Consider the following 109,645-nt stretch of genomic DNA (forward strand, 5'->3'; position numbering starts at 1 on the left):
CCAAGTTGCATCATTTATTACCTGGTGAAACTTCACTGAAATCAATAAGATTGTGCCTGGCAGTGGGCACGATGAGGATTGGCAAGGTCGGACTCCAAATTTGCTGTATACTGTGATGTAAAAGCTGGTTCACTTAAAACAAATCTTATTTTGTAGTATGTAAAAAAGGTCGCTTTGACAGGAGGGCTTTGTAGTGTATTTGATTAAATGGTGCCATTGCCATTCCTTTATAGCTATACTGTACTTCTAGTCATGCTTGCAAATAGCCCTCTTATGCAAACACCTCCATTTTAACCAATAACCAGAGGAGAGAAGGGAGGGAAGCTTAGCTAGCTTTGTATACGTTGCCAGGAAACATTTGTAAGCACCAAGAATAAGGAAAGCAAAGGACTCTGCACATTCCTTTAGTTTAAACTCTTTATTCGAGAGTAAAAAAAGTTGTAGAGCTTACCAAAGTGTTCTGCAAAAATAATGGAGTTATAATCACAACATTAACTATCACAATATTAACGACAAGGTAAGTAAAATGGATTTTCAATAGCTGACTTTCTAATGCGTATTCAGATATCAAATGGAAATGTTTGTACACTTGCTTTCAGTATTAGTTAGTTACAATCCAAGGAAGCCAGGTACACCGTACCTTTTACAGATAGAATGTTGGAGACTATCTTTAATGGTCTGGTATGTCATGAAATAAAATTAAAAGTCAAGAGTTAAAAATGTTTTTATTGCTTTATTTACATTGACCTTTTCCATCTTGATGTACATTGTCTCAGAATTTGAGCTATTGGATTTCTACAAAAAAAAACTTTAAAAAAAAAAAAAATTCTTCTTCTTAAAGGACAAATACTGAGCCAAGTACTCCCCAATGTGCCAGAAGATGTTAAAGTGAATCAAGCATGAGCTACACAAATCTTTCACTTAACGACTTCCAGCCCAGTGCTGGGTGTCTGACCTCAGACAGAACAGAAGACACTGCAGCAATGAAAAATGTTGTGGAACAACTTGAAAACAGACTAAGTATTTATGATTTTATGAAAATGCAGGAGATTTTTATGGTAAGTGAATTTCCTAATTAAAATATTAATTGAAAGGATTTTGAGTTGCGTATCAAGGAAATATAGAAAGCATTTTCAATTGTGTTTATACTGTCATATGGTATCAAGAAAAGCATGTCTGTGTCTGCATAAGGAAATATAGGATGTAGAAACAGACAAAATTCTGTTAGTTGGGTGTGAATCCAAGATTAGGACAAGAAGCAATGGGCTTAAAGTGCAGCAAGGAAGGTTTAGGTTGGACATTAGGAAAAGCTTCCTAACTGTCAGGGTGCTTAAACGCTGGATAAATTTGCCTAGGGAGATTTTTAAGAGCAGGTTAGACAAACACCTGTCAGGAATGGTCTAGATCAGAGGTGGGCAAACTACGGCCCGCGGGCCACATCCGGCCAGCGGGACCCTCCTACCCTGCCCCTGAGCTCCTGGCCGGGGAGGCTAGTCCCGGCCCCTCCCCTGCTGTTCCCCCCTCCCCTGCAACCTCAGCGCACCGCAGTTGCAGAGCCTGACCTGGTGCTCTGGGCGGCGTGGCTGTAGCGCGGAGAGGGGGCGGAGGGTTGGATAGAGGGCAGGAGAGTTCGAGGGGGCGGTGAGTGGTCGGGGGTGCGGATAGGGGTCGGGGCAGTCAGGGGACAGGAAGAAGGGGTGGTTGGATGGGGCAGGGGTTCCAGGGGGCAGTGGGGAATGAGAGGAGGGGTTGGATGGGGCGGTAGGGGGCACTCAGGGGTGGGGAGTCTGGGGATGGTCAGGAGACAGGGAACGGGGGGGTTAGATGGGGCAGGAGTCCCAGAGGGGCTGTCAGGGAGCGAGAAGCAGGGAAGGTTGGATGGGTGTGGGGGCTGGGCCACCCCTGGCTGTTTGGGGAGGCACAGACTCCCCTAACCGGCCCTCCATACAATTTTGGAAACTCGATGTGGTCCTCAGGCCCAAAAGTTTGCTCCCCCCCTGGTCTAGATAATACTTAGTCCTGCCATGAGTGCAGGGGACTGGACTAGATGACCTCTCGAGGTCACTTCCAGTCCTGTGATTCTATGATTAGAAATACTAGTCAAGTGAAGAAAAAAAACACCCAGTAATCAGGAATAATAGGTTACTATCTGGGAAGGGGAAGAGGCAACAATAATCTCACTGCCTAAAAGTGAGGCAATCAAAGAAAGGTTTATCTTTTCTTTCCCAGGACCAGCTTTAAATAAAACTCCTGTACATATTCAACATGACACAATACAACCCTAGCTTTAGGCAAACAAGGGGCCATTCACCTAGCACTATTCTTCAGGAAGCCATGCTGCTTTTCTGTGCAGCCATGACTCAGGCAAATACTGATCACAATTAGAGATGGGCTGAAATCAGAAACTTCGATGATTTCAAACCTCTTCCAGTTTCAGGCAGATTATGTGGCTCAGATTTAAATTCCTGGACTAGAACCCACCCCATCTGTTTTGGTGCTGTGTTGGATCTAGGAGAGGAAGGGGCCTGTTGTCTGGTTGAGATGTGGCCAAAATACCATGAGTAAATGATGGAAGTCATATGAAAATATCCGGTCTCATGAGATTTCTGCCCACTTGGAGCTGAAATATCACAAAAACATCTTGTGATTTTGGGAGTCATTTCATTCAAATCTTGATTTGCTCCTAAATCTGAGCCTATAGGCTGGGGGCAAATTCTGATGTCAGTTACACCAGTGTAAAATTGGAGTATCTCCACTGACTACAGTGGTCTCAGGATTTACAGTTTTTCCAGATTATGTCTGTGTAAATTAAATCAGAATCTGACCCACTTCCTTTTCAGTCTATCTCTAATCATGACATCTGTTGTTGGAGTGCAGTGGCAAAACATTTCCATGAAAAATAATGACACTTGCAATGGCCCAGTTGCCTTGAGAGAGCAAGATAACACTCTTCACTGCTATACAAGGTACCTGGCTTGAGCCCCTGTCCAAGTCACACAGCTGATTAAAAAGGGGCTCTGACATGCATATAAGGGTGTCCCAGTAAATGGTCAGATGCAAAATTATGACAAAGACACAGGGATTTAGGAGGTTGAGTGAAGAGGGACCAAAAAGGTTGATGTGGGGGAAAAATAGAGTTGTTCAGACTTACAACTTAGATTCAGTGTTTTCCTGTCCTCAGACAGAATAGCTTTTCTTGATGGTAAATATGTTCTCTTGGGAGGACAGCCCTATTAGCAGTTGCCATCAATAATCTCCACAGGAGCTGCATTCATAAAGCAGAGTCTTAGGGCTTGTCAACACAGTGCGGGAAAGTGCTCTACAGGGGTGTGATTTGTAGAGCTCTCTAACTGCTTCCTGTAGACCCTGCTGGCATGCGCTTTTCAGTAGCTTTTAGTGTGTGCCAGCAGGGTCTACATGGGCCAGTTAGAGCACGCTACAAATCACATCCCTGTAGAGTGCTTCACTGCATCATGTAGACAAGTCCTTATGTAAAACATGGGCTGCATCCATGAAGCAGACACAGAATTAGGAAAGGTGGGCTTGTGCCTTAAAGCACTGGATTGGGATTTGGAAAATCTGGGGTTCATTCTTGATTCTGAGAGGCTAAATTCATTAAGGTACTCAGATACTACAATTATGAGGGGTGGAGTGAGGGATAAAGTGCTTAGATAGATAAAGTGACAAAGTAGCCCAGAGAAGAGAGGCCTATGACACTGCAAAAGGGAAAATGCCCTTTCTTTTCTTCTTCTTCTTCTTTTTTTTTGGTGCAGTATAATTCTCTTTTCACTTACAGTGGGATATATCTGGAGTAACTCTGGTGAAGTTGGCAGGGATATACCAGTATGAAACTGGTTTAAATGAGGGGAGATTCAGGCCTGATAGCCAAATGTTCTAAACCTACTTGAATAAGCCTCTGTGACACCTGAGCACTGAAGAAAAAAAAATATGAACTGAGTCTTACTTACAGTTTATATACTGCTGTGAGTAATGAATGTTTTTAGGTAAACTACCCCAGAGCCCAATTCATTTGCACAGAAATGTTTCCTCAATATCTAACTAAGAGTCATGGAATCATAGATTTTAAGGTCAGAAGGGACCATTATGATTGTCTAGTCTGACCTCCTGCACAACACAGGCCACAGAATCTCACCCACCAACTCCTGTAACAAACCCCTAACCTATGCCTGAGCTACTGAAGTCCTCAAATCCTGGTTAAAAGACTTTAAGGTGCAGAGAATCCTCCAGCAAGTGACCCGTGCCCCACGCTGCAGAGGAAGGCGAAAAACCCCCATGGCCTCTGCCAATCTGCCCTGGAGGAAAATTCCTTCCCGACCCCAAATATGGTGATCAGCTAAACCCTGAGCATGTGGACAAGACTCACCAGCCAGACACGCAGGAAGGAATTCTCTGTAGTAACTCAGATCCAACCCCATCTAACATCCCATCACAGGCCATTGGGCATATCTACCGCTAATAGTCGAAGATCAATTAATTGCCAAAATTAGGCAATCCTATCATATCATCTTCTCCATAAACTTATAAAGCTTAGTCTTGAAGCCAGATATGTCTTTTGCCCCATCTGCTTCTCTTGGAAGGCTGTTCCAGAACTTCACTCCTCTGATGGTTAGAAACCTTCATCTAATTTCAAGTCTAAACTTCCTGATGGCCGGTTTATATCCATTTGTTCTTGTGTCTACATTGGTACTGAGCTTAAATAATTCTTCTCCCTCCATGGTATTTATCCCTCTGATATATTTATAGATAGCAATCATATCTACTCTCAGCCTTCTTTTGGTGAGGCTAAACAAGCCAAGCTCTTTGAGTCTCCTTTCGTAAGACAGGTTTTCCATTCCTCGGATCATCCTAGTAGCCCTTTTCTGTACCTGTTCCAGTTTGAATTCATCCTTCTTAAACTTGGGAGACAAGAACTCCACAGATACCTAAATTAGACTTTTCAAAGAGGAAATATGTTTTGCTCACTTCATTAGATTGTAGATTTTGGCACAGCAGAACTTTATTTTATGAAATACAAGCAATAATACCACCTGAAGATGAAGCTGAGGATCAACCTGTTGACTGCTCTTCTGTGTGGAGGTGCTTCTCAGGAACATGCAAGCAACACTGCTGTAATTTTCTGCCAAGATACAGTACGATAATACGGAAGTAGCAGGCATTAGCAGAGTAATGCCCAGGGAAGGTACAACTAAGGCAAAGGAAGCTATTTGTAATCACAGACTTCATTAGACCCAAATTTAACCACCTGCCTGACACAATGGAATAATTAGATCTCAAAAGCTCGATTTGACCAATCCTCACTTATTGAGAAGTCAAGTATTACGGGTGACCTCACTCTAGTGCTTCATCTGCAAGGACGTTGAGCCCAGCAGGACATGCTCAGTGATCGCACTACGTGCTTCACAGGGATTAAAAGAACTTGTCTGCTATTGCTCTTCATTTGCCAGTTTACCAGTATCGACACACACAAGAAGATACCACTTTAAATAAACTGTGCATAGCTACCATTTCCCCCCAATGCACAATATACATTGCACGTACAACATGCAAGACAAGGAGACAAGAGACAGACAAGGATGAGGTATAAACATCTTGACAGATCAGAGAGCCTTTATTTAGTGATTGCAACACAAAATTATTTGTGTTAGCTTGACATGATAAAAAGTTGCTTCTGAGCGTAGTTTTTGCTTTTAAGGCAAAAAGCATTTGTGGCCTTTGGGTCTTCGTGTTCAGGGCAGATGGACTGGACTGCATTTGGATCCCCTTCCTGTCTGTAGCCGTGCTGTGCTAGGAAATAGCTTTATAATAGCTTTCAGGGGTATAATTTTTAGTGCAGGCTTCATATTTGTTTCCAGTTGCTCTGCTTTTGTGGCCTTTGAGACTGCTTAAAATGGATGGAGTTCATTTTGTGCAACAAACACCTGAAAACTGCCATTTATTTTCATAGCTGCAGTCACTGTGTGTGTTCAGCCTAAGAACTGCAATTTATATTTCTCTCCAGACTATCAGTCACTGTCCTTTGAGCCTAATTTGTGGAACAAATGGAATGATGCATCACCTAACATGCTTGAGATACATGGACTTTACTATGGGTGTGGTCCAGCTGCAACCAACCATTGTTTCTATTTACCTCCAAACTATGTCCTCAGTGCTGTGTGCTGCAGCCTTACCTGGACACAACCCTCCCATCTCCATCCCCACCCCTGGCATGCCTGTCTAGCTCTCAGCCTGGTTTCTGAAGGGGTCCTCGAGAGGCAGCCTTATATATGGCTTCCACAGTGCTTGCACCAGGAGAATCCCCACACAGCTGGCAGCAGCAAATTCACAGGTCTATGATGTAGCCATGGGGGCCTGAAGAATGGACTTTCATCTCAAACAGTCCCTTGCAAGTCTTCTTCCTTTGGCAAGAATCAGCATGGGAGGGTGTGACAAACTGACACTTTCCTGAAATAGCCTGACTGAACTTTACTGAGTTAAGTTAAACCTTACTGAATTTATTTTAATATCTTTAGGGTCCACTGTATTAAAAATGCAATTGGGTATGTCGTAGTGTGTGAATACACCTTTTCTAGGAGACAGACTAATACAATCTGTGGAACTTCAATGGGTTTTTTGGAACAATACCCAGGAAGTGGATTTCCTCGGAGGTACCAGGGGTAAGGGACATGCAAATGGCCCGCTTCGACTCACCCTTTTGAAGCTATTCTCTGGAGAGGAAAACCCATTGTCTACTAATTACCTCTTCCTGGCAACTCCAAATCAAACACCCCTGAACTGTATCAAGGGTGGACTAAGCATTTTATGAGTATGCTTGTTCTGAACTGAAGCTGTGTTGGACTTGTGACTGCAAAGGAAAGCTCTAGGGTGGGATGTTAATGGACAGCTCCTGCCAGAGCACATGTAACAGTTGGGTGATGTCTGGTAAGCTTGTGTAGGTTCTTCTATTGTTTTTAATGTTTTCCATGTAGTGCTTTTACCTTAAGAATAAAATAGGCTTGCATAGAAAGAGCTGTGGGGTGACCATAACTGTGAACAGTCACACTTTTAACCATCTCTGAAGAGAAAGCAAGCAGGCATGCTTGGAGAGCCTCTCTCTGCTGGGATTAATACATGGAAGGCAGGGAATTGTGCAGCCTCGGAATGCCCTGATCAGAAAGGAGAGAGATGTGGATCTTCACCCAAGAAAGGCAATAGCTGGAGTGCTGGAAGCCTGAGAGTGGGTACCCTTGCTTGCTCACTGAGGTGAGATACAGATGCAGTTGCTCTGAACTGACAGAGGGTTTAGGCTTCTTAAACCCCTCAGAATTGCATCTTCCAATCTCATTTGTAGTCAGCCTCATTCTCATTCCTTCAGCCTAAGTTCTCTTTAAAAGCGTACCTTGAGCATGTTGGAGATCACCCCACCATTTGCAGTCATCTTGTTCTCAACTGCTGCAAGACTGCAACTTGCTGGGATCATCCAAGTATCTTCTTATTTGTGACAAAATCAAACCAACTGCTGTTAAAAATACACTGTAACTTTTGACACCTGTTTTAAAAAAACTTTAAAAAACCTATTTAGTTTCCTCTCCTCAGATGTTAATGGCCATGCTTCTGCTCCAAATAACAGAGATATCATCACTACTGCATTTATCATTCTTATCTTAGTTGTCACACAGCATCCTGCCACCCAGACAGAGGCCCTGAAGATGCTGAAATGCCATCGATGCAAAACCTATCTGGTGTGTGACTTCTTCGGCTATAGAACCTTCCGATGTCAACCAACAGCCCAGATAGATAAAACTATTCACCTATAGTTCCCCAGATTCTCCTTCTTCCCTTTTTTAAAGATGGGCCCTATATTTGCCTTTTTCCAAACGTCCGGCACCTCCCTCCATCACCACAAGTTTTCAAAGATAATAGCCAATGGCTCTACAATCACATCAGCCAACTCCCTCAGCACCCTTGGATGCATTGTATCTGGCCCCATGGACTTGTGCATGTCCAGCTTTTCTAAATAGTCCTTAACCTGTTCTTTCACCACAGAGGGCTGCTCACCTCCTCCCCATACTGTGATGCCCAGTGTAGCAGTCTGGGAACTGACCTTGTCTGAGAAGACCGAGGAAAAAAAAGCATTGAGTACTTCAGCTTTTTCCACATCATTTGTCACTAGGTTGCATCCCCCATTCAGTAAGGGTCCCACACTTTCCCTGACCACCTTTGTGTTGCTAATATACCTGTAGAAACCCTTCTTGTTCCCTTCATATCCCTTGCTAGCTGCAACTCAAATTGTGCTTTGGCCTTCCTGATTACACCCCTGCATGCTCGAGCAATATTTTTATACTCCTCCCATGTCATCTGTCCAAGTTTCCACTTCTTGTAAGCTTCTTTTTTTTTTTTGTTTAAGCTCACCAAAGATTTCTGTGGTCCCTGGTTGCCTGCCTTATTTGCTATTCTTTCTGCACATCAGAATGCAGGTTTGTTCCTGCACCCTCAATTAGGCTTCTTTAAAATACAGTGAGCTCTCCTGGATTCCTTTCCCCCTCATATTAGCCTTGCAGGAGATCCTGCCTATCAGTTCCCTGAGGGAGTCAAAGTCTGCTTTTCTGAAGTCCAGGGTCTGTATTCTGCTGCTCTCCTTTTTTCCTTTTGTCAGGATCCTGAACTCAACCATCTCATGGTCACTGCTGCCCAGGTTATCACCCACTTCTACTTCCCCTACCAATTCTTCCCTGTTTGTGAGCAGCAGATCAAGTGGAGCATGGCCGATAGCTGGTTCCTCCAGCACTTGCACTAGGAAGTTGTCCCCAACACTCTCCAAAAACTTCCTGGATTGTCTGTACAGTGCTGTATTGCTCTCCTAGCGGATGTCAGGATGATTGAAGTTCTCCATGAGAACCAGGGCCTGTGCTCCGGAAACTTCTGTTAAGTCAAGTTCAGGAAAATGGTCTTTTCCTGCAATTACATTCTTCTTCAGGTGCTTGCTTATGTCCATTCCACTCCACGGACAGGGAGGCCATTTGCTTGTTGGACTTCTGTGTGAAACACTACATCCACCTTGAAGCTTCCCACTTCCTGGGAGCCCAGAACGCTCTGGCAGATCACCTCATCAGGTCTTTCTCTTCTCACCACAAGTGGTCCCTTCATCCAGAAGTGACCAGATCATCTTCCAGAGGTGGGGTTTCCCCTTGTAGACCTGTTCGCAACCAAGCAGAACAGGAAATGTCAGCAGTTTTGCTTTCTACGCAGTCACAGCAGGCTCTCTCTCAGATGCCTTCTTACTACCATGGACAGAGCTCCTGTTCTATGTATTTCTGCCCATTCTTCTGGTGCACAAGGTCCTTCTGAAAGTCAAGCAGGACAAAGCAAGGGTATTCTTATAGCCCCTGCATAGCTGTGACAACGATGGTTCGGCATGCTGCTGGATCTGCCAGTAGCATCCCCGCTGCTGCTCCCAACCCTCCTGGACCTGACTTCGCAAGATCATGGCTGCTTGCTCCACCCGAACCTCAGGGCCGTCCCCCTGACCATATGGAAGCTCCATGGTTGAACCTGGTGGAGCAGACATGTTCAGAACAAATCTGCCAGCCCTTGCTAGGTAGTAGGAAATGGTCCACTAGAGTGACTTACCTAGCCAAATGGGAGCGTTTTTCTGTGTGGCCTCTCACAAACTTGGTCACCCCTCCAGTTGGTGTTGGAATACCTGCTCCATCTGAAACAACAGGGCCTAGCCATTTCATCGATCAAGGTGCATCTGGCAGCAATCTCAGCCTTCCACCCTCCAATGGATGGTAGGTCGGTCTTCTCACATGAAAAGTCCATTTGCTTTCTCAAGGGGTTAGAGAGACTTTACCCTCAAATTCAGAAACCTATCCCACCTTGGGACCTAAACCTGGTCTTCTCAAGACTCATGGGCCCTCCCTTTAAGCCAGTGGCATTGTGCCCTCAGTTGTCTCACTCCTGGAAGGTTGGCTGCCTAGTAGCGAATACTTCATCCAGGAGGGTCTCAGAAATCAGAGCCCTTCTGTCAGATCCTCCCATATACAGTGTTCTTTAAGGACAAGGTTCAACTGCCCCCTCTCCTCCCCCCCAAATGTTCCTCTCAAAGGTGGTCTAGTAGTTTCATAGTAATCAGGCTATTTTCCTACCCATTTTCTTCCCAAAACTGCACAAGCATGCAGAGGAGCAGAGTCTCCACATGCTGGACCTGCCCTGGTCTTCCACGCTGAGAGAACCAAGCTAGTCTGTAAATCCATGCAGCTCTTTGTGGCAGTAGCAGACAGGACGAAAGGCTTACTGGTTTCAGCCCAGAGAATTTCATCCTGGATCACTTTCTGCATTTGTATGTGCTTTGAGAAGCCGGTGTCCCACCTCTTGCCATCTTGAAAGCCCAATCGATGGAAGCTCAGGCTTGGCTCTGGCGGGGCTTCGGATGTAAGGGGCGGGGCTGAGGGCTAGCCTCCCCCAGCTGGTGGTTCACACGCCGCCCATGCTTCAAAGACTATGTTATCCCAGACTCATAGGCAGAAAACCATCCAGAAAATAATATAATTGAAATTTTAATAAACAAGTGAAACCACTGATGTGGGATGGAAAAAAACAAACCCCTCCAACCTTCCATCAACCTGCAGACTAGTTACATGCTGTCTGCCTCCTTACAATCTTTCATTAACATACCATATTCAGTGGATGGTGAAAATAGTGGAGGAGTAAGATAGACTGGTGCATCTGTTCTGGAGCAACATATCAATCTACTTGAGAGGCTGTTCACAGTAGCTGGCAGTGATTCTGCTGTACATTTTCATTAAAAGTATATTTAGTAGTTGAATCAAATTGACCAGAGAAGCACAGAATCAAAAGATGGGGGAAAATAAAAGGAACGTATATCAATAGAGGGAGTACAGAAGAATCCTTCTCACTGGGGCACCTCAGTAGACAATTTATCCTGATTAAGGCTCTGATTCTGGAAACACTTAAGCTCATGTAACTATTCATTTGCTTAAAATTGAGCATGTGCCTATGAGTTTGCAGGATCAGGGCCTAAGAGCTGTGCCTATTAAAAATGAAAAATCTTGAAATAAAAGACTCCAGTGAACCTTTTTTTTTCAAAAAAATCTTTATATTCAATGCTCTTTAAATAAAGCATGCGTAGCTCTCTCTCTGTACTGCACCTTTAAATTTCTAAGCCATGTGATTCTCTGCAGGGATGGCTGATATTCTGAGAGTCCTAGGCTAAAAAAGGAGCAAACTCTTTCTCATGTCACATTTTAACATCTCAGTGAATTGAGATCAAATTGGGTAAATACAAAACATATCCCTGGAGATGGCTGTCTCATTTACATGGCAATGTCTTGATGCTGAACACATCACAGTGGGAAAATGTTAAATTAGCTCCTGAATTCATATTACATTAAGATGTAAATATATGATGCTGGGAAATGCAAGATTGGGAATGGGTATAGAACTTTTCATTTCTAAGCTGCTGCTATCAATCCTCCCCAGGTTGAGAGCGTAACCATCTAAGGGATGTTAGGTATCCCAATGAGATTCTCAAGGTGTGCATGAGGGGGGACTCAGCCCTGTTTCTGATGGACAACTGTTCACCACACAGGGCTGGCCTTACCATAAGGCGAACTGAGGTGGCCGCCTCAGGTGCCAGACTGGGGGGGGGGGAGAACCACTAGGACCCAGAATGTAGAAAATTGTGTCTGCTGCTGGTGCATATGTATTCTCTCTGCTTGAGATGCACAGAGATGGTGGAGTGCTGTGCTGGAGGAAGGAGGGCACAAGAGACATAACAGGCAGGCAGGAGAAAAGGTGAGAGGGAATAACAGAAAGCAGCAGGAGCTGCAGGGAGAGAGAGGAGGAGGAGCCTCTTATGTATCTCTCTAGCACCCCCAGGAGCCTGGACTGATTAACACCAGCTTCGCAGGGAGCTGCCTGTTTCCTGCTGCTTCCCTGAACTCACTTGAGGAGAACAGGCAGTCAGCTGAAGTAGTAGGAGCCAGTTAGGCCCTTAAGACGCTGATATCTTCCCTCACTAAGGCCCTGCTACCAGCCTGCTTATTTGTCCCCTTCAGTTGAGTGTTGAGAGCCACTATAGCTGGCACAGAACAGCAGTCATGAGTAAAAGAAGAAAACGCACCTCTGGGGCAGCATTCAGAAAAAGAAAGAAAGCAAAGGAAGCTTTTCTATCTAAGCAGGAAGGACCTCTCCTGAGATACATAGACACAAATGTACACGGCGAGCCTTCTGGCCCCAGTGAGGATGTGAGTGGTGAGGAGATGCCTGATCTTCCAGTTAGTCAGAGTGCAGGTGACTAGGCAGCTACTGCAGCATCCATATCTCCATCTCAAATGGATGCAACCATGCACATTCCTGAAGAAAAGTGTAGATCAGAGAAGAGTGTGGTGGAGGTGCAAGAAACAGCTGCTGCTGAGTTTAGTTCCTTAAGTCTAGATGATCCAGGACTGTAGACCCACTTGAGCAGTAGCCTGAGGGACTTCCTTGCACTGCATGGGCCACAGCAAGTGAAAAACTTCATGTTCCCTAAAGAAAATGAAAATAGAAGTTTCCATCCAACACATTACTGGCGTGAAATCCCCAGTGGTGACAAAGTGGAGAGGCCATGGCTTATGTACTCAAAACCCAAAATGCTGCATACTGTTTTTGTTGCAAACTCTTCCAGTCTAATGTTCCAGCCACATTGGGTTCTACAGGAACAAAGGACTGGAAAAATCTGGCTAGAAATCTGGCATGCCATGAGAAGGCATAATATCACCAGAGAGCATTCCATAGGTGGAAAGAGTTTGAGATGAGACTAAGGTTAAAGGCCATCATAGATGATCAGCATCAAGAGAAGATTGCATCAGAGTCTCTTTACTGGCAAAATGTTCTGAAAAGGCTCATTGCCATTGTGAGAATGCTTGCTACCCAAAACCTAGCACTGCATGGCACTTCAGATCAGCTGTATGTGTCAAACAATGGAAACTTCCTTAAAATTATGGAGCTGATGGCTGAGTTTGATGCTGTACTCCAGGAGCATCTAAGAAGAGTCACCACCCAAGAAATGTACACACACCACTACCTTGGAAAAACCATTCAAAATGAGATCATACAGTTACTGGCAACAAAAGTCAAACAGAAGATTGTGGCAGATCTGAAGTCAGCAAGATATTTCTCTGTTATTCTGGACTGCACACCTGACATCAGCCATATGGAACAAATTACTTTAATGGTGCGTTTTGTAACAACAACGGAACCTAGTGAAAATGTTCCTGCAATGGTGACTGTCAGAGAGCATTTTCTAGAATTTTCTAGAATTTATTGACATTGATGATACTACAGGAGCTGGTATGACAAATGTGCTTCTTAAAAAGCTGGAAGATACGGGAATTGTGATAGCTGACATGAGAGGTCAGGGCTATGATATTGGTGCCAACATAAGAGGAAAGAACAGAGGAGCGCAGACCCGGATCCAAGAGTTAAACCCTTGAGCGTTTTTTTGTCCCATGCAGTTCTCATTCATTGAACTTGGGGGTCAGTGATGCAGCGTCAGCTTCTAGTGATGCTGCTGGATTTTTTAATGTAATTCCAAGCATCTATGTATTTTTCTCTGCATCACCTCATCGATGGCAAATTTTGAAGCAACATTTGGGAACATCCTCTCTGACACTGAAACCACTGAGTTCCACACGATGGTAAAGTTGAGTGGAGGCGATAAAGCCTATCAAACACCAAACTGGGAAGATAGATGATGCCATAGTTGCCATTATGGAGGATAATGGTCTGACGGGATCTGTTTGTAGGAGAACAGTGGAATCACCAGAAATATACATAACTTCAAATTTCTGTGTGGCTTAGTGTTGTGGCATGACACACTGTTTGAAATAAATGTTGTAAGCAAGAGACTCCAAGGTGTTGACCTTGATATATCTGGAGCAATGGAACAAATGGACAAAGCAAAGTCATACCTACAGTCTTACTGGTCAGATGAGGGATTTCAAAACGTTCTGAAGAGTGCACAGAAGTTGGCAGAGGAACTTGACACTAAAGCTATTTTCCCACCCATTCAAAAATACAAAAATCACTGAAGAAGATGACATTTTGATTACGAGGCATGGGATAATCCCATAAGAGACCCCAAACAACAATTCAAAGTGGAATTTTTTTAACCAGGTGCTAGATTGTGCAATACAGTCAGCTGAAGAATGTTTCATGCAGCTCAAGGAACAGCAGTATATTTGGGATGTTGTATGATATTCCAAAACGCCTCACTATACCTGAAGAAGACCTACACCATCAATGAAGGGCACTAGAGACAGTGTTGACACATGATGACATGCGCAATATTGATTCAAGTGATTTAGGCGATGAACTGAAAGCCCTTTCAAGATACATTTCAGCAGGAAGAAAAGGAGTACTTGTGGCACCTTAGAGACTAACCAATTTATTTGAGCATGAGCTTTCGTGAGCTATGCTCAAATAAATTGGTTAGTCTCTAAGGTGCCACAAGTACTCCTTTTCTTTTTGCGAATACAGACTAACACGGCTGTTCCTCTGAAACATTTCAGCAGGATTAACTCCAAAGGCTGTTCTGGAATATAAGTGCACAGATAAGATGACCACTGTCTTTCTAAATGCTTTTGTTGCTCTGCTCATACTTCTAACACTTCCTGTAACAGTTGCCAGTGGAGAACGCAACTTCTCCACGCTGAAGTTAATAAAAACACATCTATGCTCCACAATGACACAGGAGAGGCTGGTCGGCCTTGCAGCCATCTCAGCAGAGCATGAGCTGGTCCAGACTGTTGACCTTCAGCAGGAAGCAGTTCAAATCTTTGCAACCAAGAAGGCACGGAAAGCACCACTTTGATTATTCAAACCGATAAAAATGCCAGTGTTTACTATGCAGACAAGAAAAGTTACATTTGCTGTTCAGGCGTTTGAAAGTTAAGTGTTACTTAAAATTTTTGAACAAGGCATTTTAAGTTGTTAGTTCTCCTTTATTGGGGTAGGTAGCAGAGCAGTACAAAGAGAGGAGTAGAACAGGAAGAAGGCAGAATTGAGACCTCTCAAAGTTTTGGCCCAAGCGAGGGGACATGGGGGCACCATTTGAGCTCCCTGCCTCAGGTGCCAAAATGTTGTGGGCTGGCCCTGTCACCTCATCACCATTGCAAAGGTGCTGGTCATCCAGAACTCCTACTGCCCTCACTGTGGGCACGGTGCAGCACTTTTGAAAATCAGGCCACAAAAGTGGAGATCCCTGTTCTCCTACACAAAAGTAAAATAAAAGTTCCTGTGTCAATACAAGATAATTTGCATTCTAGGATAGAGTGTCATTGATGTGAGACATGGAAAAACAAGATAGGTAACAAAGAAATACTAATGGGATGCAAATAGGAGAAATAATTAAACCTGATTTTCCACAAAGTAACGAATTTACTTTTTCTTTTCATTTCTTTTATCTTTTTTACTTAATATAAAAACGGATGTGTCAGCATCTGCTTGTTTTTTCAGTAACTAATTGCAATAGTGAGCTTGCATGAGGTATTGCATTCAGAGCCTTTTTTAAAAAAAATGTAAGTACACTTAATTTGATGGCATGAGCAAATGAATGGACTCAGAAAAAATTTGCAGAGTTGACTGAATGGCTCAGGAGATTAGTAATAAGATGCAGAGCCTTCCAGCCAAGTTCACCAGGTCAAATCCAGCCCAGTGACTAAAAATCACTACTATCTGACAGCTATTCAATAGTCTGTATGCAAAGAGGTTTTGGTCACAGGGGTCCACAGTTTAAAATAAAATGCACCATTGCAACTTTGTTATCAATCTCAGCAGAATTTTTTTTGAGGGGTGGGGAGGTGATGGGTGATATTCATCCCTGTGCAGAGAGCCACAAGGGTTAAGTGGTGCATGTGGCCTTGTGTTTGGTCCTCTGCACAAAGGAAAATTTTATCCTGGCTGTCTAGAGAACTTTGACTCCAGGGCTGTCAATCTGGTGTGTTATACAGATATTTCATTGTTAAAATATCTACATGACCCTCTTGTGAAGGGGCAGACTCCTTTGATCAGGTTTTGTAAAATAGTTCATTATTACAAACTGAATGTGCCTTTAGATACACGGGTAAGATTACCACTTGGTCTGTGGCAAATCCATGTTTATGCTTGTTAGCAAGGGGGCACCAGTGCAACTACTGTTGTCTCACTCTGTCCTTTTTGAAGTCTCCAGGTTTAAATGGAAGAGTGGTCATGACTAGAGAAGAGTTCACAGAGCAGATGTGTGCAGTGATCAGACCAAGTACTAAAGAAGAATTTGGTGAGATGTTTGATAAGATAGATTTGACCCGAGATGGTATCATTGACTGGGACAAAGTGACCTCTTTCATGCTCTTAGACCTTAATGAGAAGGATGAACGAATGAGATCATCAGTCATTCCCCAGTGGAAGAATCTCCGACTTCTTTCACCCATCCACAAAGATATAATTCAAAAAGTAACTTTTTTGAAAGGCTCCAGCTGTTACCTGACTGTAAGTAGAAATGGATTGCTGGGAGTCTGGGGAGAAAACTTAAAGCTACAGAGAACTCTGCAGGTTACTACAGAAGCTATCAAACTGAAAGAACTCTGGGTGACAACGCTGGTCTCGCTAGCAAATGTAAACAAGGTATAAAACCCCCTTTTTAAAAAGTCTGTTAGTACTTGTAAAATATGAAATTGATAACCGCTGAAGTTCTCTGGTTATTCGCCAGACCGGTACAGCATGAGGAATGATGAAGACTATTGCACTTTTGCCAGGTGGTGAATGTCAGCCAAAAGTGCTGGGTTCAAAGTCTGTAGAATCCCTCTTGGCAAATAAGTAAACCAGCACCCAGAAACCAGGGGAAACTAAATGCACCTCCCTGGGTGCCTTTAAGAGGCAAAACTTCCACACATTCAAACGCTTAGACTGTGCAGAAACAAGGACATCTTTATTAAGGGAAAGGCACACAGTCATAAGCTTGGGAAAATATAGCAACAAAATAGATGTGTAGATAAGGAGTAAAATATCCACCCCTTCCAGTAGCTTTGGCAGTAACTCTGGGTAACTCCCTTGCCACCCAGCTTACACAGTTAAATAAGGAAGTTCCCACTCATGTCATTAGGTCCTGGGGTATCTTCTGTGACCTTTAGAGAGTCAGACACCCCCTCTTTTAAATCTTATTCCAGTCCCATTCACTCTTATGGCCCAACCCAAAACTGCCATCCTTAGGTCAAGGAGAGTTTGAAAGGGCTCCCTTTACAGGGCCTTAGATCAGCTAGAAAGGGCACTGTTCAAAAGCAGTAGTATTCCCTCCCCATATCTACACCTTGCTGAGAGTTGAACGTGCTTCCTTGTTGCTTTCAACCCATGTTATCCCAAAAACTGAGAGACCATAACTAGTCCTGGTCTATACTACAAACTTATGTTGGTGTAACTACATCATTCAGGGGTATGGAAAATCCACACTCCTGAGCAGTGACACTAGCCAAACTCCTGGTGTAGACAGAGCTTTGCTGATGGGAGGGCTTCTCCCCTTAACATAGCAATTGCCTCTTGGGGAGGTGGAGTACCCATGCTAATGGGAGAAGCTCTCCTGTCAGCACAGATAGCTTCTTTGCTAAGTGCTAGAGTGGCGCAGCTGAATTGCTGCAGTGCTGTAAGTGTAGACAAGCCATATATCCCTGAACACTAACAATGGACTAGCCACATACTTTATATTAAATGAAGCTCCATGTGGTTACTTTGTCTAAGAATGATATCCCCTAATAAAGCTTAGCGACATTTGTAAAGTCAGGTGTTAAGAGGATAGCAGCTTCAATGCTCAGATACCGGTAGGATCTGTAAGAGTTTGAAAGTCAGTCACTGGATTTGCATGCGGTACATTCAGATGTGTTTTAACTAGTTACCGTATCTTTACTAGGGCTGGATGAACAATTTACACTTTTCAGAGAAATTGTAACCTTTTGTTCAGTTCCTAAATTGTCAGAACACATTGCAACTTTCTCACTTTTAATCTTTAGTCAAAATGATACATTAGATCATATTTGCAAACAAACCTTGGTTCATAGTTCATTTGCTCAGTTTGTTGCAAGTATTTGATATTAAAAAAATTGAAGCTGTTTTGATTGGACACATCGGTCACTTGATGGGGGCAGATCCCCTGCTACATTCAGCTCCCACTGGTACAACATAATGTGCAACTCTCTCAAGGAGCCAGTTATGGCTCCCTGATTCTGTGCCTTGGTCTAAGCACAGGTTAGCACAGGGATATAGGGACCTTATACTGACTGGGAATAGCCTGAACACAGAGTTTTACTGAGAGGAAGTTTCCAGACTTTTGAATCTTCCCTATCCTCGTACATTTTTGCTACCTGCCCTGGCTGGATGAGAGTAACTCTTAGCATCACGTTTGCATAATCTTAATACTTACAATTTTGAATTTAAAGTTCAATTTTGGAATGAACATTCCTGCCAGCCAGTTTGATTGCTAGAATTCCGAAAGGGAACCTAAAGGAGTTTTAAATGTAGGCTGTAATGTTCCAGAAAATAATTGGAGATTCTTTGTTGCAAATTTGTCTTCCTATAATTTTGACCAGTTCATTAAAGATTATATATACAATCTGTTCTATGTTAAAGGATATTTTAACTGCTTAATCTAGCAATGTTGTTCTACCCCTCCCCATCTCCTTCCTCCAGATAGCTATTGCTTTTACGAACAAAGAAATCTGCTTCTATGATCTGAATTCCAAGCAAGGATTGTCTTGTCAGTACAGGCTGCATGGCCTCCAGGGAACAGTGATATGTATGGACTATTGGTATAACCCTCATGATGAAAATGAAGCTATTCTAACATTGGGGGATGTCTCTGGACAGGCAAGTATGGTATAAACAAGACTAAAAGGTTGGCACAGAGAGTTCCCTATTTCTCAGCAGATAACGGTCATTAGTGGCTGAATCATATAATTGTATCATCGTTATACTTTGTCAGATAGTTGTGCCATTTTCACCCTGGATTTGTTTGAGTAGTAACAGCAGTCTAACAAGGTAGCGACTGATAAAATCAGAAAGCCGGCCCATTCTCGAATAAAACACTAAAGTGAATGACAGTATTAAAAAAAAAAATCCAAGTAGCACACACTGATACTATGCATAGTATTACATATGAAAAGGCAGAATACAGATTATAGCTATGTTACAAAATCATAGTGGTCACAGATAAAAAAGACCTCTCAGGGCATTTAGGCTACCTCCTGCCAGTGTAGAATTATTCCCTACAGTGCATTTTCTACAGTTTTGTCCAGCAATGTGATTCCTACCTCCTAGCTTGAAAGATTGAAGCCACAGCTTCACTATTAAGGAGCTTCTCCTACTACTCAGAATAAATTGTCTCAGTTGCATCCCATTACTCAGTCATACACCTTATACTGCACTAAACAATCTGTTTCCAGATTACTCCTGTCAATTACTTTTAGATTTGTCACCCCCTTATTTGTCACATAGCCAAACTATACAGATTTAGCTCTTTTAATCTCTGCTTGTAAGGAAATCCCTGAAGCCTTATTAAAGAAGATAACCATAGCAATGATACTGAAACTCTAAGATCTGAAAGTTATGAATTTGTAATAAGGTAGAGAGTTTGTGCTGTATCAGTTTAGCTACCTTGCTATCAGCAGGGATGGATACCACTTTGTACAAAAGCCCAGTTTGAGCAGCTTCAGTCAGTCCTTGACTTAGTCAACAGTGGCTTAAATCACATCAACTGGAGGAAAAAAAGGCACAGTCCGTAAACATAATATAAACAAGTCAAATAGCACTTTATCCTCAGGGCTTCTACTTCTATCTTCCTCCCTCGTACTTCCAAATGATTTTAAGTCTTTCAGAGGCAGGTTCTGATTACCAGGCGCTTGGCCTTTTCTTGCAGGATTGTCAAACCTGAGAAGGGGCCTGTTAAGCCAATTGGCTGGCAGAAAATTGTTATCCTGTGAAGTCCCAAGTTCATCTACACCCCGCCCTTCCCGCCCTGGCCTTTATACTTGGATTTGCCCTTATTAACTACATCTGGTGGGGGCTTGTTCCTCCATAATTGACATTTCTCCTAGATGAGCAGGTGTGGGGTTGCATTTGCTGTCTGCAGGCAGAGAATGTTCTTAATCTCTTCCTGCCTGCATTTGGTATGGGGTCTGTAGATCACCCCCCTTTTTTTTGTTAAATAAAAGTTCTTTCTTTCTTTCTCAGGTTCAAGCCATCTCCTTTACCACTGCTCTGATCTCTTTGTTTGAACGACCTGCTAGCTCCCCTGAAGGTGAAGAAGCAACTGTGACCATTAATTGGCAGGAGCTGGTCTCTGGGTATCACAAATGCTGCTATACGTTAAAGCACAAACTTCATTATAAAGATTGGGTCAAGCAAGGTACTGAATTTGAACAACAATGAAAGCTTAAAAAAATCCCATGCTGTAATTATATTCGTTACTAAAAGCTGATGGTCTACTTGTGTTTAGAAGCCATTGCTAATTGCATGTCTAGGGAAACTGGTACTGTATCTATAGTAATGAGTATCACTCATGCGGAGAGAATTATTTTTCCCTTGAAGGCTCACTGCTGGACACAGTTCATCTTTGCACCTGAACTCTCATGATGAGCGGAGGGAAGCAGTTGTGGTTACCAGTATCTGTGTAACTGCAGCCTGGTTCTCTTCATAATAACTATTATTTTCATGTCAAGAGGTTTGTGATGGTGTACACAGGCCTCTTGGTGCCCCTTGGAAAGGATCCTGAAGCCCTGCCCCAATAGTGTCTCTGGCCAGGCCTTGCAAAATAGTAAACAGCATGAGGCACTGGGGATTAATTTCTGGGCAAGTTCAGAGACAGCACAGGGCGGTGTTACCAGCTAATTTGCTAATTAGGTACAGCTGAGACCATTTTGGCTAAGCTCCTTAAAAGACAGGAGATAATGACATACAGGAGACCAAAAGCCAGGGCAGGGAGTTCTGTGGGAAACATAGGAGCTGCCTTATATGGTGTATGCATTTTGCATGTTTTGAGTTTATGTGGAAAACTACCTGAATTGTATGGTTAAAGACTTTTGTCAACTTGGGGTGCAGTGTGATCCTGGTCCCACTGAAGTCTGTGTCAGTGCTCCCATTGACTTTAATGGAGCTAGCACATCATGTTTGTTGTTAGTTGGGGATAAACTAGAACATCCCAACCCAGAGAGCATGAGGTGTGCTCAAACCTGTGAATATCTTCTTTTAAAATTCTGCCTTAGTCCTGTTATAGCTTGGTGCTAGGAGTAGGATATTGGACACCCGCTGGACAAGAGAGAGGTATTATCAAATAACTAGTACAATAGCAGCAAGTAGTGCAACAACATTAGTGGTTCTTGGAGCTGCTGCTTTAGAGGTTCACCACCCTGCCCCAACAGGGCTCTGGAAGATTACTTGGCCAAAGACCATGAGGGTTTATAGGTGACAGTATTGGGCTGAATGGGGGGTATCCTCTGTGACTCGCTGGTACCATTCTGGTCAGACCTGTTCCTCCTGAATCCCTACCACAGCTGGGAGCCTGAAGGATGGATTGGGCCTCTTATTAGTTCCAGCTCAAGACTCACCCAGTTGGAGATCTATTGGACTCCACTGCACTGGAACAACAAGACGGACATTCTGACATAAATGAGCATAACTCTGGTACTATGGAAGAAGTAGCTTGTATAATAGAACACTATGTCCCAACCAACTGGCTTAACAGGCCCCTTCTCAGGTTTGACAATCCTTCAAGAAGACACCAAGCACCTGGTAATCTGAGGAATCACTGGAGTTGTCAGGGGCGTGGCTTCCAGGTGGGTGCCTGGAATCTTCACGGAGATACTTCCAAGGAATCGCTGGCTATGGTTTCTCTAGAGGATCAGACCATGGGGTGAAAGGCATCTGACTCAGTAATTTATTTTTGGTGTGTGGAACCAAGGCAGGTTAGCTGGGGTTTCCTCTAGGAGGCATAGAAATAATAAATATGAGGCCAAAGATCCTTGCAAATATACCTGCTCACTTCTTCTCCTTGTGAGATTTTGATTACAAGGATTCCTTGCCCCTTTCTGTAGATCAAACAGCTGAATGTTTGCATTCATGCACACCAGGCCTCTGTTCATTCCTGAGCAGCTATATGGACCAGACTGTGCAAACCCAGGGAGGTGTATGGGGGCTGCAGCTGTCTGTGCGCCTGTGCAGGAGCTGAAAGGATGGAGGGAGTGGGCAGCTCCTTTGCACTTTTCCCCCAGGGACTCTCCCATGGATCAGTCAGAATCTGGCTGTGAGTAATAAAGCACAGTCATGGTGTCTGGCTCTGGTACCTACCCTAAGAAAAGCCAGCATTTTCATTACTTCAAATCAGCTCAGTCATTTCACATTAACATGCAAGCATTTCAAAGTGTGTCTTTAAAAATCTAGTAGCCCCAAACGCTGTTTACCCCTAGATGACCCTGTTAGCTGCTGGGACTAGTAGGTGCGCATAGGCACCAACTTCTCCTGGCGCCGGTGGATGCTCGACCCCCACTCACCCCTGGCCCCGCCCTGACTCCACCCCCACCCTGCCCCAATTCCAACCCCTTCCCCAAAGTTCCTGCCCCAACTCTGCTCCCTCCCTCCCCTTTTAGACTCCTTCCCCAAATTCCCGCCCCAACCCCGCCTCTTCCCCTGAGCGCGCCACGTTTACGCTCCTCCTCCTCCCTCCCACAGCTTGTTACGCCGCGAGGAGTGCTGGGAGGAGAAGCGGGGACATGGTGAGCTGGGGCAGGGTGGGGCGGGGCAGGGCAGGGAGCTTGGCTGCTGCCAATTTTTCCCTGTGGGTGCTCCAGCCCCTATTGATGCATGCTATGTTCTGTGTGTTTTACTACAGCTCAGTGCTGATAGGAACACATGCTCTCCTGTAAAGCCCTCCCTTTGCTTCTCCTGCATTCAAGGGTGGGGAACAGTTGCAGTCTCTGCACTGAGCAGGTACATTGCTTACTCCAGGCACCCCAGCATTGGACATCACTCTAATGGAGCAGGGATCAGGCAGAGCCTATTGCCCCACCACTCCTACAACTAGCCATACAGAGTGGGCTGAGGTGGGGGCAGGGGGGAGGCAGGCTGTACAATGTGCACTCTCCCCCTCTGTAGGAACTGTGCCTCCCCCAGGTACAATCCCTTCCTGAGCATCCCTGGGGCAGGTGTGGCTCTGACCTGCTTCCTACTCTGGCCTGAGCCTAACTGCCACAATTGGGCCCGCAGGGAGAGCGAGTGCTTTTTGTTTTTAACTACATAAATTCTGAGAGAAATGTGAAATGTACACCGATCTAAGTAACTGCAAATCAGGCATTTAGGTCTGCTTTTTATTGATGTGGGATGCACGAAGCATGAAAGGTAGATCAGCGGGGTATTATAATGAATGCCCCTCTAGAGTGCTGCACAAATTCAGCATTTAGGGCAAAGGCAGTAAAGTCATACAACATTCTGATCTAGTTCTAAATGGATCCCATTAAAGGGAGTTTATTGCATTCTGAGCTGTAATATCTCGTTTTCTTACATTGGCAAAGTAAGCAGTTTTGCAGTTTGAGACTTAGAACACCTAGTGGTGTCTAGAAGGACTTTTCGCTCTATCCACACACAGAAATGCATCGTGCGAGGGCACAGATCCTGGCGCTCCATTAAGGAAACCTATTTATCCAGATGGATGTATGGCATGGATTTCCTGATGTGCTCATCTGGGCCATACATGGGGAGACTACACAGTTGGTAGTGCCCAAAAGTACCTTCCAAAAAAGTGTCCCAAAGCAGCTCAGGCTTCTTATTACTAGCCTGTGTCATCTAGTGCAACTCCCAGCACAAGTAAAGAGCTCCTCTACCCTGTCCTACTGAGTGTTAAAACCATACTACTCTTCAGTATGACCTGCGATGGCATCTGAATGACACCTCCAGGTAATTCTTGGGTTCCTCTTCCTCATCTCTTCTTCATTTCCTGTGCTGAACTATTATGTAGTGCTGCGTTGAACCCAATGTACATGCAGAACTAAATCTTGAGGTGCCTGAGCACCAACAACTCCCATTTTAAGGTGAATAGCTTGCAAAAGCACTTCATAATTCTTCTGGATCAGCTATATGAGATGAATGCAATAAGTAACATTAGTGTTTACTGTTCCATCACCTGACTGACCACTTCTTAGGTCTCTTTGTAATAAACTTGTATTTTCCTTTTTCTGTTGTCAAGCCAGTATACTTGATCTTGTCCTCACTGACAAACTCCAAATAATTTCTCCTCTTTCTCTTTGTTACAACCCCTGAAGGACATACAAACCACCATAAGAAAGATTCTTTGCAACACCTCTTCAAAGCTTCTCATATCTGATGAGTTCAGCTTCTCTTTAAGGTTGCATCTTGGAATCCTTTTTGTAGCCCTTCCTGGAACTACTTTCATTTTACTGAGACCCCTTTATTATTTTGGCATTCAAAATAGCATAATTAGCTGGTTTTAGTCTTTCTACCTAGGCCTACTGAAGTCAATGGAAAGGCTCCCGTTGGCTTATCGGTCTTTGGATCAAGCCCTTACTAAGGCTTATGGGTGAAATTCACTCTTGTGCAGAAGGCTAGTTCAAGGTCAATGCACTACTTAATTCCTATTTTGAGGATTTAAGTGGTGTGTAAGCCTTGCCTTGGGCCTTGCTTAGGGGTGAATTTCACTCTATTTGTTGGTTATCATACAATCCCTGGCTAAACAATTTCAGTTCAAAATTCACCCACTTCCTAACTGCTCCCAATCTATGGTACTTTCCCCTGGATTTTGAGTAGCTCATATAATTCTCTTCAAGAGTCAGAATTTTTCATTTCTATTTTTTCTTTTCCAGGAAAAAAATCTAAACCCTTCTGGCAGAACCATTCATGGAGCACTGTAATAGAAGTAATTCCATCTTTACAGAAAGGATTTTTCTCTCTTCTCAGATTGGAGATGTATAATTTTGCATTTTGAATGGAGAATATTTCAGATGTGGTATTAAATGACCTTGAAATACTATCAAGGGGAGGTAGCTGGAGGAGGAAATTACACATACTCAAGGGGCTTTAAATAAGTGAGAAGGCCATTGTTACTAACAAGTGGTTCATATATAGAAGGGGAGACGATAGAATACAAGAAGCTTCAATGCAGTGCAATATGGATAGATTCCAGACATACCTGAGTTACCACAAGGACAAAAGAAGTTAAGGGGGGGGGAGAGAATAGAGGGAACAAATACAAGCTCAGCATTTCCAAATGATGTTGGAGCCTTGAGACCATGAATGTGTTAAAGTTGAGAGGAAAATAACACAAGAAACAGCATAACTTATAAAGGCAGAGATAGTACCTGAGACCTTGATAAAACACTTTATAGATAGTCAATGTCATTTAGATGTCCTGTACTCTCTGTCCTTTATTTGTCTACCAAGGCTAAAGTTACAGATTTGGGGAGAGAATAGATTGGTAAACTCACAGTACAGGGAAATGGTTTATTTAACGTGTGGGAACTTCAGATAAAAGGCAAATATATATAGGTTTTTTTTAGTTTTTTTTTTAAAGATGGGATTTAATCAACTTACATGAAGACTTGAAAGAAAAGTGATAAGTTTTCTTGTCTACTGTCATTCATAAGAAAGGGCTATAGTTCACTGAGAAGGATGCAAATACTGCAGCAAAATGATACTTTCTGAAAATAACTGGAAGTAATTTTGTGGCAATACAAACAGTGTTACTATGGAACAGGAGGTGTTATAGAGAGGGGAAAACAAAGTCTAGGGTCCCCATTCCACAGTCCTAATGCAGGCAAACCCTCATTGAAGTCCATGGAATTTTTGACAGTACACTTGTGCACAAGGAGGTAGATTTTCAAAAGCACAAGTAACAGTTAGGCACCTAACTCCCAAGGACTCTCAGTGTGATGTAGGTGCCCAACTGCCATTTGTGCACTGGAAAATCTCCTCTTTTGTCTCAAAAACGTGCATGAGGGGGGAAAGGTGAAAGACGTTACATGCTTTCTTGATGGGAAGGAATATTTTGGGCTTGTTGAGGTTCCTGTTGAACAAAACATAATGAAAATTTACTCAGAGTATTCAAAATCTGTTGGTAAATACAATGGTGAGAAGGGGCACGGTTGAATTGCAAACATGTTAGGAAATATTTTAGTGAGAAAGGCAGTAATGGTAGATCCAGGAAAGGAGTGGGTGTGCCTTTCCCCACTTCCCAGATGGGAGCAAAATGGCAGGAATCCAGCATAAACTGAGTCATGGGAGCTAGATGAAGGGGAAAGCTGCTCCAAGGAAGGCTCCATCTTGCCACAAAGCCCCTTTGACCTTTGTAACATGGAGCGTAGCACTGTGTGGCCACAGGGTGTGGCCTGGGATATGAGTTGTGAAATGCTTGCTCAGCATGGCGCATTCCCCTTGCAGAACAGTGATTCTTACCCTAAAAAAATCCATCTGAACAAGCACTAACTCTCTCTTCCTGGCTTTTGCAGAACACACATGAACTGTAGTTGCCTGGGGGAGCAGGACAGCAAATCACAGTGTGGCTTGTTGCCATTGCTGAAAGGACAAAACAGAGGGGCTCAGACCCACATAGGAAACTGCATATGATCTGAGATTCACAAGGTCTTAAGTGCAATTCCAGAGGATCTTTGACTCCCCTTAAACTTGCTGGTCCCATGGGATCGTGCACTTTGCTGGCTGTTCTACAAAAGCTACTGGACCCTGGAGAGCCACGTGACACTATTTGCAAAGATGAACACTTATTACAACAAAAGGGATTCCTTAGTCAAAGGTGCATCAATGAGAATGGAAAGTAGAGGTAGCTGTGGGTCATAGAATCATAGAATATCAGGGTTGGAAGGGACCCCGGAAGGTCATCTAGTCCAACCCCCTGCTCGAAGCAGGACCAATTCCCAGTTAAATCATCCCAGCCAGGGCTTTGTCAAGCCTGACCTTAAAAACCTCTAAGGAAGGAGATTCTACCACCTCCCTAGGTAACGCATTCCAGTGTTTCACCACCCTCTTAGTGAAAAAGTTTTTCCTAATATCCAATCTAAACCTCCCCCACTGCAACTTGAGACCATTACTCCTCGTTCTGTCATCTGCTACCATTGAGAACAGTCTAGAGCCATCCTCTTTGGAACCCCCTTTCAGGTAGTTGAAAGCAGCTATCAAATCCCCCCTCATTCTTCTCTTCTGCAGGCTAAACAATCCCAGCTCCCTCAGCCTCTCCTCATAAGTCATGTGTTCCAGACCCCTAATCATTTTTGTTGCCCTTCGCTGGACACTCTCCAATTTATCCACATCCTTCTTGTAGTGTGGGGCCCAAAACTGGACACAGTACTCCAGATGAGGCCTCACCAATGTCGAATAGAGGGGAACGATCACGTCCCTCGATCTGCTCGCTATGCCCCTACTTATACATCCCAAAATGCCATTGGCCTTCTTGGCAACAAGGGCACACTGTTGACTCATATCCAGCTTCTCGTCCACTGTCACCCCTAGGTCCTTTTCCGCAGAACTGCTGCCTAGCCATTCGGTCCCTAGTCTGTAGTGGTGCATTGGATTCTTCCATCCTAAGTGCAGGACCCTGCACTTATCCTTATTGAACCTCATCAGATTTCTTTTGGCCCAATCCTCCAATTTGTCTAGGTCCTTCTGTATCCGATCCCTGCCCTCCAGCGTATCTACCACTCCTCCCAGTTTAGTATCATCCGCAAATTTGCTGAGAGTGCAATCCACACCATCCTCCAGATCATTTATGAAGATATTGAACAAAACCGGCCCCAGGACCGACCCTTGGGGCACTCCACTTGATACCGGCTGCCAACTAGACATGGAGCCATTGATCACTACCCGTTGAGCCCGACAATCTAGCCAGCTTTCTACCCACCTTATAGTGCATTCATCCAGCCCATACTTCCTTAACTTGCTGACAAGAATACTGTGGGTCCACTTTCTGTCAATTATAATTTGTGATACTGCCTCTATTGTGGGGCTGTATTCTGCATTTGTAAGGACTTGCTGATCTAATTAGGTCTTTTAATAGGTCACTAATTTTTCTGATAATATCAGAGGGTAATGTTAGGATTGTCCATGTTTGTGAATGGAATAAAATTGTTCATCACGCTTATTGGAAGAACACTTTGGGGTCAGATCCTTACCTGGTGTAAAATAGTGTAATTCCAAATGAAATCAATAGAGCTATGCTAATTTATAGCACCCGAGGATCTGGACATAGAGAATATTTCCAAGGACAAAGCTACTCGTTGCAAAACATTTGGAAATAAAATTACTTTTTTTCAATGCAGATTCAGATATTTTCATGGCCATATTTTGATTGTTTCCACTCCCTAACCTATGTTTGACACTAAGAAGTCCTTTCTGTCTCAGTCTGCCCCTTTTTCTCCTTCTCCATGCAGATAAGCATTTGAATTTGCTACATACTTTGATGTTATGGAAATTCCTTTAACCTCACCTTTTAGTCAGACATTCTTCAAGGAGCTTGACTTACAATACAATTTAGTCAGAAACGAGTTTGTTTTTGTAACAAACTGTGCAAATCACCGAGCTCCTGAAACATACAACATTTTATTCCCGCAAAAGTCACTTATAACCTCCAGATTCAAGTCCTAGGGCAACACTCTGAGTTTAAGATTTCCAATTTGTCTTTCCTGGTGGACTGCAGAGCAAGAATTGTAACAGTATTTGAATGTAAAGTGGAAATATAATAAAGTAATTTCCCAGATATTTGCACTTTTTGATCACACAGTAATTAGACTGTAGCATTGCCATGTATTTGTGTAGGAATAATTGTTGTATAATGTGGACTTTAGATTTCAGTATCGCTTTACTGAAGAAAGAATAACTAGCTTAGTAACATGGGGTCATATTATGTCACCAGTTTTATATCCAAGCTCCTCAGGGATTAGAAACCAGTGGCAAAGCTCTGTAGTTCAGAAGGGATTACTGCAAGGAGAGTTAGCTGTTACCAGTATATAGGATATGGTATGTATGGTTCATTAAGTCTGTATACCAAAAATGTAAATGAGACTTCATTGTATCAGCAAAGCAGTGTGATGTATTTTTACCACGCTTCTGTTAGATTTCTTGCTTGTCCAATTACAAAGTATTGAACGCCCTCTAATACCGCTGAACTTCATGAGAGATGAAGCCATTGAGCACTTTATTAGACCCACACTGTACATTGTATGTCCTTGACATCTAGGGACTCATCCCTGAATTGTGCTGAGAACTCTGGCCACAATCCAGCAAAGCACTTACGTGTGTGAGCAGTCCTGGATCAGGTCCAGACTGCTCAGCACCTTGCAGGATTGAGCCGTGTGGGCCTGATCCAAACCCCTTTGAAGTCAAGGTTAGTTTTCTCCCTGACAACAATTGTTTTTTAAAATTAGGCTTAGATTTAATATACCTTGTTCTTTATGAAACTAGCTCTGATTGGATTATATTAAAAGAAATCAATTCAAGGCTTCTCTCTTTCTTTTCTCACCCATTAGTTGCATACAGCTCTTCTTTTGATGCCTTTATTTCCAGTACAACCAGTAACGTTAACACATTGGTGCTGGCTTGGAGAGAAAAATTAAAGCCTCGTCTTAAAACTACATCCTTTGACATTGCCCGGGGAATTAATGCTTTTGACTTCCACTCTCGACTCAACTTAATCGGTATGTTTTTAAAAACTGACTAATTTATGTTCTATAGTAAAACCTAAGGGGCTAAGAAAACTGTATTCTGTATGTGTACATATATAGGCATTTTCTTCCTTTGTATGCATTCTGCCTGCAAAAGTGAAAGACCGAGTCCTAGTGTTTTATATTTATGTGATGATGTTTTATATTTCTGGCTTATGAAGTGGAAGACAAATTAGCTGGGGAAAAGGGCATGAGAGAAATTTCTGCTCAAAAAGTGCAAGTTTAGGGAAGTTCTGAGTAACTGCAGATGCGATTACAATGGAAACTGTTCTGCATTATTAATTATTGCAGTCACTACCGTTCTCACATATTCACTGGTAACATAAACAAACACATTCTCATTTAGCAAAGCCATTATCACTGTGTATTTCAGAGAGATGGCAGTTTCTTTACTATTAATTGAAATAAAATCCCCTTTCAAGAGTACTTTTGGTTTTAATGTATTTTGCTTTGTGATTGTGAACAGCTACTGCTGGCATCAATCACCGAGTTTGCCTCTGGAACCCCTACATCACCTCGAAACCTGCTGGAGTTCTTCAAGGCCATTCAGCCAGTGTAATAGCTGTTCAGTTCATTACTGAACAAAAACAGCTTTTCAGCTTCTCGGAGGACAAGGTAAATATAGAAACTGCCTACAGGGCCTGATCTGCAATCCCTGCATTGACAAACAGAACTGGATCCACAGGGCCAGATTTTCAGGTGTTGAGCACACACAAGTGGAGCATTTTCAGAAATGTGCCAGCAGCTCCCATTGTGACATGATTAAATTTTCAAAAAAACTCCATACCCAACATATGAGAATCTGGCCATTTATCTTGGTGCCTAATTGAGAGCTGAGGTCTTCTGGAAATATGACCCCAGTTGTGGATGCGAAACTTTCTTGAAAATATGGTCCATAGTGTGTCCTAGTGCTGGTCTCCACTAGAAAATTAGGTCGAACCAGCCATGTCACTGAGGGGTGTGAAAAACTCACACTCCTGAGTGAGGTAGTTAAGCTGATCTAAGCCCCTATGTAGACAGCACTAGGTCAAAGGCTGAATTCTTATGTCAACCTAGCTACTACCTCTGAGGGAGGTGGATTACCTATGCCAATGGGAGGTAGTGTCTATGCTCTCAGGAAGCTCTCAGCAATCGCTTTACCCATCAGTGTAAGGAGTGTCCACGCTAAAGTAAAGTAGTGTCCATAGCTGCCGCTGTGCCGTTTTAAATGTCGACAGGCCTTAGTTTATTTTCACACTCAACATTTCTCTAATGCTAATTTGAGACTGTGATACAGGTTTGTCATTATAAAGGCAAGAAAGGATTTGCTGATCAAAACCTGAGCAGAACAAGTGAGGCCAGCACCAATATTAAACACCACTGTATGTCTTTCAATTGCAGTGTTAACATTGTGTTTTCTCTTTAATTGCTAAACCATTATGCTAAACCCAGAGCAGTGCATGCTGTTCTTGGCATTAGTATGAATCTATTTCACTCTGATGAATGCATGGTAATCTGAGTTTCTATGTCTATATAATAAACAAAAAGCCCCCTCTGCTACAAAGAGCACTCTCTGATTTACTGCCAGCAGAAACCACAACAAACTTTTTCCATCCGATGTTATGTGGGATGAGAGGGATGCAAAGAGGTAACATTCACCATTTTAAAAGGTGGAATTTTGACAGCACAAGAGAAATTCTGAGTCACTGATTGCACCATGTGTTGTAGTGGATAAGTCATGGAGATAGAGTGGGCTTGTTTTAAACCAGCACAAAGTCACATGTTTTAACACTTTTAATCAATGTATGGCTTGTGAATTGAGCTGTGTTCACAGACCTGGAGACAGAAGCCCCATATCCATAGAACAGATTCAGTATGGGAATACTCAGGATTCCAACAAGGATTTACCAGACTGGGTTAAGATGGCAGCTATCGCTCCATGGCTACTCATTCTCTCCCCAGTGGACTTGTTTCTTGCTTGTCTCTGTATAATCTACTTGATGCTTTTGCCTACCCACTCTCCGGTAGTGTTCTGGGATTTGCCATACTGCTGTGACCACATTTAAATAACTGGGTCACCCAATGCTTGGGATTCTTTAAATAGATGAGAACTGGTGTATGCAGAGACCTGTAGGCTCATTGAGTTTGGATGTACTCCTAATGACTATAGCTCTGGAGAGGGGCTTTAACTTAGCACATTTGTAAGTCTTTGCTTCTGGTGAGAAACCTGGTGTAAAAAAAGAGCCAGGTTAGTGAGGCACACCAAGGGAAGTGCATTGGCAATGCTGTTTGAAGAAGCTTGCATAGCAGCGACTTCTCTGCATCCACTTGCTGATATATTGCTGCTTTATGCTTTCAAGAAAGCTAAAAAATAGCTCCCTTTTATCCTCCTCCAGAACGGGCCATCTCTTATTCGCTATAGCTGTTGTATATTTATAACGAGCCTTTACAGTCTACCAAGTAAATAATGGCATAAAAATTACCTTTTTATTTATACACACAACAGACCATAACATTTGCCACTAAGCTGTTAGTCTCTTGTGTCAACACTCATACCATTCTATGAGAGAGATTTTTATTGTAACTTTTACTAACCTGCCTTAGTGGATCCAAAGCTCATATATATCACTTCTAACTCCCTGGGGACACTAGTAAAATATAGGCACAACAAGGTTGATGTTTCAACCTTGTTCTGACTATTCTGACTCACTAATTATTTTTCTAAGGGTAACTGCCAGAGGCTTTTAGATTCTCTTCTCAACTGCACCCATATAAACCAGGAAACCAGTGGAGTTACAGTGATGTAAAACCTTGGACAAGTCACTTCACCGCTATTTCCACTCCCCCCTTTCTCTGTCTTGTCTGTCTAGACTGAAAACTCCTCAGCACAGAGGTTGTCTTATGTGTTTGTACAATGGCTGGCACAATAGGGTCCTGACCTTGGTTATAATACAAATAACAATAAAACAAAATACTCACTGATAGCTTTTGTAAAATAAACTGAACAAAGATGGCCTCTTTCATCTTGTATTTGGTGGTAGATGTTAATCAGGCAAATGAAGCAAGCCAGAGCTATCACTGCAATAACTAATGACTGCAATGCATTCTGAAACAAAACAAACAAAAAAAGCAGATAATGTGTGATTTCTTCATCATTATGTGCACAGGTGTTAAGGCTCTGGGATATTCAGCATCAGCTGTGCATCCAGAGGATTGTGGGCTCATTTCCAAAGAGTCTGGACTTCCAATCCACCCTTTATTTTAATGACGCTCACGGACGGCTTTTTATCTCATTTAATAACCAGCTGATGTTATTGGAAATGAAGCAGGAAACCGGCAGAAAGGTCACAAGTCATGGGAAAGCAGTTACTTGTGTTCTTTACAATTCAGTTTTTAAGCAGGTAAATGGGGGAGAAATAAAGAACCTTTCTGCATTTTCGTGATAAGGAACTTGAAAATGTGTATTACTACAAGGTGATTTTCTTAATTTGATTTCAGAAGGTTACATTAGAGATGGAGAGACCATTTACTTTGGAAAGAAAATTATCTCATACTAAAGCATGCTAATTACAGTCTTTGTTTGACTTTCCTGCAAAGGACTGTGGGTATTCTAGTATCCCAACAGTTTAATTGAACTAGTAAACTACCTCCTTTCTTTAAACCTTCTATCACATTTGAAACGTGGTTTGGTTTCCAATAAAGGTTCAGTGTTAAAAAGTGATATCAGATATCAGGATACCCAACATTTCTAAGAAACACAGATGATAAAAATAAAACCACTATTGTGAGATGGTCTAGGGTTATCTCTGATGTAGGTTAGTCCTGGTATGACTGCCAATTGCAAATGAACTTAATTATAAAATTCTTCTTTATAGCCACCTTGCAGTATCTCTGAGGATAGTTCTGAAATATGCATGAATTGTAATTAGTGAAGATTCATTTTCGCTAGGAAATTTTACACAAGTGGCTTACAGTGGCAGACCTGGATGTATTCATAATAAAATGATTCAGTTAAATGTAATACCACTTGGTATGCAGTGAGAGTGTTGTTTGTCTTCACAGTACTTTAATGATGCACTGCAGTCTTTGGTATCGGAGCACTACTTGCATCTCAATGAAGAGCCACAGTTACTATACAGGGAAATGTCTCTGTGATAGATTTTCCTGAGCTCTGCCCAACCAGCCCCTTTTATCTATAGATTGAGATTCAGCTAAGGCAAACCTCAGAGCATATAGTGGTCTGATATGGGGTATCAACAGATCATCATGCTTTTTGGTGGTGATTTGTTTGGTACAAATGAGCATTTAAAGCATGGTAGCAGTAGCCTGACTGATTAAAATTAAAAAAAAACAAAACAGCTTTCCTGCATGCTGTCAAAGAAACAACCATGCTGTAAATTAAACAACAAAAAACATCCCACTTTGATGGAACAGACCCTAAATTTACATTAAAAATAAGTGTTTCCATTTGTTCAAGCTTTAGAAACCCACCCATCTAAGGGAATGTAGTTTATTATATTATCACTAGGGGACTATTGCTGTATTCCTCTTCCGCTAAAAGCTTGTGTGTTTAGGAAAAGCCCCTTTACATACAATTACTTTTTAAAATGCCACTCATGGGACCAAAGTTGGTTGCAAAATCATTGTATTTTATGCCAGTCTAATTCAGCTGAATTGGATAACTTAGGGAGCACTTTAATTTTTTCATTGCAAAATATGGAGAGTATTTAGATCAGCAAGACTAGTTTATGAGATGGGTACTGGAGAGTTCCTTCCAGGCACTAGGAGTTAAAGTGAAGCAGGATAACCACTTATGGCCTGACTCTGTGATCTGTAGTATGGAAGTGGACTGTGGCGCAGGTCTGAAGCCCTGCTGAAATCAGTGGGGCTTCATGTGGATTCAGCAGTATACTAGGCACAGTGAATTGCAGGATTGAGATTTTAAGGTAGTGGGAGCCCCCGTCACACCTTCTTGTGCTGTAATCCATTTAGATCTCACAAGCCAAACATGACTGGACTGGGTCAGCAGAATTTGGCTGGGCAAGGAAGGAATAGTCTCAGTTGATGGTCCTTGAACCAGTACTGAAGCAATACCTCAGATTGGAGTTAGGGTGAAATGTGCTGCGAAAGATGCTTTGCTTTAAGATGTGAAACTGATGTCCTGACCTCTTGTAATCACTGGAGAGCTTGTGGTGCTTTTTGAAAGAGTAGGATTTTTAGGCTGGGTGTCCAGGCCAGATTCCAATTCTGTTCATTGCATTCTGCCTACCTAAATCCCTCTTGCATTTCCACTTGGCTGACATATTCTTCATTTCATTCATTAAACAGTTGTGCATTGTGGCTGTGTGTTGTTAAAGAGGGGACAAGTTTTCACCCTTGAGGTAGCTGCATTTCATTGAGGAATGATGGGATCCCTGTATGTTTAAGTTTCCAAAACCATTTAGGACATGGTAAAATATTGTAATATAGTTTTTTATTATTAATAAAAATACTGATTAGCCCAGGCCCTAGCAGAGCTTGTGTCCCATGACATTGCTAGAGTGGCTGATGAGACATACCAGCTGCACTGGCTCTGGTGAAAAGGAGTGCCTTGGAATTCTCTGTGTACTAGGCATTGAGCAAGGCAGGGAATCAGAAGTGGGGGCGGGGGGAGCAGCGGGTCAGAGAGAGAGAGAGAGGAGGCATTAGAAAAGGATAGATAGAAAGGGAAGAAAGGTAAGCAGCAGGATACAGACCCTGGACTTCAGGAAAGCAGACTTCGACTCCCTCAGGGAACGGATGGGTAGGATCCCCTGGGGGACTAACATGAAGGGGAAAGGAGTCCAGGAGAGCTGGCTGTATTTCAAAGAATCCCTGTTGAGGTTACAGGGACAAACCATCCCGATGAGTCGAAAGAATAGTAAATATGGCAGGCGACCAGCTTGGCTTAACGGTGAAATCCTAGCGGATCTTAAACATAAAAAAGAAGCTTACAAGAAGTGGAAGGTTGGACATATGACCAGGGAAGAGCATAAAAATATTGCTCGGGCATGTAGGAATGAAATCAGGAGGGCCAAATCGCACCTGGAGCTGCAGCTAGCAAGAGATATCAAGAGTAACAAGAAGGGTTTCTTCAGGTATGTTGGCAACAAGAAGAAAGCCAAGGAAAGTGTGGGCCCCTTACTGAATGAGGGAGGCAACCTAGTGACAGAGGATGTGGAAAAAGCTAATGTACTCAATGCTTTTTTTGCCTCTGTCTTCACTAACAAGGTCAGCTCCCAGACTGCTGCGCTGGGCATCACAACATGGGGAGTAGATGGCCAGCCCTCTGTGGAGAAAGAGGTGGTTAGGGACTATTTAGAAAAGCTGGACGTGCACAAGTCCATGGGGCCGGACGAGTTGCATCCGAGAGTGCTAAAGGAATTGGCGGCTGTGATTGCAGAGCCATTGGCCATTATCTTTGAAAACTCGTGGCGAACGGAGGAAGTCCCAGATGACTGGAAAAAGGTTAATGTAGTGCCAATCTTTAAAAAAGGGAAGAAGGAGGATCCTGGGAACTACAGGCCAGTCAGCCTCACCTCAGTCCCCGGAAAAATCATGGAGCGGGTCCTCAAAGAATCAATCCTGAAGCACTTACATGAGAGGAAAGTGATCAGGAACAGTCAGCATGGATTCACCAAGGGAAGGTCATGCCTGACTAATCTAATCGCCTTCTATGATGAGATTACTGGTTCTGTGGATGAAGGGAAAGCAGTGGATGTATTGTTTCTTGACTTTAGCAAAGCTTTTGACACAGTCTCCCACAGTATTCTTGTCAGCAAGTTAAAGAAGTATGGGCTGGATGAATGCACTATAAGGTGGGTAGAAAGTTGGCTAGATTGTCGGGCTCAGCGGGTAGTGATCAATGGCTCCATGTCTAGTTGGCAGCCAGTGTCAAGTGGAGTGCCCCAGGGGTCGGTCCTGGGGCCGGTTTTGTTCAATATCTTCATAAATGATCTGGAGGATGGTGTGGATTGCACTCTCAGCAAATTTGCGGATGATACTAAACTGGGAGGAGTGGTAGATACGCTGGAGGGCAGGGATCGGATACAGAGGGACCTAGACAAATTGGAGGATTGGGCCAAAAGAAATCTGATGAGGTTCAATAAGGATAAGTGCAGGGTCCTGCACTTAGGACGGAAGAACCCAATGCACAGCTACAGACTAGGGACCGAATGGCTCGGCAGAAATTCTGCGGAAAAGGACCTAGGGGTGACAGTGGATGAGAAGCTGGATATGAGTCAGCAGTATGCCCTTGTTGCCAAGAAGGCCAATGGCATTTTGGGATGTATAAGTAGGGGCATAGCGAGCAGATCGAGGGACGTGATCATTCCCCTCTATTCGACATTGGTGAGGCCTCATCTGGAGTACTGTGTCCAGTTTTGGGCCCCACACTACAAGAAGGATGTGGAAAAATTGGAGAGAGTCCAGCGAAGGGCAACAAAAATGATTAGGGGTCTGGAACACATGACTTATGAGGAGAGGCTGAGGGAGCTGGGATTGTTTAGTCTGCGGAAGAGAAGAATGAGGGGGGATTTGATAGCTGCTTTCAACTACCTGAGAGGTGGTTCCAGAGAGGATGGTTCTAGACTATTCTCAGTGGTAGAAGAGGACAGGACAAGGAGTAATGGTCTCAAGTTGCAGTGGGGGAGGTTTAGGTTGGATATTAGGAAAAACTTTTTCTCTAAGAAGGTGGTGAAACACTGGAATGCGTTACCCAGGGAGGTGGTAGAATCTCCTTCCTTAGAAGTTTTTAAGGTCAGGCTTGACAAAGCCCTGGCTGGAATGATTTAGTTGGGGATTGGTCCTGCTTTGAGCAAGGGGTTGGACTAGATGACCTCCTGAGGTCCCTTCCAACCCTGATATTCTATGATTCTGTGAGATAGAAACTGGCAGAAGAATTCAAGAAGAGAAAGGCATGGCCAGAAAAGATGGGAGGAGTGAAATAATGAGAAGTAAGGTTCCATGAGAAAAGGAAGGTGGAGGAAGAGAAAAATCTCTGTTCTAACAAAGGGTTTTGTGAAGGACTTCAGTCGTCTTTGTATTTCCCTGTTGAAGACCACAGTTGCTGGGCCCAGCTGCTAAACAAGTCACAGTGATATGTATCCACCACCTAGCCTTAGGGTGCATGTTTTTCAAAGAAGCAGTATGGGATGCTGGAGGCTGTGCTAATGAGCAGCACATGTTTTCAGTGACATTATTAATTTTAAAGGCTTCTGTGAGCCATGAGAAAGGGAGACAGAAGAGAAGGGAGGTACATTCCTTTAAGATGCAGGCATTCTGGAAAGCTGATGTCTAAGAGATAAAAGTGTGGCTCATATGTACACTCACTTCAGGAATGGTAATAATACTTGATACATCATAGTTTTGGAGCACAGAACCTACCCTCTGAGGTAGGTAATCTACTTTCCCTCTAAGTGTATCTAATTCCAAAATACTTATTACAAATTAAATACCAATAGCATAGACAGAGTGATGCAAAATGGTATATGCCAACCAGAAAGGGGGAGCAGTGTGGTTTAATTGGCTGGGTCACCGGTTTGGAACTCAGGCAGGTATATGTTCTGGTCCTAGTTCTGCCATGAACCTGCTGAGAGATCTTGAGCAAGTTTGTGTTTCTGTTGTAGAGCTTGTCTACCCAACAAGTTACTGTGCAGTAAGCCAGGGTGTGAATCTACAATGCACCAGATTGTCCTGCAGTGACATTCTGTCTGGATGCTGCTATAATGCAGTGACAGTCCCAGAGGATGCTTTCAAAAAGTGGTAGTAAAGAGTCATTTGGAACAGTGAGAGAGAGCACAGCATGAGAGCGACTCCTGGTGGTTAGAGCTCTCACCTAGGATCCAGTTTCCCTGCTCCATTGTCTCTTTAATTATTTAACCAGAGTCCAACATCTTCAACAAGAGAGACTAAGGGAGCTCCACATCAGACTATGCCATATCCCAATGGTTAGAGTGCTCACCAGAGAGATGGTAGATCCTAGTTCAAATCCCTTTGCCCCCTGGGTGGAAGGGGGACTTGACCCAGGGTTCCCCCACATCCCAGGGGAATACCCTAACCAGTAGGTTAAAATTATGATGGAATTCTTCTTCCTGCTTCTCACATCTTGCTAAAATGGCTTAGGCACCTAACTCCAAAAAAGGGTTGCCAGCTGTGACTCGCAAGCACAGCTAGGTACCTCCCTGCAGCCTGGACTTAAGTACCTATCTCCATGAGAGGGGTGGCACTTAGCATGCACCACTCTGGTTGGCGTCTTCCATTGATTAGCTTAGGCAGCTCTCTGCTTAGTATGCTGGCTTTAGTTCATTGCAGACTACTGTCTTCTCCTTCATTGTATAGGAGCTTAGGCACCTAACACAGTATTTGTGGATTGCAGTGATTTTCCAGGGACTCAATGTCACAACAACTAACTCCTTTTGTGCATTCAGGTTTTAATCTCTCTGTGTCTCAGTTCCCCATCTGTAAAATGGGGATAATATCACAGCCCCACCTCTCAGGGGTGTTGGAAGGATAAATGTTACAGATTGTGAGATGCCTGGATATTATAATCATGCGGGCCATATAAAGTACCTTAGATAGAGCACAAGATTGGGAAACTTGGGATTCCTCAGTTCTAACCCTAGCCCTGCTATTGCCTGGCTCTGTAATCTTGTCACAGTGCCTTAGTCCTCAAGCAGTTTCTACTGAACTCCTTAAACTCAATAGGTCTAACAACACTCACGGATGCATGGTCATACTGATATAGAAATAAACACTTTTTGCCTGAGAATACATCTGAGGCCTGCATTCATGCTATGATTTCATAGTCTTATGTCGTGTATTATTTTAACACCTATATGCAGAGAAGTAGCCAAAAAAGTTGAGTGTGCTTAGTAATTACTAGCATATCTAGCAAAACCTGTCAGTTCTGTTATTGGTAGCTCAATACATGACATTTCCCTGAGATCAAGATCAAGTGGCCGGCCTGTGCATCAGTATTTGGCTAGGTATTTATAGTCTGCTAATTACTTAAAATAAATAAAATTAATTGGAGACGGACTAAACCCAAAGCCTTTAGTCCAAAGCACCTTGTGCTTTTGGAAGAGCTAGGAAATGGGGGCATCAAATTCAAATCACTGGATTTAAACCCATCTATACCGTTCTGGTTCTGGTTCTTAAACTGGCCGGCCCTGCTTGAAGGTTCTGATTGACCATTGCTGTGAGAAATTGAATGTAGTCACTATCCCAAGATTGAGATGAAACTCTTCTGAGATCAAGTGATCCTGTTAGTTTTCTCTAATTTGGGGATGAAATCTCACAAGAACATCTCATGAGAGTGTGACCTCTGATCCCTGGCCTTGATTCTGACTTGAACTGTGACTGCTGAACACTCACACATCCAGAGTCTCACTTCCTCTGGCCATCTCTAATATTAATATAACATTTTCAGCTTCTTTGATGTCCTTCATCAAATAATCTCAGTGCACTAAGTAGGCCTCATCAGGTAAGTAGGTATTATTAACTTCATCCTACAGATGGGGAAAACTGAAGCACAGAAGTTGCAGGACTCCCCCAAAATCATACAGTAAAGCAGAGGCAGTCAGCAACAGAATTTACATTTCTTGACTTCCACTCCTATGTCTTAATGGCTAGACAATGCTGTCTTGTCTCACACTCCTTATTTAAATTATCTTGGACTCCTTAGATAATAGAGTGAGAGTTTAGAATAACAAAGGCAAATTGCGGAACTTGTATTCAAAACAGACTTGGTTATAATTAGAGTTCAATTTGGGTCTCCTTTGGATGGTGCTTTTAAGAACATGAGCAACATAGCTAATTTAACACAATAAATTTGCAGTATTTTGCTTCTCAACAAGAAAGCCTCATTTAATTACTAAAATTTGAAGGGAAGCGACCTTATTTCAGTGGATTTATAGTCTTTTTTTTTTTATTAAACAATTAAGGGAGTCCTTTATTTATTTATTTTTGCCAGGAACTAATAAAAAAACCCTGTCATTGGAATAATTCCGTAATGGTATCAGGTCAAAGAACATGAGTTGTGCAGAAGCTGTACTTCATTGTGTTTGTGGTCAGAGGTATTATGAATGAAATAAGTGGTTGATATAAAATTTCCACAGGTGCTGACAGGTATGGCATTGGGCACATGTCTTTGAACTTCTTGAAATGTGAATCATCATGAAAGAAATTTGATTTTTGTTAAGATTGCTGAGAACTCTTTGATTAGCATTTTCTGGGGGAGGAATTGGATTCCTTCCTGGAAGAAATAGCCAACTATCTTTTTGAGCACCTGATTTTAACTAGGAGGAAAAGTGTTTTGAAAAGAGTGAAGAACAACTAAATCTCAGCAATTATTGTGTATTAACTTACATGGGCAAGGGGTTTAAATAACAGCATGTGTATAGTTAGTGGGTGCCATTTAAAAATTCACCACTTGCCAACAGTTGCCATGCTTGACTGAGATATCACTGTTATTTCTTATTGTAAGAATAGGACTAGAATAGTGATACCAGTGTGGAGACTGTTGATGAAACTTAACCTCTTTAATGATGAGCATCAAAGGCAAAAAAAAAAAAAAAAGTAAATCCCAGAATGCTTTTTTTCAGGCAAAACTCCCATTGCCTTCAGTGGGAATCTTGCTTGAATTAGGACTGAGGTGAGGACTGAAGATTTCACCCAGCAGTAAGTATACAGCAAATGGAAGTAAGAGTGAGTGCATCTCTTTTGAGCAATTTAACACACCACACGCCAAAAAAGAAATAACCATAATCTGTTCAAATGGACTTTTTCCTAATTTATGTCTGCTCTCACTACTGAATTCTAAATTGAGGCTAATATATGCTGAGAGCTTCCCTAAACTATTTCCCCTTCCAGAGATGTAGTTTTAAAGATCCATTACTCGGTGGATCGGTTCTCTGAAATAAGCAGGGAAGATTTATCTGATCACTTAGCACAAAGCATTCAGTTGAGCATGCCTGCAAGATTCCAAGCTGAAGGGCTGTGGACGTGTTTCATCCCTGCTGAGAACATTTCTAGTTCCCGCATGTAACTTGGGATATTGTCTCTTGAGGGAGCTGATCACCCTGTCTTCCGTGCTGAAGGATAATAGGGAGTAAATCATTGCTCTTTGGCTAATTGGAATTAGCTGTGGATGCAGGTTTTACAAGGAACAGACCTGCCCATAAACTTTGATTGTGGGGAATGATAAAGCTTGTAATGAGATGAAAGGGAAAAGATGGGGAAAATCAATGCAAAAATTATCTGATTTGCATTTCAGATGTTGCTAATTATATAAGTGCAGTGCACATATGTATGAGGTTATTGTTTTATATATGTATAAAGATTGTAAATTCCATCTCAATTTCTGCTCCCCCCCCCCCCCCCCCCCAGGTAATCAGCTCAGATACAGGATCTACCATTACCTTCTGGCTGATAGACACTGGGCAGAAAATCAAACAGTTTACTGGTTGCCATGGCAATGCTGAGATCAGCACTATGACGCTGGATGCAACTGAGACAAGGCTCTTAACTGGAAGCACAGATGGAACAGTAAAGGTGTGAGGGGAAAACATTTCAAACTATTTGCTTCCATTGCAGTCTTTTCCACATAGATATAATGTGCCAAAATACTCAGCTACTAAACAATGGCTGCTTTTTCCATTGGCCTTGTTAAAGAGGAGATGGGATGAACTCGGCATGTAGAGGTTGAAATCCTAACACTGTTGGGAAAACGCAGTTAAATTTAATTGCTTGTCTAACACTTTGGAGACACACAGTGCTTTACAGAACACTTCCTTCTTTGTTACCTCCCTTCCTTCCTTCCAAGTAGTTTCCTTACAATCCATGACTCTGTACAGCACATGGCCCTTATTGCCTTAATCACCAGACAATCATTTCCTTTGCTTTTCTTGGAACACTCACTTGTCATTACACAAGGGCATATTATCATGGTAGCCAATGCATGACTGTAAAACAACTATTTTGAAATGGTGACTAGGTTAGTTAAAACACCAGCCTTTTACCCCTGGACACATTAATTCAAATTTTAGTTTATTGAAAGTTAAAATGAATTTTAAATCTTCTTAATCATCTCAGTGAGAATTTGACCATATCAAAAACCACCATAAAATTTAATAACTTGTGCTTTAGTTTCTACTAAAGAAAGATTCTTGTGTTTAATACCAAGGGTGTATGCTGTTAAGATCAAGATATAGATGTATTGACAGAACACTGCCCAACATTATGACAGGTATTAAGTCAGTGCTGTTAGTCTTTCACTTTAATGTACACTAAATTCATACCATTTAAAAAACTTAATAGGTTTGCCAAACAGATTTCTAGCTCTTCCTATTTCATTGGCCGAAGTTGCTGAAAATCATCAACCTGAGAGACCATTTCCCCAGACTCGGCTAATTTTGACATAACTAGTCAGACTTAAGCTATTTATTATATTACGTTAGCTCCTAGAGGTCTCAACTAGACTGGGGCCTTGTTGTGCTAGGCACTGTACAAACACATAATATGAAAGAACCCTGCTCTGGACAGCTTACAGTCTAAACAGAGCAGACAAAGGGTGGGAGGGAAAACAGAAAAGTGACCTAACAAAGATAGCACAGAAGTTCAGTGGGAGAGCTGGCAATAGAATTCAGGTCTCCTGAGTCCCAGGGCAGTGCCCTATCCTCTGTGCCATGGTGTCTGTCAATTTTCTTGCTTATTAACTTGTGCCTGTGGTAGAGATGGGCCTGAGTCATAAAGTTCAGATCCAAATCCAATGTTTGGATTTCTGTCCCATTATAGAGATAAGACAAAGCCACAAATTCTGGACCAAATGCTGCCAAAATCTGGCAGTTGGGGAGAGTGGTGTGGAACTTGTATCTATTATTCCAGTTTTTGCCCATCTCTGGTACCATTCAAGGTATTTTTGGCAGTTGAGCATCTCCCAGAAAGGTAACCTTTCTGGATAACAAGACAAAATGTACTGTATTTCTTCGTCTCGTTACTTCCTTGACTGCCCAGGTTCTAATATGGGAAGATCAAGCTAAAGTTTATAAACACATTCTTAAACACCAGAGTCTGCACTGAAATTTGGGATTGTACTGAATTATACTGTTGGCCTTGGCTGAGTAGAAGTGGCCTGCCTTAAATGCTGCCCAAGGAGCACTCTGCTATTTCCAAGCAGTGGAAATCCTAAGGACAAAACATTCAGTACCTAGGAAGTGGGAGGGAAAAGTGATGGATTCAATTCATGACAAAATACCCATCCTAAGGGCTTGTCTGAATACAAATGCTGTACCGTGTTAAGTATACTAGTATAGTTAAAACAACACAACCAGCCCAATGTGTGTGTGGGTAATACACAGCATAAAAGTGGTTTATACCAGTATAGTTTATTCTAATATGGGAAGCAGAATAAGCTATACCTGTACAAGGCACCTTTATACCAGTATAATTGTGTCCCCACTTGTTGTACCAGTATAACTATTTCAGTAAAAAAACCCCACATTCTAAACTGTGTGTAGCTCAGGCCTTAGTCAAAGAACAAACTGAAGAAAATCCACAATTAGGATGTAGACAGAGTCTTGAGCTAGTGTCAGGAAGCACAGGGTAAGTCTGTCCAGCAGTAATACTACAGGATGACAATGTCTTATTTCAGTTTTTCATACTGTCAGTACAATTTGAAGAGGAAGCTTCCCAAACCTCATTCTTATGAAAAAATTACTTCAATGTCTTTGCAACGGACTCCTATGAATATAAAACACACATCTATGTAAGAATATGGAATACCAACATTGAAATGAATGTATTGTGTTTAAATGGCAAATACATTTTATTTCAAATCCCTACATACATACATTATTGCTGTATCCAATAGATTTATATGTAAAATGAGATGTTTGAGCAATGTTTTCCCAAACCATGTGTCTTTTTAAATGTTATTTTAATTTACAGGAGCCCATGAATGGTAAATTAATTAATAATAAGCTGAGCACATACCTGGGGGAGTGGCAAATACAGAGCTTATTGGCTTGTGTATAGGATGACTATAAATTGGTAAACACATGAGTGAAGTATGGAGGTCAACTCGAATGAGTGCCAGAAAGCCCTTAACACCACTCCAGAAAATCTATTAGAAATGAGAACTACTTGTCTCCCTTCACCTGTAAAGATGATTCCTCACTACTGTGAGTCCAACTGAGCAAATTTCAGTTTGACAGGAAAAGTAGAACTCATGGTCTAGTGCTTAAGATATTGGACTTGAGAAATCTTCATTTAATTCCTTGGGCAAGTTACTCAATGACTCTGTGCCTCAGTTTCCCAGTTGGAAACTCTCTTGCCCTTTGTCTCGTCTATGTAAGCTCTTTGACTCTATGTTTGTACAGCACCTAGCACAATGGGGCCTTGATTTCAGGTAGGATCTCTAAGTACTAGTGTAATATAAATAAAATTAATTTTTCAATGGTTTAAAATGTATCCAAAATAGCTTTTCTCTAAATGAGACTGTCATGATTTTATAAGGCTCAGTCTTGCAACTGGCTACATTTAAAAGGTCAGACCTTCAAAATATCACTGGTCCAAGACACAAACATGTCAATTCAAGATCTTGGACCAGCATAACTTTTTTTTTTTTTTTTTTTACGAATTCTTCACGGTGGAGTAGGGAAAAGTCTTTTATGGCAGGTAAATGATTCTTATTTCCAAGAACAAGCTGTCACAAAGATGTTCAAATTGCTGGCATATTAGTAGAGTCCCAGCAAAGATTGCTTAGTGGTGAACAGGTGAGGCAGTCAAAGGTGCAAAATAAATGCGCTTTTGCATATGGTTTCAAGGGGTTCCATGGATAAAGAAGCTGTCACATGTAGGTCATCTCAGTGTGTGTTTGTGTGTGTGTGTGTGGGGGGGGGGCAGGCGGGAGGGCAGGCACAGAATGGAGTATCAGACTTGGATTTCAGTCCTGGCTCTGCCACTTCATTCTATTCCTGACCTGCTGTTTGTGGTTGGACAAGTCATTTCATCTCTGTCTCTCAGTTTCTCCATCTGTAGAGGGGGGTAATATTTGCTTCCTTTTTCCAGTATCTTGATATCTATAGATGAAAAGTGCTATACAAAAGCTATGGAGAAGCATTATTATTATTTGCTTACTATTCAATCCTATGAGCCTGATTCTGATGAAGACTGAATTGTCTTCAATGCAGTCACCTCTGATTTACATCAAGGTATGAGGCAAATCCAATCCAATAGATTTATTTCTTCATTGATCCTTAAATTACAAGATGATTGTCTGCTTTGCCTATGCTGAGAGGTTATGGATAACTTATTTATTTTTTAATTGAAGATTTGGGATTTCAATGGACACTGTCACCATAAACTCAGTGTTGGAAGAGACCGAGCAGTTGACATCTCCCAGATCATGGTACTAAAGAGGACTATATTAGTTACAGGCTGGGACAGGTACTGTATGCATTATTCAAAAATGCTGGAAGAAATACATTCTTAAAATGTACTCTTTGACTCAGTTTCTGGAGATAAAATCTATCTTTTAAAAGTCTAATTTTTTTCCAAGCACAGTAACTCACTGAGTAGTTGGCAACTCAGTTCAGGAAAAGATTTAGATCTGGCTGCACATCAGTGGAGAAAAAGTGTGTTGCTTAAAAGATACAGCACAGCTAGGGAAATTGCTTGCTTTTTCTTGCAAACTAGGGCCCCAATCCTGCAATGGCATTGCAATGATGGATCCCTAGAAGCCAAGCTGAATCCCATTTGGAATCTAAATTCTGTCCACTTTGAGACCATTGTAAAATTAGTGCCTAAAGCATGGAATTACCACAGGTTTAGCCTTGCTTGTCCTTATGAAGTATTATTCCCCTTGCTTTTTGCTAGTGGAAAAATATTCTTTAATGTTGCTTGAGCTTCTGGAGGAATAAAAAAATAAAATAAAAGATACTTCTCTTTTCTGCGTCCAGACAGTATACGGATGCTAGGATAAATTATAGCAGGACATAATTTGAAAACATTGTGTCCATAAATTAGAAAACTCAGAGAATACAGATGCTACTGTACCTAAGGAAGTAATTTATAGATCAGTTGTTCACTGTAGAATTATGCTAATAGGTTGGGAATAGGATGGGATAAATTGCTTTTGTGTCTTTTCATCCCCTTTGAAACTCAGAGAACCAAATATATTTTTTCTGACTTTTAACAGCTATAGAATCAGAAGGAAAATCCCCACTAATGACCATGAACATGTCATAGACAGAAGTAATGTTCTGAAAAAAAGGAGAAAAAGTGTCTTTTAATATCAAGACTGCTCATTGCACGTGTTCTGAGGCTCAGTCCTGAAACATAAATTTACCTTATAAAGACAGCTGCTGCTTACACATACTAGCAAAGCAATCATTGCTCATTGGTGACTCAAATCCACTTCATTACTCTGAATCGCAGTGATATTCATAGCGAACCACAGAGAAGTAAATGAGTAAATGATTTGGACCATGCTCATCTCCTCCTGCCTGCTTCAAAGAACTCTGCATGGGTGCAGCTTTGTCCCCAGGGAAACCTCATTGGTTTTCATTAAGCTCTGTGTGAGTGCAGGGGTCTACCTGTGTGGAACCTTTTGGAGTGGGACTGCAGGTGGTGAAAATGATGTTGTGGTGTGAATCTTATGCCATTGTCCCATAGGTGGTATGATGTTTTACTAAATTTATCTTAAGCTACAGCCAACCAGTCAAGAGAAACTGACACCATCAAAAACTTTTTTAATCTAGAAGTCATAACCCCAGTACAGTTCTCTGTCACAAACCTTCATCTTCATAACAATGGGTCAGATGCCTGATCTGTGAATCTAAGTGAAATGGATTTAGTGGAGGCCTTCTTACACTCTATTAAATAACAGTCTCTAATTCAAAGCCAACACATGCCATTAAGAAGAGTTTCAGAGTAGTAGCCATGTTAGTCTATATCCGTAAAAAGAAAAGGAGTACTTGTGGCACCTTAGAGACTAACAAATTTATTAGAGCATAAGCTTTCGTGAGCTACAGCTCACTTCATCAGATGCATATAGTGGAAAATATGGTGGGGAGATTTTAAATACACAGAGAACATGAAACAATGGGTGTTACCATACAGACTGTAACAAGAGTGATCAGGAAAGGTGAGCTATTACCAGGAGGAGAGTGGGAGCTGGAGGGGGAATTTTGTAGTGATAATCAAGGTGGGCCATTTCCAGCACGTTACAAGAACAGTAGGAGGGGAAATAAACAAGGGGGAATAGTTTTACTTTGTGTAATGACACATCCACTCCCAGTCTTTATTCAAGCCTAAGTTAATTGTATCCAGTTTGCAAATTAATCAATCCAGTCAGCAGTCTCTCACTGGAGTCTGTTTTTGAAGTTATTTTGTTGAAGAATTGCCACTTTTAGGTCTGTAAATCAAGTGACCAGAGAGATTGAAGTGTTCTCCGACTGGTTTTTGAATGTTATAATTCCTGACGTCTGATTTGTGTCCATTTATTCTTTTACGTAGAGACTGTCCGGTTTGGCCAATGTACATGGCAGAGGGGCATTGCTGGCACATGATGGCATATATCACATTGATAGATGTGCAGGTGAACGAGCCTCTGATAGTGTGGCTGATGTGATTAGGCCCTATGATGGTGTCCCCTGAATAGATATGTGGACACAGTTGGCAATGGGCTGTGAAGCAAATACTCACCAGCAGCCACACAACAAAACCACTACCCCAGGAACCTATCCTTGCAAGAAAGCCAGTTTCATCATGTCTCAGCTCTGGTTAGAGTATATATATATACGAGTTATATGTTAGTATATATATATATATAGAGAGAGAGAGAGAGAGAGTATATATATAGAGTATATATATATATATACTAACACTGCAGAGAACAGTATGTGTGATGATGGGGACAGATTCAGCATTTTGTTTTGGCAGAGTGATAGAACAATAGCTGCTAAAAGTATAGTGTTTGGATTGTAACTCAGAAGAATTTCAGTGGTAAAGGAAAGCAAAAGGACAGAGCTTTTAAATTTTTCCACTCAAGATTATATGATCATATTAAAAAGATACCAATGACATTTTTTGGAGTGGTCAGATAGGATTAGTTCACTTATGCTTTTTTTTTTTGTTTGCATGTCTCTTTTATTAGAATAATTACTGTCTTCCGACTGAGCAACTTGACTCAGTTTTTTGTTCTGCCTGCAGAATGGAAAGGAGGAGTGCAGCATCAAGATGACATCCTATGTGCTGCGTTTTTACCTCCACATACTCTAGTTACAGGTAGCCTAATATTTATTGCCTAATATATCATCCAGGAATTGGGATTTGGGGACATTATTATTATGCAAGGCTAACTCTGTTACTGCATGGGCTGGCATAGCTAATGTGCTGCTGGCTGAGGTACATAACTTACAAGATGTGAACAAATTAGAACTTCTTAAAGAGACAGAAAAAGCACACTTTTGGTTCTCTTCTGTTTTATTCCAATGAATTTCAGTTTGTTTCAATGGGGTTACATCAGCCTCTCATTGGAGAAAATGACAGGGAAGTCCGCCCCATATTTTTCATTTCCGAACAGAATGATTAAACCTGGATATTTTTCATGTACCAAAGCATGAAGACATTTATAATAGGAGGCCCATTATCCTGGATTCAACAGGAATTCTATGGAGGTGGTGATTAGAGTTATTAAGACTTAATAGGAAAAGATTGAGAATAAATGGTTCAGTTTACCAAAAATTACACACACTAAAATGTTGTGGGTTGTTTTTTTTTTTGAGAGGGCACAGTTATATTAATTTATTTAAATATGGTGGCATATAGACTTATTCTTCACTTGAATTCAGTGGAAATTTAATCAATTGTACTTTGCTGGCTTAGTCCATATGACTGTCTCCCTCTAGTGACTAGCCTCAGTAACAGCCTGCTACTTACAAACAGCTAAAACAGTTATTCCTCAACTCAAGTGGCTGGGGCTTATGCTGAATATCCCTTGTTTGATTGTTGCTAATAGTCATGGTTATTGCCCGAGGACTGAGTGTGGGATGTAGGGTTTGGTTCCTCTTTAATCTGGTGCTTGTGAATAGATATTCCTGGCGGCTGAAGACCTGTCCCCTAGCAAGAGCACTGTCTGAGATGGCTAAAAAGTGTAAGCTTTGTGATATGGATTTCTTACTAGAGTACAATTTGAGGCCACAAGCCACTAAATAATCCTCAGATAGTAAAAATGCTTATTGCTACTAGATATAAACCAGAACCTCAAGTTCTGGGGGAAGATGGTTTTATGCAAAGAGTTGAGAAAAGGCTCTGAATCAAATTTCTGGGTCCAACCCAATAGTTTGATTATCAGTTAGATAAAAAACTGGGAGATATTTATTTTTATTTTTGTTTATTTATTTAGTTAGTTTGCATGTGGCAGAAATCTTGTAAGAGCAGCTAATCGTGTGATATTTAAGCCTAGGGTGCCTGACATATAATATCAGCTCTCAAGATTTTGGCATCTTCCAGTCTCATACTGAATCCTAGCTCTAGTCTGGCTTTGAACCAGCACCCAAACCCTAGAGGCTAAAGCTAATTCAAACATCTCCTCCATGGCCCATCTTTAATTAATGAACAAAGGAAGTCATACGAGTGGACTGGAGATGAAAGGCTTCCAATATGGTACCTAAGAGCAAATGCCATAGTCAGTGAGCTACTCGGAGGTGATCAGAAAGTGCTGTGTCTCCATTCTTACACAAATACATGGACAAAAAGGAAGGCTTTTTTCTTTAAATTAGGTAATACTATATATTAGTTATTTTGCTTTATTTACCCCCCAAAGCTTTATTCTTCCACTGGAGAAGGGGGATTAAGAATGTTCTCTATATTAAATTTTAATAAGTAGCCCTCTCCAATCTCACTAAGAACTGCTTGAGATAAGCATTATAATGGGCTTGATTCTGATCTCACTTAAGCAATGTCTACACTTGGAGCTAGTGATGTCATTCCCAGCCAAGTAGACAAACTCGCGCTAGCTTTCAATAACCTAGCGAGCTAAAAATAGTAGTGTAGCGCTGGTACATGCTCTCTATGGCGAGCCCATGCCACTGCCCATGTTACTGTGGCTACGCAACTATTTTTAGTGCACTAACTCGATGAGAAGTTAGCTCAGCTCCAGATGTAGATGTAGCTGTACAATGATCTCGTACAGATGTATCTCCGGTGGCTACTTGTGAATTACTCCAGTGGAAGTGAGAATAGCATCAGGTCCAATGTATGGTAAACAGCTTAGTTTGTCAAATCAGGGCAAGTCTGACCTTATATTTTGTTAAACTGAAAGCAAGAATTAGAACTTCAGCCATCATCCTCATTCCGTCCTGCTGATGGCAGGTATATTCCAGCCATTAGTTGCTGAATGTACCCAAAATCACAGGGCTCCAGAGAGTCATTTGTGCTGCTTATGTCTAAGGGTAGTTTTGGTTGAGGGGTCTGAGATCTGTTACTTTTTGTTTTGTGAACTGGTAGATTTTCAAAGCATTGTAAGGGATTTGGACACGTTACAACTAATGGAAGATACGCATCTGAATCCACTAGACTGCTTAGAAAATCTCTGTCAATTTCTCCAGGGTCTGCTTTTCTATGAAACCAGAGAAATGTCCCCTTTACAGCAATCTTTGTAGGAGAGGATTAAACATTGAAAGGTTACAGACACATAGAAATACAAGCCCTGCTAATCCTTTTAATCCATGCGACCTATCATGTAAAAAGTGAAAATATTGCTGTGTTGGCAATAAAATAATTCTAGCTGCCTGAAAGATCAAGGTTGGCTAGTGACTGTAACAATGTTTTGTCTTTTCTTTGCCCAATGCAGGGAGCTGTGGTGGTGAAATTGTTGTCTGGAATAATAGTACAGAAAATGCTTACCTTAAAATGTACCTGGATCCCCAAAAATCTCTGAAATCCAAATCAGGTGAATGAGCATCTTATTCAAGCAGCACTGCTTTCAGGCTCTAGACAAAACATACATACTGTTTGCCTTATGCATATAATATTAAGTGTGCCACTAAATTACTGATAATTGAGAGGAGATTAGGGGGATTATTTATATCTTTGTCTTGTCAGAGTGACAGAAAGCAGCCTTGAGGTTATACTTGCTTTATACCCTTTAGTTTATTCCCTATACGTCTCAAGGCTATTGCTTCTGTTTATTGTCACAGTTCTACATCAGCATTTTTATATTACCTTCAGCAGGGAGCATTCCCTTAATTTTTGCCTTGTTCAGTGTTGGGTAATAAATAATACCAACTGAACCTTGCAGAGGCTGCTACCCCTGAGGCTACCCAGAACCTGAAAACTTCACTGGGTTGATAGTCTGCACAGACTAGCGGCATAACATATAGTAAGCACCATGCCAGTTGGAAATCTATAATTATTCCCCACTGTAATCTGTAGTACATTTTATGGTAGCGCACATCCAGTATAAAGAAAATGGCTTGGAAAAAACCTTCTATGGTTCTTATTTAGACTTCCTTAGGTTTCTTCCAAGTTTTGTGGGGGAATAAATACTGAAATATATATATCATGTCGTGAAATTCATTTCTTACTTGCACATACAGTACTCAGCAGGGCCATAGGAAAGGACTATCTGGTGTACTGCCACTTTATAATGAGCAAGACACTTCAGAGTGAGAATGCTTAAAAATTGTGAATACAGTAGATATGGCAAAGGAACCATACGAGCTTTCTGATCTTTAAAGGGTCTAAACCCCAGAGGAGCAGATCTTAAACTGATGTAAATTGGCATAACTGCATTGAACCACACTGACTTTAATCAGCTGAAGATCTGGTCCAGGCAGTGCAGATCAAATTACAGCTAAGTGACTCTTAATGGTCCTGCTGTTCAGTAAACATTCCTCAGAGATCATGGGTCAGATGTTCAGACAGTGTAAATTGGCACATCTGCACTGACATGAATAGAGCTATGTCATTTTATACCCTCTGAGGATCTGGCCCCCCATAACTGGGGAAAACTTCTCTTCAAATAGGTATTTCTTCATAATACAAATTATGTATGCAACTCATTGATCCAGCTGCTGGCAATAGAAAATGAGCTAGTTAATATATTTTGTGCTCATTAAACAGGAGACTGGAAATCTCATAGAGCCAGAATCCACCATTTTTACTGCTGAGGAAAAACCTTATTCTGTGAATAGTGCTATTGAAATCCAAAGGGCAGCTTGCAGGGTGAGATACTGCTCACCAAGAGTAAGGGTGGCAGAATTTGGCTCACATAAATAGTTTCAATAGTATGAACATCCAAAAGATTTCATTTGAATATGTAAAGTAACAGATAAAAAAAAAAAACTTGGAAAAAATCAGATGCCAAGTGTTTTTGACATGTCTACTTATACACATAAAATCCTTTTATTGACTATCATAGGGAATGTCTCTTACAGATACTCTGTTACTACAACAGCAACTTAGTTCTGCTCGAAGAATGTCCTCTAGAAGACATACAATGTCTGTAGCTGACTTCTATGACACTGAGTGCAACAATGCTATTACTAAGCTTTTATTCCTAGAAGCTAGAAAGAATATTTCAGTGACAGGTACTGTAAAGTAATTTCTACACAGTAGAATGGTGGCTCTTCTTACTTTGCCCAAACTGAACATCAGTACTTGGAAAAGCTCATTATTAATAGTGATAATTGATTATTTCTTTCACAGTTTCCTTTCCTTCTTGCCCCTCAATAAAGACCTTACAATACTTCTCCTATAGCATGTTAGAATATTTTTCAAACAATGTTCTTTTGTTTTGCATTCATTCTCACTGTCGTCTGAATTGATTTGCCCAGAACTCATATTGACAGTAAATTTAAATAATCCAGCGGAACTGGTCTGTATCTGAAGCCTGGCTACATACAGACATCCAAACTGTGTATTGGATTATACCCCCTGCAGTTCCAATTAAGTCAATGAGCTTGCACAGGATGCAAGTCATGGCAGAATTTGGTTTCGTACTGGTATATGCAGCTCTGCCTTTAAGAACGTAAATTATAACTTCTGCTGCTTTAACCAGACATTTTCTGAGTCAACATCATGTATTTGACAGGTTTCAGAGTAACAGCCATGTTAGTCTGTATTCGCAAAAAGAAAAGGAGTACTTGTGGCACCTTAGAGACTAACCAATTTATTTGAGCATAAGCTTTCGTGAGCTACAGCTCACAATGTCTTCTGCAGTTTCCACAGTATGCATCCGATGAAGTGAGCTGTAGCTCACGAAAGCTTATGCTCAAATAAATTGGTTAGTCTCTAAGGTGCCACAAGTACTCCTTTTCTTATCATGTATTTGCAAAGCATATTGGAAAACATCTGCAGATTTATCTGCAACTATTAAGAAATCTGTTATTAAAAGCTCTATTTAGGGTTTTTTTTCTGTATCTATAAAATAAATTGATTGACCAGGTTTCCTTTCACTCCCATAAAGAGAACCAATTACATAAAGATTACAGTGTATCACAATATTCATGAAAAGGTTAACAACAGGTCCCCAAAGAGTGTTTTTAGTACTAGACTTTGTTTTGTTGTATTGCTCTGAACTACATACCTCAAATATCTATTGAGTAAAACATATTTCATGTGACTGGAGTTTACTGTGCCAAGGTGCTCTGCACAATATTGAAACAGTGACAAAAATAGAAATATGGGTTCATGCATAACAGAGAATTGCTTATAATAATAAATGCTGATGATTCTTTCTGCTTATTCAGCCACATTTCTGTGTTTTAGGTGGAGCAAATTTAGTGTCATGTGGAGGTGCTGGCTATGTTAGGTTTTGGAATACCTTGAAAAGCCAGCTTATGGCAGAGTTTGAAGCACACAGTGGAGCTGGATCCATTATCATGACTATTGATAAAATGAGTCAATACCTCATTACTGGTGATCTAGCTGGATGGGTGAAAATATGGAATATACAGGTACAAGGAAAGTATTTGATTCTCTCTTTGTATTTCTCATGTTCCCAGTTTGTTGTGATACATGCAAATAAGTTGGGTTTTACCTATATTCTAACAAAGTAAAAAGATTGAGCAACATTTTCAAACTTGGGGCCTAAGTACCCATTGAAGTCAGTGGGAGTCTTTCCATTGATTTCAGTGGGTGCTGGATCAGATCCTGGGGCACCTAATACAAAGCCTGACTGTCAGAAGTATCTCATTTTTCTTTAAAACACAGGGGAAAGAAAATCTTAGAGTTTTGCCCCCATCCTTCCTTCAAGGGCAGGGTTTGCTCCTCCATCTATCTCACACAGCAAGCTATGGAGCTTGCTCAGAAGATCTCCAGATCCAAAATACACCTTTCCTCAGATAACTGCCATTTCCTTTTCACCAGGACTACTGCCTTGGTTCCAGTGAGAACAAGGTAACCCAGCCACCTCGCCTGATAAGATCATTTCAGCCACACAATGACTGTGTTACTTATCTGGAGATCTGTGTGCGAAGCAGTTGCCTGCTCATCCTCTCCTCCTCTTCAGACTGCAGTATTGTTCTTAGTGATGTGTATGGTACAACAATTGGAATATTTGGCCAGGTAGAAACACTTCTCTTAGCAACTCTTATGGGTAGTGCTGGCTGACAGAGAACATTTCACTTCCAGAGACATGACTTTTTAATTAACTGCTTCACTGCTGGTCCTTCACATCAGCTTCTATACTGCCAGAGCTGTCCTGTGGGGGTCTGCCGTTCCATTTAACCATGTTTGCTCTTCCTGTGCAGGACATAGCAGAAATAGCTTGAACAGATTTTCTCTTTAGATTTTGGCATGTCTACTTGAATTCTTGTCTGGGAAAACAGAATGCAAATGAAAACATACATGTGGCTAGGAAGTCATCCACACTTTTTATTTAAGTTCAGAATGCTTGGTTTCAGTCCCACTCAAGTTTTGGGCAAAGATTGAGTCACTACGGAGCTGGTCTGGAATTTCCTGACAAAATGGTTTTTAGATGGAAAATGATAAAACATTTCATGGAAATGTATCCGTTTTTGACAAAACTTTTATTGGGAAGGTTTCTTAAGTCCAGGGTGGAACTTCTGGCCAAAACAAGCAAGAAAGATACTCTGCTTCTCCCAATAGCTGATTTAGAGCAGGGATTTGAACCTGGGTCTGCACAGCTCGGGGACTGACTTAAACCATAGGCTACTGGCTATTCTAAATTAGGCTTCTCTGAACCTTGCCTCTTGGAGCTGCACAACTTTGTACCAGTGGGCCAAAGAGAAAGTGGTTAGGGAGACCCAGGTTCAAGTCCCTGATCTGTCTGATTTGGAAAACTTTTTTGGTGCAGGAAAATTGTTTACTGTCCAGCTCTAGTCACCACTGACTTTTTCTTACCTACCACTACTCCTGAAGCCATGTTCAGCAGATAATATCTGAATCATGGAGACATGTCTTCTAAGAAGAACAGATGGAACATTGTGAAACCATCATAGCTCTAATAAGGATAAATAATGATTTAATAATATATCACATTTAGTCACTATGAGTGGGGTGAACCTCCCTGCCTAGTGGTAAGAGTCCACCTAGTGATATAGGGGTAGGGAAATCTGGGTCCACTCCACCAGATTTCCCACCCAGGGTCCTCTTGAGCACTGTAAAGCAGGAATCTGCTACCTGTGGTCCCATGAACACTCTCCTCTGGGTCCCTTCCTACAGCTCTGCTCCCACCATCATGATGTGTCATGACTGGTGGCTGTCCTTGGCAATCTGGGGGTCTCAGTAGGCTAGGTATTCGTGGCTCTGTTCAGGACACATCCCCATGAGGAGGCCTCCCTGGTGTAGTCCCTCTGCAGCAGTGAGTGCAGCTCTGCCTCTTTTGCCTGCCACCCTGCTGTGCTGAAGAGACTCCCTTTTGAGTCCCTCTTCCAACTGGAGCCGGGCTGTGGAGGTGGGGCTTTCTGGGCCCAGAATTGTTCCTATGTCCTTAACTCTCCAGTTTGGGGTTTATTCACCTCATCATAGTTGCTCATTCCTTAACTACCTAAAACATTTAAAACATTACAAGCTTCTGCTCAGTGTGTTAGTAGAGGTGTTAGGAAAATTTTTGTATCCCTTTGGGGGGAAATTTTGGCTTTTTGAAATTAGTTTTTGTTCCAAATAAGAACAAAGAGTCAAAAGATCAGAAAGTTTTGGGAAATGAAAATGTTTGAAATCAGAAATGCCGAAACAGACAACTGACATTTTTAACAGAAACTATCTGACATGTTGCTATAAGAGTCTTCAATTTTTCTGATCAGCAATGTGAAAAATGTAATCAAAGTATACATTATTCTCTCAAGAAACTAAACTATATTTTCAGTGGAGGTGGAGGGGGGGGGGGTCAGGAATTTGTTGAACTAGCTCAAATGATTAGTTTTTCAAGGCAGGGTCTTGTGTTTGTCTCAGTCTCTGAGTTTATACAGTGCCTAGCACAACGGGACTCTAATCTTGGGTGTAGCCTCTAGGATAGTGGTGGGCAACCTGCAGCCCGTCAGGGTAATCTGCTGGCGGGCCGCCAGACAGTTTGTTTACATTTGCACGGTTGCCCGTAGCTCCCAGTGGCTCCCGGTCCCGGCCAATGGGAACTGCAGGAAGTGGCGTGGGCCACAAGGACGTGCTGGCCACCACTCATTGGCCAGGAACGGCAAACCACAGCCACTGGGAGCTGTGGGCAGCTGTGCAAATGTAAACAAACTGGTGGCCCGCCAGCAGATTACCCTGACGGGCTGCAGGTTGCCCACCACTGCTCTATGAGGTACTGTAATGTACATAATATGGATCTGGGTCCAGGGGACCAGTTGCTCACGTAAGCATGCAAGAAAATAATGAAAACCAATAACTGTCTTAAAATTTTGCATCTGGTGGTACTTCTATATGAAAGGGGTTTTAAAAAAAAGTAGTAAAATATTTCTAGTTCTGAGCGGCTTTAAAATGCTTTCTGCTCTGCTTATTAGGAAGAGCACTGGCGAATTGAAAATGCTCCTTCCCACCACAAAGGAGAACAAAATCAAGATGAAAATATGGGCCAAAGGGAAGAAAAGGATGACGTTCTAAAGAAAAAAGAAGCCCCTGTTCTTGGAGGAGAGCCATCTCCTAAACCCCCAGAACAAGCTATACTTGGTATGGAAGACAAAGAAGAATCTGTAAACATGTAAGTCATTTATCAAAAGGGGGGTTGCAATGGCAGGCTTTGGCATTTAAAAAAAAAAACATTTGTTTTCATCCCCAACTGAGACAAAAAAAGTTTATTTTTGTTATGTATGTGTTTACTTATTTATTGTGGAACAGAAATTACAAACAATTTTTGTTTGGAATTTTTGAAATGTTTTATTTCTTCATTTTTGATCAAAATGAAATGTTTCTACATTCCCCAAACTGAAATGTTTCATTGTGGTTTGTTGCCCGATGGAAAATCTTCTTTTTTTTTTTTTTTGGCAAAATTGAAATTTCCCCACAGAAAATGTCAATTTTGCAAAAGTGCATTTTCTGTCAGAAAATCATGTACCCTTTGAAGGGACAGAGCCACAATGTCTCTGCACAGAATTCCTCCTGGAGTGTCCCATTAGGCAGTGCAGGGCCATACCATACCTATGTTATAATACCACCTAGCTCCTTCTGTTCATCAGTAGATCTTAGAATGCTTTATGAAGGGGTTAAGTTTGATTATACTTTCTATTTCCCCCCCATTATATTACTGTTTCATATACTTTATAACTGAGACAGAGAGGTGAACTGTCACAGCAGGCCAGTGGAAGAGCTGGGAGCAGAACTCGGGTGTCCTGAGTCCAAGTCAATGCTCAATTCACTAGGCCATGCTTCTTTCCTATAAATGAGCCCTAGCGTGGTATGTGTTAGTTTGTTAAGCATTTTAAAAACTCTCTGTGATTGGATTACTTCCGGACACATTTTATGCTGCTTTAGTGATATTTTTTAGACTGTACTGTTCCTTCTATCATAACCATAATAAGTATGCAATTCATTACCTCCCATTCCAAGGGTTTATATTTGTTCTTAATGCTCAAGTAGTTAGGTCTATATCTCTGAGAAAATACAGTGTACTCCTAAATGTTACATCTTTAATGACTCTTTGTAACATGGACTGTGTCAAGGCATAAGAGCAGTAAAATTAAACTGTACACAAGTCCTTCTTTGGCTTAAAAAAATTCCTGAATGTAATAGCATGAAACATTTACATTAATAAAAGGTTATATTCTTACATGAGATTATTAGAAATGTCACATAATGTCAGCAAAGTATGAGCAAAATGGATTCAAATTAACAGCATTTTTGTGATAGATAAGAATGTTTGTGTAGAGCATAGTGGTACGTCCTTAAAGATTAAAGAGCAAGTGATAAGTATTTATTGTGGTGAGCAGCATTTTTAAATATAATGGATCTCGTTATAATCTTAGAACAATTCCAGTGATTTCAGTGCAGTAGTTCCTGATTTACTCTGTGGTAAATGACTTCTGAATCAGGCCCAGTATCCACAAGTTTTAATATTTTCATAGAAAATGAAAAAAACTGCCAAAAAATAATCCAAGTTGAACCACTGCAATATAACAATGAGCACATACCTTACTTAAGCATTCTCCAAATGCTCCCCAGCAAAATCTCTGGGCTCAGTAAGATTGCAGATTATGCTGTTTTCAGAAACATACTAAATGTGTGCTTAGAGAAGTGCCAGATTTCCCTTCTACCCTGGAGCAGAACAGGTGGTTTAGTAGACTTCTCTTGAGAGAGGAAGCTGATTTTTTTCAGAAGCACCTGAAGACAAAGAGGTGGAATTGTTCCAATTCTAATACCTTTTACAAGCATATGAGAAAAGAGAATGGCGTTTGTGTACTCTAGCAAATATTTCACTAGTATGTAGTCTTGGGAGCAATTACATCTTCAGTCAGGGCCAGATGCATCAGAAGTGGGGCCTCTTAGTGCTTATTGCTAGAACACGTTGATGTGGTTCCAAAGCATTAAAGGTGCAATGACACTCCTTTACAGCATGTTCTCTTTGTAGACCTATAATATCATGAGGCTGTAGCTCGGGTAGTAGGTTAATCATATTTATTATTTCTTAACAGAATGACAGTGAGTCTGGATGGAAAGTAGTGCTGGTCATAAATATTCCAACAAAACCTTATTTTCTCAAAATATTCTGATTTGAGAGAATCAAAACGTTTCACAGAGATGGTTCGATTTTTGCCAAAGTTCCAATGAAAACCTGCCTGCCAAGTTTCCTGCTAGCCCATTGGCCCAGTTCCTTGGCAGCTGGGGCTCCAGGCCTACAGTTCTGATAGGCTACAAGGCCCCAGAGCTGGTACTCCACTCTCTTTTTCAGAGAACTTCAAAATGTTGGGGTTTTGTTCCAAATTTTAAAAACCTCTGCGAAACAGAATTGCCTTTCTCTGCACAGTTATAGTCACAAGGAAAAGTGCTTACTCGCCAGGAGGATGGCTTGGAGTCTTGGTAAATGGCCTAAAAGTGCTTTCTCTCATGGGATCTTAGTGAAAGAAAACTTCTCTCATTCACTACAAAGAGATTTTTGCAATCATTAGATTCTTTTTTGCTAAACATCCAGCCTCATACTTCAATGATCAGTAAGTCATTTTACACATGAATAATAAAAATGACTATGGGCCCAATCCAAAGCCCACTGAAGTCAATGGAAACCTTCCTATTGATTTCAATAGACTTCTAATCAGACCCTATAAGATTATATGTAGTCATGAAGCATATGGTTACTGAAACAAAATCCATATGGAGCTATATACATGTACTATATTCTGACAGTCAGCGTATTTGGACCCAGAAAGGTGTGACCCTTTGAATGCATGATAACATATGCCAGGCAAAGGATAAAAATAGAAACTTCAGGAGGAGACAAAATAGATGCCTATCATTTTGTTTTTGCATTTAAATTTTAGCCAAAAAAAAAAAAGTCACTTGTATCTTTCTAGGATCAGTCCATGGGAAAACACGATATTGGGTAAAAAATACAAAATCCAGAAAGGAAAGAAACATAAGTTCTTCAATGGGAAGACCATGCAAAACTCCACTGGTAAACAGTCATTTTGACTTCATAACCTCAGTAGTTGTTATCTTGCATATTTTTAAATATAGAATCTTATGGGGTCTTTCCTGGGGAGCAAGCCTGAGCGAACCAATGGTAATGGAGTTTTTCTACTGATAGGGAGTTAATAACGGTTCTGGTCTCTTCCTTGGGCCACCTTACAATAGATGTCTGCACTCAGACACAACCTGCTCTCCTACAAAAAGAATCCAGGTGGAGACAAGAAGTCCAATTTGCAGTGAACTCAATGAACTATATGATTTGTGGGTGGGGGCACATTCATTTCTTACAGGTGCACTTTAGGCATCCCTACTTTCAAATTTGGCCAATGCAGCATAAAGGAGGTTGGGGCACTATTGATTTGGTTGAGATGTGCTACATAAATATTATATCATTTTATCAAGTGCATTTGTAATTTGCTTCAAATAACTTTGAATTACATCTTTAAGAAATAACTGAAACTCTTTTAGCATCTGGAATTTCACAGGATGGACCCATTCTTGTTCTCAGTGATAAAACTAAAATAAGTGGGTGGCCCTTAACATTGTTAATTATCTTTAGAAACCTAATCCATTTTCTTTGGTTTTACTTAAATAGGTATAAGAAACTATTTTCACTCTGTATTTTATGGAGGATGTTATGTATTATAGAGAAGAAATTGGAGAATATCCAAATTGACTTGTGAAAAGTGTCACTTGCAAGTGAAAACTGGGTGTTTTTTTTCCCCCCTTGAATTCTCAGCTAAGAACCGACAATCTTGAGCTTTCTCTGGTTGTTTTAAATAAAAATGATCGTTGATTTAATCTGTACAGCTGTGTTTACAGAGCTGAATGTTTCTTGTCTCTGAGTATTATAGCAGCACAAATGGAGTAATATGAATGAAGATAGACAAGAAAAGTTATCTTATCTTCAAAATACAATTGGGCTGTTATGTGGAATTAATTATGGTTTTTCAGTAATCCTGCTGTTTTAAAGGAACATTTAGGTCATTAAATATTGGAGCCCTTGAGGACGTTGTTGAAATGAACAAGCCTGACTTTGTTCTAAACCCTGACAAATACTTCAGGGAAATGACTGAGGAGAAGTGCCCTGAAAATCTGAAGCTCCCTACTCTTTCAGAAAGTAAGTAGACCTTGATTATATTCACATTTCTCCAGCTTTCAGTACAGAAAGGCAAAAATAAAGGTCACTAGCTTTTGCCATCTGTGCAAAAATAAGATGAAGGTAATAGAGAACTCTAAGATTTATTGCTTAGCTGCTGATCTGGGGCTTCAACACAGCAGCAGGACACATAATCCTATTTGAACAACTTCTCATTTTGTAAGGGCTTGATCCAAAGTCTACTGCAGTCTGTGTCAATGGGAGGTCTTTCTTTCAGTAGGTTTTGAATCAGCTCCTAAATGTTCCGAGACAGGATTACTCTGAAGCATTCACTTTTGATTCTGTTCTTGGCAGAAAAGAACAATCTTATTTTTAACAGGTTTTGACAAACGAGAGAGAGAGAGAAAATATATATTCCAGTGAATTTCTGCTAAGCTGATTTGTGTCCCGATAAAGCGAAATGTTTCTGGTAGTATGCTGAGGAGTCCCCCTTTACGGAAACTTTCATAGCACACACTGGACTCCTTCCCACTGACAATCAAAAAAAGATAGGAGGTGACAGATGGGTCAGAAGGGTGTCTAGGCAAGCATGAGGAGCAATGCCATCTCTGACGTAGCCCCATTCAAGAAATGGCAGAAAGAGACAATTCTTCAGTCAGCTTTTCACACCCAACTTCTGAATCTTCATATGGCTGGCAATAACAAAAGCACTCACGAAAAACAAAAATTCAGTGAAACAAGGAGGGAAATGGTGAGAAGATATGTGCAGAGCAGTTCTATCCAGGCTGACTGGAGAAAACATTTACTGCTATACTCAATGATTACAGAGTGATCTTGAGCCATTACACTGTGCTTTACATATTCCTACAAAACAATCACAAAATGGATCCTCAATAAAATAACTCTTACATCGGACTGTTCTTTAAAATACATATGGGTTTTCTGTACCTCTTGCCAACCTACACTTTCCCTCCCACACAAAACCAAGCTGACTTTTTTGGCAAGGTTTATATAACTGTTTAAGTGTTGATCCATAAAGAAAATTGGCTTGTCTGATTGTTTATTGTGACTGCACTCTCTCTGGCATTTTCCCTGATGACTCTCCAGTGCGTCTCCTTCTGCTGCTCCTTCAGAAATCCGGATGTTGAAACATCACTGCTAACCATTCTACTCTAGCATTTAGGGCTTGTTGTAGGACACGTCATTGTAGTATTTATTTGATAAGGCTTATCTACAAAATTTAGCTATTTTAATGTCAATAGTTCATGGTTATAGTGAGTTACTGTTAGGTTTGTGTGAGCCAAGCAGCAGGGGTCAATTGAGAAGTATGAGGAAAACACTGAGAGTGCATGTGTGTGTCGGGGGGGGGGGGGGATGAACCAATTAAATGAAAGCCTTTGCAGCTGAATCAGCAAGGCCAAATTTTGGCATTGCATGTCTACATTTTAATTTTAAAGATTGCTTCTGTAATCTATATCTTGAGGTTGGATTAATTGCCACATGAACTTTATTTACTAGTCAGGTGCCTGTTCCCAGCTGGCAAAAATATCTTTTTTTCTCACAGTGTATGTTTACCAACCTACTGGTGTGTTCTCTCTCTCTCTCTCTCTCTCTCTCTCTCTCTCTCTCTCTCGCTTTGTTTCTGACTTGCTCCTGTGAAAGATTCAGATGTGGAATAGTAGGGTTATATTTATGTCTGACTGATTCCATGCTCTTTTCATTAATCCAACTGAAATTCATGACGCATAGACCGAAGAAGCAGATTTTACACTTCCATATGTACATTCTATTCTATTAACCAAAATAACATAAATTCACAAAAAGTAAAGAGTGGGATCCAATGTGTAATAACATGAATTGAATTAAGTGTAATTTGGTAGGTTCAAAGGTAATAAAACCAACAATCAAATGTCACAAACATAACACTTAGTAAATCCAAGTTTATAATAAAGTGGTGATGGCATCTCACTAATCTGGGAAAGCAACTATTGGCCAAATATGGATCTTTAATATAGATCCTTGTCAAGTCAGTCAAGTTTCTGTCAATTAGTAGTTATGGGCTATCAGTTACCAAAATCAAGGTAAGAATTTTTTTTAAAATGTCAACAGTTAGACCTTATCTTGCACGTGCTTAAGCAGGTGACTAACTGTAACATATTAGTAGCCATATTGAAGTCCCATGAAGGTTAGGCATGTGCTTGATCATCTTGTTGAATCAAGGCCTGGGCACAAGTGCACCATTGATCTTGTGCAGAGCCTCACTGATGTCATGGGAATTCTGCCTGTCCCAGGCACTTATAGAGCCCCCACCACTGTCGTATCTGACCACCTTACAACCTGAAAGTGTATTTATCCTCACAAAACCCCTGTGAGGTAGGGAATTTGTGTGGATCCACTTGCAAAGTCTAACCCTTACTCTGTTTGCTGTCCTGCTCCAAAATCCATTGAAGCCAATGGAAACACTCCCATTGACTTCAGTGGCCTTTGGGTCAGGACCTAAATGCCCAATTCTTTCCCTAAGTATTAATAACAACAAATTATAGTGAAGATTATTCACACTCAAGCACACACCTACATATTAAAAACTGTAAACGCCAAATATATTCTGAATGATTTTAGAACTGCTCTCTAATTTCTTCAGAAATTTAACAATTAGTAAATTACAAGTTAATTATGTATTAAACATAGATAATGTATTCATTAGTCTTTTCTCTGTTTACCTTTGTTTCTGCTTCTGTTTAATATTAGGATATGGTAAATTATTTAAAATTCTAATCCTTTAAATCATTAAGAATCTTGTCCGAAGCCCACTGAAGTCAATAGAGAGATTCCCATTGAGTTCAAGTCTCATGACTCTAGATGAAGTTAGTGTGAGCTGCTGATATTCAGCACCTTTGGAAATTATGCTCTTAATTCTTTGAGCCATGTGCTTCCTTATCTCCTATTCTGCATGAAGGATGCAGCTTCTTGCCTAAGAAGTAATGAGCAGTGCACAGTACACTTGCTCACTCATGCAGACAGTCAACTATCAGTTTAAATTCTTTTGTTTCAATACAGGATAATTTGATTTCAGCTTTTTATGATCCCTTAAGAGCAATAAAGAGATTAAAATAAATTAAAAGAACAGTGTTTTGTTTTTTTGTTTTAAAAAACCACAACAACCTCTGTTCTTTCTCCCTCTATGTTAGAGGATTCATAGCTTCACATCTTCAGAGGCAGACTGGAATTTTAAGGTCCAGATCCTAGAATGAGCACTCCATATGAGGCACAGGACTTTACGCACAGGGCATTCTTTGCAGAATCTGGGCCTAAATGCTTAATGTACAGATTAAGCCAAAAAGAAAGAGCAAAATGTAAAGTAATTTCCAAAAAGCCACAAACTTTTCTTAGCATATCTGGAAGCAAAAAGTCAGTATTGTTCTCTCAGATTTATTCTGGTTTTGTTTCTGTTTTTTCCCCCCTCCTGTGCCTTTCTTTTTAAGAGTGCATCTTACCCAACATGATTGATTTTGATGTGAATTTCATTCCTGTTTTTTAGCTTTGAAAGCTGTATTTGATGAGAAGAGCCTGTTCCCAAAAGAAATTCTGGATCGTGAACAAAAAGCAAGGCAACTATGTGAGCAAATGTGCAACGAAGGCAAGATGAAAAGAAATAAGAAGCAAGCAAAGATGAAAGAAAAATAAACCTTCCTGTTACAAAGAAGGTAAGTGCAAAGAATACCATATACAGAATGAAGTTGGCTTTGCCACAAACAGTTTAACAAAGTAAGCCCTACTTTTAGGGTCAAATCTTCCAGTATTTGCTTGGGACTTGCTCCTGCAGCCAGGCACTCAGTGAGTAACTTTACTCATGTAAGTCTCATTGAAGTAACAGGAGTCAATCAGAGCACTCCATGCATGTTTGTCTGCAGGCTCAGCCTTTTGGAAAAAATCTGCCTGAAGTTACTGGCCATTCCACATGCAGAGGGTTGCTAATTTGGATAATTTTGCAGGCCTAATCTTGGAAACTGTTAAACATGTGATTCCCCACTGAGTTCAGTAGGACTACTGATTTATGTAAATAAACTCATATGCATAAAGAACAGGAGTACTTGTGGCAGCTTAGAGACTAACAAATGTATTAGAGCATAAGCTTTCGTAGGCTACAGCCCACTTCATCCGATGCATAGAATGGAACATACAGTAAGAGATATATACACACAGATAAGTTGGAAGTTACCATACAAACTGTGAGAGGCTATTTAGTTAAGATGAGCTATTATCTGCAGGAGAAAATGGAATGGAATGGAAGAGAATGGAAATCCATCAACTTCATGAAAAAACTCGTACAGATACAGACAGACATCATCTTCCTTTCCAAATGCAAACAGGTGGACATCGTACCAAAAGGACTGAAGGTAAAAAATCCATTACAATCTCCATATCACACAGACTGTGCTGAGAGATTGTGCCACACGCTCTCAAAGCAACTGCGGAACCACCTGATCAACATCCTCTACAGCAAACAGGGAAAGATTAAGAATGAGCTCTCAAAACTGGATACTCTCATAAAAAAACAACCTTCCACACAACTTCCTCATGGATAGATTTTACAAAAACTAGACAAGCCATTTACAACACAACTTTGCTTCTCTACAAAGGAATAAGGACACTAAACTATCTAAATTACTACATGCCACAAGGAGCCACAACAGTGGTTCCCTTAACACAGCCAGCAATATTGTTAATCTTGCCAGCTCTACTCGTAGTCTGGCAGAAGAGTCTGTCCTATCTCGGGGCCTCTCCTTTTGTCCCTCCAGGCCCACAAACATGATACAGTTCTGTGGTGACCTAGAATCCTACTTTTGACATCTCCGACTCAAAGAATATTTCCAAAACACCTCTGAACAACATACTAACCCACAGAATCCTTCCTACCAACACTACAAAAAGAAGGAGTCTGCGTGGACTCCTCCTGAAGGTCGAAACAACAGACTAGACTTCTACATAGATTGCTTCCGTCGATGTGCACGGGCTGAAATTGTGGAAAAGCAGCATCACTTGCCCCATAACCTCAGCCGTGCGGAACACAACGCCATCAAAAGCCTCAGGAACAACTCTGACATCATAATCAAAAAGGCTGACGAAGGAGGTGCTGTCATCATCATGAATAAGTTGGAATATGAACAAGAGGCTGTAGGGCAGCTCTCTAACTCCACATCCTACAGGCCATTATCCTCTAATCCCATTGAGGATTGCCAAAAGAAACTACACCATCTGCTAAAGAAACTCCCTGAAAAAGCACAGGAACAGATCTGTGCAGACACATGCCTAGAACTCCGACCAGGGGTATTCTATCTGATTCCCAAGATCCGTAAACCTGGGAATCCTGGATGCCCCATCATCTCGGGCATTGGCACCCTGACAGCAGGATTGTCTGGTTATGTGGACTCTCTCCTCAGGCCCTACGCTACCAGCACTCCCAGCTATGTTCGAGACACCACTGACTTCCTGAGGAAACTACAGTCCATTGGTGATCTTCGAGAAAACACCCTCCTGGCCACTATGGATGTAGAAGCCCTCTGCATCAACATTCCACACAAAGATGGACTACAAGCTATCAGCAACAGTATCCCCGATAATGTCACGGAAGATCTGGTGGCTGACCTTTGTGACTTTGTCCTCACCCATAACTATTTCATATTTGGGGATAATATATATCTTCAAGTCAGTGGCACTGCTATGGGTACCTGCATGGCCCCACAGTATGCCAACATTTTTATGGCTGACTTAGAACAATGCTTCCTTAGCTCTTGTCCCCTAACACGCCTACTCTACTTGCACTACATTGATGAAATCTTCATCATCTGGACCCATGGAAAAGAAACCCTTGAGGAATTCCACCATGATTTCAACAATTTCCATCCCACCATCACCTCAGCCAATCCACACAAGCGGTCCATTTCCTGGATACTACTGTGCTAATAAGCAATGGTCACATAAATACCACCCTATAACAAAAACTTACTGACTGCTATACTTACCTACATGCCTCCAGCTTCCATCCAGGACACACCACACGATCCATTGTCTACAGCCAAGATCTAAGATACACCTGCATTTGCTCCAATCCCTCAGACAGAGACAAACACCTACAAGATCTCTATCAAGTGTTCTTACAACTACAATACCCACCTGCTGAAGTGAAAAAACAGATTGACAGAGCCAGAAAAGTACCCAGAAGTCACCTACTACAGAACAGGCCCAACAAAGAAAATAACAGCCACTAGCTGTCACCTTCACCCCCAACTAAAACCTCTCCAGCGCATCATCAAAGATTTACAACCTATCCTGAAAAATGATCCCTCACTCTCACAGATCTTGGGAGACAGACCAGTCCTCGCTTACAGACAGCCCCCCAACCTAAAGCAAATACTTACCAGCAACCACACACCACACAGCAAAAACACTAACCCAGGAACTTATCCTTGCAACAAAGCCCAATGCCAACTCCATCCACATATTTATTCAAGTGACACCATCATAAGACCTAATCACATTAGCCACACCATCAGGGGCTCGTTCACCTGCACATCTACCAATGTGATATATGCCATCATGTGCCAGCAATGCCCCTCTGCCATGTACATTGGCCAAACTGGACAGTCTCTATGCAAAAGAATAAATGGACACAAATCTGACATCAAGAATCATAACATTCAAAAACCGGTAGCAGAACACTTCAATCTCTCTGGCCACTCAGTAAAAGATTTAAGGGTGGTAATTTCGCAACAGAAAAGCTTCAAAAGCAGACTCCAAGGAGAAACTGCTGAGCTTGAATTAATATGCAAACTAGATACCATTAACCTGGGTTTGAATAGAGACTGGGAGTTGCTGGGTCATGACACATATTGAATCTATTTTCTTAAATTAAGTATCCTCACACCTTCTTGTCAACTGTCTAAATGGGCCATCTTGATTATCACTGCAAAAGTTTTTTTCTCCTGCTGATAATAGTTCATCTTAACTAATTAGCCTCTCAGAGTTTATATGGTAGCTTCCAACTTATCTGTATGTGTATATACATATATCTTACTATATGTTGCATTCTATGCATCCGATGAAGTGGGTTGTAGCCCACAAAAGCTTATTCTCTAATAAATTTGTTAGTCTCTAAGGTGCCACGAGTACTCCTGTTCTTTCTAAGGACACAGACTAATACGGACACAGACTAATACGGCTGCTACTCTGAAACCTGCCATATGCATAAGTGTTTAAAGTGGTAGAACACTAGTTTTGACTGGCAGGAGGAACTCCAGGTTTTTTTCTGTATGAATTTCAAAACATGTTAGATAAACTCATGGTAAGAGTGATTTAAAGCAAACAAAATGTGCTCTGTAAGTACACTGCAGTGACATTCGTAAATAGTCATATTATAATGTAAAAACTAAAAAGACTTAAAAATAAAGCATATGTATAATTAACTCAACATCTTCCTTTCAGAACTGTTTTTGATCACCTTGGCAATATGGAAATAAATATCAGTGAACAATTGCACCAATAAGTCAAGCACAAAACAATTAAACTACAGATCTTGAATGTGAAGAATAAATTTTCAGAACACTTTTATAGCTAGAACTGTTACTCCTGTTTTTGAGTGTTTGTAAACTTTATTTTGTTCCTAAATGTTGTACATTTCTTTCTAAAGAGAAGCAGTGTATTAAAAAATCCCACTTTTTTGTCTGAAAATTATTTACTTACTGTAACAAGTAGTGCCTAAGATCAATTTAGATGTACTTTAACATTGCCTAAATGTTATTTATACAGTATCATAAATGTGTATGCTGTTTTATAAAATATGACAAGATTACCCGCAGCCATTTCACATATTCCATGTTGTTGTTATGACTTACTGTGTTTTTATGGTAGTGCTCACAATGTGCTTGGTGCTTTCCAAACACTGAAACATGATCTCTGCTCTGAGGAGTTTACAGTGTAAGGATAGACAAGTGCACAGAGGTTAGGGGAAAGGAAACACGTGTGACAGATATGGCATTTTCCTGCAATATCCTTGGTAGATCTTATGGAATTAACTTTAAGTATCTTTGGGGTCCATTGTATTAATGAATGTACGAATGGTTTATGTTTTATTGTGGGCCGGGATTGTATGTGACACCTCGGGAGAGAGGGGATGCGATGTGAGACCTGGGTGTTCAAAAGACTATATTGAACAATGTGCCACGTAAGAATGCACTTTTGGAACAAAGTGTGTTAAGTGGTTTCCCTGGGGAATATGTAGGGGGTGGTGAATGCAAATTCCCCACCTCCGATGATGCCAAAACTCAGCCCTTTGAAGCTGTGCCTTCAGGGGTGGGCCATTGTCTGCTGATTACTTGTTACAAGAGATCAAGATCAAAGACCCAAGTTGTTTAAAGGAAAGACTGAGCTATTCATTGTAACTTTGAATCTGAGACAGTTATGAACTTGCAACCATGGGGGAAACCCCGTTGTGGGTTTTGAAGAACTGATACCTATCAGAGAACTAGATTGAAGTTGGGGGGTAATCTCTGGTAAACTTTTTGTATGTGTGTAGGTTCTTTTATTGTTTTCTGTATCATGTTCACACCTTAAGAATAAATGTGCTTGCTTAGAAAGAGCTGGTAACTGTGGCAATTATACTGTTCATAGCCTCTGGCAAGAAAGCAAAGTGCTGACCTAGCTTGTTTAGGCAGCCTGGCTTGCTGAGGATAGCACAGTTTAGGCAGGGAATTGTGCAGCCTGGGAAAACCCCATTCAGGAGGGAGAGGGACATGGGTCTCTGAGGACCCTTGAGTGAACGCCCTTAGTGGACCATGGAGGGGGAATATAGGCAATAGGCACAACACGCTCCTCACATACAGGTCATTTTAATTTACTGTCAGCACCGTGGCAGGAGTCTTCAAGAGGAATTTGGACGCGGCAGGGCAAGGGCACTGCAGGTGAACTTGAGCTGTACCATGCATAGGGGTACATGTGGATGAAGACATAGGGGTAATTTTCATGAAAAGCTGAAGGAAAAGTGAACAAGGCCGAGAGCATTGGTAGAGCAGAGGATACTGTCCCTGTCAATTGTGTGGTGCTGAGTAACATGAATTAACTTTATTCTGATCTCAGTTCCACTTACATTTCAAATCTGACTAGCTTCAAGCAGAAGCCTTTAAAAAAAAAAAAAAAAAAAGCAACCTGCCATTGAAATGCTCCTTCTTGTCTTCTAGAAATGGAAGGCAACGCCCTTCCACCCTTGTCTCAAAATCATACGGCTCTGAGGTGCAAGCTGGGAAATATGTTTATGTATAAAATTCTTCTTCTTCTAAAGCTTGTGCAGTTGTAGTTCTGTACTAAGGAAGCCTGACTTCATAGAAATAATAAATATTGGCACTAATGGTTTCTCAAACTTCTTAAAATACTATTTCTGTAATACGTACAGGCTATGTCAAATGTCTGATTGGGGCAGTATTTTATCAATTTTTTGATTGGCATGCATTTGGGATGACTTGCATAACTCGTGATGGGCCCATCCCATACTCAGACTGACTAAGGGTACATTTACACTGCAATTAGACACCCATGGCTAGCCCACACCAGCAGACTTGGGCTAAGGTGCTGTTTAATCGTGGTGTAGACATTTGGGCTCGGGCTGCAGCCCTACGTCTGGGACCCTCCACACTTGCAAAAGCCCGAGCCTGAACATCTACAGTGCAGTTAAACAGCCCCTGAGCCTGAAACCCAGAAGCCTAAGTCAGCGGGCATGGGCCAGCCGCAGGCTTTTAATTGCAGTGTAGACACACCCTAAAACCTCTACACCACACTGTCATGTATTCCTTATATCTATTATATAATGTTGCAGTATTTTATCACTGCTTGTTGCACTAAACTGTTTAGGCTAAAATTGTGCCAGCCCTTATGTAGCTGTATGTGTGCGGATGGAATAAGGAGCCTTTCCCCAATCATTGCCCCAGCACAATGGGGAACTCCAGGCAGTACTGTGCCTTGTGGAGGCAAAAGCCTCCCAGTGCTCTGCACTACTCTATTACAGGCTGGAGCTAAACACATGTAACCCTTTATCCCTTTTCCCCTCTCAGCTATGCTTAAAATATATACATCCACAATGGCTGATGTATTTGCAATTTGCAGGTGAAACCATGTGGAAAAAATAACCATTATTTCTGTGGGTCAATTCAGGAGCATAGTCCATAGTTCTGCTTCAAATGCAGACTCTCTCAAGGTAAATTAAAAGGATCAGAAGGGCACATTAGAACTGAGGTCATGTTTCTGAGTTACGCTGTCATCCCATTAAACTGAAACACAGTTCTCCCCATTAATTTCTTACACAAGGCAAGACATCCCAATTAATATTGACACATTTTAGAAAGACAAATTTTCATAATAAACTTTGTGGCCACCTGTTATGGGTTTTGGTACATTAGTCATGCTGCTTTTCATGATAAACATAGTAGTGTCCTTGTCCTTGTTGCTCTTTATTTTTCGTTTCAAGGCAAACCAGTTTTTAAGTGTAGTGTTGCTGTGAAGTGTGGAGAGAGAGGTGAAACTGTTTTTCCGGGTAAGCATATGCATTAATTCTTTAAATTGCTTTGGGGAACAGGAAACGCTGGTTGCTATTAGTATAAAACTAAATATTTTAAATGATGTAGGTGTGTATTTTTATTATTGCCTAATCCAAATCCTTTAAGCTATAGCTTTCTTAAGGTAGGACAGAGCAGTAAGTATAGACCTGATTCTTATTCCCATTGAAATCAAGAAGTGCTTTCGGTGACTTCAACAGGAAGGGAGTGGGTAATTGTAACTGAATTCAAAATATAGTTCTGCAACTTAACATGTTAGGGCTTAAAGCCATTATAGTCAATGGAAAACACCCAGTGATTTTCAGTGGATTTTGGATTATGAACTTAGTGTAGCACAGTTGAAATGGACAGTTAGGGGTTTAGGCTGCGATTACTCAAAGCAGCCTAAGGGAGATCTCTATTTGAAATTCCAATCTCTAGTTTCCTAACATGATTGAGGCTTATACTCAATGCTGATGTTGTTAGAGATATCCTCTCTCTGTCTGCCCTTGATGCTTGCTCATCTGGAATTTAACAATTCCAAGGTAACTCCTGAGCAGGAGGGATTCCATTGAATTTCAGGCTTCATGTGAGTTAATTTTGAGTTTTGTAATATCTGCTGTATTACTGTGCCAGAATGTAATTAATTATTTAGTAAAATGCTTTTTTGATAGACTTAGAGTGCTTTATAAAACCAGATCTATTCAAATGTACATTTGTATTATGAGGCTACATTTCTAAAGCAATATTTGTCCTGGAATTCAAGAGCGACCCACACCAAAATCCTGGATTCAAACACACTTTGGGGTCTGAAAGCTCATCCCTGATCTGAATTGTACAAATGGCCCCCTGTCATATGAATACACTGATTCAAAATCCCAGATCCAAACACCCTAAAGTTCAAGATGCTAGAAGTATAGATTCAGATTAATATTTTACAGCTACAGATCATTTAGAATAGTATATACCACCCCAGATAAAATCAAGCACAGCATGGTGTTTTCTACCACATACAAGTGTGGTAATACAGCTGTGTGTACATATTCGTTGCTAGCATCAATTAAATGGATCAGTTACTTAACTGATTGCACAGAATAAAGGACATTCCTTTTCCCTTCCTATGACTTGTTAAAGGATAACTTCTGACTGTGGTAAACAGTGAACTTACTATGGGAACACTACATACATCATGCCAAAGGTACACAGAATGATACTTGCAAACAATCTTTAAATATTCACGTTAACCTACTCTTATATAGGTTTTTGTTTATCAAGATTAAACCTCTTTTCAGGTATAGAAGTTTACTTTATGGGATGATTTACATAAGATTCTATTAGAGATCAAAGGTAACATTTCCTTGTGTTAAAAAGTTTCTTTTATACTGGGTGTATAGTTTATGGGTGAGATAAAGAAATTGACCAATAGAACTACGGGAAGGAGCTAGATGCTGTTTATCGTAACTTCTTAGAGAAGTGTGGTAGTATGAAGTTAAATCACTATTCTGGTTTTTATAATGTGATTTCAGTTCCAATCATTCAGAGGGGAAAAAGCTGCAATAAACTGTGCTACGATGAGAAGTGCTTTATTTCAGAGCCTTCTCTTGATTACAGCTGGAATGTCCTTAACTTGCAGCCCCATCTCTAATCCTATGGCTGACAGCACTACCCAACTTGCAGTGGAGCTATACCAAGTTCTTCATTGTTCTCCTAAAAAGGAGAACATCATACACTCACCACTTGGTGTTGCTTTACTTCTTGGAACGGTGCAGTTGGGGGCAAAGGGAAAAGCACTTAAGGAGATAAGACAAGCTTTGAAACTGCAAGGAAATAAAGATGGTGAGTATCGCTTGATCTACTGTCATTCATGCTGTGTAATAATGGTGAAACACACTGGTGAGTGGCATTTAGTACCCAGCTCATGTCACATGACATGACTGTCAGGGTTTTGAATGATTATATCACTGTCACATGGCACTAGCTCCTTTTGCTAGATCTCATTCTCTTATCTTAAAATGCATATAAAATATCAATCTCAAACTAATGAAGCTAACTAGTAAAACAGAAATGGACATATCTAAGATGCAGAACAGGGTAGAGGACATTGGCCAGTAGCTACCATCTCTGATCCTCAGTTGCTTTCTGATCACATAGACATTTCTTGTTCTCAGAACAGGTTCTTCCATAGCAGCCAGCTCAGTCACTGAAATGGATACCATACCATGCCATCCTTACTTCTGTGCTTCTGCTGGCAGCGATGCTGCCTTCAGAGCTGGGCTCCCGGCCAGCAGCCACCACTCTCTGGCTGCCTAGCTCTGAAGGCAGCGCCACTGCCATTTGTAGCACAAAAGTAAGAGTGTACCCCCCTACAATAACCTTGCAACCCCCCCTCCCACCACGACTGCCTTTTGGGTCAGGACCCCTACAGTTACAACACCGTGAAATTTCAGATTTAAATATCTGAAATCATGAAATTTGTGATTTTTAAAAATCCTATGACTGTGAAATTGAGCAAAATGGACCGTGAATTTGGTAGGGCCTAATACATTTTATATATACAATTTGCATAGCACCTTATCCATTAATCGTCCCATTGAAGTCTTGAGACTACTTACGGAGTGCAGTGCTCCCAAACATGAGTTAAGAGTATCAGAATCTGGCCTATGGGGTATAAGAAGTCAACTCCAGCCACGCACCCCGGCCTCCACTTCCTTATTTATATTTAATATCATCTTAATGAAAAGTAATAGGAAAGTCATTACAAGTTTCAAAAATAACCCTACAGTAGGTAATTCTACAGTGAAAAAGACTTACAAAAATTTGTTGGCTAAATGATTTTAAAATGTGTACATTTTGTACAAAAAACACTGCATTCTTAACAGCTAGAAGTAGAAATAATTGAAGCCCATGTTCAATTACAGGTTCCAGGAAATGTAGTAAGTCCATTTTAATTGCTTTGAATAGTTTTAATGCAATCTGTCCTAATAGAGATCATTGATCTGCAGATCAAATCCAATGTGCAAAGGACATTTTTAACACTTTGTTTGGTACAATGGTCTTTTCCCATAGACTCCCAAGAATAATGACTTATCAAGGGACAGCTGGGCATTTATAGCTACATTTGTAGATCTTCAGTGCATGACATAAATCCATTCATTCAAGAAGATGATTATTAACCATTTTAATTTTTTTAGAAAATATTTAAACAGACAAGTTACTTAGAAAATCAAGTCTCTGACCTCTGCTATGTGTCATGCTGCCAGTCACTGGCAGAAAGGGATGTTTCCAAAATGCCTATGCAATGCAATATGGCACTAACAGAAACTAGTTAGAGTGGGTGATTACAACACTGAATGGATTTCATATCTCCGTGTTGTTAAAAGATGTGACACAACAGGAGAGGAATAGAATGAGATAAACCTGGGACATAAGAGGGAAGATACCTGTAAAAAAATGCAGCTTGCAGTGCATTAAATTATAGAGTTAAATGAATCCTTGAAGCCAAAATTCAGCCCTGTTATAATAAGTGACTTCAGTGGAGTTACTTCAGGAATTTATTTGGCCTGGGAACTATAAAAAATCAAATATGTAATCAGTATATTGTGGATTTTAAAGTGTAACTACACTCGGTAGGGGTGCCCCGTTATCCGCCCCCCAGGGTGTCTTTCAAAGATAAGGTTAGCCTGAGCATGTGCAAGTGACTTCAAAAATCTTCTCTATCAGACATGTTACCAATGCTGAAAGCCATACAGAGTCAGACACTTGGAATACGCAACTCATAGTATCTATTTAATTAGTGCACCAGTGAGATTCATTCACCCTGTCTTAAAATATATTTAGTTCATGCTTTGCTTATTCAATATTATCCTCTGAAGGAGGACATAGGTTAAAAGAGCCAGACTTTGCCACCCTTACTCACACTGAGTAGTACCTTACTCTAGGTATAATCCCACTGATTTCACTGGCCCTGCTTGTGGAGTAAGGTACACCCAGTGAGAGTAAGGAGAGGCATAATCTGTCTCTGCACTAAAGCTGGTGATGTGAATTAATCTTGTATGTGTAGGCTAATGCATGTTGTTCCTTATATAGAATATGTTTATACCTTTCACTCAAGAGGACCAGGAGAGAGAATGGTTTCAGTGGGGTGTGAAGGAGGTATGCATGGGAGAGTTTTGAGTGTGGGAGAGAACAAGAGGAGTTCCTACTTCTCTCTCTCTACCCCCACTCCTTCAACAAGCAATCCCTGTCACTTTCAGAATTGAACTTTGTGGGGGTAGCATTTGCCCCCTTAGGGTTTTCCAGTCTTGAACCCTTTTGTTGTAGTTTACTTCCCTGTATCTGCAGGTGGCTTGTGCCACAAAAACATTCTTTTACGACACTGACAGGGATGGTTGGAAGAAGACTGGTTTTAAAACCACTGACAGTTTTGAAGAATATTGTCAAGGTTCCTCCCTCACTCTGAACTCCAGGGTACAGATGTGGGGACCTGCATGAAAAACCTCCTAAGCTTATCTTTACCAGCTTAGGTCAAAACTTCCCCAAGGTACAAAATATTCCACCCTTTGTCCTTGGATTGGCCGCTACCACCACCAAACTAATACTGGTTACTGGGGAAGAGCTGTTTGGATGCGTCTTTCCCCCCAAAATACTTCCCAAAACCTTGCACCCCACTTCCTGGACAAGGTTTGGTAAAAAGCCTCACCAATTTGCCTAGGTGACTACAGACCCAGACCCTTGGATCTTAAGAACAATGAACAATCCTCCCAACACTTACACCCCCCCTTTCCTGGGAAATGTTGGATAAAAAGCCTCACCAATTTGCATAGGTGACCACAGACCCAAACCCTTGGATCTGAGAACAATGAAAAAGCATTCAGTTTTCTTACAAGAAGACTTTTAATAAAAATAGAAGCAAATAGAAATAAAGAAATCCCCCCTGTAAAATCAGGATGGTAGATATCTTACAGGGTAATTAGATTCAAAAACATAGAGAACCCCTTTAGGCAAAACCTTAAGTTACAAAAAAGATACACAGACAGAAATAGTTATTCTATTCAGCACAATTCTTTTCTCAGCCATTTAAAGAAATCATAATCTAACACAGACCTAGCTAGATTACTTACTAAAAGTTCTAAGACTCCATTCCTGGTCTATCCCTGACAAAGACAGACTATAGACAGACACACAGACCCTTTGTTTCTCTCCCTCCTCCCAGCTTTTGAAAGTATCTTGTCTCCTCATTGGTCATTTTGGTCAGGTGCCAGCTTCTTAACCCTTTACAGGTGAGAGGAGCTTTCCCCTGGCCAGGAGGGATTTCAAAGGGGTTTACCCTTCCCTTTATATTTATGACAAATATCTAATCACCTTACCAGTTACACCTTTACAAGGTAGCTTGGGTAGAAAGGGCCTGTATTCTGGGGATGGGGTGGTGGTGGGGAGAGTCTCTGAATCTTCTGTTTTTTTTCCAAATGTACATGCAGCATAAAGGAAACAATCAGAATATTGCAGCTCATTTTCAAAAGCAGCCTTAGTTGTACTGTACCTGAACCTTCAGGAGATTATGGAATGCATTTTGTATATGGAGAATGATGCTATTACACAGCTGCTTTATGTTCTTCAAGTGAAGATGCTACTATTAACATTTATTTTCCTTAGGTGAAGAATTCTCTCTGCTCCAGACACTTTTCTCTGTCACCACAGAAAAGAAAGAATTTACATTTAATCTTGCCAATGCCCTCTACCTTCAAGAAGGATTCATTGTAAAAGAACAGTATCTCCATAGCAACAAGAAATTTTTTCAGACTGCTATAAAACTGGTGAATTTCCAAGACACACAAGCTTGCACAGAGGCCATAAGAACCTGGGTAGAAAACAAAACAGATGGTAAACTCTCTCTACAGCTTTCATAAAATCACTGTTTGCTAGTTAAGTTCTTCCCCTTTAATGCCCGAAAATATATAGAACGGGTTGGTGGTTGTATCATTGATCTGTGACAGATATGAGACTTTGCAAGAAGGAATCTGGAAGTTAGTACCTTCTTTCCAATATAGCCTGTTATTAAGACCAGCAACTAGCCCTTAAAAAGAGAAAAATACCAGGCTGTTTGCTAACTCTAATGATCTTCTTTTGATTCACAGTCATGTGAAGCATTTTTTCATAAAATTATTTAGTATGGCATTTTTACACAGCTATAGGTTTTGGGACGCTGGAAATCATCATTCTTTGCCAAGTAGATGATTATTTAATTTGTTAATAACAAGTGCTCCATTTCTCACATTTACTGTAAATCATTAATACATGTTAGCAAAATCTATTAATTTTCAGAACACTATACAGCTGCTAAATAAACTCTGATACTCCAAGTAAATATAGAAGCTAGCCACCAAAGCCCCATGTCCAATGTGAAACGTTCAGGCTTAATTTTACAACAGGGTCCACAGAATTATGTAACTCTGCCTATAAGCCCTCTCTGACCTTCCTTCACCAATTAATATAGTATTCTGTGTGTTATTCTGTTTGATAATGTTCCATTTATTTTATGCTGCTCCTATATTTTAACTCTGATGTGCTGCACATTTTTGTATTGACATCGAATAACTGAACCAAAGAAGTTGCCAGGGGAAAGCTGGAGGTTTTGGAAGCTGGGTATGGGACAAAAGGGATTTTGGTATCTAGGAGTGATAAGTGGTGGGGAGGCTGCTGATATTCTGGAGTCATTTAGCGGGTTGGTACCAGGGAGAGGAGATAATTCTTCCCCTTTCCCTTTCAGACAGGTGGAGAGCTGACTTTAAATCTGGAGGCAAAAGGCATTTGAACGGCTCATTCCTTGCCAAAGCAACTATTGACACCAACTATCTGCTCCACTGTACCCATCCTAATATCTACTGCTCCATTCAACAACAATGGAGAAGCCCATTAGCTTGATATTTCTGCTAAAATAACAATTAAATTACCCACATGTCATTGTTAACACCTCCTTTTAGATAATGTTGTCTGCGGACTCAGATAGACATCCTTACATCGCTTACACTCGATTCATAACATGAAGGTTTTCTTTATAAGGGAAAGATGAAAGTTCATTGAAAAATAAATCCTGCATTCTGGAGCAGAGCTCTGTGATAATATCAAAATAATCTGGAACTCTGCAGGAAAGTATTATATTCCGTATTATACACAAAACCATCCTAACATAATGAACATGCTCTGGTTCCCATTTATGTCAATGGCAAAATCCCATTCACTTCACTGGGACAAAAGTATAATGACAAACTATTCTCTAATGTCAGAGTGCAACAGCCTTTTTTTCAGAGTGTTATCGTAACAGGGAATCTTTAAAATCACAGCTGTATATTACATGCATGCTCATTTTAATTGCGTTTAAGATAGACTAACTGGCGTTTATAGCATCTGAAAATTTTGCTCATGTCCTTTTTTCCCCCCCATAGGCAAAATAAAAAATATTGTTTCAAGTGAAGAATTTGGTCCCCTTACTAGGCTTATTCTGGTGAACGCTATTTACTTCAAAGGAGACTGGACACAGAAGTTCAGACCAGAAGCTACCCAGGAGATGGATTTTACTAAGAGAGATGGTTCTGTAACTAAAATACCAATGATGCATCTTCAGCTGAGAACAAAGTTTGGTAATGTAAAATATGCATGTCTGTGTGGTAACCATAAAATCATATATATTGTCTTAGTGGTTGCAGTTTTCTTACTGAAGCCCATGGTTTTGTATTTATTCTAGGTTATTTTTCTGACAATAATGTGAGCTACCAGGTGTTGGAATTACCTTACAAAGGGAAGGAGTTCAGCTTAGTTTTAACACTTCCTTCAGAAGATGTAACTATAGAAGAAGTAGAAAACCTAATTACAGCTCAGCTGATAAAAAACTGGTTTGCTGAAACACAAGAGGAAGACGTAGAAATAAGCCTCCCTAGGTGTGTAATGTACTTCTCAATATTCTTATTTTTCATTATCCCATCTAATCTTCCGTTACGGAAGCATTAGGGATTAAATACAAAAACAGTCAAGAAAGCCTACTGACGACAGGCCCTGATTCTGCTCCCACTTAAGTCAATGGGAATTTTGTCATTCGTGTCAGTGAACAGAGGATCAGATTGGACCTGATTTTCCACTACCTTGTACCTTGTGTAGACCTTTACACCTGTTCCAAGTAGGTGTGAAATGCTACCGGATCAAAACTCTTCATTCACTTACATGAGTGGTGGCATTTTATACCGGCTTCACTCTCTCTTTGTAAACGAGCCTGGCAAAATGAGAACCCAGGTTTCCTGGATGGCAGAGCAGAGCGTGAACATTGGCTTAGAAGTGTGCCCTCATTTGGTTATTTTAGCCACCAATGATCTAAAAAGGTGCTTTATTTTGTAACACTACATGGACAAATTAAAGTTAAATTAAAGGTTTGCGCTATTTAATATCCACTGGTAAGTACAGCTGCTCTCAATGACGCTTTACATCTTGAGTTTTCGACCACGTAATGCCTCTATGTCTGGTTTCTTTATAATTTTAAACGTTGTCTCCCTTGTGCAAAATAGTAATCGTACGACTATGAAACCCTTAGATGGTGCTTTTCATCCGTATAGCTCTGAACATTTTACAGTAAGTGGGCAAGTAGCCTTTAACTACTTACTCACTACATCGATTAGGAAACGATTAGAGAGGTTAAATGATTTGCCCAGGAGCACACAGCAGTGGGATAGAACCTAGATTTTCTATCTTCCTGCCTCCTGATCTAACCACTAGGCTTGCTGCTTCTATTGATAATCATTTATTGACTGGGAAAATATTGATAGTTATACAATGAGTCTTTTTTCTATACGCTCTATAGGTTTAAAATAGAACAGACAGTGAACTTACAAGAAACGCTGCGCTCCCTCAATGTAACAGAGATATTTAGTGGCGGCTGTGACCTTTCTGGAATAACAGGTGCAGTGATTAACAATTCTGATATTACAATTATGAAACTTTTATCTCTGTTTTCAGTTGTCATCACTTTTTATAATAATGTACTTTAACCATGTACTTTTTGGTATATACTCAAGGCAAAACTGCACGTGCATGCATACACACATCCGTGCGCACACACAAACACAGGAAAATTTTTCCCCCTACCCCTCTACATCAGAGAACAAGGGTGGCTTATTCTTAGATTCATGTTAAAATGTGGGGAGCAAGTGAATTGTAATTTTGAATGTATAGAAGATCTAAGGTTTGAAGTTCATGGACTCCTAATTTCTGGAAAATGTTACACACGTGACCCAATATTGTTTAAGATCTAGATTTCTCAGATCCCAGTGTTCCAACAAGACCATTTTCCTTATATTACGTGAATAATATATGTGTGCATCTACAGACAAGTGTACATGCTATATTTTCAATATACAGTACCTGTCCTTTAGCCTAGACTTTGCTTCTTTGTTTCTTCACCCTTTAACTCATCAAACATTAATGGGAGAGTGGGTGGTGGTGGAAATCGCACATGTATTTTTTGAGGCTGGGAACTAGGAAATGAACATAGAAAGGGTCCTCTGATTTTAACAGTTAAGCATTGTGCATGAGCCTTCATCTCTCAATATAAAATGTAATAATTTATATATTTCCCCTTCAGAATCATCTGACATACACATTTCTAAAGCCATCCAAAAAGTTTGTATTGAGGTAAATGAAGATGGCAGTGAAGCGGCAGCATCCTCAAGTAAGATGTGAATATTTTCTTTGCTTAGGAGAATAAACACTTATCACTCCAATGTATTTTGAACTTGATGCGAGTGGCTCTTGAGTAAATTTTGGATGCAAATCATTTGGTGCACTTTTCACCCATGGTTCTTCCATTTCAAATTAAATTATTAAAATCCATGCAGCAGGCTTACGTGTGTCTGGACTTTATTCCTCAACCCATAATCGGACAAAAAAAATCCAACCTTTACCCACATATTTGGTTATAAGGTGATATTTTTTTCTTCAGTATGCTTACAGTCAAAGGCACCTGTTCTTCCAAAATAAATGATTTTTAAGGCAACTTTTACAAAATGAAAGACTCCGCAACTATTTTTATTCGTAACTTTGTATCAATGCAGGTCATGCAAAATCATCGCCCTATTGTTGTTTTTAAACAGATTTTTGACACTGTACCTATTCTGATTTTCAGTATGTTTTCCTTGTCCCTACCCCCAAAGTAAGCAAATTTTTAAAATATGCATGCCTATGCATGAGTGCAAGGGGGTTAGAGGAAGGACAAAAGGATCTAGTGCAATGCACCTTGTGTAGTGAGAAATCAGAATTTCATGTTTGGTCTTCTTTAATGCAAGCCATAAGGAATCATAGCACTGTCAGGGCCCCGGATCCCATAACATCGATATGAGGTTGGAGTGTGGCTATGCTGCCATCTCCCCAGCCTCCTTCCACACCAGCAGAGACTTTCCAAGGCCAGCTTTTGGGTAGTTATATACATTCCACTCTGTGTGTCATAAGGTGCTCTGCTCTGCACACCACCAAATGCCCTGGCAGCATTTTAATTAAGTCTGTCCTTCACAGGCACAATGTCTCTGGCCATTATCACTGCTGCACCCCTCTCGTCCCTAGTGTTGGGTAGAGCAGTGACTGCTAAAGCTACTGTCAAAGCCTGTATTTTCATATTTGGTGTCCTCTGCAGGAATTGTTTTCTAAGTGTCATGTAGGTCCTAGGAAAAAAATACACCTTGGACTATTTATTTTTAGGGGTTTTTAATTTAATATATGTTTGATTTGGATTTTGAACACACACACTAAAAACACAGCTAACAAAGTTAGGTAATAATAGCAAATTCTGCATCGTGTACCTTCATGGACCATAATGCAGTTACTCTTGCTGTTTGTTAATGTATGTGAGAGGAGAATTTGGTGCATTGTGTCTCAACTCAGCACTTAGTAAAGAAGAATATTGGAAGCAATCCGCTTGCTAGCAGCTATTAAATGAATTCATAGCTCCCAGACACGCTACTTGAAAGTGTTCTCTATATTAAGTACTTAATAAATAATCTGTCCCTGGATTGAACAACACTAATTGAATTACACAGTGCATATGATACTTATAACACTATCTGCTGGAAGTCAGAGGTTGCTCCCACACCGAGTATACCATCTATTATGTTTTTTGGTTCCTGTCCTCATTTTCTTTCCTCATAGTGTTCCTCCTAAGTGTTTCTTAAAGCCTAAATATCCCCTCTCAGTTTTTGCATCTACTTTTTTCTGTATCAGAAGGATGACTGGAGAGTGGGGTGGGAGGAGGTATTTTTTCATGCTTTGTGTGTATATAAAAAGATCTTCTACACTTTCCACAGTATGCATCCGATGAAGTGAGCTGTAGTTCACAAAAGCTTATGCTCAAATAAATTGGTTAGTCTCTAAGGTGCCACAAGTACTCCTTTTCTTTTTGCGAATACAGACTAACATGGCTGTTACTCTGAAACCTGTTGTAACATTAGGTATTTTGGTGGACAGTTATTGACTGGCATATGCTCAGATATTACAGTGATGAGGAGGGCATCGTCGTATCAAAGCAACTCAAAATCATTAACTACTCCCACCAAAATGACCAGTGTTGTGACAACCATCCTGTTGAAGATGGTTCCTTCTGAGCTCATCAACGTCACTCTCAAAGTGGCTAATGAGTGATAAAAGGCTCTGTTCTGCAAAGGTTGAGTTCTCGGTCTTCTCAATTTTCCCAGTTGCTGCTGACCCAGGAGCAAAGGATTTGAATTCTGCTCCCTCACATAGTAACAAGTGCTAGACTGCTGGGCCCAGCCTGTTGGCACTGAAGTTGTATTACACTGCATGACAAAGTTCATCTTGTCTTTATGATAATTTCTGCTCTAGCTTTTAGGAGTGGCAAAATTCCATATTGGCTGCTTATGAAGCCCTTTGTAATGGAGATGATTTACTGTATCTAGCAAGGATGTTAATATGAAACAGAAGATAACCTGATTTTATTTTAATGACAGCCTTGCAGTATCATATCTTAATTCTTAACCAGCCCATTTTAGTGGTAAACCATTGTTCTTGAGCACATATATCACTGCTTAAATGAGCCATTTTAAGCTTTCAGTTTGACAGATGCCTGCTAGGAAGATAATAACTATAGTTAAAGAATATAGTTACAATATTCCATTCAGATGAGTTTTAAAATGAAATGCCACATCTTGAGCTGAAGAAGGTAAAGTCTCAAGATATATCCAGCAGGTTATTATCTTAATAGTTTGTGCTAAGTCCTCAAAGAAAATGTCATATTACAAAGCAGCTGTATAATAGATGAGTGATTTGTTCTTGTAATTGTGCAGTTGTCTTTATGATTTGTAACTAAAGAAAAAATCCAGTTAAAATACGTTTGTCATTTGGTAATCAAGAACAGCAGTTCATCCAGTGTGTGTGTGTGTCTCCGTGAAAGGCATTTTACATAGATTTATCACTTCTCCTTACTACACCATATACTAGACACCTGACATAATGGGACAACAGTTGATCTGTTATAGCAAAATCTCTTCCGTAAGAATGACTAATATTTCTAATCTGTGATGTAGAAATCCAGCCCATGGACCATATACAGCCAATCTCCATGGCCACAGAAGGCCTCTGGTACCAGAATGGGTGTGGTTCCTTTATGCTGGGGGGAGGTGACTAGCTGTATGGTGCAGAGGCTAGCTTTGCTTATGCTCCCTACACAGTGACTCATTCAATCCCCTGGACATTAGAAAATAACCTGTTTCAGTCACTGGCCTCAGGTAGCTCCGTTCCCCCGCTCCACACAGGGTGGCTTCTTAGCAGCTTCCTTGGCTTGCGGGGAGGATGACTTCTTTACCCCAAAGACACTCCTCCAGCACCCAGACCTTCTGCTTAGGCTTTGTGTTGGGCAGAGGATTTATCCCTAACAGAAAGTCTATTGCTTTGTGTTTGTAGGCACGCAGATGGCAGCGATCATGAGCATGTCACATAACCAGTTTGTGGCTAACCGCCCATTCCTATTTATCCTGAAACATAATCCAACAGGTAAGTTATTGCAATTACCCTCCCTCTCCTGGGATTTTTCAAAGGGATAGGTGTCAGATAGCACTAGCCCAAAATGTGGCTTTTGTGGGGAAAATATGGAAAATAAAATTAAGAAAAAATGTTCTTGTTTGTATTTAAACATTCCTGGGCAGCGTCTGCAACCCAACCAGGACCGCACATTGTACTAGTGTGGGGGAACAAGGAAGTGAAATGGACTATGAAACTTCTCATTACAAATAAAAGTGAAACTGATTAGTCTGACTATTAGAGAAACAAGGTGAGTGAGGTAATATCTTTTATTGGACCAACTTCTGCCGGAGAGAGAGAGACAAGCTTCTTGTGTAAGCTCGAAAGATTCCCTCTTACCAACAGAAGTTGGTTCAATAAAAGATATTACCTCACCTATATTGTATTTATAATATCCTAGGACCAACACAGCTACAGCAACACTGCATAGTCTGACCATTATCTAAGATAAGTGAAATGCAAAAAGAAAAACAGTAAAAAGAAAACTAAGTACTATTAACAAGGAAATTAGGAAAGCTGTTGGTTTGAATTTGTGTCTCTTTAACAAGGTCTGTAAATTTCATATATATTCACATTCAGACCATTCTCTGTCTTCATTTTATCTTCTCACATATGTGTTTCAAACTCCAGGCCTGACAGCCTGATGTGGCTTTAATCTATTAATCCAGACCCCACACTGGTTGAAAATTCTTCAGAATTTCTACTTTCTTTACCTGTTCTCTGCTCCTGACAGTCCTTATGTCCTGTTGAGCCCCACTGAACCTTAGATGAGCAGCCATTATGCCGGTAGGCCTAGCTTCAATCTCTCTGAAAACAATGGGAGGTGGAAGCCAATTTTATTCAGGGCAGCTTCCCTTCCACATGCAGATAGGCTGTAGGGAAGTGGCAGCCATCTTGCTAGCTTCAGCTCCATTGACAGGTAGGAAAACACCCAATGTCACAATAAGATTGTGAGATTTAGTATGGTTGTCCATTCAGCCAGCACGTCTACTGGTCAGGGCCTGCTGCTTTAGTCTCTTTTTTAGTTCAATGTGTCAGGGACAGGGTTCAGAGGGGTCAGCTTTCTTACCAGTAACTCCCTAGTCCTGCCCGTCTCAGGGCAAGGCATAGGTGAATCTTATGTGGGTAAGGGGACCCAGTCTCTCACTCCTCCAGATTCTAGCCAAGTGTGACAGCTCAGGCTGACCTATGCTTTGCCCACCTCTTGTTCACCTCACTGTGGGCCACTCCTTACCCCACCTGATGTCTCAGTTTGGGGCGTGGCTTCTGTTTGATTACAGTCCTTTGCTCGAAACCCTGAGTCTCAGGGCTGACGCATGCAGGCAACCCTTTGGTGCCCTGTACATGGTTCTCCCTGCCTCTTGGATGATGTCTCAAAGAAGTGGGAGAAAGATTCATTGCAAGACCTCCTCAGTAAAAGCTCCTCCTCCTGGAAATGATTTCTCTCCTCCCCTCCACCTGGGTTGCTGGAGCTCTTTTTATAGTGCTAATTTCCCCAAACAAATGCTTGGCAGTGCCCGAGAGGCAGCTCTTTCCTGGTTCAGTACTGCTCCAGCCTTTCCCCTGCCTCCACCTTAGTGAGGGGTTTGTAAACCCCATCACACGAAAGCTGACAATACTGCTGATGTCAATTAGCAGCAGCGTAACAGAGCAGAATTTGGCCTAGAATAGCCAAAAGGTATCCCCTTCACCTCAGTAGGATAATAAATATCAACATTAACTATTTAACTCCTGATCACTTCAGCAGAAATATAGATAGTGGTTGGATGTAGGCAGGGATCAATATAGGAGGACTGGACAAAGGCAGTTGGCATTCCGCTTCATATTCACATCAATTTTAAAAGTACACTGCTATAAGCAGTGGAGTATGTGGTGCTTTCACTTCATTTCCTGTCTCTTAATGCTTGTCCTCTGAGCTCTCTACCTCCCCCCCCCCCCCACGGGTAGGGGCTCAGAGAACAGATACTGTTCTGTACACAGAACCCAATAAAGAGCTGAATTTATGGTAGTCCTAAACATGATTTTCATTCTCCACCAATCAAGTGGTACTGAATGCAACGTCTAACTTTGCTAACTAAAATATTAGTTACTACCTAAGTACCATATTTTTCCCCTCAGTCACTTTGCAAAACTTCTAGACATATATGTGTGGATTGAGAGCAGGATATTGCCCGAGCTTTGTAGCCCTGACCTAAGTGTATTAATTTAAAAAAAAATGTAATTCAGCCATTTCCACAGAATGAATGTGGCACCCCTATTCTAATGATTTTGGAGGAAAGTTTGTTCATGGAGGCTAATATAGTTATTTAAAAATTGGGCATGACAGGATCCATAAGTATCTTTTAGATAAGCTTTGTGTCTGAAACTATTGTTTTGAAGTTATGTGAAATCAGTTTGGTTTTAAGAATGTTTTATTTTTTACTAGTAATAGACTCCATAATTCTATAGGTAGTAGGTCCCAGCAGAAGTTTTAGGTCAGCTTCTTGCGTTAATATTTTAGCTTTAGTTCTTTTCACATCATCATTTTTCTTGATTTTTTCCTTTCTACTGGTCATCATAAATGATTCTGCTGAACTAAGATCCTTTAAACCCCTTCCAAATAAACAGATAGAGCACTTATTTTCCAGAAATATTCAAAGCTAAGACCATGTATCCATCCCCCCCCAATGCATAGGAGTCAATTGAGGAAGACCAGTTTTGATTTTAACCTTTAGATAGTGCAAATTCCTTAGAACAAATACATTTCATAAACCTCATGAATCAAAGAAGCATGTGGCATTGATGCAATGGGAAATCATAACATTCAAAATAAACCTTTTTGATTTCATTACCACATGGCAGCAGTTATTGGTTATTTTGTATTACAGAGCCATGTGATGGCAATCAGCACACAAAAGTGTGTGGGGCAGGGAATACCAGGGGAAAATTCCTCTTTTTTTTTTAAGCTATAACTTTTTAAAAACAATGTGTTTAATGAAAATCTCTACTGTTTTACAATCTGCGCCGAAATTAAAATGTCAAAACTAAATCTCTAATTAAAGGAGTATCTAAGATGAGTGACAACTCATTTATAGGAGATGGTAATGGCTGCCATAAAAGAGGGAAAATTACTGTTATTTTTAACAATTACACAATCAGTAGTTTGTTATAGCAACTTTGGAAAGGAGTTTCAGGAAATCTGTCATAATGATAGGCATTTGAAGACCAATATAGGCCTGATTCATGCCTGACCTAAATAGGATGTATGGGCCAAATTATTATTTTGGAATATTTGTATCAATTCCCTGTCTTCTGATGAAATAATCCCCTTTCCTGGAGGCTGCTATACTGCCCTTCCCACATACGATTTGTCTGAACACTCATCCTGGAGAGAAGATGAGAGAGAGAATAAATTACACATGACAGAGGTTAATTATGTCACTTAATGCTCTAAAGAAAGGCGTTCAGATATTACAGTGATGTGGAGTGATAGGAGAACAGTAGCCATCACAGTTAGTGAACACCATTCCCAGACATGTAACAGGAGTATTAACCTTCTGTAACTCTGAACCATGTCAGACATCAGCAAATTAGGTTCAATCTCTTGAATATACAGTACATATAGCACTGGTAAAAAAGAGCTTCAAGGACTCCCATAAATAGTGAAAACCAGAGACTGCTGGGAGAAGAATCTGAATATGTAAATAACTCAGTCAGATATTTCCATTTAAAAATAAAATTAGAGATGCTCAAATGTGCAAAAATAAAAATTAAATAAATAAATCACCCAACCTTAGATCAACTTGAGAGAGTAATTTGAGACGGATGGCCAACAGGAAAAGCCATGGCGATCGTGAAGATAAAAAAAACCCTATTGAGACCAGGAGAATAAATTGCTGTGCGAGATGAGAGTCTGGATAAATAACATTGTATCACAACACTGAATAGCATGGGGACAAAAATGCTAAATACAGACACAGCCTAACTGGGCAATGTGAAGAGAGGACCTTTTCTGGCCTTATATGAATGCTGTAATCCAAGATAAGTTATCTAAGTTGTAAATCTTCAGTGAATTCACATGCAAAAGAACCAGTGAATCTACATGGGATTTTTGGTAAACATCTCTAATTAAATGGGAAAGATATGACCTCTTACTAATGGACTACTGTCTGGGTTTTTAAAAAGTTTAAGCACACAGCACACTGCATAACAACTTAATGTTTTATAAATGTCAAGGAAGCAGGGTCTGCCATGGCTGAGAACCAATGCCTTTTGAGTAGCCTCTGAGGAGGAGATGTAGAGGCAGCTCTGTGAAAAGACTTCCTCCCCCAGAGCCAGACTTCCATTTCGAATCTGACACTTGTCCTGGGTAGTGACTTTACTGCAAAAAGAGATTTCCAGTTGGGGAGAAAAATGGGATTTTACTATGTATAATACTAGAGTCAAACTGAAATGGCCTTTGGCAATAGCAGGAAGTCACAAAGAGGTCATACCACAAAGGGATTCGTTCCTGAGGCAAAGTAAAAAGTCTTTAATAATGGTAAACTATTCCGGTGTGTGTGTGTGGGGGGAAATTCCCTAGGTTTCGTAGTCTGAGTTATTGGAGCTGTCAGCAAGTAACAGGAAGAGACTTGAGGCACAATAGGGCATATACTGTAAAAATGTCAAACCCAGGGGTAAGGATAAGATTTTTGTCACAGAGGTTATGAAAATCATGGCCTCTGCGACTTTGAGGACTCCGTGACATTTTCTGTTTCAGCCTCATGCCCTGGGGTAGCAGGGGCCTCACAGCTCCCAGCTGCTGGCCCCAGAGGTCTGAGTTGTCACAGGTGGCGGGTGCCCTTGAGCTCTGAGATGCCAACCCTGAGCTGCTGTGGGCAGCAGGGGCCTGGAGCTCCTGGCAGTTAGTGCTCCCCCCCACCAAACCTTATTTTTAGTAAAACTCAGACAGGTCATGGGCTTCCGTGAATTTTTTTTTATTGCCCATGACCTGTCCGTGAGTTGTGTTAGTGAATTCACTTCAACAAAAAACAAAACAAAACCGACTCCAATGAGACACTGCAGAATTGGAATTAATTTCCAAACTGGACACCATCAAATTAGGCTTGAATAAAGACTGGGAGTGGATAGGTCATTACACAAACTAAAAACTATTTCCCCATGCTAATTTCCCCCCCTACTGTTACTCACACCTTCTTGTCAACTGTTTGAAATGGGCCATCCTGATTATCACTACAAAGGTTTTTTTAATCCTGCTGATAATAGCCCACCTTAATTGATTTGTCTGGTTAAGGTTGGTATGGCAACCCCCATCTTTTCACGTTTGACCTACCTACCGTGTTTTCCACTCCATGCATCTGATGAAGTGGGTTTTAATCTGTAGTGATGGGACGACTCACCGACACGGCACCTCCTACTGGTCATCTGGGAGGTCGCTCTTTTCCAGCTTTTGAGCACCCTCTGCAGGCCAGTGTCTTGCCTGCCACTGCCCTCCCCACCCCATGTCCCTCCTGGACCCCAGTGCCCCTTTACCTTGGGGTGCTGCTCCCTGGCAGTGCCCCCACACTCTAGGTCTCCCCTTCCAGGGGAACCTCCAACCCTCTATTCCCACCTTGCCTCAGTGGCTACTGCCAGTCCTCATCTAGCCCCTGCTCACTGGGGCAGACTACAGTCTGTCATGGCCACTCATCATTGGCAAGGAGGTTGGAGAAGTTGCTTCTGCCTATTCCCAGGCTGTACCTCTGTAGCCCCAGTACGTTTGTAGGCCTTCACCAAGGCCTGCAGGTCCCCAGCTCCCTTTGCCCTTTTCTATTGCTCTGCTCTAGGTAGCTTGCTCCCAGGGCCAGAGTGAGACTCCTTCTGCCCCTGGACCTCAGCCCTCTTATCAGGGCCAGCTGAGCCCTAATTGAGCTGGCCACATTTGTGGCCAACTACTCAGGTGCTTTCACTCCTTTTCCCAGCCACAGCCCTTTCCACGGCTACTTTTAGTATTGGCTCCCCAGGGCAGCCCTCTCCCAGGGCTGTTTTAACGCCTTCAGGGCTGGAGCGAGGTGACCACCCAACTACATAGTCTCTAAGGTGCCACAAGTACTCCTCGTTCTTTCTACCACAACTGACCATAATAAAATCTCTGGTACACAAGAAAAAAAGCAATCGCCGTTACAGAACTACACATACACCATACTGTATGTACATGCAAAGAAAGTATGATACAAAATAGTGTATCTTAAGTATTCCAAGCCATACAATTGTAGCTTAGATATAAATGAAATTTTATATGTTTAGCATAGGATTTCTTCTTCGTAAAAATAATAAGGGCTTGCAGGATCAGTTTGGCCAGATAGGGGAATAGAATTTAATGTTGTTTGTGTCACTACATTTAACTCTGACATATTTTCTATTGACAGAGAAAAGTAGGAATAGATGAAAAAAGTTATGTTCTTATTCTTAATAATTGGTACTGAAATCCACACTAATGCTTACCAGCAAACATATGTAATATTCTTTCAATTTCTAGGTTCAATTGTGTTTATGGGAAGGCTGGCAAATCCTGACATTCAGAACACAAGGAGAAGAGATATGGAGTCACTATAATCATAACAAAGGCAGAAAAAATGTAATGTTCTAAAATTAAAGTCTGATCATTATTGCAGCCAAACTTGCTGTTTTTCCTTTTCATTCTTTCAATGCTAGAGCATGAAGAAGTTTGAAATTTCAGAATAAAAATGTTATTTGCTTAGTAGCTGATTTTCTGACTTCACAAAGACAGAATGATTTTGTGTTCCTTGTAGAGCCTATACTAAGATGACCAACAACAAGATTTCTTTGTAATGTGTGTATATTAAAACATACTTAATCTAGTCACTTCTCAACATGTATCTAATTCTCTCTGTTCTCAGCTTCTTGGAATGCGAAGAGGTAGTCTGATCTTATCCTCTGATGGAAAGATCTTATATTAATTTTCAGACAATACTCTGTCCACTTTTGTTGTACTTTGAGAACTAATGCTTTAGCATGATTGTTACCCTAGCATGCCACCAGAGAAGATCATTTTCATTGCATTATGGGACAAAAGAGGACTCTAGTGGTGTTAGTGATACAATAGATGTTTTTGTGTTTTTTTACAGGCACTCTTACAATTTCTCTCATATTAATCTCTGATAGTGGGGTGCAAGGTTTTGGGAAGTATTTTGGGGGGAAGGATGCGTCCAAACAGCTCTTCTCCAGTAACTAGTATTAGTTTGGTGGTGGTAGCGGCCAGTCCAAGGACAACGGGTGGAATATTTTGTACCTTGGGGAAGTTTTGACCTAAGCTGGTAAAGATAAGCTTAGGAGGTTTTTCATGCAGGTCCCCACATCTGTACCCTAGAGTTCAGAGTGGGGGAGGAACCTTGACATGGTGGGAACCTTGCACCCCACTTCCTGGACAAGGTTTGGTAAAAAGCCTCACCAATTTGCCTAGGTGACTACAGACCCAGACCCTTGGATCTTAAGAACAATGAACAATCCTCCCAACACTTGCACCCCCCCTTTCCTGGGAAATGTTGGATAAAAAGCCTCACCAATTTGCATAGGTGACCACAGACCCAAACCCTTGGATCTGAGAACAATGAAAAAGCATTCAGTTTCTTACAAGAAGACTTTTAATAAAAATAGAAGTAAATAGAAATAAAGAAATCCCCCCTGTAAAATCAGGATGGTAGATATCTTACAGGGTAATTAGATTCAAAAACATAGAGAACCCCTCTAGGCAAAACCTTAAGTTACAAAAAAGATACACAGACAGAAATAGTTATTCTATTCAGCACAATTCTTTTCTCAGCCATTTAAAGAAATCATAATCTAACACATACCTAGCTAGATTACTTACTAAAAGTTCTAAGACTCCATTCCTGGTCTATCCCCGACAAAGACAGACTATAGACAGACACACAGACCCTTTGTTTCTCTCCTTCCTCACAGCTTTTGAAAGTATCTTGTCTCCTCATTGGTCATTTTGGTCAGGTGCCAGCGAGGTTACCTTTAGCTTCTTAACCCTTTACAGGTGAGAGGAGCTTTCCCCTGGCCAGGAGGGATTTCAAAGGGGTTTACCCTTCCCTTTATATTTATGACACACCCCCCAAATCTCAGCTAGGGTGAAACACTGGCTGGGATTTCTTCCTGGAGCTCTAGGAAAAACAGAGTTAATAAGACACATGCATCTCTAAATATACTACCAAGTACATAAAGACTAACAATATTTTCCACATCTCAAGGACGATTTTAACCAGTTGATTCTGGGAAACTTTCACGGGAGAGTGCATCAGCCACTTTGTTAGAAGCTCCTGAGATGTGTTGGATGTCGAAATCAAAATCTTGGAGAGCTAAACTCCACCGAAGAAGTTTTTTGTTAGTTTCCTTGACGGTGTGAAGCCACTTCAGTGCAGCATGGTCGGTTTGCAGGTGGAAACGCCGTCCCCAAACATATGGGCGTAGCTTTTCCAGAGCGTAGACAATGGCGTAACATTCTTTTTCAGTGACTGACCAGTTGCTTTCCCTCTCAGACAGTTTTTTGCTGAAAAACACTACAGGGTGGAATTCTTGATCAGGTCCTTTCTGCATTAAAACTGCTCCCACACCACGCTCGGACGCATCTGTGGTTACTAGGAATGGTTTGTCAAAGTCTGGGGCCCTTAGTACAGGGTCAGACATGAGTGTCGCTTTAAGCTTGTTAAAGGCCTTCTGACACTTTTCGGTCCACTGAACAGCATTTGGCTGTTTCTTTTTGGTTAGGTCTGTCAGTGGGGCGGCGATTTGGCTGTAGTGCGGTACAAATTGTCTGTAATAACCGGCCAAGCCTAAGAAGGATTGAACCTGTTTCTTTGACTTTGGGACAGACCACTTTTGGATAGCATCCACTTTGGCCTGTAGGGGGCTGATAGTTCCTTGACCCACCTGGTGTCCAAGGTAAGTCACTCTGTTTAGGCCTATTTGACACTTCTTAGCCTTAACAGTTAGTCCTGCCTCCCTTATGCGCTCAAGGACTTTTTGTAGATGTTCCAGGTGGTCTGCCCAGGAATCCGAAAATATGGCCACATCGTCAAGGTAGGTGACTGCATATTCTCCTATTCCCGCTAGGAGACCATCTACAAGTCTTTGGAAAGTGGCGGGTGCATTTCGCAGCCCGAAAGGGAGTACATTAAATTCATACAGCCCGAGATGTGTGGTGAAGGCTGACCTTTCCTTGACAGATTCATCTAGCGGTACCTGCCAGTACCCCTTGGTTAAGTCCAAGGTAGAGATGAACTGGGCCCGTCCCAGTTTCTCTAATAGTTCATCTGTGCGTGGCATTGGATAGTTGTCTGGGCGAGTTACAGCATTTAGCTTACGGTAGTCCACGCAAAAACGTATTTCCCCATCTGGTTTGGGAACTAGAACCAATGGAGATGCCCATGCACTTTCAGAGGGGCGGATTACACCCATCTGTAACATATCCTGGATCTCCCGTTCTATAGCAGTTTTAGCTTGAGGAGACACCCGGTAAGGTTGGACCCTAATTGGGTGAGCATTACCTGTGTCAATGGAGTGGTATGCCCGTTCAGTCAGTCCTCGGGTGGCTGAGAATGTTGGCGCGTAGCTAGTGCACAGCTCCTGGATCTGCTGTCGCTGCATACGCCCAAGGGTCATGGAGAGGTTCACCTCTTCCACACCACCACCACATTTCCCTTTGTAGTAGACACCATCGGGCCACTCAGCGTCGTCTCCTCCCTGGGCTGTAAACTGACAAACCTTTAATTCTCTGGAATAAAAGGGCTTTAGAGAATTAATATGGTACACCGTAGGCTTTCGGTTGGAGGTGGGGAATGCTATGAGATAATTAACAGCTCCCAGGCGCTCCTGGACCGTGAATGGCCCTTCCCACGATGCTTCCATTTTATGGGCCTGGAGCGCCTTTAAGACCATGACCTGGTCTCCTACTTTGAAGGAACGCTCTCTGGCATGTTTATCATACCAGGCTTTTTGCTCTTTTTGAGCATCCTGTAAGTTTTCTCTAGCAAGGGCTAAAGAGGTTCGGAGGGTGATTTGTAGGTTGGTTACAAAGTCCAGAATGTTAGTTCCTGAAGAAGGTGTAAATCCCTCCCATTGCTGCTTCACCAACTGCAATGGCCCCTTAACCTCACGGCCATATACAAGTTCAAATGGGGAAAACCCTAAACTGGGGTGTGGTACAGCTCTGTAGGCAAAGAGCAACTGCTGTAACACTAGGTCCCAATCATTGGAGTGCTCATTTACGAATTTACATATCATGGCCCCCAAAGTTCCATTAAACTTCTCCACCATGCCATTTGTTTGATGGTGGTAAGGAGTGGCAACCAAGTGATTTACCCCATGAGCTTCCCAAAGGTTTTTCATAGTTCCTGCCAGGAAATTAGTCCCTGCATCTGTGAGGATGTCGGAGGGCCAACCTACCCTGGCAAAAATGTCTGCTAGTGCCTGGCACACACTTTTAGCCCTGGTGTTGCTTAGAGCTACTGCTTCCGGCCATCGGGTGGCAAAATCCATGAAAGTCAGTATGTACTGCTTTCCTCTGGCTGTCTTTTTCAGAAAAGGACCCAGAATATCCACAGCTACTCGCTGAAATGGAACTTCAGTGATGGGGAGTGGCTGGAGAGGGGCTTTGACCTGGTCTTGGGGTTTTCCCACTCTTTGGCACACCTCACAAGACTGGACATAGGTAGAAACATCCTTGCCCATTCCCTCCCAGTGGAATGACCCCCCCAAACGGTCTTTGGTCCGGTTCACCCCAGCATGGCCACTAGGGTGATCATGGGCTAAGCTCAAGAGCTTGGCCCGGTATTTAGTTGGAACTACCAACTGTCTCTGAGGATGCCAGTCTTCCTGGTGTCCACCAGAAAGAGTTTCCTTGTATAAAAGTCCTCTTTCTATAACAAACCTGGATCGATTAGAAGAGCTGAGAGGCGGTGGGTTGCTCCGTGCCGCCGTCCAAGCTCTCTGGAGGCTTTCATTTGCTTCCTGTTCGGTCTGGAACTGTTCCCTTGATGCTGGAGACATCAGTCCCTCATGGGATTGTGGACCTAGGCTTGGTCCCCCTGGAAGCGATATAGGGGATGGAGCTTTTTCTGCTGACTGTGAACCGCTCTCCGCTGGTGCACTATGTTGGGATTCAGGCTCCGGCTGAGCCTCTTGTGTAGGGTTATCGGCTGCTGCCAGTTCAGGTTCGGTGGGGCCCTCTGGTGTTGAGGTTGCAAGTACTGGATTCAGTGCTGGCACGGGGTCTGGTGTTGGTTGTTTGGCTGGTTCCGGTTCTGGGACTGGATCCACTACTGCTGTTGCAGACATTGGCCTGGGGTCCGGGTCCATCACCTCTGACTGGGTCCTGATAGAAGTTTCCGGAACAGAGCTAGGCCTCACGGCTTGTTTAGCCTGGCTGCGGGTGACCATTCCCACCCTCTTGGCCTGCTTCACATGATTGGCCAAGTCTTCCCCCAACAGCATGGGGATGGGATAATCATCATAGACTGCAAAAGTCCACATTCCTGACCAGCCCTTGTACTGGACAGGCAACTTGGCTGTAGGCAAATTGAAAGAGTTGGACTCGAAGGGTTGAATCGTCACTTGGATCTCTGGGTTGATTAAATTGGGGTCCACTAAGGAAGCATGGATAGCTGACACTTGTGCTCCGGTGTCCCTCCACGCGGTGACCTTCTTCCCGCCCACACTCACAGTTTCCCTCCGCTCCAAGGGTATCTGGGAGGTATCTGGGCCTGTGGACCTCTGGTGTGATTCCGGTGCAATGAACTGTAATCTGTTGGGGTTCTTGGGGCAGTTGGCCTTTACATGCCCCAGCTCGTTACATTTAAAACATTGTCCAGCTGACGGGTCACTGGGGCGAGGAGGGTTGCTGGAGAACGGGGTGGTGGGACGATAAGGGGTCTGGAGGGTTCTTTGGGAGGTAGGTGGGGCTTTGGGCGGCCCCCGGTAATAGGGTGTGGTCTGGGGTGGTCCCTTCTGGTCTCCGCTCCAACTGCAACCAGTTTTCTTCTTCTCTGCCACCTCCACCCATCTGGCTCCAATCTCTCCTGCCTCGATTACAGTTTTGGGCTTCCTGTCTAGGATGTATCTTTCTATTTCCTCAGGAACACCCTCTAAGAATTGTTCCATTTGCATTCGGAAGGGCAAATTTACTGGAGAGTCAACACTTGCTCCTGATATCCAGGCATCCCAATGTTTCACAATGTGGTAGGCATGTCGGGTAAATGACATGTCTGGTTTCCACCTTAGGGCTCTGAACCTCCGACGAGACTGCTCGGGTGTTATCCCCATTCTGACTCTCGCCTTGGATTTAAACAGTTCATACTTGTTCATGTGTTCTTTAGGCATTTCAGCTGCCACCTCAGCTAAGGGTCCACTGAGCTGCGGCCTCAGCTCTACCATGTATTGGTCAGTAGAGATGTTGTACCCAAGGCAGGCCCTTTCGAAGTTTTCTAAGAAGGCCTCAGTATCATCACCTGCCTTGTAGGCGGGGAACTTTCTGGGATGGGAAGTGGTACCTGGAGAAGGATTGCTAGGGTTTGTTGGTATATTCTGCTGGGCCTTTATGCTCTCCACCTCCTCCACATGCTTCCTCTCTTTTTCCTTCTCCTCCTCCACATGCTTCCTCTCTTTTTCCTTCTCCTCCTCCACATGCTTCCTTGCCTCCATTTCCCTCTTGTGGGCAGCCTCCTGTACCTCCTTCTCCAGCCGCATGAGTTCTATCTGTCTTTCTTGTTCCCTTTGTTTTTCCTCAGCCTGAAATTTGGCTAATTCCAGCTGTAGTCGAGCTGCGGATTTGGTCATTCTAACCTCTCTGTTTTTAACTAACTTTACACCCAAGGTTTAGAAATAAACAAACAAAACTTGGCTGTAAAATTTTGCTGTGCTGGAATAGAATACCTATTCTCTGATAGTGATTGTCAGCCTACAGAAAAAGACAATTCCCTTGTCTCTGCTCTGGGCCCAAATTAAAGCAAAAAACCTCCAACTACTTGGAAACCTGCTTACCCAGCCCAAAGAAAAAGCAAATGGGTAGAACACACACCCCCTATTTACTTTTAGGAAGAAAAGAAAAAAAAAACTCTGGGTTGGAAGACTGTGAATTTCCCTGCAGGAGTTAAGTACCCTGCCTCCAGGCAAAGAAAACCTGCAATTCACAAAGATAATCCCCTTTTGTCTCGGCTTGGCCACAAAGCAGAGAAAAACCAAGCTGCTTTCAGTTTCAGCTGCTTTCTGGACTTCCTTTCCAAAGGAAAAAAAAATTTCCTTCTTAAAATCTGTATTTCTAGTTCAAAAAATCTCAACTGGATCTCAAAATGATTTCAGGTTAATCCCACCACTATGCCACCATGTCAAGGTTCCTCCCCCACTCTGAACTCTAGGGTACAGATGTGGGGACCTGCATGAAAAACCTCCTAAGCTTATCTTTACCAGCTTAGGTCAAAACTTCCCCAAGGTACAAAATATTCCACCCGTTGTCCTTGGACTGGCCGCTACCACCACCAAACTAATACTGGTTACTGGGGAAGAGCTGTTTGGACGCATCCTTCCCCCCAAAATACTTCCCAAAACCTTGCACCCCACTTCCTGGACAAGGTTTGGTAAAAAGCCTCACCAATTTGCCTAGGTGACTACAGACCCAGACCCTTGGATCTTAAGAACAATGAACAATCCTCCCAACTCTTGCACCCCCCCTTTCCTGGGAAATGTTGGATAAAAAGCCTCACCAATTTGCATAGGTGACCACAGACCCAAACCCTTGGATCTGAGAACAATGAAAAAGCATTCAGTTTCTTACAAGAAGACTTTTAATAAAAATAGAAGTAAATAGAAATGAAGAAATCCCCCCTGTAAAATCAGGATGGTAGATATCTTACAGGGTAATTAGATTCAAAAACATAGAGAACCCCTTTAGGCAAAACCTCAAGTTACAAAAAAGATACACAGACAGAAATAGTTATTCTATTCAGCACAATTCTTTTCTCAGCCATTTAAAGAAATCATAATCTAACACATACCTAGCTAGATTACTTACTAAAAGTTCTAAGACTCCATTCCTGGTCTATCCCTGACAAAGACAGACTATAGACGGACACACAGACCCTTTGTTTCTCTCCCTCCTCCCAGCTTCTGAAAGTATCTTGTCTCCTCATTGGTCATTTTGGTCAGGTGCCAGCGAGGTTACCTTTAGCTTCTTAACCCTTTACAGGTGAGAGGAGCTTTCCCCTGGCCAGGAGGGATTTCAAAGGGGTTTACCCTTCCCTTTATATTTATGACAGGCTCTCTCCCTGCTGAATTTCAAAATCCTGCTGCAAAAATGCAACGTTAATGACAGCTTCTCAAAAAGAGCTTTAAATGGAAAGTGTTAAGCAACCTAAAATAGGGGGTCGCTCCCAGCTCTGCCTATAACAAAATAAAGACTTTGAAAATGCACAGATCAGTTTCCCCTAAAAAAGTTTATATTCCACCACCTTCCCCAACCCAGCTGATACCAGTAGCTATCTCAGTGAATTCAGTAACATTTGTCCATTTTTCACAGTGCTTCCCAGTCAACTGGTAAATTATTTAGCAAGTTTAGAAATGGAAATGATATGAAATAAGTTGTTTTCCTTATAGCTCAGCTCTCTACAAGCCCAGACAAATGTTATCTATTTTCTGTCAATTTTCACCCATCCCCTTCATATTGGCATGTGATGGCAGTGGCTGAACAATGAAAGGATTTTGTGCAGGTGAGTTGAACCATCCTTATCCGCATTTTGCAGATAAACTGCTAAAGACACAGCAGTAGCAGTAGGTGAACAGTCTGAGTCTGGCAAAAATATGTGGCTCTGTGCATTTTACTGTTGATTATATATATGTATAAAATCTTCCTGGAGAAGCAGTTCCTCATCTGTCCCTCTTCCCTCTAGATCTGTTGAATCAGCATTAATGTTTTTGATTGCTGCAGGTACTTTTGGTGAAAGTTCACCTGAAAAATTACTTTTTCCCCAACTACAAAAGTGTGACTGTTGTCTAAATTCCTTTTGATACTTTAAAGATGCTTTCTTCTCTCTATATAAAATGTATAGTATTCTGTTACGCTAAGGGACTTGATTTGGTCTTGCTGTTAAGGCAAGTCAGTATTGTTCATAATAGTGAACTATCCCATTTTACTTGTTGGCATGTCCTAGTTTTTGAAGGAACCGTTTAAGTAGAAGTAGAAATCTGCTAAGGATTTTAAAGAGACACTCTAATTTAATTTTAGAAATAATTTGAAAAAATTTATGGCATAACTCTGGCACTCGATGATGACCGGACATCAAAAAAATCTGCGAAAGTCTGGATCCTTATAGGAAGTTTGTCCACACTACTTAGATTGTAAACTCACTGGGGCATGGACCTTCTTTTTGTTCTGTCTTTGTACCACGCCTATTACAGTGGGGTCCAGGTTCATGACTGAGGCTCCTAAGTGTTACAGTAATATCAACTATAAATAATAATTCAGGTCTGTTCTGTCTCGAAAACTGGATTCACGCAAACCAGCTTTCTTATTATATCTGGCACTTCTGATTCCAGCTAAAACCTGGAGAGGCTGAGGTTAAAAAGTACTGAAAATTAAAGAAAAATATTAACCATTTCAGACCTCAGAAAAGCTCAGCTCAATTTAGGTAAAGTCTGCAGCAGTAAACTCAGGGTCCTGAAATGACTCCGATCCTTTCTTTCAGACTGAATCCAGAAGATAGTTATAGGCAGTTGTGCCTCTGTCTCCAAATCCCTCAGCTGAGAGTCCACCAGAATCAGTCCTCTCCCCTATATTATTCACCATGGCTATGAAGCCATTGGAAAAAACTGATGAAAGAGCAAGGACAGAAATGCCACCAAGACATGGATGACATCCAACTGTAGGTCTCCTTTATGTCAATCATAGATAACAACATCTCTCAGCTTCCTCAATGTCTGAATAAAGAGCAGCAAGCGAAAGCTGAACACAAGCAACACTGAGATGCTGACTGGAAGAAGAAGATGCCTTGAAGAAACTTGTCATAATTCTCAGTCTGGCACATGCTGTTGTAGACATCTGTCCTGGGATTAAATTGGTCCATAGCATTGTTAGACTCCTCAGTGCCACAGGATGCTTAAATAGCTGTGTCAGGAAAAAAAAAAGAAAGGCTGGGGTGGTGGTGGAGGGAAGCACAACAAACCAACCACCCATACCACATGCTTCCATATGCAACTGGCCAGAAGACTGTGGCCCATCTTACTGAATACAGTGTAGACCATGGTGAGCCATATGTTAGTGACCCGGAGGCTTGACTCTTACATCTCATTGTATCTAGGAATTAATCCATATGCCCAGAAAACAGCTCCAAATGGTACAAAACACAGCAGGCCATCTGCTTAACAGTATAGGTGACCATGGGCACATCTTGCAGCTCTGCTCTTTGCACTGGTTCTCCACTCAAGAGAATTCAATTCAAGGTACCTCTCCTTATATTCAAAGGCCTACCAAGATTTGGGACTGAGAGAGTGGCTTTCCTTCTGCGACCATGTCTGTCAATGACAGCTATGTTCCACTATAACCATAAACCTGTCAACCAGGAGGAGGAGACAGAACTTTCACAGGAGCTGGATTTTGACTATGGAAGTCTCTCCAGCAAGAAATAGGAATGACTACGGGGCCTCACTGTGTGTTCAGCATTCATCTCTTTGACTTGGCTTTCCCTACCCCCCACCTCCACAAGTTTATTTTCCTACAGGCTGGAATGGAAAAAAGAGTGACACTGTTGTTTCTATTTTTAAATACTTGGAGTCTACTACACAGTAGTGAAGAGGGCTTAGATAAATTGATGGACAGACAGGCAGAAGACAGCAGCTGCATTCTGTTTGGATATCACAATCAACAGCAGTTAAGTGGTTAAAACAAATATTGAGTCATTTTGTTACATTTATATCTTAATTTATCTTTTTAAGAACTCTACTGTTGTTTTTAGTCTTCAGATCTTTTATTTTCTTAAGTCTTTGTCACTACAGCTCTCTTAAACTTTGTAAATAAATCTTCCAGTTTGTGATATTTTTCCTTAAGGCTTCAGTTGTCTTCAGTCTTTTCATTTCGTCACATTTAAATATTTCAGACAATTTCAAGACATTCATAAATGGATATGATTAAGATTAGGTCCTAATAAGTGGTAGGAAAAAAAACAAAACTTGTCTTCCAATCAAGACAATGAAAGTCCATCACAAGCCTCAATGGATTAAGACAAGTCTTTTTTTTCTTATCCTTACAAAATGAACAAATTAAACACTATCCCAGCAGCTGTATTCACTAGAAGCACTAAAGATAATTCCTTCCATTTGTTATTGGAAAGTGTTTTCCTTTGTAAGTATCAGCCTGCTTTACGGCAGCCATGTAGGCCATAGATTAGAAAGCTGAGCAACACTTGGTAATGAAATCTGAAACTCACCTGGTTTTACCACAAAGCCAAAGCTTGGCTCAGATTTGTGATCCTTTGGTGTGAATGAGAGTAGTAGTAACATTTTATCTTCTAAGCCATTTGCAATCAATCATTAATTACATAGTCCTTACAACATCCCTGCAAGATATGAGTTTGTCTCCATATTTTTCAGGGAAACTGAGTCACAGAAGAGAAGCACTCATTGCTGCATCAGATGTCAGGAGATGTGCGCACATGCTGAGCTGCATGCATATGCTTAGCAGGGAACAAATCATGAGTTTTTAATTAAACAAATGCCCAAGGACTTCCAATGGGAGTCGTCCCCGAGTACAGACTGTTGAAACTAACGAACATCAGGATTTAGCTTTGAGATGTGCAGGCAGCTACTGTCTAGTGTGTCTAAAGAACACGTTTTACAATGCTGCTAAACCTGTAGATGGGGCATGGATACTGGGGGCCCTTCAGTGACAAATTTGTGTGGTATTTTAGTGCCTACGGTATGGAGTGTGAGCAGCTGCCTATTGACCACAATGGTAACTTCAGTCCCATAAGCAAGAACAATGGTTTATGACAACCCTGGCTGGGGCTCTTTGCAAGTTCTCATCTCCTCCTAGCTAAGATGATACCTCTGTCTAATGTTCCTCCGACTCCTTCAATAAACATAAAGCTTCAGGACACTTTCCCTGTGACCTTGAACACCCCTCGCCTAGCACATAAAGGATGCTGGAACAAAATCAAATTGCACATTTAATTTTAGAGAGAGAAGGTGGGTGAGGTAATATCTTTATTGGACCAACTTCTGTTGGAAAGAGAAACAAGATTTCTCTCTCACCAACAGAAGCTGGTCCAATAAAAGACATTACCTCACCCACCTTGTCTCTCTAATATTCTGGGACCAACATAGCTACAATAACACTGCATAATTTTAATTTTACTCTGTTTAGGGGTTGTCCCAAATAAATGGGTTTGCAAGACCCAGACTTTGTTGAACTGTAGTGGTGTGATTAAAAGCGCAATGTGCTCAGAATGTTGGTACGTGGTGGGTTATAGGAGATTGATTGCAAAAATTATCTGTGTCTCTGCTCAAAGTGTGTTGATTAGTTGTGGGTACTCAGATAAGTAAAGTGGTATTGTTTCTATTCCCTGACTGGATAATTGCACAAGGTTTTCCAGAGCAAATTTAAAGTTAATTTCCCACAAATTGTATAGGAGATTTTGAAATTTCCTTTCTGTGAATAGTTATGCCAGTAGAATTCAATTGCATGAATGTTTTGCAGAAAGTAAACAAAAGAGGCATGAGAATGGCTGAAATAATATTTGCAGATTTATTTATTTATTTACTCTGAGACCTCGTACATAGTATGGAAATGGTGTCGGTCTTGCTTTGAGCAAGGGATTGGACTAGATTGTTATACCAATAAAATAAAAACCAGCAGGATCTTATTAAAGGGGAAAAGGCAAAATGCCACATTTATTGTGAATACAGAAAGAATCATAGTAAGCAGTTAGTTATAGCTATAACATTCTATTCAATTTCATATTTATTCACACATTCATACACACACACACAGGTTCTGCAAGGTTGTTATCATAGTTACCAGCCTTAAAGTTGCTCATGCCAAGCCACTGGCCAGGTGGCCTGGACATGAGGAGGGAGCAGGGCCTTGTCAGATGCTCATCTGATGCTCCTGGAAGTTGGTTTGCAGAATCAGACCCCAAAGTTCTCACTTTCTAGAGTCCATTTTTATAGGAATTTCTTCCTATACCAGTCTATGGGAATTGCTTCATCATGCTGTTGCTGAATCAATCAGCAGATGGCACATTCGAGACGGCTCCGTTCTGCCATATGTTATCTTGTTCTTTGGTTCTCCCATTTTTGAAGCTGTTGGGTGGATTCCAGTCTGCCCTCCGGAGGTCCTCTGGTTATTTCCACTTGACGCCTTCTTCAGCCGATGGACAGTGGATTCTTAGGCTGGCACCTCCCTGATCATTCAGTTATTATCCATACCAAGCATTCATCCACATATATCCTCTATCTCTATTTTAATCACAATTGTTAACAAAGCGAGATGAATACAACAAAAGGGCGGGGAGTCTCTGGGTGCTGTTTCTGTTGTTACAGAGTATTGCTTTGAGTCTCTCTCTGTGTGAGTAGTTCTTGTTACAAAGAATTGCTTTGAGAACAGACTCTATCTTAGAATGTACTAACACAATTGCAAGTTTCACACACAGAGGGAGAGAAACAGTACCAAAAACCAAGAGACCTCTTAATTAGTAATACCCTGGAACTTAAACTATGGGGAATCAAACTCATTTGTGATTTTAATACAGAACTTCTTTAATATGATCCAACATGATGACCTCCTGAGATCTGTTCCAACCCTAATATTCTAATTCTATGAAATGTACACTAACCAGAAAAATAACTAAGAGGGCAAAACCATTCCATCACTGATCTTGGTGAAGGATGGTGTGTCACCTAACTGAACTGCACTTAGCAGACCTCCTCACTTCCCTGTGGTTCTCTTAATGCTTCCTGTCTGTACAATGGAGAGTCAAATCCTAAATAATTTACCCAAAGGTACAAACAGGGTCAATTTCAAAATTTGATTAGAACTTGGGAGTTCCTCACAGGCCAGTGGGATCTGCACCCACTTATTCCACAGCTGAATTTGGCCTTTTATGTAATTTGAAACTAAAATGCTAAGCAAAACTCCGTTATTCCTGAATAGAACCAGAACAAAAGTTGGCATAAACCCTAGCAAACCAATCCTGCTAAGGCCCAATGAGCTGTACGTGATAGATATGGCAAATTCCTGCAATATGCTTGCAAAATCTTATGGTATGAAATGCAAACTTTATGTATCATTATGGGTTGGGATTGTATGTAAGGGGGAGGCATGGGAGTTCAAAGGATTATATTGAAATTGTGCCAAATGAGAATGGACTTTTGGGACAATAAGTGTGAAATGGATTTCCTGGGAAAGATCTAGGGAAAGGTTAATATAAAGTCCCTACCCACAGTTATAGAAAAACTCAGCCTTTTGAAGCTTTGTACTGAGAACAGCGCGATTGTCTGCTGAATACCTGTGCCTGGAGGTTGGAGATCAAAGGCCCAAGCTGTAAAAAGAAACAGCTGATCCACACAGTTTGGGTTCTGGTTCTGAATCTGAGACCATTATGAACTTGTAACCATGGGGAAACAACAGTTGTGGGTTTTGAAGGACTGACATCTACCTGTGCCTGACATTTCTCTGTAATGCTTTCACCTAAAGAATAAATGTGCTTGCTTACAAAGAGCTGTGCGATAACATAAGTATGGGTAATTACTGCTGTTCATGGCCTTTGGAGAGAAAGCAAAGTGCAGACGCTGGCCTGTTTTGGCAGTGTGGCTTGCTGGGAATATCATAGTGTAGGTAGGGAACTGTGCAGCCTTAACACCCTGGTCAAGAGGGAGAAGGATGCAGGTTCCTGCCCAAGAGAGGTGACAGCTGAGGCATGAGGAGCAGAGAGTGCCTCCTTGTGAGGGACCATGGAGGAGTAATACAGGTGCAGTTGCCCCAATCTATAACACTGTACTCCTGAGTCCTTTCTAACTACAGGTTACAGTTTTAAAAAGACTATTCCAAAATATTTTCAGTATAGATTGAGTATAAAAAAGCACCAGGATAACAAACCTGGTTTTACCTATCATAAACAGATTAGAAACAAAGATACATAATGGCATTTTAAGAGCCTGGAAAAACAAGGATAGTTTATAACTTATAGCACAACTCCACCAGATGGATTTTAGCTGAATTTCAGTTTTGTCCTTCTGAACTTTGACTGTATATTTACTTTCAAGTAAAGTAAACCTGGAGGAAATAATGCATTTATCTATTTTATGTAATCTGCATTTTTGAAACTTGCCAAAAATGAAAAACAACATTTGATTGTAAAAGTCAAATTTAAACATATAAAACAAAAATGAGAATTGAGCAGCAGAGGAAAGGCACAAAATATTGTGAATGGAACATAAATGATCTAAACATGTTTATGGTGAAATTTGCTGAAGTTCAAAATTCCAGCTCTAAATTCACTGCCCCACTGAATGCCCCATGTATTAAAATGTTCCAAATCCTCTACATAAAGGAGTTAGAGGCTCTAGATGATCTTCCAGCTATGGGGCCTGATCCAAAGCCCACTGAAGTCAATGGGAATCTTTACAACTTACAGGGACCGATTCCAACTTTATCCAGAGAGGAGTGTTGTGTGAATTCCTCTCATAGAATACAATTTGAAAGAAAGGTTTGACTGCCTTCCCAGTTTTTGAAATAAAGGTATTCTTGGACATTCTTTCAATGATATTGAAATGTGAAGTATGTCTTTCACATGCATTAACAAAAACAAACAGGTTAGCTATATACTTGTCATTGAAAGTTAATGTCACATAACACCTGAAAACGAGTTAACAATTGCATTTATCTAATTATTGGTAGCAAGATTTTTTTTTATTTACAACTGTGTTAGACAATTATACCATGCTAGCCAAACTGTATTCCAGACCATACGTCAGGCATAGTTTTCAGAATATATCCATTGTCCACCCATAATATAAACAGGGCTACAGGAGGCTATTGCTTTCCCCAGCTAATATTTCACTATGTATTTACACTTTTTTTAAAAAAAAGATGTTTGTTTTGGGCACAGCATCTCTAAAACAAATGTTTTTTGATACCAGAAATACACATTGCTCATCTTCTTATACAAGTAATAGAGCACTAATTTCTTAGGTGTAGTCAGTGTGTTTCTATCACCCTTGGAAACATTTTTCAGTGTAAAATAAGTTAAAAGTAATGATCTATTGTGCTTTTTCACCCACACTTATTGTGAAACACAAAACAATCCAATATGAGTTTGAGAGAAGAGTATACTTAATAGTTTTAGCTTCACACATTATGCAGAATAGGGTCCCTTCTTAAGATTAAGTAAGCACATGAGTTTCCACAGACTCTCATCACAAAATTGCCTGTTGGTACAAAATCTTTAAAATTGTACTGTAACCAAGTTGATGAAGGAAAAAATACTGCCAGACATATTAAGAAGTCAAGAAAAACTGTGTAACTTGTTTTGTGCCTCCCAGCTTGAATGCATAAGGGACAAATGCAAATTTTCCAAATGAAGTACAGCTCACAGTGCATAAATCTCAAACAGACAGTAGTTTGCACTTATTAACACTTGGCTTGGATCATAAATGAAGCACTTTTTCCTGAAATGCCAGGAAAGGCATTTTCTGTAAAGATTGGCTTTTCCCCTAAAGGAACATCAATTATAAATCATGGTCTGGTAGCAAAATTGGCAGAGCTAGGCTTGAAGCAAATAAACTGGGAAATACGACTGATTTAAAAATGAGTGTGTTGCCATGCATTTTAGCCATCATTTGAGGAAATGGTTTGGGGGTCATTATTCACTGGCAGGCATATAAATTCCATTGCTGGAATTTTTAAAAGTTTATGAAGGCACAAGTGGCTTGCTGCACATCCCAAATGGGGCTCACCGCATCAGGGAATTTCCAGAAAAGCTTGCTTATCATGATCAAGTTTCCCAAGCTCTGTGAGGGCTGATCACTCCAAAAGCATGGTGCTGCGAGCAGTTAAGGGGCTGACAGCTCATTTGAGACTTTGAAAAGCACTTAGATGCTTCTATGTCCTCAGCCAGGTAGGTTTGGAGTTAAGCGTTGCAAGGGGCATGCAGGTGCAGATTAAGCCACTCAGCCATCAGTTATTTATTGGCTTCTCAAGACACAGTGCACCCAAAGATGCTTCTCCTAAATAGTTTTTTTTTTTAAAAAAAAAAGACCTAAGGAGCATGGGTGAAAGAGAGACACAAACCTTTGCAAAGAGAGACACAAGCCTTTGCAATGAGTCCCGGTGTTAGGACTGGGTTCAAGGGGGGTGAGAGAACAGATAGAGTAGAAAACATGGATGGGGAGGAAGGGTGGTTGGAAGGAGGGTATTTCCAGTATTTTCCAATACAGATTGGGGGCTACATCAGCTACTGGATTCATCATGCTGCCATGGATGCAACCAGGCTCCTTACGGAAGTGAGGGAAAGTGGGAGGTGGGCTAAGCTAACCTTGACTCAGATAGAAGAAACACAATTATTGAACATAGGATTTGTCAGCCAAGGAGGACCTTCCTTGGCCTAACTGAAGCACACAACTGATGCAAGCATATCCCAGAAGCCATCGTGAACTAGAGTACAGAATGCCTCTCAGTTCCCATCAGGGTCATCAACACTCTAAATGTAATTGTTAATAGGGCCATCAAAGACACAACTGGAAACTGCTAATCTACTTCCTGACCCAGGCTAGAGAATTTCTTAATCACCCTGGTGAGCAGCATAGCTCAATACATACCCTTTTCCAGGGCCTAAATCCATTCCCTTGACTGTAGGAATTCACCCAGCTAAGTCCATCAACTGCTGAAGAATTTAAACTTTCATATTAAAATAAAATAGCACTTGAAAATATTCCCAGTGTGAACCAAGCAGAACACAGCACCGTATCAGTTACAAAGCCTGGAGAAAGATAAATCCAGTACTGCCTTCACCATTGGTAGGTTTGCAGTGGGGGGTCAACTGCCA

At 41.3% G+C, this 109,645-nt stretch overlaps 2 protein-coding genes across 9 annotated transcripts; both read left to right on the forward strand.

Moving 5' to 3' along the window:
* Nucleotides 1–338: 338 nt before the first annotated feature.
* On the forward strand, nt 339–69,660 carry WDR49 (WD repeat domain 49). Of its 7 annotated transcripts, none has more exons than XM_048863986.2 (20): nt 339–517; nt 842–1,058; nt 16,222–16,662; nt 18,715–18,891; nt 20,254–20,428; nt 29,559–29,726; nt 30,220–30,368; nt 32,900–33,133; nt 42,138–42,302; nt 46,081–46,196; nt 48,907–49,037; nt 51,607–51,705; nt 53,192–53,344; nt 54,525–54,712; nt 55,125–55,322; nt 57,719–57,915; nt 60,719–60,819; nt 61,807–61,953; nt 65,471–65,636; nt 69,415–69,660. In XM_048863986.2, the coding sequence occupies exons 2-19, from the start codon at nt 900–902 to the stop codon at nt 65,614–65,616; spliced, it is 3,144 nt and encodes a 1,047-aa protein (XP_048719943.2). In that variant the 5' UTR covers nt 339–517; nt 842–899; the 3' UTR covers nt 65,617–65,636; nt 69,415–69,660. The 7 variants fall into 7 exon arrangements, with proteins under 7 accessions (XP_048719943.2, XP_048719944.2, XP_048719946.2 ...); XM_048863987.2 differs by lacking the exon at nt 69,415–69,660 and adding an exon at nt 66,201–66,783; XM_048863989.2 differs by lacking the exon at nt 53,192–53,344.
* Nucleotides 69,661–70,672: 1,012 nt separating this feature from the next.
* Nucleotides 70,673–92,359, forward strand: SERPINI2 (serpin family I member 2). 2 transcript variants are annotated; one of them, XM_075132135.1, is made up of 9 exons: nt 70,673–72,511; nt 74,039–74,348; nt 78,165–78,392; nt 79,955–80,149; nt 80,254–80,446; nt 81,358–81,455; nt 82,138–82,224; nt 85,461–85,550; nt 92,074–92,359. In XM_075132135.1, exons 2-9 carry the CDS (start codon nt 74,084–74,086, stop codon nt 92,148–92,150), a joined length of 1,233 nt encoding a protein of 410 aa, XP_074988236.1. In that variant the 5' UTR covers nt 70,673–72,511; nt 74,039–74,083; the 3' UTR covers nt 92,151–92,359. The 2 variants fall into 2 exon arrangements, with proteins under 2 accessions (XP_074988236.1, XP_074988237.1); XM_075132136.1 differs by having other exon boundaries at nt 74,146–74,348.
* The last annotated feature ends 17,286 nt before the right edge of the window (nt 92,360–109,645 follow it).

The sequence above is a fragment of the Caretta caretta genome, chromosome 9 (assembly GCF_965140235.1).
Source record: "Caretta caretta isolate rCarCar2 chromosome 9, rCarCar1.hap1, whole genome shotgun sequence".
NCBI classification, from domain to species: Eukaryota; Metazoa; Chordata; order Testudines; family Cheloniidae; genus Caretta; species Caretta caretta.

What these genes read in the sequence shown, in the direction of transcription:
- WDR49 (XM_048863986.2), top strand. Translation starts at nt 900, where the DNA reads ATGAGCTACACAAATCTTTCACTTAACGACTTCCAGCCCAGTGCTGGG. An exon ending in CGCTAGCAAATGTAAACAAG is followed by an intron (nt 16,663 to 18,714) that starts GTATAAAACCCC and finishes TCCTTCCTCCAG; the next exon opens with ATAGCTATTGCTTTTACGAA. An exon ending in TGGGGGATGTCTCTGGACAG is followed by an intron (nt 18,892 to 20,253) that starts GCAAGTATGGTA and finishes TTTCTTTCTCAG; the next exon opens with GTTCAAGCCATCTCCTTTAC.
- SERPINI2 (XM_075132135.1), top strand. Translation starts at nt 74,084, where the DNA reads ATGAGAAGTGCTTTATTTCAGAGCCTTCTCTTGATTACAGCTGGAATG. An exon ending in TGAAGCGGCAGCATCCTCAA is followed by an intron (nt 82,225 to 85,460) that starts GTAAGATGTGAA and finishes TTGTGTTTGTAG; the next exon opens with GCACGCAGATGGCAGCGATC. An exon ending in CCTGAAACATAATCCAACAG is followed by an intron (nt 85,551 to 92,073) that starts GTAAGTTATTGC and finishes TTCAATTTCTAG; the next exon opens with GTTCAATTGTGTTTATGGGA.